A 144,179-nucleotide genomic window follows, 5' to 3' on the forward strand; every position below is an offset into this window, starting at 1 on the left:
TTCTTAAATTACTCTTTTTGGTTAAAAAAATGTTTTGTTGGTTCAATCCCGCTTTCTAAGTCTACAATGAGAGAAAGGTTGAGATGGCTATAGCAAGTTCTGCAGATGAAGGATGAGATTTCGGAAGATTGTCCTTTTCGGCCAACCGTATAAGGATAAACGGAAAGTAGGTCGTCCGCGGTTGGGGATGGAGGAAGTCATAAAGAAAGATAGGGAATGGGATCTTCCTGGGAGGGTGTAAAGAGGGAGGCTTTGAATAGATTCGGATGGAGGAGGAGCGTGCGTACCTGTGTTGGCCTCAGGGGGCTTGGTTTTCCGGTGAGCTGTTAGTAGTAGTTATATTAATTTATTAATCTGGATTTCTTATGACTAAATATAGAGAGTTTGAATCCACTAGATGATTATCAATCATTTAACTTTCATCCTCAAACAAGCAGAAGTTGCGAAACGATTTTTGCTGTAGTAGAGAACCTTGATAGCGCTTGAATAACTTGGATCAAATCCATAATTTTTTTTAAATATTGCGCAAAATAACATAGCGGATTTCTTTCTGTTAAAAATAGAGCAAGGAATGAGAACGTTCAGCTCAGAGGGGTGCCCCTCAAAAATTTCAAGATCCTTACGACCTTTCCGCACTTTCCTGTACATTTGATATAATTTGATTTTTTATTATAATTTTACTCATTTATTAAATCCCCCTCCCTATTCCACTGAAAGAATCTCTTTGAATAAGTCTATTTTTATGATTCCGTCTTGATTTTTTGTAAAAACCGTAAAGAATATATCTTTCGATCTGTCTGAACTAAAACCAGAAGACACTGGAGCGTTCAGTCACGTACAAAGCGGACGTTTGCAGTGGAATTGCAGAAAAAAACTGGTATGAATGTAGTTAAATTGGACATATGAACGTGGGGCCTTAACCCCCCACCCGGAATATCAAGATTTAAGCAATCGTCCTCGTGCTTTTTAGGTCAAGTGCCCAAGGGGCAACTGTTTTGACACTAGAATTGCTAACCGATTGCGCACGCAACTGTTTTATGACCATGGCCTTGAAGAAGAGTGGGGGCCTGCCCATGAGGTAATCCAGATCTGATTGGTTTCTAATCAGTCTAAAACCGGTTCCGTATGAACCCCCTGCTGTGTTCACAGTTGCGTTGCAGAGTGTAGTCAAACATATTTTCGGGAGCTACCCCGTTGATATTGTCCAATTATTTTGTCTCTCAACATGTCAAACCAGGAATTAAGCGTGAGATTCGTAGGAGAAATGGAGAAGCAGAAAGAGCTGAATAACTATAAACTTCCAGCGTACTCAGAGAAAGACGTGATAGAGAAATGGTGGCAGCAGAAGTTCTTTTGCTGCTAAGAACAAACAAGACTTTGCATTCTTTTTCAAGTAGGGATGGACCCTATACTCCCTCTGAACCCTACAAAATCTGCTGTGCAGGTTTTGAACGTGCAGAACGTGCAGTACTCTGACGAAACATGCAGTACTCTTAGTAATCAGTGAAGTCTTCCTCGTCAAGGCTCAACATAGTTAACCACACTGTACTGCTCAATTAGTTAAATATAACTAATCTGCAACCACTCGTGTGCGTGGGTGGAGACACGTTTCGTTTTGGTTGTAAAGCAGTTGCAGATGAGACTAGTTTATAACCTTTGTCTTGAAACAATTGCCCCGTGGGTGCTGGGCCTTACACTATAAAAGGCAAACTGGATCCCAGACAAAATGTTTCTCGGATTTTACACCGGTCTGAAAAATTCATTTTTTTGTTAAAATTTGAGTTTAAAGCCAAAAAAATCTTTGAAATTATCAAAATTTAATTACTTTTCAAGATAAAAAAACGTTATTCCTTCCGTAGATGTTTTATTAATCCACATGGTTTGGATTTCAATAGTATATTAAATTTCTCAAACAGCACATTACTAACACTAAGTACTAACAACTGACCGCAGCACCAAGCGGCCTGAGGCCAACACAGCTGTAAATGCTCCTTTTCCATCCTAACCTATTCAAAACCTCCTTATTTACACCATCCCAGGAAGTTCGGCCTGAGGCCGAACACAGCTGCAAATGCTCCTTTTCCATCCTAGCCTATTCAAAACCTTCTTATTTACACCATCCCAGGAAGTTCGGCCTGAGGCCGAACACAGCTGCAAATGCTCCTTTTCCATCCTAACCTATTCAAAACCTCCTTATTTACACCATCCCAGGAAGTTCGGCCTGAGGCCAAACACAGCTGCAAATGCTCCTTTTCCATCCTAACTTATTCAAAACCTCCTTATTTACACCATCCCAGGAAGTTCCCATTTCCATTAAATCTTACTTTACGATATCCTCCCACTCTAATTTGTTTGACCCTAGCTGGTTGGCCGAAAAGGACAATCTTCGGCAATATGTCATCCTTCGTCCGCAGAACGTGCCCTAGCCATCTCAACGTTTCTCTCATTATAGCCCTAGAAGCAGGATTGAACCACACTTTTCGTACAGCCTACTGTTTGAAATATGGTTAGTTAGCAAGGTACCAAGAACAATCCGTAGTCAATTTCTCTGGAAAACATCTAGCAAATCTTCATCCCCTTGTCGGAGCCTCTATGCTTCAGAACCATGTTTGACCACGGTCGTCACTGTAGATCCACTATTCTAATCTTGGTTCGCAGACTTAACTTGCAATTCTTCCGAACTTTTTTCAACTGTGAAAAAAATACCTTGAGCCTTAGCTATTCTACTTCTAACATCTTCACTACTCCCAACGTCTTTACTAATAATACTACCAAGGTAGGTGAAGCTGTCCACTTGATCAATCTTTTCGTTACCCAACGTCACTTTTTTATCTTCATTTATTCCTAGCCTTAGTGAACTAGTCTTCCGAAAATTATTTTTTAAGCTTATTCAGCACCATGAATAAGCAAAACCTCAAAAATTTCATTCATTTTGCTTACACTTTAATCTAGGATATGATGTTATTGGTATTAAGATGTTCAATTGAAATCCAAATGAAGTATTATAACAGAAACAAACTCAAGTTGATAGTCTTTTTAACAGACAGTGTAAAATTATAGGAAATTATATTAAAAATTGTTTTATTATATTTTTATAAATTTTTAAAATACATTTTATATAGATAGATAGATAGATAGATAAGTGTGACTTAAAAAGCCAAATATACAGCTATGAACACAGCACAGTAAAATAAACGAAAGGCACAAATAACATAAACTTTGATCAGCGATTATCATAAAACAATTAAATGAAACACTGCATTAACCTAATATTAGTACTTAATACTTGAAAAACGGTCATTGAAAAGAACATTTAACACTCGGAAAAATACATAAACAAAACTTTATATTTACTTTATACTGAGATTTTTCAATTTTATTTCATGTATTTTTTTTTATTTAACAAAAGTTCCAGATACCTTGCTACTCGAGACGTAAAATTTAGGACACCTGGAAGTATCAACTCATTATTTCCAAATATCCCTTCCCTTATCGTAGAGGGCCCCTGGCACCGGCTTAAGCAATGCACTAAATAATCGTCTTTAACTCTGCAAAGCGGGCAAGTATATCTGTCTTCATTGAAACGTCTTTTTTTAGAATATCTTTTAAATCTTGCACTAATTGGTAGGCAGTTAACCGTGAGCTGCACCCACAACGTCAAACATCCAGCTGGTAAGTTCAGCTTAAAGTAGAACTTCTGCTCATAAACCACCTTAACATCCTTATAAAACTTTAACGTTTTTTTTTGTTTTTTTTTCTTCACTCCATTTTTGAATCATTTGATTCATTCTCCAAATTTGCAGTTACATCCATTGGTCCTCTATCTTCATTCCAAACAAAGGAAAACCCTGTTTTGTCTAAAATTTCTTTTACTTTTAGTAGCCATGATCTTATATATAATATATATATATATATATATATATATATATATATATATATATATATATATATATATATATATATATATATATATATATATATATATATATATATATATATATATATATATATATATATGTATATATTTATATATCAAATATATATTTTCTAATCATATATATAATCATATATATGAATCATATATATATATATATATATATATATATATATATATATATATATATATATATATATATATATATATATATATATATATATATATATATATATATATATATATATATATATATGTATATATTTATATATCAAATATATATTTTTTAATCATATATATAATTATATATATGAATCATAATATATATATATATATATATATATATATATATATATATATATATATATATATATATATATATATATATATATATATATATATATATATATAGTACTAGTAGTATTCTCAAAAGTTGCAACTTAATACTCCCAGTCGTTCTCAATATATTGCTGAGGTGTAATGGTTCCATTGCATAATTTTAGGCAGGTTGACGTGCCTAATATCCCTAAAGACATAGTGGCCGGACGGTTCTGCTATTCTGAACAAAATGGATGTCTCAAAATTTCGATTGGATACATTTGGAAAATGAATGGCTCGAGAGAAGTGCTGCTTGCCCTCCAATCTCTTGTTACTCTTAAAAAGGATATCATATTCTCGTGTTGTTATTTGAGTGTAAGGGGGACGACTTCCCCCTTCATATATCTAGTAAAAAGATTTAAACAAGTGAAGACAAAGTGGAAACATTTTAAATGCATTTTGTTTCCTGTTAAATGCAAATTATGTTCTAGTCTTGAGAAGCCATGGGGTTTGTCAGCCCTACACTTGTTAATTTTTTTCTCGTTTTGAGTTTGACTCGGCTATTTATTGTATGACCTAAATAAAAAAAATAAGTTTAAAATTATTTAACTTTTTAAATCTGAAATATTAAAAATAATTAAAACTTTAAGGACTCGGTTATTTATTGTATGATTTAAATAAACAAAATAAGTTTAGAAGGTTTTAAATTTTAAAGATTATTAAAACTTTAATGAATATATATAAGTTTATGTATACTAAAATGAATATCCACACCCATTTTTTTTTAGTAAAATGCAGATTATGTTCTGGTCTTGAGAAGGTATGGGGTTGACAAAATACATAATTTTCAGACCTTTTAACTACACTGAACAAAATATCGATCTCCAAATTATTGATTAAATATATTTTAACAATTGATGGCAGTGGGGGGGGGGGGGCTTTTTGACCTGAAATTACTTTTACCTAATAAAAAGGGCACTAGTCCTTTTAATTTCCAATCAAATGAGCGCTTTCAAAGTTTTTACGACAACAAATGGCCATCTCAAAATTTCTATCAGATGCATTACGGGAAAATACGAGATTTTTCCGGGGGTGGGGGTATCCACAACTAAAACTTTTGATTAAGCATCCCATGAGGATCTCCCATGATCATAAGAATCTGTATATACCTTTTATGCCCCTAGGGCATAAATTACAACTCTTACCCTGAGGGCTGTGGGGGAGTCACTATCCTAAAAGACATAGTTTCCGAACCTTTCAATGACGTTGAACAAAATGGTAATGTCACAATTTTTATTGGGTGGGTTTGGGGAAACGGTGGGTGCGGGAGCGGATTAGTTGCCCTCAAATCGTTTTCGACTATTTCAAAGGGTACTGGCCCATTCAATTTCTGATTGAGTGAGCTGTTTTTGGAATTTCTACGACAACATATGGCCATCTCAAAATTAAAACCAGATGCATTTTGGGAAAATACGAGGTGTGTGTGTGGGGGAGGGGTATCCACCCTCTGATCACTCTAAATCTTAAAAAAAACTAAAACTTCTGATTACCAATCCCATGAGCCCCCTCCAAAGGTTACATGATCCCCCTATATATATATATATATATATATATATATATATATATATATATATATATATATATATATATATATATATATATATATATATATATATATATATATATATATATATATATATATATATATATATATATACCTTATAACCCCCAGGGCATAAGTTATAACCCTTGCCCTAAGAGCTGTGGGGGGGTTGTCATCCTCAAAGACATAATTTCAAGACCTTTCAATTACATAGAACAAAATTGCTATCTTCAAAATTTTTATTTGATGTGTTTTGTGGAAATGGTGGGCGTGGAAGAGGGGTAAGTTTCCCTCCAATCACTTTCAAGTATCAAAAAGGGCACTGGCTCTTCTGATTTCCAAGTAAATGTGCTGTTTTCGAAGCTTCTTTGACAATAATGGTCATCTCAAAATTTCTTTCAGATGCATTTCGGTAAAATACGAGGTGTGTGGAGAGGGGGGGTAACCACCCTCTGACCACTTGGAATCGTAAGGGCACTAGAACTTCTGATTGCCAATCTACTCAGCCCCCCCCCCGAAATTTATACGATCCCCCTTTCTATATATATACCTTATATGTCCCCAGGGCATAAATTACAACTCTTGCCCTGAAGACTGTGTGGGGGGCGTTGTCATCTTCAAGGACATAATTTCTGGACCTTTCAGTTACGTTGAACAAAATGTCTATCCCAAAGTTTTGGTTGAATGTGTTTGGGCAAATGGTGGGCGTTGGCGGGTAGTTAGTTGCTCTCCAGTCACTCTTGATTGATTATTAAAAAGGGGGCCAACCTTTTCAATTTTCAATCGAATGAGCTCTTTTCAAAGTTTATACCACAGCAAGTGGCCATCTCGAAATTTCTATCAGATAAATTTCGGGAAAACACGTGGTGTGTGTGTATAGGGGATATCCACCCTCCGATCACTCTGATTCTTAAGAGCGGTACTAAAATTTCTAATTAGCAATGCAATTAGCCCCCTCCGAAGCTTCTATGATCCCCCTTTCTATACGAACCTTAAATACCCCCAGGGCATAGCTTACAACCCTTGCCCTAAGGGCTTGGGGGTTGTCATCCTCAAATACATAATTTCTGAATCTTTCAACTAAGTTGAAAATATGTCTATCTCAAAATTTTGATTCAATGTGTCTGGGGAAATGGTGGACATGGGAGGAAGGTTAGTTTCCCTCCAATCACTTTCGAGTGTTAAAAAGAGCACTAGCCTTTTCAAATTCCAGTCGAATGAGCCCTTTTTGAAGTTTCGACGACAACTCCTCCGAACGAAGTGCCCTAGTCTCAACAAATAACACATCGTGCTCACATCGCTTTTTGCTTAGTTAGCGCTATTGTGCTGCCTATGACTTAGTCAAAATATACCTGCACAGTTAACGTTATCTCGCTCAGGCTGAACTGATGATCTCCGAGTGGACACAAAAAACGGTTTCATTACAGATCAAGAACAAAATGTGGCTGCTATAGCACGTAAGTACCGTAGTGTATATGAATAGCCATTTTTTTAATAACGGAGATCTTTATTACATATCTTATATATATATATATATATATATATATATATATATATATATATATATATATATATATATATATATATATATATATATATATATATATATATATATATATATATAATCACGTAGTCGAGTATTCTGGGCTTGTATTCTTGCTCCAAGAATGATCTATATTTCACATATGCATTGGGTTACCACACCTTCCATCTACCAACATACCAACACAATATCATAATTCTGCTCAAAAGAGGACACAAAAAATTCAAAACTCATACTCATACAGTCAATGACGTCTCAACTGGCAACGGAAATAAGTCCTATCTAACTCATTTTTCGACAAATAAGGCAACCCATTCCACGGCGCTGAAAGAGGATGGCGACTGGATAATGCCGACCTTTTCGACACTTTCAGTTGTCTCCTATACTGGCTTACCTGTCTAGTCCCATAACTGTGAAGATCCGCAGCAGTAGAAAACACATTCAGGAAGCAAACCGGAACAATATAATTAATAATACCAAACATAAACCATATCTTATAATACTTAATTAATCCTGAGAATGGCAGTATTATGACACGAGAACAGATGGACTTTGAAGACGTTTGGCTCTCAACCCTATATATCCCTCTCATTCCTTGGTTTTGTAATGACTGCAACTGCTTAAGATAGGTGGGAAATGTTTTAGACCATACCGAAAAACAGTACAATTGATATGGATGGATTAGAGAAAAATAAAGCGGCTGTAACATTTTTTGAGGAAACTGGTATTTCAGTTTTCTTTATTTCTTGCAATCTTCAAGGATATGCACTGAATGTGTTCTGAAAATCACATTGTTTCATCAATCAGAACGCCTAATTATTTCACATTTTTTCTTCGGGATATGACCGATTCATTTTTCTTCGTGATATGAACGGATAACAGTTTACCGATCTCCCAGAAAAAAGAAAGGAAGACTTGTTGTAACTAATTTTGAGCTTGTTAAGTCTCATCAATCTCTCTATGCGGATCACATCTTCCTTCAGAAAGGACAAAAGTTGAATCTCAGTAAGTGCCGTAGCTGAATGGTTGGTGTCGTCGGCCAAAAGAACAAGTTATCTTCTTGGTTTAGAATTGGCATTCTCTTCACTAAAATTCGTTACCAACTCAGAAAGTCTGCGTTAAAGATCATTTCTGTAAATCGCAAAACAAGGGGCCAAGAGGGGAGCATTGGGGTACTCTGTAGTTTATTGGAATATCTCCCGACTCATCCTTGATCACTCGTACATATAGGGATTGTCTCCTCAAAAACAAAAGCAAGAATGTTCAGGGCATTTTCACGGATTCCAGCATTTTCCAGCTTCTTCAACAGGATCTCATGGTCTACGATATCAAATGCCTTGAGGATATCTAAAACAATAGTTGCAACTTTAAGCTTGTCATCAACCGCATCATTTATTGTAGTTGTCAGAGACTGTATAGCATGCTCCGTTGAAAAAAATTTCGCAAATCCAAATTGGTTCTTGTAAAAAAAAGTCGTTTTTTCGAGAAATTCATTTATTCGGATGTATAAAATTTTTTCGAAAAACCTGCGATAAAATCAGTAGGAGTGAGATCGGTCTATAGTTGTTGAACTCACTTCGGTCACCATCTTTATGAAAGGGTACAACCTTGGCTTTCTTAAAATGAGCAGGGAATTCCCTTCTTTGAAATAACCACTTATTAATGACACAAAATCTGGAAGAATCACAGGGAGGATAAGACTTGTTACTTTTAATGATAGAAATCTGCTCCCCCTGCTCCATTTGCATGTCACTAAATATTTAATTCGTCTCTTGCATAGAAGTCAGCTGAAAACGAAGGCTGGTATCACTCGGCGGGGGCAGGTGTTGCTCGAAAGTTCCATGACTGGGGTTGTTTCCTATGGACGACTTCACCCTATCACCTAATCCTGAAAAATGTTGTGCCAAATCGTTTACTAATCTGTTGCTTCATGATTTCCATTGCCTGCGGACAGAACCACTTTTTTTTCTCCAGCAACCGACCTTATCGTGTCCCAAGTTTTAGCAGGATTTCATTGATTTTTTTTCCAACTTGTTTTTGAAATACTCATTATTTTGAGTGTTAGTTGTGTTGCGAGAGCAACACTTCGGTTTTGTCCCGTTTTTTTTTTTTTTTGTTTTTTTTTTCCTATACCGCCGATGTCGGCTTATTCCTGGAAACTGGTAAGGGTCTAACCTGTGCGGTTTTTATGGAAAGTGTGGACCTCAGGCCGGATTGATGAATATGGCATTACATTTTGGAAAGCTCCCCAGAACTCTTGCCTGGGGCCAAAATGGATGGTTTTTGCTTGTCCACGAGCCAGAGCCTATGGTGTGCGAAGGGAAGTGGAGTTATGTAGCCTATGTCAGAGAGGAGAATCTGAAGTTGTGCAGCCAAGCTTTCGTTTCATCAAACCATGTTTCTGCTTTCGAATGGAAAGCTCCGTTCTAGCAGGCAAGCAGGCAGGCACCACTTTCAAATTGGAGATGGACTAAAATCTTTAAGTGTTAAATATATGTTGCAGTTACACGGCCCCACAGCCAATATATCTTCTTTGAGTGATAAATAGAAAAATTTACAGAAGCAAAAAGCGGCATTTTCCCACGGGTCCGAAAGAGCTGCCGTGATTTTCGCTGGGTTTATCATTTGTTTTTTCGGACTTGGGATTGAGGTAGAGAAATGTTATCAGATGTACTCTCTTAAAATTTAAAAATTCTGTCATTGCTAAAGAAATTAGAGCTTATCCTTTGCTCCTTTCTAAGTGGTGACGTTAGAAAGTTGGCCTACGGCAAAAAAATCAACTTTTGAACTAAGACAGACAGAATTTTTTTTCGACGGTAATCGATAGCTCTTGATGAGCTGATGAAAGTGAATGTCATTCATTTTTTGATACAAAAATTCCTTCATGAGATATACTAGTTTGAAAGTTTCAAGGGGTTGACAGCTTCAGTTGTAGGGTACACACTGAAACCAAAAATAAGCCGATACCAACTGTGAGACTTGTAGGGGACTTGTAAGGTAAGGTCAGCTGTTAGCTCATAATCATCTTCGGCAATGAGGAGTTTACAAATTTTGCTACTTGGTGTACCTATTATTTGTTTCCAGTGTATTTGATGATAAGACCGAGTTGGTTCCAGTGGTAAGACATTAAGGGGTCTTGTAAGTAATAATCGTCTGTTAGGCTGCAATCATCTTTAGTGAAGAGGGGTTTGTAACTTTTGCTAGTTGGTGTAGCCTACCCATACTCACTGTAACCTAGAATTAAGTGTTTACGCAACGGGTACAAACGATAACGTAAAACAACGAGGCAGTTTCGTAATAATTAATAGAGTGTCATCTACGGTATTTTGACCCTGAGAAGTTACGGATAGCTTTATAATACCAACTAGATTATATAAGATATTGCTCCAAGTCTTGATCCGTCACGATGTCTACGATTGAAAAGGATAAAGTTCAACTGGCCGCAAAGTCAATTTAGTCCCTTCTTTCGATATTCTTTTGTTATTGTTGTTTTTCAATGCTGAGGAATAGCATTTGATCTTGTTATTACTGATCGCATTCTTCTTTGAACATAACGTTTTAAAAGCTTCGATAGGCTGACAACTTTAGCGTTTAACCGATAGCAAAGAAATAAAACCAAAGTGTTGCTCTCGCAACACTTTATTCGACGAAGCCAGACAAAGGTTGCCGCAACACTTCACATTACTCAGGCAACGTAGGTCTAGTTTCATGTTGCACAGAAGATACTTTTACACACGTCCTTTCGAGTAAAAAAAAATCACGTTCTCATACCATTTGCCATTTTTTCACTTGAAGATTTACACTCATCTAGGAAACTCCAATCTATTTTCTCCGGTTCATTCTAAAACCTATACAAAGACCATTGATAAAATAAGTACGATCTTTTTTGGATCCAGAGCCATGAGGACTGAATCCTTTTACTTCACAAGTAATTGTCGCCCCAAAGTTGTCGGATATATCGTTTATTATCACTCGCGGCCGAAAATACCTCACATTTTGCTTTGTATTCACAAAAATATTACCAGTTATTGTCGCACTATTTTCAGTTACCCAAGTAGAAAGATTAATTGCAGGCATTAGGCTATAACTAAACATCATATTGATGAACTGTCGAGAATGTCGGTCGTCAACATTCGAATCAATATTAAAATCCCCCATGATCACACACTGAGACCTAGATAGAGACAAATTCCTCCAACAGCTCGAAGACTCCTAAAACTTAAAAACACCTCTAAAATCCTCCTCCTTCTGGGAACCTCTGTCCTCCTTCTGGGAACCAGAAGGCACCCGTCACCAAGAAAGACCAAAGAACACGCTGCGTAGAACGTACGAACCAAATAATAGAGCCCTTCAGACGAGTCTAATCCCAGATTGGGAGGTCATCACGCAGCAACCCACTTGAGGAAAGATTGGAGACTAGTCACTGACGCCCTGTGTGCATGGAGAGGAACCGAAGTCTAAGGTAAGCCGTTTAAAAAAAGTTTAAAAAACATTAGACGAAATTATTATGTCGTTTTCAGTAGAGACATTTCAATAGAGATAGTAATTTATTTTAATTTAATTTTATAAGGATTGAAGTCAGTTTGAACCATTACTTATTCAAGTTCAATGGTTACATTTTTGGCTGACCTCGATGCACTAAAAAAAGGTAGAAGATAATTCCAACCGCAATATACACCTGTCAAATACTTTAAACATTTATAACTGATTTTGAAATTGGGCGAAAAGATTTAGTGTGACTTACCCAATGTTAAGAAAATCCCAGCCTTGATACACAACTGTCAAAAAATTCAAACATTCAATTCTGATCTTAAAATTGGGCACAGAATTTAGCTTGCTTTATTTGACACATGAGGACAAATGAAAAAAGATTGGTTTTCACAGTTTTCTTCCCTAAATGACCATGATAAATAAAGACTAACACGCGTCTACAGAGTTGGACTTTCCCATGTCAAAATGAATTACTCCTTTATTAAGCTTTCTGTAAATTACTAAAAAAAGAAACAAACATAAACGAATTTGCGATTTGAAGAATTTGGATCTAAAAAAAGGTAAAAAACGACACTGAACTTTTGTAGTCCCTACCAGCGGTACTGATCAACGTTTCACGGCCCTTCAGCCAGGAAGTGCAGTGGGGTTGAGGGCCAGCCATCCTGTGCTTTCGCACACCACCCCCTGTTTACCTTCTCCAGATTGCTCCAGGTGCCCATTTGGAGTTGGGTCAACTCTGGCCGAGCGTACAGCGTCACACCACTGACCTCCGTTCCAAACGAAGCAACCAGGGAAAATAGGACTCAAACCCCTCTTCTCATGGACAGAAGATTTCAGGTCTAGCGTGCTAACCACTTGGCTAAAACAGCCAAGTTGGATCGGAGCAGGTTTAACTCGAAATTTTAAAATTGTATCACCTCAAACTTCGAACTGTAATTTCTTTTGTTTGCGGTATAATTTTACTAGAGATGAATGAACTTATAGATCTGGCAACTTTTAGCCTTTTATTAAATAATCGTATGCTTTTTTACTATTAGTTCAAATGATACAATGTCATAAATATGATCCAAGTGACTGTCTGAATGCCTTAAAGACCTAACTAGATACGAGGATCCTTGAATAGGGAGATTACTGACTTATAATTCACTGCAAAACTAAAGATGTGTTTTAATCCTATTGGTTATATCCTGGTGTGGTTGAGTAATCGGTTTGGAACAAGGGTTCCAAATTTATGCTTGCCTTAGCTTACAGATGGGCTTACAGCCCCAGATGGGTGCATGGAGCAATCCAAATCTTTCTAAAACTAGCGGAGCGACAGACATAGACTGGCAAGGAAATTGGTTTTTTGGATAGACAATTCACATTACCTTTTTAAAAACTATTTTGTCTTTTTCTGGGAATTAGTAATCTAATAAAAAAAAAATGTGAATATTTCTCTTATACAGCACCACTGTAAAAAAGGATATCATTGATTTTTTTTGCAACTTGTTTTTGAAATACTCATTATTTTGAGTGTTAGTTGTGTTGCGAGAGCAACACTTCGGTTTTGTCCCATTTTTTTTTATTTTTTTTTTATGCCGCCGATGTCAGCTTATTCCTGGAAACTGGTAAGGTATCTAACCTGTGCGGTTTTTACGGAAAGTGTAGACCTCAGGCCGTTTATACCACTGTATAAACCAGCGTGTTATAATTTAGCTCTCTGTTCCTCTTTGGTTTTAGTTAAGCCTCGTTTGGTATACCTCATTTTTTTTTAATATGAAGGCATCATATTTATTTTGAACCAGTCTAGATGAGTGGTTAGACTGCTAAACTTGTATCCTTTGGGATAGTGGTTCAAGCACTGTCTCGTCGAATATTTGGTTTGGAAAGAGGGTTAATAGTTTGGTTCTGTAAGTTTTGCCATGGTCAATCCAGTCCCAAATGGATGCATGGGTGCATGGAGACCATTCCATGTTGCAGCTGAAGTGCCAAAAAAAGAAGATTAGCACCCAGGGTAGGAACTATAGTCCAGTACTACACCTTTTTTTACATTTAAGTTATTTTGAAGATATATCTTCAGACTCTTGGGATTCTCTTATTTTTTTTTTTTTTATTTCGCTTAAATTTGTAATGTAACCGTTATATTTGTTTGTGCTAACTATCTAGAAGAAAAGAGTGGCGACTATATGTGCTTCTAAAGTTCCCATGGCATCACTGCTAATCAATTCATAAATACAAATAACGAAATCAGCCTCAAACGAGCATATTTTGCCACAAATAGAAGTAGGGCTAACTCTTGCTTTGCCTTTTAAAGACCAGAGTGTCATTTGAGCTCTATTGATAATTAAATAAAAAAAAACAAGTTTTTTTTTAACTGAAAGTAAGGAGCAAAATTAAAACTTAAAACGAACAGAAATTACTTCGTATATGAAAGGGGCTGCTTCCTCACCAACATCCCGCTCTTGACGCTAAATGTTGACTCTTTCTTTCAACTCTTCTTTTTAAAACAGTAAAAAACTTTAGCGTAAAGAGCGGGATGTTGGTGAGGAAGCAGCCCCTTTCATATACGAAGTAATTTCTGTTCGTTTTAAGTTTTAATTTTGCTCCTTACTTTCAGTTAAAAAAAACTTGTTTTTTTTTATTTAATTTCTGAACGTTTTTCAATCAATGCATGTTTTGATTTTGGCTCTCCGCAGAGGAATAATTAAAACGAAATTTGCATATTTATTATTTTTTTTTTTGCTAAATGACTTTCTCATAATTTTGATTGAATGATTTTGAGAAAAAGAGCGGGGGAGGAAGCCTAGTTGCCCTCCGATTTTTTGGTTAATTCAGATAAAGGCAACTAGAACTTTTAATTTTTTACGAATCTTTTTTTTGTAAAAGATATACGTAACTTATAAATTAGCTTACGTAAAGAAGTTTTGTATTCTCATATTTTTATTACATATATGAGGGGGTTCGCCCCCTCGTCAGTACCTCGCTCTTTACACTAAAGCTTAGATTTTGTCCCAATTCATTAAGAATGACCCCTGAATCACCAAAGCCGTAAAATAAATAGTTGAAATTACTAAAAATACTTTAGAGTAAAGATCGGGGTATTAGGAGGAGGTGAGCTCCTCATATGGGTAATAATTTCCGTTCGTTTTAAGTTTTAATGCTGCTCTTTACTTCCAGCTGAAAAAAACTTTTTCATATTTCTTTTTTCATTGTTTTTTTTAATAATGCTAGTAAATCCTGCGCTCCCTTCATGGGAATTTTCTTCTACCATGACAAATTACTCGATGGAAAGCTCCCCCAGCCTATCCCCCTATTCTCAACCTCTCCCCCAACCAAAAAATCCTACTGAAAACGCCTACACACTTCCCAATAACCATTACTATATGCAAGCACTGGTCAAATTTTGTAACTTGTAGCCCCTCCCCCAGGGACTGTGGGGTAGTAAGTCATCCCAAAGACATAGTTTATATGGTTTTTGACTATGCTGAACAAAATTGCTATCTCAAAATTTTGATCCGTTGACTTTAGGAAAAAATGAGCGTGGGAGGGGGCCTAGATTCCCTCCAATTTTTTGGTCACTTAAAAAGGGCACTAGAACTTTTCATTTCCGTTAGAATGAGCCCTCTTGCGACATTGTAGGACCACTTGGTCGATGCGATGAACCATGGGAAAAAAAAAAAAAAAAAAAAACAAACAAACACGCACCCGTGATTTGTCTTCTGGCAAAAAATACAAAATTCCACATTTTTGTAGATAGGAGCTTGAAACTTCTACAGTAGGGTTCTCTGAGACGCTGAATCTGATGGAGTCATTTTTGTTAAGATCCTACGACTTTTAGGGGGTGTTTCCCCCTATTTTCCTAAATAAGGCAAATTTTCTCAGGCTCGTAACTTTTGATGGGTAAGAGTAAACTTGATGAAACTTATATATTTAAAATCAGCATTAAAATGCGATTCTTTTGATGTAGCTATTGATATCAAAACTCAATTTTTTAGAGTTTTGGTTACTATTGAGCCGGATCGCTCCTTACTACAGTTCGTTACCACGAACTGTTTGACAAAAACATTTTAAACGTTTTCTCTTTCATAGCGTTAACAGGTCCAAAAGTTTCGAGAATTTTAGGAAGCGACCGTTGACAAATAAAAAACTGTCAATAAACAATCATTTTTAAGTTTCAATGATCTTAGTTATTATAATGATTGTTTTTTCACATTATCTGAAATAAAAAGACATAGCTCGAATTAAAAATTATTTTCAGTAAGGTGAATATAGTGTTCTGGTTTTTAGAAGGCACAGGCACAGTTGAGTATCTAGGGGGATGAGGTGGATGCCGACAGCCCCTATCAACCGAGATGTGTAGGGGATTACGAAGAGAAGAAAAGAGAACCAAAAGAGCAGAGAGCCATTTCTGAAGTATGTTACGACCATGGAAGATCGACCTTTATGTATAGATACATCGAAACAACCGTTAGGCGCGTTATGGCCGAGTTAGGTAAGAATTGCTCGCAGCAAAGTTGATCGTGGCACCATGGAAACCTCGAGCTCTCCTGATCACGCTTCGTTGCAAAAAATTCCACTGAGAAACTAAAACTACCTGCCAATCCCAATACAACCCCAGAGTTAGAGGTTAAAGAATGAAAGGACCGTCTAATTATGATAACCTAAAGGATGTTGGACAACGGCCTATAAAAATTTCAGCAGTGATAGCCACAACCAACAAAAGAGGAAACCACGGCCCATAGTAACCGAAAGTTTAAGAAGACGTTTTAAAAAAGTTTTCTGGTGAGAAATTGAAGCTAATTCAGGAATAAAAAGATCCAACATTTTCTGATGCTTATCAACGGTCTGCGTTGCGCAGGTAGCGATCTCCTGATTCAATGTCTTCCGCCAGGAGCGCAATGTGTGGTTGGAGGCAAATCATCCGACGCCTCCCGTGTCTTTCCTCTAGATTTCTCCAGGTATTCATTTAGAGCTGGGTCGACTCTGGCTGAGCTTACAGGGTCACACCATTGACCCCCGTTAAAAACTAAATAACCAGAAACACCAGGACTCAAACCCCTGACCTCAGAATTACAAGTCTGGAGCGCTAACCAGTCGGCTAGGACAGAGGTTCAGGAACAGTAATTTTTATTTCAGTAAACATACCCATCTTTCCACATCCCAAAAATTGTGTTCAATCATTGATCCATAGCCTACTAAGCCGGCATTTGAGACAATTGGCTAGCAATTGAGAATACATCCCTGAAACTGCAATCCCACTCACAGTGAATCACAAACCTAAGGTCAACAGTATTAATTCATTTTTAATCCAGAACATCAGGGACGTAACCCGATCACAAACACCAAAAACAAGAAGAACAATAGGGATTTTTTTAAGACAGTGGGAAACAAATTATAATGAATATTTTGACCCTATGTCCAAGGGCCGTCCTCAGCAATACAAATAAGAAAAAAAAACTTACGAGAGGATAAAATCTACAAAACTAAAATAAACAATTTTTTCAAAACAGTCCCAGCATCCTTACCTCAGCGAAGTTTAACGAAATATTCATTCTAATTTGTTTCTCACTGTCTTGAAAAAAATTCCCTATTGTTCTTCTTGTTTTTGGCGTTTTTGATGGAAAGGCAGTGAGGTCTCCGTCGTTATTTATGTAATCTGATCATTTATTATGTTTTGTTATTTGTGCACAGTTGTTCCTCTCTGATATAAGAAGCCTCTAAGAGTTTATATTATCCTAGTCCTTTTCTAAAATAGTCCGTATTAAGTCATGGACAGGAGGGGAAATAATTGTTCGTTCGCCTGAAAAAGGGGGCGGCACCCATGCTTGCTACGCCACTTTAGTGGGCACTAACCCTACTACTGTTTGTGTTGATTTCTGTTCGTCTTATGTTTCATTTATTTATTGATAGTGAAGGATGGCTACTGCATGCTTGAATTATTGTTTGACTCTGTTCGTCCTTGATTTATCAGAAAAAAACTTCTTTTGTGGAAAAGCTTTGGCAATCTGTCATCCTTCATTCGCAAAATATGGTCACTATAACCCCTAACGTTCCTAAGAAATGTTGCATTTGTGTCCGTATCATTCAATATGTAAGCTTATTATAACAAAAAATACTTAGGAACTTTGCAGGGTATACTGATCAAATTTTAAGGATGAAGGATGGCAGATTGCCAAAGACTGTGCTTTTTGGCTATCCCTTTGGGATCAAATGAAACGGATCGTGAGGCAATACCCAAATGGGATGGGAAGAAAGACTTTAAAGGAAACTGAAAAGGGAACTTCGTGAAAGGGGTAAAGAGTAAGGCTTTGAACAGATTGGGACAGAGGGGGAGTGTGTGCATCTGTGTTGGCCTCAGGCAGCTTTGTGCTGCCTGATATATATCAAAAGAATTGGCTTATTATGCTAATTCAAATATACAAGATTTATTAAGCTTAGTGTTACCCGTAAAAGGTTGCGAGTCTGAAAAAATTTACTTGACTTTCAGGGAAAACGACCCCTAACAGTTAACAAATTTTAGCGAAAATAATACCATCAAATTCAGCGTATCAGAGAACACTATTGTAGGGGTTCAAAGCTTCTATCCAAAAAAAAAGCTGAATTTTGTATTTATTTTTTTTATCAGAAGAAAGATCATGGATCCATGTTCATTTGTTGTTTTTCTTTCAGGAGTGACTTTATCGAAACAATTGTCCTAGAATATCGGGAGAGGGTACATTTGAATGGAAGATAAAAATTTCTAGTGCCTTTTGTAGATGATAAAAAAGATTGGAGGGTAACTAGCTCCCATCCCACGCTCCCTTTTTTCCTAAACCGTCGGATAAAATTTGAAGATAGCCATTTTGTTCAACATAGTTGAAAAATCCAATAACTATGTTTTCGGAGACAAGAATACCCCCCAATCCCTGGGGATAGGTCATTAAGTTCTAAAATTCAACCGTTGTTTACGCTTAGTTTTTGTTATTTGGAAAGATACAGACATTTTTTTGGAGGGGGATATTGTGTTTGGGGTGAGTTTTCGTTACGATGATTCTCCATGTGAAGTTCCGCTATCCTCTATCCCTTCAAATCCCAGTACCAGATTTTTTTAAGTTCTTCAATACGGCGGTATTTTTGATTATGCATATCTGCTTGTTACATAATAGGAGTTGTTTACTTATGCAAATTTAATGATGATGACGTAATTTCTTGTGATTTGTTTTGCTAGAACTCAGGGCCCACCAGTCAATTGCGGAGCCCCCGGCTATAACTGAGGATAACGTGTTGCACAGACATGGGTGTTGCGTAACACTTTAGGGTATATTTCTTTGTTTACGGCATTTTTTCTTCGAGATTTCTTTTTATTCAAGAATTTTTCTCCAAGGCGTTTTATTCTTCGAGATTTTTTTTTAAAGATTTTTTTTGTTTCGAAATAGTTTTTTCTTCGAGGGGTTTTCTTCAGGATATTGTTTTTCTTTAAGGTTTTTTTCCTCGAGATTTTTCATCAATGCATTCCCAAACTGCTTCTACAACATGTGTTTTGTTTCAGGGAGCCTTTATAATCCGTCATCAAAGATCCACTGTAGATCCACAAAGACACATGCAATTAATTCTATCATGTTCGAGGAGATAAATTTCATGCATCACATTTTTCCCGAGCGCAAGCAATCTAATGTTACATCATAGTTAATTGTTTATCTATGCAAACCCCGAGCAAGCAATTCCAGTCAGCGCGTGCTAGCAACTAAAATTTTATTGATTATTTATCTGTTACACACATTTGATTGCTATGTGAAATTTTAGGCGATATTATCAGAGTGCCAACATTGTGAATATAGATCTTGCATTTATTTTTATAATGGGAACTTTTACTCAATTAGAAACTGAAGGCACTAACAGCGATGAAATGAAGCCAGAAGTACTATTATGGCTAGAATATGGTATACCTTCCTATATGGTTCTTAGTCTGTCTTTTCCTCTATGCTACATAGAATTTTATAGTTATATTAGAGACAATCTTGAACTGGTGTATCAAATGACTACTGATGTACTTAGGAAACAAGATGCCTTAGTTACAACAGCGAAATGTATTGAAGATTCATCGTGGAAAAAAAGATCTAACAGATGAAGACAAACTCTTTATTGTACATGTAAGTTTTATTAATAAACAAATTTACAAAATTATTTAGACACTTTATTCTTAGGGCATTGAAATAAATATTATTCACCTAGGAAAGGTTGTTTTCTACTATGAAGTCATTCAATCAAGGATTGCCAGCATAAATGCTGAGAAATTCACAGTAAGTGTACCCGCGACATAAAAAACTTAGTACTTTATACAAACCACAGTTTTTAATCGATAAATCTTGTACTAGCTTCCGTTTTGGTTCGAGAACCTTTGTAATCCGACTAAAAAGAGTATAACCTGTATAATGCATTCAACATTTTATTATAAAAGCCTTTTCCTTGTTCTCTTCAGCCAGTGGTGTTATACGTTTTCCCCTGTAAAATTAATACCTTCTAAAAGCAAGGAAACCCCCTCCTTGCATTTCATATATGACCCTTAAGTTTTAACATCGCTCCTTATTTTTAGACAAACATTTGATCTAATACATTTTCTTTTCTTCTTTAATTTAAATTTCCTTATTGTCAAAAAAGCGAAGAATTTAAAATATTTTCTTAAATGAGTCTTCTCCTTCTTTCCTCTGATTTGGTAAAAAATGCACCTTTATTGTCAAAAAGCTCGAGGAATTGAAAATATTTTCTTTAATATGCCTTTGCCTTATTCCCTTCAACCGGGAGTTTTATATATTTTCCCCTGTATAATTAAAACCTTCTAAAACATACAGAAGTTAACTTTTCAGAACAGGGTACCCTCTTCCTAGAATTTTAGACTCTTAAGTTTTAACATAGCTTCTGACTTTTTGCAAAAACATTTTATCTAATTCAATAGCTTTTCGTCTTTAATTTTATATTTCCTTATTGTTAAAAAGAATTTAGACTTTAAAAATTTTCTTGGGTGGGCCATCTCCATATTCCTAGTGATTCGTAAAAAAATTCCCGTTTATTGTTAAAAAGGGACACAGAATTTGAAATATTTTTAGAATAAGCTTTTTCCTTATTCCAGTCAACCAGTGGTTTTATACAATTTCCCCTGTAAAATTAATAATTTCTAAAACATAGAGATATTACTTTTTAAAAATAGAGCAGCCCCCTACCTGCATTTCAAATATAGATCTTAAGTTTCAACATCGCTCCTTATTCTTAGCAAAACATTTGATCTGATTCAATATCTTTTCGGTTTTAATTTTGCATTTCCTTTTTCGTAAAAAGGGCGTAGAATTTAAAATATTTACTTGAATGAGCCTTCTCCTTATTTTCACTGATTTTCTAAAAAGAAACCCTTTGTTGTTAAAGAGGGACATAAAATTTAAAACTTTTCTTGAATAGGCCTCTTCCTTATTTCAATCATCCAGTGGCTCTATATATTTTCGACTGTAAAATTAAAACCTTCTAAAACACGCAGAAAGTACATTTTAAAAATAGGGCAACCCCTTCCTTTCATTTTAGATATGGCTTTTAAGTTTTAACATAGCTCCTTACTTTTTGCGAATCATTTGAACTAATTCAATATCTTTTTGTCTTTAACTGTATATTTTCTTCATACAGTCAAAGTTGTTTTCTTTATACAATTTAAAGCATTTTCTTGAATGAGCCTTTTCCTTTTTTCTATTTATTTTGCAAAAGTTTTCTTTACGGTAGCACCCGTCATAATCACTTCAGCGTTTTTTCACCTTAGAATATCCTAACAGATATTTTTACTTGACCAATGGGAACACATCATTTCATTTTATATCGTGACACTTTTCGGCAACTCCCAGCTTTTGACACTGTGGGAATAAGGAAAAGGCTTTTTCAATATGTTGAAGTGATTATACGGTTTATACTCGTTCTCGTCAGATTACAAAGGATCTCAGACCAAATCGGAATCAAGTACAGGATTTATCGGTTAAGATCTTTGGTTTTCTTGTAGTAGTATATTTCTTATGTCGTGGATGTGCTTACAGCGAATATCTCATCGTTTATGCAGACAATCCTCGATTGAATGACTTTATAGGGAAAAAATGCCTTTTTCTAGCTGAATGATATTGATTTCAATGCCCTAAGAATAAAGTGTTTTTATAACGTTTGTAAAATTGTTTATTAATAAGACTTATATGTACAATGTCTTCATCTTTTATATTTCTTCTTCCACAATGAATTTTCAATATATTTCCCTGTGACAATTAATGTATCTTGTAGCCTATATAGATCTATAGTCATTAGGTTCACCTTTTCAAGATTGTCTCTAATATAGCTGTAAAATTCTTTCTAGCGAAGAGGAAAAGACAGACTATTGACCGTATAAGAAAGTATACCATATTCTTATCATATGAGTAATCTTGGTTTTATTTTACCTCTTTTAGCACCTTCAAATTCCAATAAAGAAAAAGCATTCATTACTAAAAATTTGCTACGAACAAAGTCAATATCCACAATGTGGGCAGTTTTATAATATCCCCTAAACTATTGCATAGCAATCAATTGTGCGCAATGGGTCAACAATTAATAACATTGTTGGTTCCTAGCACACGCTCACTAGAATTGTTTGCTAGGGGCTTGTATAGGTGATTTAGGTAATAGGGAATTTATTTAGTCATAGGTAATAGGGAACTTATTTCCTGAAACATTATAACGTTAGTTACATATTGGCTCAGTTTTCTAAGGCACCATTGTTTTGAGGATCTCTTCGGTCTTACGTTCGATACCTACAGCGACAAAATCTACCATGACGGACAATAAAGATTTACTGAATCAAAAAACATCTTGTTTACGCGGCTTAGGGAATGCCTTGATGAAAAATTTCGGGAGAAAAAACGCCCTGCAGAAAAAAAAATATATCAAAGAAAATGTCTTGAAGAAAAAAATATCTAGAAACAAAAAAATCATGAAGAAACAGAAATTTCAAAAAAAATGCTTTGAAAAAACAAAACAATTCCTAAAGTACTACGAAACACCACTGCGTGTGCAATTGATTATCTTCTATTACAACCGGGGTTCCCCACTGGACTGGTGGGCCTTGAGCTCTACCAAAGTAAGTCACGCAGAACTACGTAATCCTCAATAAATTTGCATAGGTAAACAATCTCCTATTACGTAACTAACAAGTGTGCATAATCAATAATACCGGCGTCTTTAAGAACTTCAAAAAAAGTGCGCTCTGGGATTTGATGGGATAGGGGCACCACCGAATTCACGATGATGTTACTACTATAACCATGTACAATAGGTGGCTTCAAAAACGCGGCGTGGAAGTTTGCAAGCGTGGTGCTAAGAAAGAGAGGGGGGTAAAGTGTGTTAGGTATTCTGAAAAAAGCGAGAATTGGGGATGTACACGAGATGGCACGAGATTGGCATGGCAGTCCTAATAACATCATTTGTAAGTAACATTCTTTTTATACATAAAGGACTACATTTTAAATGACATGATAATTAATACGAGGGAAATTAGCAACAAAGGGAGGGCTTTTAAAAATTCCTTACCTTACCTTCTAAAAAAGAAATCTATTAAAATGGATAGTCAATAATATTTGAATCCAAATAAAAGCATAAAAGTGGCAATTGAAACCTAAGTTACAGTAAATCTTACCAGTTCCACTATTCGTCAAGGTAGATTTCGATATTACACCGGTAGCTTCATTCGTAGTAATATTTCAAATTGCGTATGTTAAATGAGACCTGCAATCAGTGATTAATTTGAGTATTCAGTGCAATCCATAATTTTATTGTTATATAGTCGGTAATTAAGGTGTAATCAGTAGTCAATGTAATTGGGATTAGATTCAGAGAAAGCACATGAAAGATAAAAATTTATAGAAATTAATAGAAAGATGTCTGTTACAGATAAGGTTCCAAGAAATTCTTAAAGATTTCTTGAGGACACAATCGTTGCTTCTTGAGGCGTGGGGGAAGCATGATTTTTTTTTAAGTTGAGTAAAATTGATTAATATTAGGCCCTCAAAAGGCTAGAACAAAGTGAATTTTATCCTTTAGATTTGTGAAAGACTCCTTCTTTTTTTCTTTTGCTTGTTCCTAATATGTATGACCCAATAATAATAATTTTTTGACCTTTTGATGTAGAACGCCCCCTCTCCCCCTATTTCTCTCCACCTCTCTTCCCATCTCTCTCTCTCTCTCTTTCTCTCTCTTTCATTTTCCATCGCTCCTTCCCTCTCTCGTTCACCATCACTGCGATTGTTATACCAATAACAATCGCAGTGATTTTCCATGTTATGCGAAGAGATTTTTTTTTGTTCTGTCATCGCTAAGTTTGAAAGTTGTGTAGTGTACCCTCTTGTGAGGCATATGCCAGATCATTTTCCCTACGTGATGTCTTCCAGGGTACTCGACACTTCGGAAGCTAAGAACAGCTCTCTTAACGCGAGTCATTCTGGCATTCGTTTTTGTTTAGAATTGTTTGTTTCTTAGTTCAGATATAAATCATTTGGTTATTAGAGCTGAAAAAATGAAAAAGAACAGGAAACATACAGAAGGAACTGAATAGAACAGAAAGAACTAAAAAAGAAAAAGGAACATATACAAGAGTTTGAAAAAAGACACAGAAGAGAGGAAGCAAGGAAGATTCCAATTTAAACTTGTACTGCAATGTTCATGGACACTAATGTGTCCTGCAGTGCAGCGTACATTATACTTACTTGCTCAACTGTTAATATTTTTTGAGTGTTTCTTTTGGTGTCACAATTAACACGTTTAACAATCAATATTTTACGCATTTCACACATTAAACACACTTAACGGTTATAATTATCGCTTTTAACAGCTTATACAATTAACATATTTAACAATGTTGCTGTAGCAATTAAAGTAAATAATTAGAACAATAAAAAATTGTTATTGTGAATGTTTTTCGTTTTTTTTAAGCTTTTTATATACCGGTGCTGCAACAAGTACTCCAAATTTTTACTTAAGTATCAAGTATTAAGTACTCATTGTTTTTTTACTTAGATATCAAGTAATAAGTACCTTCCAAATTCCTACTTAAGTATCAAATATCAAGTACTTGCCAAAATTGTACTTAAGTAATACTTCAAGTACTACTTCAAGTATTTATTCTATATATATATATATATATATATATATATATATATATATATATATATATATATATATATATATATATATATATATATGTATATATATATATATATATATATATACATATATATATTTCTGATATAAAGCCAATGCTACCTTTTTTTAAAGCCATTCTGAAGGCTTCTTAGCCCCTTCCTTTGCCTATAAAATGTCCCCTGTCCTTCCTCTCTTGGAAATCTTAATCAAGAACCAGAATTTCCGTTTTATCGTTTTTAACCGTTTCCCTTGTTCGGCTGGTACACGCCCAATGAAGTCCAAGAAAATAATCTTAACCAATTTTCAACACAACGGCTTGAAAGGAAAAGACTATCAAAATATTTAAGTGCAGTCAAAAAACTCTTGATTGGATAAGACATATCACATGACAGGGTTAACACAGTGTACACAGAGTTGAACTTCTAGCGATTAGTGTTCAATCAAATCTGGCACGTTTGAAAAAATACAGGGTTATTCTGAAACATGTGGGAATGATGGAAAAAGTATTGAAAGTATTGTTTTCCATTGTTTGGCTGGTACACACCCAACGAAGTCCAAAAAAATTCTGAACCAATTTTCAACACAACGGCTTGAAAGCAAAAGACTTTCAAAACAATTAAGTGCAGTCAAAAAACTCCTGATTGGATCATAGATCACATGACAGGATTAACACACTGCACGTAGAGTTGAACTTCTGGTGATTAGTGTTCAGTCAAATCTGACACGCTTGAAAAAATACACGGTTATTCTGAAACATGTGATAATGATAAAAAATATATTGAAAATATTTTTTTCCCTTGTTTGGCTGGTAGACACCCAACGAAGTCCAAAAATAATCTGAAGCAATTTTCAACACAACGGCTTGAAAGAGAAAGACTATAAAAACAATTAAGTGCAGTCAAAAAACTTCTGATTGGATCAGATAGATCACATGACAGGATTAATACAGTGCACATAGAGTTGAACTTCTGGCGATTAGTGTTCAGTCAAATCTGGTACGGTTGAAAAAATACAGGGTTATTCTGAAACATGTCGGAATGGTGGAAAAAATATTGAAAATAGAAAAATAAACTTTGGATTGGCTTTAAAACAGGTAAAAGGTAATAAAGGAGTTCATTCTCTGATTCAATAAGTAAAAACCTTCGCAACAAAAAAACTCAAATGTAAAAGTAAGGAGCCAAGTGAGTCAGTTGCAGACTTTCTTAATAAGAGAAATTAAAGCTCAATAATCAAAAATAAAAAATCAATTGATGACATGTCTCGCCCTCGGCACCTTTACAAGGAAACTGCCTCAAGTTTTCAAGTTAAATTTCAGAGACGCTATGAAAATGTATGGCATCTATATCCTTTGGCTGGTTTTCACTCAAGCAAGCCGCATGGTGTGTAGTCAATTCAGATGGTCGGTAAAACTTCCTACAAACATATATTATAAAATCACGGGCCTGCAGCAAGCCCGCTGATTCACACACATTCCATACGGCTGGTCAAACTGCAGAATGAATGAATGAATCGATAAATGAACTTTATTATCCGTAAAAGTTATAAAAAAACACAAAGTACGGAGTATTATAAATAAACAAAAACAAAAACGATAAACAAAAAAATTCAAACTAACAAAAGACAACATGGACTAATTAACCAGTATCAATATGGGGAAAAGGCTGCAGAGTGTCGTAAAGGTGAATAAAGTAGATAGTCTTTTTACATAAATCATCACTGGAAGACCGAATCCAAGAAGACATATCTATTAAATCAAATCGAGCAATTATTTTTCTGTTTTGGTGCCATCTAGGAAGCAGGATGAGGATTTTGCAATATCTGAAATAAGCCGCACGTAGAATATGGGGATTTTTCTTACGAAACAGATGAGCCATGCCTGATAAAAACAAAAGCACAGGGGCGCAATAAGTGTTATAAAGCATGCACAAACCGTTGCGGTAGTAACGGCTTTTGTTTGGGGATATTTTTCCGTAAGCGACGCGTAGGTTTTTCACGGCTTGATTCACTAGGGATGAAAAGGTAGTGGAAAGTGTTGGACTGAAACACAGACCAAGCCAACTAATTAAACAAGAACATGTCAGAATTGCAGTCCCAGCAACGAATGGAGCGACCGCATAAGGGCTTGTTAAAACAAATAAACTCGAATTTAGACGCATTAACTGACAGTCCAATTAGATAGCTCATTGATTAATATAGTAAAATTGGAAAGAAATCCACGGCAAGTCCGGGCAACAAGAAGAAGGTCGTCTGCATATGCAACAGAAGACAAACCAATATTACCGTAAGAAACAGAACTTTTAAGGGGACGCAGGCACGATGCAAGCACACATTTAAATATACTAGAAGACAATACGGCAGAAGTTGTAACCTATCTATTTCTAGCAGCAGTTTTCACACCATGAAGTGGCAAAAACCATGAGACTAAGTCGAAAATCTTCTGTGAAAGAAGGAATAAAACAAGAGCTAAGAGCTCATATGGCACTTGTGACGAGGTCGTAAGAGCCAAGAGCTCATATGACATGAGCTCTAGCAAAATTGTAAGAATCAATAGATTAATTTTAAAGAAAAATCAGAGGCTTATTGGTGGCCGGTATTTAAAATAAGAGCACTGAGACACAAGTTCCTTTTAAATATTAAAATTCATTAAAATCCGATCATCCACTCACAAGTTAAAAATACCTCATTTTTCTAATTTTTCCTCTCCCTTCAGCCCCCCAGATGGTTGAATCTGGAAAATCAACTTTATCAAGTCAATTTGTGCAGGTCCCAGACACACCTACCAATTTTCATTGTCCTAGCACGTCCAGAAGTACCGAACTCCCCAAAGCACTGGACCCCCCTAACTACCCCAAAGAGAGTGGATCCAGTCCGGTTTTGTCAATCACGTATCTACGACATTTGCTTATTCTACCCACCAAGTTTCATCCTCATCTCTCCACTCTAAACGTTTTCCAAGATTTCCAGTTCCCCCCTCCAACTCTCACCCAATGTCACCAGAACTGGTCGGGGTTTAAAACAAGAGATCTGAGACATGAGTTCCTTCTTAATATCAAATTCAAAATACCTCACGAACGGTCATCCGCTCTTAAGTTAAAAACACCTCAATTTTTGTAATTTTTCCGAATTAACACCCCCTCCAACTCCCCCAAAGAGATCTGAAAACACGAGATCTGAGTTTCGAGGTCCGTCTAAAATGAAATTTCATCCGATGAAATTCAAGATCCGATCACTCCTTCGTAAGTTAAAAATACCTCATTTTTTTCTAATTTTTTACAATTTACCCTCCCCCCAACTCCCCAAAAGGGAGTAAATTCGTTCTGTTTATGTCAATCACGTATCTAGGACTTCTGCTTATTTTTCCCACTAAGTTTCATCCCGATCCCTCCACTCTAAGCAATTCCAAGATTTTAGGTTTTCCCCTCCAATGTCAACTGATCCGGTCGGAATTTAAAGTAAGAGCTCTGAGACATGATATCCTCCTAAATTTTAAATTTAATTAAGATCCAATCTAATTTTTCCAAATTAACCTTCCTCCCACTCCCCCCAGATGGTCGAATCGGGGAAACAACTATTTCAAATTTAATCTGGTCTGGTCCCTGATACGCCTGCCAAATTTCATCGTCCTAGCTTATAAGCGCCTAAACTAGCAAGACTGGGACTGACAGACCGACAGACCTACAGAATTTGCAATCACTGTATGTCACTTGGTAAATACCAAGTGCCATACAAAGTAATTTTTCTCTTGGAATGGAATATTTGGTTGAAGGTTGGCTTCAGTATGACTTATTTTGGAAAAGAGTATTTCCGGGCTTTGGGTAAGCCATGGGTGGAAGTAGTTACAGGCCCTACTAAACTGAAGGAAAATTCGACTTTCTTAAAACTTGAAACCCTCCCCCTCGCCCTATTTTAGATAGGGCTTGTGATATCAGAGTTCCCTGATCCGAGCCCTGATCCTATATGATTTCTATATAGGATCATTATTATATTTCTTGTTGATCCGATATGAGCCCTGATCCTAGTCATCTTTGGTCTAGCTTTCATTTGGAAATGTTGCTCCATTCGCAAGTTATACTAAATTAAACCAAAAGCTTCACTGACATCCACCAATCTCTCGCAAGCTACACTGAATTAAATGAAAAACTCAACTTTTGATTAAGCTTTGGTCTCCATCCCAGAACTCAATGCATACCATACTCTTAGGCATCTTTATTCAATTTTCATCGAAATTTATCTCCATATGCAAGTCATAGTGAAATAAATAAAAAACTTGAATTTTTTTTAACACTTAAAGCCCCATCACCCTAATTAATCTCAATTTTAAATCCAAATAGTTCAATTTCCATAGAAATCTGACTGGCGGTTCTCCCGCTATACTCGATTGCACAGACGGGCGGACAGACAGACAGATCTCCAAAACCTATCTTGATGGATATTTTCCACTATCCAAATAGGTGATGACACCTGGATGATGATTTGACATTGTTTCCCTTTTTTGGATCCAATTAGCCAACATGGCTACCTAAGACGTTGCAAAATCCATCCGTCCGTCTGTCTGTCCGTCCGTCCGTCTATGTTATCACGTATAGGGGGAGAAACGCTGGTTGGATTTGGATGACAATTTTGATGGCCAGATTTGGTGCCAAGGATCATGAGACACATCAAATTGAAAGATGAAGACCCTAGCTCAAATAAAACAGGGGGGAGAGGGCTTTACCTGCTAAAAACAGTTTTTCGTTTAATTCAGAGTAACTTGCGACTGGAGTGATGGATCTGAATAACAATTGAACCAAAAAGGCCTAAGACCATGACACATATCAAGTTTTGAGATAAAGACCCTAGCTCAAATTTAACAAAGGGGAGTGGGTTTCATTTCCTGAAAAATTTAAGTTTTCAGTTTAATTTGGTATAACTTGCAAATTGAGTAACGGATACGAATGAAAACTAGACCAAAGATGCCTAAGATATGGGCTCATATCAAGTTCTGGTATCACAAACCCTATCTCAAATAGGGCGAGGGGGAGAAGGTTTCAAGTCTTAAGAAAGTCGAGTTTTCCTTTAATTTAGTAGGGCCTATAACTTATGAATGGAGTGACAAATCTGAAGTCAGATTCGTCTGAATACCTGAATTTGCTGGAACAAATTTGACAAAATACCACTGTATTGGATCCAGCTAGAATTGCCTAGACTTGTTTATTGCAGACAACATTTAGATGGGCAAAGATTCATAGCTTCAGTAGTTTTACCAATAATATGGTCCTGAAGATGATGAAATGGTAGAAATCTGGTTCAGTTGACGAGATGACAAAACTAATGTCAGAAATATAAGCCCAAATGGACTACAGTATGCAACATTTAGCACAAAACAAGGGATTTTAGCTCACTGTTGACCACTGAACTGTGAAATAATTTCAATTTTCTTTGTTATATAACTTTTAAACAAAAATTAAACCAAGTGTTAATCATACTATAATTTTATTTCGTCAAAAACAAATACCTTATTTCATATCCAAAAATAGGGCATTGAGCTATATCTGAGTATACTCTAAATCAAAAGGATGATGTTTCTTGTACATTGCCAAAGCACAGACACACAAAAGCTGTATCTGAGTGTGCTCTAAATCTAAAGGCGATGTTATCTTGTACATTGCCAAAAGCACACACACAAAATTTTCGTGTCAAAGGTAAAGTATTTGAAAAACCAAGTACATTAAAAGTATCTTAAGTAATAAGTATTTCGTAATCTTACTTAAGTATCAAGTAACAAGTACACCCTAGAGTTTTTACTTAAGTACAAGTACAAGTAATGGAAATTTTTACTTAAGTAGTACTTCAAGTAAAAGTACTTCAAGTAAGTGACAGCACTGATTTGAGTTTGTATATAATATATACAAACTCAAATCAATTTCTATCCTCTCTTTAAGTTCTAAGATTTGAGCAAGTGATCGGTTCTGAAGTTTCAAATTCAAAAGTATATTTCAAAGACTTAAAATGAGAGAAAAATTCAAATATTCAAAAGTTATCATTAATACGAAAAAAATTCTGGCCATTAAATGCCAACTTTTTAAGCCAGTTTGATTAAGTCCAAATTAAAATTTACCCAAGCACATCTTCTGTGCTTAGAAAACAGAAGAAAACATGCTGGACATCTTTACCGCCAGATAATAACCATATTAAAATCAAAAACAAACTTATCTGTTTTTAATTTTTCTAGTTTGCATCATTAATTTACTGATTGGTCGCTAAAGGCTTTTTCATGGTAAATTTCCGAAGATTTCTCAAAAACATAAAAGTGCCGAGGTATTTTCCTTGAGCTGCTGTTAATGCTCTGCTTAAAGCTGCTGTAGTTTTCAGTCATATAAACAGAATCAAAACAAACATTAAGCATAGTATGAATTTTATTTGTTTTCAATTTGAATTCAAGAGATTCGTCCCTTAGATCGCTCTTTTCTATCCTAAATTTCTAAGGCTTTCAAAGAAATGAAAAATATGAACAACTTCTGTAAATTAACACCCTGACGATTAGAATTCCATTGTGTGAGCAAAATGAAAAACTGTATTTAACTTTTTAGAATTTTTATTCTTTACCTTTGGATTTTAGCTGTTTGGCCTCTGAAGAACTTAATTTTTTTTGTTAAATTTAAGTAGTTTCTCCTTTTCTACATTTCAAAAGGAACTGAAGACTTCATACGACGAATTGACAAACATAATTGACGAAAAAGGAAATACAACTAGACAAGGCCGCATCCAGAGCGGGTAGGGGGTAGGTTTGACCCTCCCCCCTGTAGTTTTTATCCGACTCGTTAAAACGTAACAAAAATGTATATAAACAAATTATTGATGTGAATTCCAAGTTCTTCTTGTAACCCTCCAGAAAAAAATGCCCCTCTGAACAAAAATCCTGGATAAGCCCTTCCAACAAGAAACTTAAATCAATTTTAAGACGCTGGGACTATCAGTCTATTCCCTCGTATGTAGTAGATAGTCAAGCGGAACGTGAAAATTCAGTAGAATTGTGAATTTAACTGATTTGGCTCCTGATTAGCTTATGACCTGATAAAATTCGATAGTTTTCTGCAAAAAAAAAAAGAATTGAAACTTTTTCTATGAACTGCAATTAACACTCGGCTTACAGTTACAATAATTACTGCTTCCACTTCAGTAAACAAAGGAAGAAAATTTATAATGAAGGATATTGAACCCTAATAATAGGTTTCGCCACATAAATTCTTCAGAGGTTAAAGGTTATACTAAAATTTACCTCAAAAATTAAGGAAAGATTGCGTGACAAAAAATCTCTTGTATACTTACGTGAGATTTTCGCTATCGAAAGATGATCTGGCCAACATTAGCGAAGTTTTATGTCAACGCTCCCTTTCCTAAGGCTTACAAGCAACAGACAGGCCCGGATTTACCAACAGGCCTACTAGACCCGAGCCTTGGGACGCACAATTCCAGAGGGTTGAATGAATCATGGCTGAGTGATTTGTTTTCTTAGCAAAAACAGGACTAATGTGATTTATCGTAACAGTGCCGGGTGCACTACACCACCAACCTAACTATTCATAGAAAAGTGCAACACAGGAGTTCTGTGGCCGTTTATAAACTGAGAGATGTCTCCCAAGAATGGCAGTTGAAAATTCGGTATCAGTAAAATTGTCATCCTAAGAATTATTTTCTTAAGGAAAATTTACCTTCCCTCTTATAGCAAAAACGCAGAAAATATAAAATTACACTTCTAATGAAAATAAGTAGATCATAATTTTTTTTTTTTTAATCTCGCTATATGGATTATTTCATAAATATTTTATAATTTTTTCAAAATGGCCAAAGATTATCCTCCTTGAAAACTTTGAGGCTCCAAAAAATGTCCAAAAGTATTGGAAGATTTTATAAGAGTGCCAATTTCTTCAGAATGGCCAAAGATTATCCTCCTAGAAAACTTTGAGGCTCATAGAAATGTCCAGAAATATTGCAAGATTTCATAAGGGGTGCCAATTTCTTCAGAATAGCCAAAGATTATCCTCCTGGAAAACTTTGAGGCTCTAAGAAATATCCAGAAATATTGCAAAATTTCATAAGAGACGCCAATTTCTTCAGAACGGCCAAATATTATCCTCCTAGAAAACTTTGAGGCTCATAGAAATGTCCAAAAATATTGCAAGATTTCATAAGGGATGCCAATTTCTTCAGAATAGCCAAAGATTATCCTCCTAGAAAACTTTGAGGCTCCAAGAAATGTCCCGAAATATTGTGATATTTAATAAGTGATGCCAATTTCTTCAGAATAGCCAAAGATCACCCTCCTAGAAAACTTTGAGGCTCTAAGAAATGTCCAGAAATATTGCGAGATTCAATAGAGATGCCAGTTTCTTCAGAATAGCCAAAGATTATCCTCCTTGAAAACTTTGAGGCTCTAAGAAATATCCAGAAATATTGCGAGATTTCATAAGAGACGCCAATTTCTTCAGAATGGCCAAATATTATCCTCCTAGAAAACTTTGAGGCTCATAGAAACGTCCAAAAATATTGCAAGATTTCATAAGGGATGCCAATTTCTTCAGAATAGCCAAAGATTATCCTCCTAGAAAACTTTGAGGCTCAAAGAAATGTCCAGAAATATTGTGATATTTAATAAGTGATGCCAATTTCTTCAGAATGGCCAAAGATTACCCTCCTAGAAAACTTTGAGGCTCTAAGAAATATCCAGAAATATTGCGAGATTTCATAAGAGAGGCCAATTTCTTCAGAATGGCCAAAGATTATCCTCTTAGAAAACTTTGAGGCTGTAAGAAATATCCAGAAATATTGCAAGATTTGATAAGAGAGGCCAACTTCTTCAGAATGGCCAAAGATTACCCTCCTAGAAAACTTTGAGGCTCTAAGAAATGTCCAGAAATATTGCAAGATTTCACAAGAGTGCCAATTTCTTCAGAATGGCCAAAGATTATCCTCCTAGAAAACTTTGAGGCTCTAAGATTCCAAAAATATTGCGAGATTTCAAAAGAAATGCCAATTTTTTCAGAATGGCCAAAGATTATCCTCCTAAAAAACTTTGAGGCTCTAAGAAATGTCCAGAAATATTGCGATATTTCATAAGTGATGCCAATTTCTTTAGAATAGCCAAAGATTGACCCTCCTAGAAAACTTTGAGGCTCTAAGAAATGTCCATAAATATTGCGAGATTTCAAAAGAGATACCAATTTCTTCAGAATGGCCAAAGATTATCCTCCTAGAAAACTTTGAGGCTCTAAGAAATGTCCAGAAATATTGCAAGTTTTCACAAGAGTGCCAATTTCTTCAGAATGGCCAAAGATTATTCTCCTAGAAAGCTTTGAGGCTCTAAGATTCCAAAAATATTGCGAGATTTCAAAAGAGATGCCAATTTTTTCAGAATGGCCAAAGATTATCCTCCTAAAAAACTTTGAGGCTCTAAGAAATGTCCAGAAATATTGCGATGTTTCATAAGTGATGCCAATTTCTTCAGAATAGCCAAAGATTGACCCTCCTAGAAAACTTTGAGGTTCTAAGAAATGTCCATAAATATTACGAGATTTCAAAAGAGATACCAATTTCTTCAGAATGGCCAAAGATTATACTCTTAGAAGACTTTGAGGCTCTAAGAAATATCCAGAAATATTGCGAGATTTGATAAGAGATGCCAATTTTTTCAGAATGACCAAAGATTATCCTCATAGAAAACTTCGAGGCTCAAAGATTGGCCAAAGATTGACCCAAAAGATTGGCCAGAATGGCCAAAGATTAACCTCCTAGAAAACTTTGAGGCACAAAGAAATGTCCAGAAATATTGCGAGATTTCATAAGGGATGCCAGTTTCTTCAGAATAGCCAAAAATTATTCTCCAAGAAAACTTTGAGGCTCTAAGAAATTTCCAAAAATATTGCGAGATTTGAATGGCCAAAGATTATCCTCATAGAAAACTTTGAGGCTCTAAGAAATATCCAGAAATATTACGAGATTTCATAAGGGATGCCAATTTCTTTTATAAGCGAGGCCAATTTCTTCAGAATGGCCAAAGATTATCCTCCTAGAAAACTTTGAGGCTCTAAGAAATGTCCAGAAATATTGCGAGATTTCAGAAAAGATGTGAATTTCTTCAGAATGGCCAAAGATTATCCTCCTAGAAAACTTTGAGGCTCTAAGAAATGTCCAGAAATATTGCGAGATTTCATAAGAGATGCCAATTTTTCAGAATGGCCAAAGATTATTCTCCTAGAAAACTTTGAGGCTCAAAGAAATATCCAGAAATATTGCAAGATTTCATAACGGATGCCAGTTTCTTCAGAATAGCCAAAAATTATTCTCCAAGAAAACTTTGAGGCTCTAAGAAATTTCCAAAAATATTGTTAGATTTGAATGGCCAAAGATTATCCTCATAGAAAACTCTGAGGCTCTAAGAAATATCCAGAAATATTACGAGATTTCATAAGGGATACCAATTTCTTCAGAATGGCCAAAGATTACCCTCCTAGAAAACTTTGAGGTTCTAAGAAATTTCCAGATATATTACGAGATTTCATAAGAGAGGCCAATTTCTTCAGAAAGCCCAAAGATTATCCTCCTAGAAAACTTTGAGGCTCTAAGAAATGTCCAGAAATATTGCGATATTTCATAAGTGATGCCAATTTCTTCAGAATAGCCAAAGATTACCCTTCTAGAAAACTTTGAGGCTCTAAGAAATGTCCAGAAATATTGCGAGATTTCTAAAGAAATACCAACTTCTTCAGAATGGCCAAAGATTATACTCTTAGAAGACTTTGAGGCTCTAAGAAATATCCAGAAATATTGCGAGATTTGATAAGAGATGCCAATTTTTTTAGAATGGCCAAAAATTACCCTCCTAGAAAACTTTGAGGCTCAAAGAAATGTCCAGAAATATTGCGAGATTTCATAAGAGATGCCAATTTTTTCAGAATGGCCAAAGATTAACCTCCTAGAAAACTTTGAGGCTCAAAGAAATGTCCAGAAATATTGCGAGATTTCATAAGGGATGCCAATTTCTTCAGAATAGCCAAAAATGATTCTCCTAGAAAACTTTGAGGCTCTAAGAAATTCCCAAAAATATTGCGAGATTTGAATGGCCAAAGATTATCCTCATAGAAAACTTTGAGGCTCTAAGAAATATCCAAAAATATTACGAGATTTCATAAGGGATGCCAATTTCTTCAGAATGGCCAAAGATTACCCTCCTAGAAAACTTTGAGGTTCTAAGAAATGTCCAGAAATATTGCGAGATTTCATAAGAGAGGCCAATTTCTTCAGAATGGCCAAAGATTATCCTCCTAGAAAACTTTTAGGCTCTAAGAAATGTCCAGAAATATTGCGAGATTTCATAAGAGATGCCAATTTCTTCAGAATGGCCAAGGATAATTCTCCTAGAAAACTTTGAGGTTCTAAGAAATATCCAGAAATATTGCGAGATTTTATAAGAGGTGCCAATTCCTTCAGAATGGCCAAAGATTATCCTCCTAGAAAAACTTTGAGGCTCTTAGAAATGTCCAGAAATATTGCGAGATTTCATAAGAGATGCCAATTTCTTCAGAATGGCCAAAAATAATTCTCCTAGAAAACTTTGAGGTTCTTAGAAATATCCAGAAATATTGCGAGATTTCATAAGAGATGCCAATTCCTTCAGAATGGCCAAAGATTATCCTCCTAGAAAACTTTGAGGCTCTAAGAAATATCCAGAAATATTGCGAGATTTCATAAGAGATGCCAATTTCTTCAGAATGGCCAAAGATAATTCTCCTAGAAAACTTTGAGGTTCTAAGAAATATCCCGAAATATTGCGAGATTTCATAAGAGAGGCCAATTCCTTCAGAATGGCCAAAGATTATCCTCCTAGAAAACTTTGAGGCTCTAAGAAATGTCCAGAAATATTGCGAGATTTCATAAGAGATGCCAATTTCTTCAGAATGGCCAAAGATTATACTCTTAAAAGACTTTGAGGCTCTAAGAAACATCCAGAAATATTGCGAGATTTGATAAGAGATGCCAATTTTTTCAGAATGGCCAAAGATTACCCTCCTAGAAAACTTTGAGGCTCTAAGAAATGTCCAGAAATATTGCGAAATTCCATAAGAGATGCCAATTTTTTCAGAATGGTCAAAGATTACCCTCCTATAAAACTTTGAGGCTCAAAGAAATGTCCAGAAAATATTGCGAGATTTCATAAGGGATGCCAGTTTCTTCAGAATAGCCAAAAATTATTCTCCTAGAAAAAGTTTGAGGCTCTAAGAAATTTCCAAAAATATTGCGAGATTTCATAAGAGATGTCAATTGTTTTCAGAATGGCCAAAGAAAGTTGTCCTAGAAAACTTCGAGGCTCTAAGAAATATCCAGAAATATTGCGAGATTTGATAAGAGAGGCCAACTTCTTCAGAATGGCAAAAGATTACCCTCCTAGAAAACTTTGAGGCTCTAAGAAATGTCCAGAAATATTGCAAGATTCCACAAGAGTGCCAATTTCTTCAGAATGGCCAAAGATTATCCTCCTAAACAGCTTTGAGGCTCTAAGATTCCAAAAATATTGCGAGATTTCAAAAGAGATGCCAATTTTTCAGAATGGCCAAAGATTATCCTCCTAGAAAACTTTGAGGCTCATAGAAACGTCCAAAAATATTGCAAGATTTCATAAGGGATGCCAATTTCTTCAGAATAGCCAAAGATTATCCTCCTAGAAAACTTTGAGGCTCAAAGAAATGTCCAGAAATATTGCGATATTTCATAAGTGATGCCAATTTCTTCAGAATGGCCAAAGATTACCCTCCTAGAAAACTTTGAGGCTCTAAGAAATATCCAGAAATATTGCGAGATTTCATAAGAGAGGCCAATTTCTTCAGAATGGCCAAAGATTATCCTCTTAGAAAACTTTGAGGCTGTAAGAAATATCCAGAAATATTGCAAGATTTGATAAGAGAGGCCAACTTCTTCAGAATGGCCAAAGATTACCCTCCTAGAAAACTTTGAGGCTCTAAGAAATGTCCAGAAATATTGCAAGATTTCACAAGAGTGCCAATTTCTTCAGAATGGCCAAAGATTATCCTCCTAGAAAACTTTGAGGCTCTAAGATTCCAAAAATATTGCGAGATTTCAAAAGAAATGCCAATTTTTTCAGAATGGCCAAAGATTATCCTCCTAAAAAACTTTGAGGCTCTAAGAAATGTCCAGAAATATTGCGATATTTCATAAGTGATGCCAATTTCTTTAGAATAGCCAAAGTTTGACCCTCCTAGAAAACTTTGAGGCTCTAAGAAATGTCCATAAATATTGCGAGATTTCAAAAGAGATACCAATTTCTTCAGAATGGCCAAAGATTATGCTCCTAGAAAACTTTGAGGCTCTAAGAAATGTCCAGAAATATTGCAAGTTTTCACAAGAGTGCCAATTTCTTCAGAATGGCCAAAGATTATTCTCCTAGAAAACTTTGAGGCTCTAAGATTCCAAAAATATTGCGAGATTTCAAAAGAGATGCCAATTTTTTCAGAATGGCCAAAGATTATCCTCCTAAAAAACTTTGAGGCTCTAAGAAATGTCCAGAAATATTGCGATGTTTCATAAGTGATGCCAATTTCTTCAGAATAGCCAAAGATTGACCCTCCTAGAAAACTTTGAGGTTCTAAGAAATGTCCATAAATATTACGAGATTTCAAAAGAGATACCAATTTCTTCAGAATGGCCAAAGATCATACTCTTAGAAGACTTTGAGGCTCTAAGAAATATCCAGAAATATTGCGAGATTTGATAAGAGATGCCAATTTTTTCAGAATGACCAAAGATTATCCTCATAGAAAACTTCGAGGCTCAAAGATTGGCCAAAGATTGACCCAAAAGATTGGCCAGAATGGCCAAAGATTAACCTCCTAGAAAACTTTGAGGCACAAAGAAATGTCCAGAAATATTGCGAGATTTCATAAGGGATGCCAGTTTCTTCAGAATAGCCAAAAATTATTCTCCAAGAAAACTTTGAGGCTCTAAGAAATTTCCAAAAATATTGCGAGAATTGAATGGCCAAAGATTATCCTCATAGAAAACTTTGAGGCTCTAAGAAATATCCAGAAATATTACGAGATTTCATAAGGGATGCCAATTTCTTTTATAAGCGTGGCCAATTTCTTCAGAATGGCCAAAGATTATCCTCCTAGAAAACTTTGAGGCTCTAAGAAATGTCCAGAAATATTGCGAGATTTCATAAGAGATGCCAATTTTTTCAGAATGGCTAAAGATTATCCTCATAGAAAACTTTGAGGCTCTAAGAAATGTCCAGAAATATTGCGAGATTTCATAAGAGATGCCAATTTTTCAGAATGGCCAAAGATTAACCTCCTAGAAAACTTTGAGGCTCAAAGAAATATCAAGAAATATTGCGAGATTTCATAAGGGATGCCAGTTTCTTCAGAATAGCCAAAAATTATTCTCCAAGAAAACTTTGAGGCTCTAAGAAATTTCCAAAAATATTGTTAGATTTGAATGGCCAAAGATTATCCTCATAGAAAACTCTGAGGCTCTAAGAAATATCCAGAAATATTACGAGATTTCATAAGGGATACCAATTTCTTCAGAATGGCCAAAGATTACCCTCCTAGAAAACTTTGAGGTTCTAAGAAATTTCCAGATATATTGCGAGATTTCATAAGAGAGGCCAATTTCTTCAGAAAGCCCAAAGATTATCCTCCTAGAAAACTTTGAGGCTCTAAGAAATGTCCAGAAATATTGCGATATTTCATAAGTGATGCCAATTTCTTCAGAATAGCCAAAGATTACCCTTCTAGAAAACTTTGAGGCTCTAAGAAATGTCCAGAAATATTGCGAGATTTCTAAAGAAATACCAACTTCTTCAGAATGGCCAAAGATTATACTCTTAGAAGACTTTGAGGCTCTAAGAAATATCCAGAAATATTGCGAGATTTGATAAGAGATGCCAATTTTTTTAGAATGGCCAAAAAATACCCTCCTAGAAAACTTTGAGGCTCAAAGAAATGTCCAGAAATATTGCGAGATTTCATAAGAGATGCCAATTTTTTCAGAATGGCCAAAGATTAACCTCCTAGAAAACTTTGAGGCTCAAAGAAATGTCCAGAAATATTGCGAGATTTCATAAGGGATGCCAATTTCTTCAGAATAGCCAAAAATGATTCTCCTAGAAAATTTTGAGGCTCTAAGAAATTCCCAAAAATATTGCGAGATTTGAATGGCCAAAGATTATCCTCATAGAAAACTTTGAGGCTCTAAGAAATATCCAGAAATATTACGAGATTTCATAAGGGATGCCAATTTCTTCAGAATGGCCAAAGATTACCCTCCTAGAAAACTTTGAGGTTCTAAGAAATGTCCAGAAATATTGCGAGATTTCATAAGAGAGGCCAATTTCTTCAGAATGGCCAAAGATTATCCTCCTAGAAAACTTTTAGGCTCTAAGAAATGTCCAGAAATATTGCGAGATTTCATAAGAGATGCCAATTTCTTCAGAATGGCCAAGGATAATTCTCCTAGAAAACTTTGAGGTTCTAAGAAATATCCAGAAATATTGCGAGATTTTATAAGAGGTGCCAATTCCTTCAGAATGGCCAAAGATTATCCTCCTAGAAAACTTTGAGGCTCTTAGAAATGTCCAGAAATATTGCGAGATTTCATAAGAGATGCCAATTTCTTCAGAATGGCCAAAAATAATTCTCCTAGAAAACTTTGAGGTTCTTAGAAATATCCAGAAATATTGCGAGATTTCATAAGAGATGCCAATTTCTTCAGAATGGCCAAAGATTATCCTCCTAGAAAACTTTGAGGCTCTAAGAAATATCCAGAAATATTGCGAGATTTCATAAGAGATGCCAATTTCTTCAGAATGGCCAAAGATTATTCTCCTAGAAAACTTTGAGGCTCTAAGAAATATCCAGAAATATTGCGAGATTTCATAACAGAGGCCAATTTCTTCAGAATGGCCAAAGATTATCCTCCTAGAAAACTTTGAGGCTCTAAGAAATGTCCAGAAATATTGCGAGATTTCATAAGAGATGCCAATTTCTTCAGAATGGCCAAAGATTATACTCTTAAAAGACTTTGAGGCTCTAAGAAACATCCAGAAATATTGCGAGATTTGATAAGAGATGCCAATTTTTTCAGAATGGCCAAAGATTACCCTCCTAGAAAACTTTGAGGCTCTAAGAAATGTCCAGAAATATTGCGAAATTCCATAAGAGATGCCAATTTTTTCAGAATGGTCAAAGATTACCCTCCTATAAAACTTTGAGGCTCAAAGAAATGTCCAGAAAATATTGCGAGATTTCATAAGGGATGCCAGTTTCTTCAGAATAGCCAAAAATTATTCTCCTAGAAAAAGTTTGAGGCTCTAAGAAATTTCCAAAAATATTGCGAGATTTCATAAGAGATGTCAATTGTTTTCAGAATGGCCAAAGAAAATTGTCCTAGAAAACTTCGAGGCTCTAAGAAATATCCAGAAATATTGCGAGATTTGATAAGAGAGGCCAACTTCTTCAGAATGGCAAAAGATTACCCTCCTAGAAAACTTTGAGGCTCTAAGAAATGTCCAGAAATATTGCAAGATTCCACAAGAGTGCCAATTTCTTCAGAATGGCCAAAGATTATCCTCCTAAAAAGCTTTGAGGCTCTAAGATTCCAAAAATATTGCGAGATTTCATAAGAGATGCCAATTTTTCAGAATGGCCAAAGATTATCCTCCTAGAAAACTTTGAGGCTCTAAGAAATGTCCAGAAATATGCGATATATCATAAGTGATGCCAATTTCTTCAGAATAGCCAAAGATTACCCTCCTAGAAAACTTTGAGGCTCTAAGAAATAACCAGAAATATTGCAAGATTTCAAAAGAGATACCAATTTCTTCAGAATGGCCAAAGATTATACTCTTAGAAGACTTTGAGGCTCTAAGAAATATCTAGAAATATTGCGAGATTTGATAAGAGATGCCAATTTTTTCAGAATGGCCAAAGATTATCCTCATGGAAAACTTTGAGGCTCTAAGAAATGCCCAGATATATTGCGAGATTTCCAGATGCCAATTTTTTCAGAATGGCCTAAGATTACCCTCCTAGAAAACTTTGAGGCTCTAAGAAATGTCCAGAAATATTGCGAGATTTCATAAGAGATGCCAATTTTTTCAGAATGGCCTAAGATTACCCTCCTAGAAAACTTTGAGGCTCAAAGAAATATCCAGAAATATTGCGAGATTTCACAAGAGATGCCAATTTTTTCAGAATGGCCAAAAATTGCCCTCCTAGAAAACTTTGAGGCTCAAAGAAATGTCCATAAATATTGCGAGATTTCATAAGGGATGCCAGTTTCTTCAGAATAGCCAAAAATCATTTTCCTAGAAAACTTTGAGGCTCTAAGAAATTTCCAAAAATATTGCGAGATTTGAATGGCCAAAGATTATCCTCATAGAAAACTTTGAGGCTCTAAGAAATATCCAGAAATATTACGAGATTTCATAAGAGATGCCAATTTCTTCAGAATGGCCAAAGATAATTCTCCTAGAAAACTTTGAGGTTCTAAGAAATATAATACCAACCTAATACCAACTGTCATTACTGTATCTTCCAATATCCTAATCTTGGTTATCATACTTATCTTCCAATTCTTCCAAACATTTTCACCTGTGAAAAAACACCCTGATCCTTGGCTATTCTACTTTTTAAATCTTCGCTGCTCCCCCCGTCTTACTAATAATGCTACTCAGTTAAGTGAAGCTGTTCACTTGATCAATCTTTTTGTTACCAAACGCGATCTTTTCATTTTCACTTATTCATAATCTTAGCGACTTAGTCTTCTTAACAAGAATTTTCAAACCTATTCTAGCACCCTGAACCCACAAAACCTCAAATAGGTGACAATATTTCTGGAAAAATCTAAGAAATCGCCAAGTCTTCTGAAGCGCCCACGTCTCAGAACCATACTTGACCACTGTCATTACTGTCGAGTCTATTTGGAACTGCCAATGCTCCGGACAGAATTTGCTGCATATGATTACATAAGGCAATTTGATGTCTTAATGTATGCTAGTGTGAAAAGTTCCATGGTGTTCTGTGCAAGCACTATTAATTTTGTTAAGCCACTATCTACATAGTGGGCTATACGTAGTCGAATTAATTAAAATCTGGCCTAAACAATAATAATGGGAACATTTCGGTTTCTTTACTATTCTTCTGTGACGCCAAACATTAAATCACTCAAAAATTGAAACTTTTAGGAAAATTCTCTCGAGTGGTTAAAACAATTTTGGGTTTTGCAAAGATTTTCACTTTTCATGTTATTTATTTTGACTAAATGTGGTATTAGTCTCAAATAAATGGAGTCTTTTTGTAGTCTTGTGTAACTTTTTTTCAAGAAGTGAAAGGAGGAAAAAAAATGTTTTAAAGACAAAACAGCCGAAAATTTACTATTTTCATGCAACTGGGGAAAGGAGAAAACAAAATAAGTCTTTTGATAGAACAATTTAATCGCACAAATTTAAAAGTTTCCTTTAGGTCAGCGGCGGCTCTAGGTCTAGGCGTGGGGAAGCTGCCCCCTATAGTTTTCTGACAACTAACGTTAAATTTCTTTTATTTTATATTTTTACACTTCTGTGGTAAATCACCCCCCCCCTGATTATGATCTTTAAAACCGCTACTGCTTAAAGTGTACCAGACGTCATTCAAAGGGAAATGTTTAAGGTCCAATCCTTCTAAACCCCTCAATATTCCCATTAGGCAAACACGCAGAAATTTGTTTGGAGGGTTTGGAAACTCTGAAAAAAGCTTAAATCTGGCAAATTACCGAGGATGTTGAAAAATCACTAAAAATACTATAGTGGAAGGGATCTGAGCTTTAGGATTTTCTTATACTTACCTGATGCTACGAAGGATTTTGGATACTACAAAGGATAAAGGATAATTACAAAGGATGTTGAAAAATCTGTAAAATTACAGGAGTTGAGGAGACCTGAGCTCTAGGATTTTCTTATACTTATCTGATACTAGAAAGGATGTTGGATACTACAAAGGATAGAGGATAATTACAAAGGATGTTGAAAAGTCACTAAAACTACTAGAGTTAAGGGGACCTGAGCTCCAGGATTTTCTTATTTTTACGTGATACTATACAGGATGTTGGATATTACAAAGGATAAAGGGTAATTACAAAGGATGTTGAAAAATCACTAAGATTACTAGAGTTGAGGGGACCTGAGCTCCAAGATTTTCTATACATAAATGATACTCAAGGAGGCACCAGGTCTTCTATTTTAAAGTTTACTGACTTGAACATAAATTTCAAATTTTCTGTTTTAAAATGACTTGCCATTTTAAGTCGTCTTTTAAATTGCCTTTTTGATGGTAATTCAGTATGTCAGCTGATTATATAGTTTAATACTCTCTGGACTCTATAAACTTATCTCCGGTACTTTCATATCTCACAAGGCACAGAGTAGTAGGCACGTGCACATGATTTTTGTTTCTGGGAGGGGGGGCATGAATTATACAGATATTATGTAGTAATTCTTGTAAAAAGAGGCAGCAAATTCGGGAAAATTTTGGTTTTTGGAGGACCCGGGCCCATGGGTTTTCCCTCTGTACAGTAGGCTCATGCTACTATTACTACTAAGAACTCACCACTGTACCAAGCCGCCCGAGACCAACACAGCTCTGCACACTCATCCTCCACCCTAATTTATTCAAAGCTTCCCTCTTCACAGCTTCCCAGGATGTTCACATTTCTCTCAAATCTTTCTTTACGACATCCTCTCAGCCCAACCGAAAAGGGCGTGATTTACTATTGGGTAGGGGACACCAGTTTTCCCCACCAGCCGACATTTAGCTTATGCAATATATCTTGCCAAAACTAAGATAAGCCTGCATAATTCAAGCATCCAGAGAAACAGGTCAGTTTATGGCCTTTATGGTACTTTATATAGGTCTTTATAGTACTATATGGCTCATTTGTCATTTTCCATTGTCGTTTTCACTTGATTTGGAAAATTTGGCTACAACTTTGCCCCCCCCCCCAGGATTTTGACGAAATTACGCCGCTGCCCAACCGCGGACGACCTGTTTTCCGCTTAGCCCTTGACGGTTGATCGAATAAGACAACGTGGATATTTATGTCGAGTACAGGGCAGCTTCTAAAAATAATTAAGTATTGTAAATTATAAAGTATCTTGAAAAATCACTATATTACCAAAGTAACTAGAATTCGGGGGGCCTAAGCCCTGAGCTTTTCTCTCTGCATAGTAGATATGTGTCTGACACTCAAGGCTACACAGGTACTTTGATTTTACAGATCATTGACTTTGTGCGTCTGAATATTTCGCTGTTATAAAATAAACCATTCAAATATTTGCATTTTTGTTTGCTTTCCAGTGTGACACCTCATAATGGAGTTTAATCACTCCGTGGATTTGTGTTAATATTTCCTGTTTGCTTTTACACTGCACAATTTTGAAAGATTGATGTCTCCAAGTATGCAAAATTTGCTGAATAATTCTTATCTTTCAAAGTTCTAATTGCATTAAAGACAGTCTTTTATTACTTCAGCTATGAAAAATTCCCTTTTTTTGATTGACTAATCTTACTTGCTAAATTGCAGAAGTCGATAGAAATGAAATAATCTAAACTTTAATTGTCCAAAGGCACTATTTTTTTTTAGGTGGGGGGAGGGGTAGTAGGCTTGAAAGCACTAATGAACGACGTATACACTAAACTTCTGCTAATTTCCAGAAGTTGATAGAAATGAAGTAATCTAAGATTTAATCGTCCAAAGGCACTATTTCGAACTTTAGCATAAAGAACGTGGGGGTAAGGAGGGAGCTGCCTCCCTCATATACAAAATACTTGCTGTCATTTAAAGTTTTATTGTCACTCTTTACTGTAATTAAATAGAAACAATAGGTTTTAAACCTGAAAGCAAGGAGCAACATTAAAACTCAAAACGCACAGAAATTATTCTGTATATGAAGGGGTTACCCCTCTTTTCAGTACCTTGCCCTTTTGATTGCACTAAAGGTTTTGGCACTTTTAAAATATGCTTCCTTTTCTAATTAAATGACCCTTGTATTTCAGGAGTCGTTCTTAAAAGATTGGGACAAAAAGTCAAACTTTAGCGTAAATAGCAAGGTATTGAGGAGGGGGCAATCCCATCATATAAGGAACAATTTCTGTTCGTTTTGAGTTTTAATGTTTCTCCTTACTGTCAGTCGAAAAAGTATATTTGTATTTTTAATTTCTGGTCGTTTTTCAAATAACACCGGTAAATCTAGCTCACCGACTATGAAAAATTCCTTCCCCTCACGCGAAAATCCTCCATGGGAAGTTCGTAAAATGCAACCCTCCCCATTAGAATTCCTTGCGGACAATGCCATCCTCACTGAAAATCTCCCTCCGTAAAGTTTCTTGCAGAAGATTCAGCCTGAAAAATTCACCTTGGCATACTTTCATTAAAAAAATGTTTCCGATAACTCTTGAAATCCCCCCTTCCGTGGGATTTTTTCCCGGAAATCCAAACACGCTGAAAATTTTCCCCAGACACTTCCCTCGGAACATTTCAACATGCAAAATTGAGTCGGCAAAGACATAGAAAGACAAATAAACAGAAATTCGCATAGAAATTGTGTCAAATCCCCCTATATAAAGTTTCCCCTGGGAAGCTCAATCCCAGAAATACCCTCCTCACCAAAATTATTCCCATGGAGACCCATCCCAACCATAAATATCCCCTTCCAAAGAATGTCTGAATTCTTCCCAGTAGTAAATACTACACGTAAACAATGGGTACATTTTATAACTTAAAGACCAATCCCCATAAGTTGGAGGGAGGGGGTCACACTATTTCCAAAGGCACAATTTTGGGTTCTTTCTGCTATGTTGAACAAAATGACTATCTCAGAATTTCAATCGGACAATCTTGGGGCGAAAAGGAGCATGGGAGGGGGGTAGCTGACCTCCAATCTTTTTGTCTCTTCCACAGGACACTAGAACTTTTACTTTCCAATCAAACGAGCCCTCTCCCGACGCTCTAGGACAATTGGTTCGATGCGATCACCAATGAAAACACACACACACACACACACACAAAAAAAATTAACATGCATCTGTAATCATTCTACTGAAAAAAAAATACTAAATTTCACACTTTTGTAAATAGGAACTTCAAAACTCTGAAGCACGGTTCTCTGATACGCTGAATCTGCTGGTGTAATTTTCTTTAAGATTCTTTGAGTTTGGTGGGCTGTTTCCCCCCTCTTTCGAAAATCAGGCAAATTTTCTCAGGTTAGTAGCCTTTTATGGATAACACTCAACTTAATACTTCTTACATATCTGGAATCGGCATAGTAACCCAATTTTTTTTATGTTTCTATTGTTATCAAAATTTCTTTTTTTAGAGTTTCGGTTACCATTGAGCTGTGTCGCTCCTTAGTTTGTTACTACGAACTGTTGATCAGACAAATACTGTCTTTTTTTCTGATTTGAATTCCGTTTTTTTTATGCCATAAGGCTAAGTTACCCTAAATACAAGAAAGACTACCGCCTCCTCAAATCAGGCTATTTAAATTAAAGTTTAACTTTGCAGAATAATGCTTTGAGAAACAGAAAAAACTCAGTATGGTGCTTGTGTATTATTCAGAACACACTCAATAAGTGACGATAGTTTCTTTCGTGAAACAAACTACGATGCAGGTACATTTTATGAGAAAATCTGGTTTCATAGCCACGAAGAGAAAACACAATTTAGTTTGCTACGCATAGTGATAGAGGATAGTGTCTGAACATGGATTTTGAAATGAAGATTTGAAATTTGCAAAAGACTGAAAAAGAGGCAATTCTATATTTCCAGGATAAGGGGTTGTTGCCCACAATAAAACAGTGCGTCAATGGACACAATATGACTTACTACTCTTACGAGGAGGAACATTTTTAGAAGTGTAACAATAGGCCATGTTTGAAAGATTAGGTTACAATTTTCCTAATAAAGCATTATATTTCCATCATAATTTGAGTGTGTTCTGAATAATACACAAGTACCTTCAGTATATTTGATTTTCGAAATAACAAAACAAACTAAGGTCTCCACAATAAAAGGGGATCTTTCACTCCCTCAGCCCTTATATTGCACAATATATTCTACAATCATCCACTCATGACTCCATAGGCCAACACTTTGATGCATACTGCGTATATATGCAATACTCTATGGCCGTTAGTTTTACTTGATGCTAATTTAAGAATTTTTTTCCACAAAATAAGCTTTTCAAATAAAAGTAAAGAGGTCCATTAAACCAAAAAGAGCAGAAACAAAGACAAATAATCTTCCAAGTGTAAAACTACCACAAATCACCATTAATAAATAAACGAAACCCAAAACGAACAGAAATTACAATAACTAACCGAGTCAAACTCAAAGCGAGCAAAACTTAACATGAGTAGGGCTGACAACCCCCATGCCTTCTCAAGACCAGAACATAATTTGTATTTGACTGAAAAAAGAAACAAAAACAAATCAACGTGAATTGTCAGTTTAATATACATATTTTAAAATTTATTCATTAAATTCTTAATAATTTTTTATTTATTATAGTCGAAAAAGTGAAAACATATAAAATGTATTTTATTTTCAGTGAAGTGCAAATTATTGGATGTATTTATCTTGGATGTACGATTAGCCTAAAAATTTAACAGATGGTTCTCTGCAACAAGAAAATTATATAATCACGTAGGATCGGGGGGAAGGGTCCAAAACAACTAACAACTTTTTGTTCCTGGTTTGTTGTGTTTTGAGCGAACTCTTACGGATCTTTCGCCAGATCAAGATTCCCAGTGTTCCTAAGAGTATACTATTGAAACAAGAAGCATATCCACATACCAGGGTAAATAAAAAAAACGCTACGTGTATCTGTTATTTTTTTTAATTATTTTCAATGTCTTGCGAATGGCTGAAGGGATTAAGTAGAAACTTTGAAGAAGTCCTGGAAAGCGAAGAAGGGGTTGAGTGGGCTCTAAATTTAGACTAAGGGAGGTTTGAAGAGGTAGAAAAAAGATATTATGTGCGTCCAGTTCATCGAACATGTCAACAACATAGAATGGACTGCTGGGGGGAAGGAGATAAAACTTGCAGGTGCTTTTAGTCAAATCAAATGGGATAGTGGAGCAACGAAAGTTGAAATTCTTGTTGGGGGAGAGGGCTAAATAATGATGTCTCCAATTTATTAGACAAATGTAACATTTTTTTGCACTAGAAGCTCCTACAAGCCTTATAATTTATGCATGGCCAAGTAGCAAGATAAATCATGTGACACTTGTGCATCCACATTGTCAAATTTTTCATCTTCACCGCTTAACAAACAGTTAGGTATGTTAAGTTGAAACTTTCAGGAAATGTTGAAGAAAACGTTGAGCTAACTTAAAAGTCAGTATGTGCATCTAGATTGTTAGAATGACAAATTTGTAGTATCTCAGGAATGGCTAAGGCATTCTAATTTGAAACTTTCAGGCTGTCAAGATGGCATATGTGCAATATTTCAGCAACGGCTAAGGGTTTTAGGCTAAAATCTGCAGGGACTGCTAAGAGGGGTGTTGGGCTAAATCAAAATGCGCTATTTCTATCCAGACTATTAAAATTATTGTTCTAGGTGTATTTCCCCCTCCCAGAAAATTTTCAGCGCGAAAACACTCCCCACAGAAAGTCTCCTCACGAAAAATGTCTTTATATTTCCCAATAGCATTACTTTCCATAGCATACTATCTGTAAACAATGGGCAAGTTGTAAAACTTGCACCCCTTTGAACAGGGGCTGGGGGGATCATGTCAACCCTAGAGTCAAAGTTATTGGATCTTTCAACTATGCTGAATAGAGCGGTTCTCTCAAAACTTTGATCATATATCTTAAGAACCGAGAGAGGGGGGCTAGTTACCCTCAGGTTCTTTTGGTCACTTCAAAAGAGCTCTAGAAATTTTAATTTCCGTTTGAATGATCCTTCTCTCGATCTTCTATGACCGTTGGCTCGGTGTGACCACCAACAGTAAACACAGAGAAAAAATCAGTAGAAATTTAACATACGTCCACGATCTTTCTTTTGGCTAAACATCGAAAATACTTAGGAGCTTGAAACCTTTAAAAAAAAAAAAAAAAAAAAAAAAAAAAAAAAAAAAAAAAAAAAAAAAAAAAATCAAAAAAAATCCGCGACTTTTCTTTTAGCAAAAAATACAAATTTCAGGAGCTTGAAACCTCCAGAGTAGGGTTCTCTGATATGCTGAAACTGATGGTGTGATTTTCATCATACTGAAGAAGGGCTTATTTGTTTGAGAATTTGAAGTCCCGGTGCCCTTTTTGGAAGTCGTAAGTGATTGAAAGGCTACCATCCCTATCCGATTTCTTTTCTCCTCTCCTCAATCTCCATATGTATCTGATCGAAATTTTGAAATACTCATATAGTTCCCAATAGTCAAAAAGTCTAATTGCTAAGTCTCTAGGGATAACATGGACCCCAGAAACCCTGGGGCAAGGGCAGTAAATTATACAAGTTACCTATTGTTTACATTAAATAAAAAAAATTTTTTAACTGAAAATAAGGAGCAACATTGAAACTTAAAGTGAACAGAAATTATTACGTATATGAGGGTTTAGATTAGGGGAATATGGCCTTATAAGACACACAATTTTTTCCTGAATGCAATGGTATTTTTAAATATTTTTTAGAGATCTTTTAGACATGTAAAACTGAAAAGAAAAATTCACACTAATTCATCCTTCTATTACGAAAAAATCTATACCTGCTTTCAGGGATAGGTTAACGAGTTTCTGCACCAAAAATGTTAATTAAATGCTACGTAAATGGAGTGTAAATATTTCTTTCCGTGTTCTAAAAATAATTACCAGATTGAATTCAAGGAAAAGATATTTTTTTTTGTTCTGGTAATACAGAAATCAGTCAATTTATATTGTAAAATTTGAAAAAAAAAAAAAAAACAGTTGAACTATACAAGGAAACAATTAAATTTGCTATAATTAGGTTAAATGATTATAAAGAGGGATCAATATTTAAAAAAAATTGCAGTAAAATTCTGGGTGAGGGGTTTTTGTGTTTCTTGGAAAGTAGTAGCCTTCTCAGGAAAGAATCCAAAGCCTCAATGATCACCTTGGAAGGTATTTTAAAGTAACCTCCACCTCTCCTCCTTCCAAAGAGCCCTGGCGTTCACTGACCTTTTGCAATCTTTGTGTTATAAAAGTGAAACCTCCGAAAAATAGATATACTGCTCAAATGAGGAGTAAGGAAATTGGTTTGACCCTCCTATCTTTGCTTCGGCCTACCGTCCAGGGCTAAACGAAAAGCAGGCCGTCCGCGGTTGGGTGGGAAGATGTCATAAAGAAAGATCTAAGGTCAATGAGAACTTCCTGGGAGGATGTAAAGAGCAGATTGGGATGAAGGATGAGCGTGTGTAGCTGCGTCGGCCTCAGCCGGCTTGGTGCTGTGGTTAGTTGTTAGCAGTAGTAGTAGCAGTAGTATCATTAAATATTCGAAAATCCTTTTTTTAATTTAGGGCAGAAAACTTTGATATAACATATATTCTGCTGAAATAGCAGGAATTGCATTTCCCAAGCCTAGAGCCAATGAAAAAGGGTTGCAAATTCAAAATTAATTTAATTTTTTTTTTTTTGTCAAAATTTAGACAGATGTCCTGTCTAACCTGTCATAAACCTGTCATCTATAGAATCTTCTAAGCCCTAGAAATAAGAAAAGGGTCGATATAGTAGCAAAAAAACAAAGTTGCTCCTCTTCAACACCTCACTCTTTACGTACACAAATTCTGGCAAATTCCCCTGGTGCAAAATTCCCCCTGAGAGATTCAGCCCCTGGAAACTTCCTTTCCCATTGAAAACTCTCTCCGAAGAAAATCCCCCCTGCAGGAATTTCGTCCCCGCCCCGAAAAAAGTAGGCATACTTTCCAATAACAAATACTACACGTAAACAATTGGCAAATTTTATAACTTAAAGACCATTCCCTAAAGGTTGCAGGAGTCATGATATCTCCAAAGGCATAGTTATACGGCTGTTAAACTAGCTGAATAAAATGGCTATCTCACAATTTTGATCAGACGATTTTGAGAAAAAAGGAGCCTGGGGGGCCTAATTGTCCTCCAATCTTTTTGGTCACGCAAAAAGGGCAGTAGGACTTTTAATTTCCGTTCCAATGAGCCATCTCCCAATATTCTAGCACCCCTGGGTCGATACGATCACCCCAGGTGAAATCAGACAAACTAATTCAATGACTTTTAAGGGGTGTTTCTTCTTTTTTTCAAAAATCATACGAATTTTCTCAGGCTCGTAATCTTTGGTGGGTAATATTAAACTTAATGAAACTTATATATTTAAAATCAGCAACATAAGCCAATTATTTTGATATATCTATTTGTATCGAAATTCCGTTTTGTAGGGTTTCGGTAACTATTGAGCCGGTTCGCTCCTTACTTGTAGTTCCTTACCACGAACTGTTTGATATAGGTTTTATTATTGGGAAAACTGATATTTTTGATCCTGAGTACCAAAAAGACTAAGGGGTTTTAAGTTGAAACTCATATGGGGTGATGAGGGGGATATGGAACTAAATTAAAAGACACTATCAGTAGGCTATCTACTACTACTACTACTACTACTCATTACTCACTGCAGCACCAAGCCGCCTGAGGTCAACACAGCTACGCACGCTCCTCCTCCAATCTAATCTATTCAAGACCTCCGTCTTTACACCCTCCCAGGAAGTTCTAATTTTCTTTAAATATTTATAACATCCTCCCAACACAGACAAGGACGACTTGCTTTCCGTGTAGCCCCAGACGGTTGGCCAAAAAGGACAATCTGTCATCCTTCATCCGCAGAACTTGGCCTTTCTTTAATTATAGCCCTAGAAAGCGGGATTGAACCACAGCTTTCGTACAACCTACTGTTCGAAATAATGTCAGTTAGCCGGGTACCCAGAACAATCCGTAGGCAATTTCTCTGGAAAACATCTAGTAACTCTTCGTCTGCTTTTCGGAGCGCCCGAAGAGCCATATTTGACCACTATTTAGGCTATCCAGGTTGTCAAAACGACGCATCCGCAACAACTATGATACGGCTAAGGGTATTATATGGAAAATTACACAGATTCCCAACTATTTTGAGAAAATCTCCTCTTCGTCCACATAGCAGTCCTTTATAGCAAAAAATATTAAAAAAGTAAATGTTCAAATTCAAGTTTGGCCCAAATATTGATTCACAATCCACCAGTTTAGTTTTGAAGCTGAATAGTTGAAAAAAACTTGCTAGATACTTCTACAATTAACCATAGCAAAACTATGTCAGTTAAAAGACGAACAGACATTAATTTCTAGAAAACTTTATTCCAAAAACTGGTTATCCATTTTAATCTCTGTTCGTTTTATGATTTATTTATTCATCCAAAGTAGTATCTGTTATCTCTATCTTTGTTGCGATTATTCACATCATCGTCACCCCCCCCCATGATTCTCAAGGCCCTAACTTGAAGCTAGGTCAACTCTGGAACTCTGGCTGAGCTTACAGAGTCTGTCGCTGATCCCCGTACCAAAGCAAATAATTAGCGAGGCCAGGACTGGAGCACCTTCCCCGAAGTACATAGGATTGTAACTCTTGCGTGCCAACCACTCCATGAGAAGGCTCATTTTTTTAAATGGTTATAATGCTTTTAAAATATAAATAAACTTTTAAGTATTTAGATAGTGATCACATTATATCATTAATAGGGCTATAAAGCAAAATTCTAACTATCAGTTTCAGCACTGCAAGAAGAAAAAACACACTAATTTACCCTCAGACTGATATCTTGAACATTCCTCAAATACAGACTTAACCAATTTACCGACAACGGATTTTGTAAATTTGTTTTTCTTATAGCATACCATGTTTAAAATAGGCTTAATTTTCTGAATTATAAATAAAAACTCTCGTTAGTATTTAGGCAATTTTTCATTTTTCAAAATCTTTTTAGCAACATTTGATATCGTTCTTAAATACACTTCATTTCAAGACAGCAGATTTATTCAGAAGATACAATGTGCCAATTTCATAAGAGTGAATTACTAGTTTTTTTAATACTAGATAATGCTAAAATAATGCTTAAAAGTAAAAAATAAAGATCATACTTAGGCAACACGACTGTATTTAAAAAAAGGTCGGCATTTTCGGCTCTGGGCAGTAGTGCTAGAGGCGCGAAGAGCCTCCAGATTTCAGAACTATAGACAAGCAGGAGAAAATTTTCAGATTAATTTCAGCAGTCAATGCGTCAACACTGAAAGGAGAAGTACTTTTCTGACTGTGAATGACTTTTTAGGATAAACTCTATCTGGATAAGAAACGAACAGGTGAATAAACTTATCATATCGTTATTATAAAGGAGCTTGGTTTAGTTTGTACTATAGAATAAAATCAGATAGAAATTGATTCCACATTCAATGCTCTATAAGAATATGATAATAAATACTGGTACAATTGTTCCCAGCAGTGTTGTAATTTCGTCTAGATCCGGGGGGGATGGGGGCAATGTTGGTGCCAATTTTCCCAAATCTAGTGAAAATGACAATGTGAACTGAAAAATGAACTAGTAGTACCAAATAGGGAAAGAAATAGCCTACTAAAGAAAGCTGACTACTTTTCTGGAAGCTATGTTAGTTTTGACAAAATTTTGAAGACACTAAATTTCACCTAATGTCTGGGGGGGAGAGTAAACCAGTAATCGTATCACAGTTCATATTATTGACTTACCAATAAAGTAAACATATCACTTGATGCCTTTTTTATGCTCTTTACGAATATAATAATTGCTTGTATCGCAAATTCAAATTTAAGCACTTTTTGAGCTCTTATAAATGACGATTTTTCAATTAAAGTATGAGATATCGGTCGATTTCGAAAAAATAATACTGCGTTTTCTTAGCGCCGTTTTCTCGATCTTTTTCGACGAAATAGTAGTAGGCCTAGACTACTATATTTTCGCAGTGCCAAAATTATTTGTAGTTACGTTAGTTTGGGTCAAAAAGTGTTTAAATTTGAATTTGCGATAGAAGCGATCGTCATATTCGTAAAGAGCATAAAAAAAGGCATCGTGTAGTATGTTCACTTTTTGGTAAGTCAATAATATGATTTATGAAACGCTTACCAGTAAACCAAGGTCTGAGAGGGGCAGTTGTCCCTCCCAATTTCTGATGCATTTTTGAAGAATTTTTGTAGCCCCCTCCCCTCCCCGAAAAAAATCTTATGCGACAACCCCCGAAAAAAAATCCTGGGTACGGTCTTGGTTGTTTCATTTTGGGGTGGGGGACTGGGATGAAATTTTGATGGAAATGATGACAAAAAGAGCATTGGAGAACCAAAGCATATTGTTCTTCTATCTGATTTCCGTCTCATGCCATAGATTTACCAGAGTTCCATTTTAGGGGCTTACCCCCTCAGAAGTTAACACTATAAAATTCTGAAAACTATTTTAAAACTTATTGAAATATTTATATCACTCTTAAAAGCTCTTCACTTTACTATTCCCCCTAACCCTGACGGTCAATTATACAGGCCAAATTTTATATTCTTCATGATTTTCCATACGTGACTCTTTTCTTCAAATTAATTTAACGGCAAAAAAGAAGCGTCGGGGAAATTCGTGAAGTGTTTTAACGCCACCGTGGTTTTACGCCACCATATGTTTTCCACCACCTTTCAATTCAGGTAGGTCAGAATAAACATAGACATAAGAACAGACATAAACATAGACAGAGACATGGACATAGACTAACCTAACCTAACTGTCTATTCTGACCCAACTAATCCTATTGATGATGCAAGATGTCCTGGGTGGCGGAAAACACCCGGTAACAGAAAACCGTGGTGGCGTTAAAATAACCACGTCGGAGGAATTCATGGAGAGTTTGAGTTATGTGTTTGATTATCGGGGAAAAAAACACAAAATAAAAAACGGAAAAGTATAAATTATGTGTCATATAATACACTCGAGAAGTGAGGTTTGGTCAATGCTAATGAAATGGAACAAAATATGATGAAAATTTAATACTTTAGTAACAAAATTATGAAAACTGCAATAAAGAATTATGGAAGGAGGACCGCCCAGAGCGCGTTATATTGAATACGTAACCTAAACTAACCTAATCTAATCAAAATACCAACTACATACTTAATCAAACCATAGCTATGATGTAGTTTCCCGCCGAGCCGAAGCTAATTGTCTGGTATAAACACCGTAAAAACCGGGTACTGTCTCATTTTCACGGTACAAGTGTGAATTATATAACATATAAGTACATTCTATTTCATAACCATGTTTCCCTTTGAAGTTCCGAGCCATTAAACTAATATTACTTATGTATTATACCAAACACACTCAAGAAGTGAAGTTAGGTTAACCATTATGAAATATACCAAAATTTGACGAAAATATAATACTTTAATTTATATTGTAATATAATTTGGGCTACATATTTGCGTATTAGGCAGGGGGCTAAGTAACCGAACTTTACCATCACCCCCTAATACACACATATATAGCTCAAATTATACAAGTCCAATGCATTCTGTCACCTGTCATTTGTCTTTGTGGCTATGAAACCGGTTTTCTCAGATCTTACATTCAGCAAACTTCTTGTTTGTGTTTGGTAAAATACATAGGCCTAATTACCTAAGTGAAATCGTTATTCAACTCTGTTGAATGAGGACTTTACTTTTGGACGAACTGAAAATGTACAATTTGATCATCGTGATTACGATTATTGGATCAAAATCTATTGAATTGAAACGAATTATTGAAAGCTACTCCAACTAATTATTTATTAGTAATAATCTATTAATTTATTAATCAATTAATTATTAATCAATTAATATTTATTATTAATCTATTGAATTGAAACGAATTATTGAAAGCTACTCCAACTAGTTATTTATTAGTAATAATCTATTAATTTATTAATCAATTAATTATTAATCAATTAATATTTATTATTAATCTATTGAATTGAAACGAATTATTGAAAGCTACTCCAACTAATTATTTATTAGTAATAATCTATTAATTTATTAATCAATTAATTATTAATCAATTAATATTTATTATTAATCTATTGAATTGAAACGAATTATTGAAAGCTACTGCAACTAATTATTTATTTATCGGGCTTTGGAGTTCAATAAGGTGCAATTCCTCATTAATAGATAGAAAATTTTGTACTTGTGTATTATACCAAACACAGTCGAGAGGTATGCTGAATGAACGAATAGAGAAAACCGGTTTCATAGCCTCAAAGACAAATGAGGGGTGACAGAATGCATTGGACTTCTATAATTTGGGCTATATATTTGCATATTAGGGGTCGGGGGTAAGATTAGGTTACGTTACCCCCCCCCTAATTTGAAAATATAGCCCGAATTATATTATTATATAAACTAAAGTAATATATTTTCATCAAGTTTTGGTATAGGCTATTTCATTATCAAACAGATCATGGTAATGAACTGTAAGGAGCGACTCGGCCCAGTAGTAACCCGAAACTCTAAAAAACGAAGTTTTAATATGAATAGATACATAAAATGAATCAGCTTATTATGCTGATTCCAAATATGTAAGATTCGTTAAGTTTAATGTTATCTATCAAAAGTTACGAGCCTTAGAAAAATTTGCCTGATTTTGAAATAGGGAGAAACACCCCCTAAAGTTGATGGACGCTTAATGAAATTCACACCACTAGCGTACCAGAGGACCCTACTAAAGAAAGTTTCAAGCTCCTATCTATAAAAATGCGGAATTTTGCTATTTTTGCCAGAAAACGGATCACGGATCGGGAGAGGGTGAATTCGAACGGAAATTAAAAGTTCAAGTACCCTTTTTAAGTCACCAAACGATTAAGAGGCAACTGGGCACCCTCCCATGCCTATTCCCCCCAAATTATATGATTAAATTTTGAGATAGTCCTTTTGTTCAGTATAGTTGAAAGATCAATAATTATGTCTGTAGGTATAAAATGACCCCAACAGAGTCCGTGGGGGGAGGCCTGTAAGTTATGAAATTCGCCCATTGTTTATGTATAGTAGTTGCTATTGGGAAGTATACAGACATTTTCTTTTTTTTTGGGGGGGGGGGTTCTTAGAGTGGATTTCTAAAGGGAGAATATTTTTTGGGGAGGGAAACTCCTGGGGGTGAAATTCCAGGGGAAATGCTGCTGGGAAGATTTGACAGAACTACAGTACAAAATTATTTTTAGTTTTCTTATGTTCTCTTTGCCAAATTTTTCATGTGGAGATGTTCCGAGGGAATTATCCAAGGACTTTTTTCGGCGTGTTTTGATTTCTGGGAAATAATTTCCGTGGGGACGGGAATTTCTGGGATGACTGAGAAACTGATTAGAGATTGAAGTCGTATTCAAATTAAAGAATGAGAAGGACAATTTTGGAAGCTGAATCGTCCAGAAGCAATTTTATAGGCAGGGGGGATTCTCAGCAACGATGGAACTGTCTAGAGGTAGTTTGATTGAGGGGATGCACTTTACGTTGGGTGAAACTTCCAAGATGTTTTCGTGGGGGAGGGGTATATTTCATGGATGGTCAGCCAGATTTACAGGCATTATTTGAAGAACGAACAGAAATTATTCCATATATGAAGGGTTGCCCCCTCCTCTATGCCTTGCTTTTTCCGCTAATGTTCGACTGTTTGTCCCAATTCTGTAAGAGCGTCTACTGAAACACGGGGGTCGTTTAATTAGAATAGGAAGATTTTTTTAAAGTGCTAACAGGAAAAGACAAAGAAAAGACAAATGATAACGCTTACAATAAAAAAAAATATCAAATATTGATCAAACACTTATAAAGAGAAAAAAAAAAACAGATACAAAACACTTGCTAAATAGTTTAGCCTATAAATCATCAAGAACCAGGACTGTTACTAAAAAACGGAAATAAATTGTGGCCTATAAGGATAATTTTCGCCTTGTCTTCAAATGTTTTATATTTTTTCTTTATACAGACTACAGGATCCTTCACTTTAAGCTTTAAAACAATCTCAGTGTTACTAAAAGAAAGGGGGAAACCCAAGTAAAAATTTGCAAAATTTAAAATAAGAAACTTTAATGGGCGAAAGATCAGAAGGTCTGAAATTACGGAAGAGGAGGGATGGGAACAATACGTGAGGCAGAGCGACAGCGCTATACATACGACCAAGGACGTCCCAACGGTAAAGACCCCGAAAACGAATTAAAAGACCAAATGCCTTGCGTAGTTTCATCTGAACATGCTGAACCAGGACTGGTTTAAAATCTCTTTTCGAAGCAGCATAAGGTAATCCCAAATAAGTGACTATTGGCGACGACTGGAAAATAACACCATTGCCACAATCGAGAGTCGCCCTGACATTATCCTCTAAACAATTTACAACAAAAAATTGACATTTTACAAAACTGATAGAAAGGCCCAAACTTTTTAAACAATTAATTAAAATATTAAAATTAGAAACAAGACTAGACTTGGACCGGCTTAGAAGGATAATGTACTGAATAAATTTACCAAAATTAATATCCAAATTTTGTTTTAATTTTTCACGTGCAGTGAGCCAAACTCGAACCTGAATGAGTTGAAAAACGTTCAGAAATAAAATAAAAAACAGTTTTTAACTGAAAGTTAGGAGCGACATTAAAACTTAAAACGAACAAAAATTATTCCATACATGAAATAGGCTGTCCCCTCCTCAACGCCTTGCTCTTTACGCTAAATTTTTTATTATTATAAAAAGTAGAGTTGTGACAGAGTCAAACTTTAGCGTAAAGAGTGAGGCGTTGAGGAGGGAACAGCCCCTTTTATATACAGAATAATTTCTGTTCATTTTAAGTTTTAATGTCGCTCCTTACTTTCAGTTAAATAAAACTAAAAATGATTAACAGAACTTCATTTCTTGATTTTGCTTGATATGATACATAAGTACCAAAAATTCTTGGAATTGTATCGATTAGTATAAATTAACAGTATTTCTGGTTAGTTTCAAAGGTTTTATGGGTTTTTAAGATTTTTTTCATGAAATTCTTTTTGATGTTCAAACTGCACTCAATAGAGCAGGACAATTGCAACTCTTTAATTACTTCTCCTTAAAAACACTTCTTTCCACAATTTCATGTTCCGGACATTCATTATCCATTAATTTTAAGGAAATGATTGACAGTTACCTGTTATTTCCTTTCAATAGTTATGCTTTAAATTATACTTGTTACTCTAAGGAAATGGTAAGATCATGAAAAACTGAAATTATTCACTGTTGTTTGCTATCCCTATTTTTTCTCGTAGCAGTGTTTTAACGCCAGCGCGGTTTTCCGCCACCATATGTTTTCCGCTACCTTTTAATTCAGGCAGGTCAGAATAGACATAGATATAGACATAAACATAGACACATATATAGACATAGACAGAGACAAAGACATAGACATAGAAATAGACTAACCTAAACTGTCTATGCTGACCCAACTAATCCTCTTGATGATGCAAGATTTCCTAATTGGCGGAAAACCGCGGTGGCGTTAAAACACTCACACCCTATTTTTGGCTTAGTGCCGATGTCGAAAAATTTACCGGTCCAATATATTATTTTATTTTGGTGGGGGGGAATAAAATGGCAGAAAGGTGAAGTTTTTTAACCGACGTCTCATGTTTTTTTTTTTTTTTTTTTTTTTTGTTTTTTTTTTTTTTTTTTTTTTTTTTTTTTTTTAGAGAAGTGTGTTTAGGAATAATCTTAGGGGAAATTTCTTTTCCCTTCTTGATTTTAGCTATGGTCCTCATGATTCTGAACGCCAACAAGATTACTAGATCTTTCCAAATTATCTCAAATTAACCTATCAAATTATCCTTCAAATTCTGGATTTGATTTCCTTCAAAATCCGGGAATCGTCCTTCAAAATCTCTGACAAAAGTAGGAGATGATGCCCTCAGTCTCTATTCCACCCTTCTGTGTATCGGTGTCTAACAATAAAAAGTGAGCGTAACTCGAACGACAAAGGGAATTGGATAATTTTACTAATGAGGGAAGGGGTAATATCTTGAACATTCTATCTCATGCCCAAAGTTTCTATTTCCAAGGGTTTACTTGATGTTATGTTTTTTCGGAGTGGGGGGGGGGGTAGGGGGCCTCTAGCATGGTGTATATACACTTTAGACTTGTAATCATTTCACGAATATTATGGCTGCAGCGGTAGCTCCAACCACAGATTGATATAGATGTATCACACGTTCACTCTGTCGTTCACTAATTGCAATTTCTGTTCATGTGAGGTTTCATATGTTCCTTCGCAGGTAATTTCTGTTCGTTTTTCTGACGAATTTCTGTTCGTCTTCAGTATTCAACTTTTTCTGTATTTTTCGTTGTTGAAAACATTAATTTTTAATAACTATCTAGGGAATAACCTAAATGAGAAATTGTGATCTAATATATGAGCTCAACTATTGAAGCAGTATGACCAATTTTTTCTGTATTTGCAAAATTATAGCCAATCAGGAATTTGGGACCAGGGCCCCTGTTCACGAAAAAATAGGGAAAAACTAAAATATTTTTTTTAATGAAGAGGTAAAAAAAATATATTTTCAAAAATCTAGGAGGAATATTTTGTTTATCTAAATGAAAACACTGAAGAAGTATCAAAAATCTAAGAGGAGGATTTTGTTTATTTTTCTAAATGAAAATGCTGAAAAAGTATCGGAAATCTAGGAGGAGGATTCTTTTTATTTTTATAAATGAAAATTCTGAAAAGTATCAAAAATCTAGGAGGAGGAGTTTGTTTATTTTTCTAAATGCAAATGCTGAAAAAAGTATCAAAAATGTAGGAGGAGGATTTTGTTTATTTTTCTATATGAAAATACTGAAAAGGATAAAAAATCTAGGAAGAAGATTTTGTTTATTTTTCTATATGAAATTACTAGAAAGGTATCTAAAATCTAGGAGGAGGATTTTGTTTATTTTTCTAAATGAAAATACTGAAAAACGTATCTCTCAAAATCTATGGGGGTAATTGCCCTGGATTTGGGGCCCCCGTTGGGAACTGGAACAATACTGAAATAAATAAGTAAGAAAAAAAGTGTTAAGGAAAGAATTACCCAAGTCTTTGGCAATGAGATTGAATTTCGACATATTGACGAAATTAATTGCAACCGGTTCAAAATTACCAAAAAGGCCATAGCATCTTGTTAATGCCCGAATTCACCGTATTTCCAAAGTCTATAGCTGGTTTTAGTAACTGATCTCCAAGTCCATTATTTTCACAATCCGTGACAAATTTTATCGTAAGGATTATGTGTGTCCTACTGCCTGTAAAGACATTCCACGCTTGTCTACCTATATAATAGAGTAAATTTGGACACAGCACATTTTTTAAGTACCGAGGACAGTGAAATGAAATCGAATTTTTTGAATTGGGAATTTAAATAACCATATATATCTTAAAAATTAGGAAACATTTTTGATGAAAAATACCTCCATATGTACTTATACAATTTTCGCAGTAGTGGCTGCCAAATAAAAAAAAGGAAACATAGGTGAAAAATTTGCAAAAAAAGTGAAAAACATATCGCACTAAATATCTAAAAAACAGGGGCATAATTTGCTATGGGGCACAGGGTGCAACTGCCCCTCCCGAATCTCAATTTTCCCCACCCTCTAGACCCCAGTTGCCCCTCGTCAGCTGAAATTCAATTTCTCCCAAAATCTTGTCAAACCTAAGATAAGCCTGCATAATTCAAGCATCCACAGAAACGGGTCGGTTTTATTTAGTAATGGTTTTGGTTTACAAGAGAACAAGAGAAATTACCTTCAATTAATTCCGTGGTAAAAAATTGTGCTTTAACTTCATCGGTTTTGTTTACCTTTATGGTACTATGTGGCTCATTTTTCAGTTTCTGTTGTCATTTTTCAGCATTCACTGGATTTGGAAAATGGGCTCCAACTTTACCCCCTCCCCCTCAGATTTTGAAGAATATACGCCATTGTTAAAAAGATACAGCTTTCCTTTGAAGTTGTACCTGTCTTTGGGAATCAATAGATTGTTAATGTTTCCATTCTTGCGCGCCAAACCCTTGTCAAGTTCATCTAATTTGTTATGCCTCTTTCTTTCCACGATTAAAAGTGGCGACACTGACGAAAATGTCATACTGCCCTAAAGACTTCGTAATTTTGAAAAAAAAAAACAAAGGAAAAATCTCAGAAAAACGTGGTTTTTCCGCGTTGGGTCCATGATGCAACAGATATTTGTATTTTCGTGTCCTTGGTAGGCTACTTGTCTGAATTTCAAAATATTAACGAAATTAGATACAACCTGTTTAACGCACAATGACCCATAAAAGATTGTTGACACTTGCCTCCGTCTTATTTCTAAAGTCTATAGTTATTTTAGTAACTGGTTACAAAATCCATCACGCTAACAACACGTGACTATCATAAGGATATCTCTTGGTTGCAACAGTCCTCTATAATGCCCACCCGAGCTCACACAACAATACGTCATAAAAAAAAGTCGAAAACAACACATTCTTGAGAATTGTAGGGATATTTATTTGGTCTTTGCTCCCTCTCCCTATATGTATTTTCATATTAATACAGCGTAGTTATTCTTGGATGTATCAAGATGACTGTTGAGCAAGAGTCTCATGGATGCTCAATGCACATAATCATTTATTCTATATACCAAGGATATTAAATCAAAAATATTTCCCACCCCCTTGACCTATCTTAAGTCTGTTAGTACGCAAAAATAATTATTTTTGTATATTTTTCTGTGGTCTCTTTGAAAATTACTACGTTATTGCTTGAACAAAGGGTTTGTTGAAATATTATGTTTTGTTAATTACAACAGATAGCAGATGTAACAAATTCCTTTAACATGAGTCCTCAAACAGCTCTCTATGATGTTCCATTGCCCCGCTAGCAGCAGAGAAGAAAAGAAAGGGGCTACGTGTTTCTCATGCTAAAAGTGATTGTTCCTGTTGTCCAAGACAGGGGACTCTAAGTTTCATGTTAAATTTGACAACTCTTTGCCAATTGCAGCCCAAACAGCAATAATATATTGATTCCCAAAGACAACTAGCCTATACCTTCATCAAGCTGCCCTTTCCTGTTTTAATTAAAGGGGGCTGCCCTTTCCTCGATCCTCACTCTTTACGTTAAAGTTTACGTAAAGAATTTTTTAGAAAGAATTTTCCGTGGGGAGGAAAGTTTCTGAGGAGAATTTTCCGTAGGAAATTTCTAACGAAGGGGGGTTTGGATTTCCTGTCATGATTTGGAAAACGGTCAAAAGTTAAAACTAGTTTTTTTCTCCTGAAAATAAGGAGCAACATTAAGAGTTAAAACGAACATAAATTACTCCGTATATTAGGCAATTGCCCTTGCTCAAACATCGCTCTTTACGCTAAAGTTTCACTTTTTGCCCCAATTCTTTAATAACAACTCCTGAAATACATTGGCGTTTGAAAATGAATGAGAAGGATTTTTAAAGAACTTTGAAACTTTAGCGTAAAGAGCGTAACTTTAGCGTAACCCCCCTTTAACCTTCTTAACCTGCTTACTACAATACGTTTTTTGTTTAATTTTAGCTAATTTTTATTCACATTTCTTGTTTTGAATTTCGCACTTATTACTACCAACAAATGCATAGCTGTAAATAGAGGACTTTTCTTTAAAAATTGACTTCCTCAACGTTCTAATTTTTCAAGATAGGCATGGTTCTGTAAGTCGTCACTTAGCCATTTCAAACACTTGCATTTCACGTTCACTGTCTTTGGTATTCCAAACCAGCTATATATATATATATATATATATATATATATATATATATATATATATATATATATATATATATATATATATATATATATATATATATATATATATATATATATATATATATAAATATATATATATATATATATATATATATATATATATATATATATATATATATATATATATATATATATATATATATAAATAAAATTCACTTCCTCAAAGTGAAATTTTTGTCTCTGATGACTAGACATTGAGCAACATTCAAACTTATATTACATGTCCCAAAATTTCGATTAAATTACATGGAGAAACCCAAGATGTTATGATATACCGTTGGCAGAGAATGTACAAGATTGGCTGTATGCCCGGTATTCTACAGCATTAGAGTTCAGTTCATAAGGTTTAGGAAATATAAAAGCTATACGATAGTGTAGGAAAGTGTAAAAACTGGGATTAATGTCGGGAAAGAAAATAGCCAACGTCATCTATTGTTTAGCACGTATTTGACCCCGAAACTATTCCATACTTATATTTTTAGATACTTCGGAATGTAAGGGAGGGTAAACAATTCTGTCCCAAGTAGGCCTACCATCTTAAAGTCGACTAGCCTACTCAACCATCCTAGGTTAGTCAAGCTAACCTACGCCTACTTCGTGTAGACTGGATTAGTTTAGCTTTGGACTTAGGATTGCAGATTATTCATATGTATAAGGTACTAACAAAGAATTGACACATAGAGATCGCCCAGTTTAACATTATTTGTATTTAGTGTTACATCTTTGGAAACACCCATTCTTAGGTGCTAGGAGATGATAGATGCTCTCACTATTTTTCTATAATCTTTTTACAAGTAAGAAGTAAAAAAGCAAGTAAAAAGCAAGTTTAAAAGTTCAAAATGTAAAGTGAAAAAGTAAAAATAAAAAAAAACAAAAAAGTAAATAAAAGTTAAAGTTCACAAGTAAGAAGCAAGTTCCTTCAGCCTTGAAGATTGACTGTCTTCTGACACGAACATTTTTGAAGAATATTACATAACACGGAGAACATTCAAGGCTTTTTGTTATCCTTAGTAATTCAATCAAAATAAAAACATCCCCCCCTTGGACTAAGTTTAGGTCTATTTATATCAGAAAACTGTGACTTTTTAAGATATGCCCTTTGGTTGTTTCAAAACTATGAAGTTCTTAGAACGTACCACATTTTCGTTTGTGTCGGACGTTGAACTGAGAAAACAGATAAACCTAATTATTTGACTTTGACAATGATTTTCGTCTGCAAAATTTCAAATACCAACAATCTGTAGATTCTCAGTGACATCTACATCTCCAAAAGAAAGTTACAACTTCTTAAGCTGCTTTGGTTCCATATGGCGTTACCATAGTTGTTGCTGATTTTCCATCCAATTTTTTAAACTTTTTTCGAAGCTTGCTAACCCCCCTTTTGTTCATCTTCAGTTGACTAGGTTCATACGTAGGGGACTAGAGGGTTCTGTACCTCTGCCCGGTTCTTAAACTTCATAATTCGTGGATTTAAAAAAATATACTGCGTCCCCTCCTTCACATTATTTCTTCTATATGCCACTGATAAAAACAAAAATTCTCTTCTAATTCTTTTAAAAAAGAAGGCAAATATTAATATTTTATAAATTAATAATAAATAAAACTTATAAGTAAATAATAAATAAATGAAAGTAATAGATTTGTGGTCGTATCTTTAATGCCTCAATACATTCTAAGACCACACTGGATACAAATAAAAACTTTCTTCTAATTCTTTAAAAAAAGAAGGCAAATTCTAATATTCATGAAATTAAGAATAAATGAAATTAATAAAAAAGTAATAAATGAAATTAATAGATTTGTGGTCGTATCTTGAATGCCTAATACATTCTAAGACCTCACTGAATACAAACAAAAACTCTCTTCTAATTCTTGAAAAAAAGAAGGCAAATTTTAATATTCAAACCTGTATTTTGATGCAAGAGGGTAGAGTACTCCTTCAAGGGTAAAAGATTGAAAGTTCTTAAGCCCAACTGGCCAGACATGAACTGATGTTCAGTTGCTTTGATGTTCCCATTGAAGTAACTCTAATAGCTTCTTTTCCCTACGTGGATCAGTAGCGACAATTGTATTTATTGTTACCGGTGGCAGTTTTATTTATTTTTAGTTTAGCATTTTTTCTTTTTATCATGTGCTGAGGACGCCTAGTTCGGATACAGGCGAAATATCCGCGTTGTTTTAGTCTTTCCTCTCTACAGGTCGTAGTCTCGTTTGAGGGTTTTTTTTGTGGAGTTTTATCCCTCTTGGTTGTTTAAGGGTAAAATAATTTTAATGCATTTATAAAAGTTATAAGTTTACTTTAAAAGCCTCAAAGTAGATTTGTTTTTCAATACCCCCCACAACGCCCCTTTTTCGCTCATGATTCTTTAGGATTTTTGCTTGGGAAGAAAATGGAGACTGGGTAGAAAAACAATTTCTGATCACGGGCTTTGTCTAATGGTCTCGAATAAGATTAGAACATAAATTGTTCAAATACCTTATCTGGGGTTATTTTCTTTTTAAACTGAAGTTAATGAAACTGGGCTTTTTGGGTCTCGAACTTGATACCACTTTGGATACGACCCGCCATCCTTCTATGTCCCGAGAGTTGAAACAACCTTGTCTTAATACAGACAAGAGAATTTAACAATTAGAATTTAAGAAAAGTTTAGGAAGTTCAACACGACAAAACATGAGACCTCTTGGACATCTCCGGACAAAACATAAGACCTCATGGACCTCTCTGGACAAAACATGATACTTCTTGGACCTCTGTGGACAAAACACGAGACCTCTTGGACATCTGTGGACAAAACATGAGACCTCTTGGACCTCCGTGGACAAAACATGAGACCTCTTGGACCTTGAGCAAATTGATTCATGAAGACAAGTTTGGATTTAAGAATTTATGTTTGAAACAACAAAACGTTCACGAGACTGAACTTCTCTTGCTCGAGGCCTTGTAGCCCTTTTATCTCGTTGTTAAGACACTAGGCAATAACAAGGTGTTGTGTCTCAAAGAGAGTGTTTTGTGAGAGAAACAGAGAGAGAGATAGAAAAATCAAGGTGTTGTAAAATCTAGTTCAGAGTGTTGTTTTCATGAGACATTTTATCAGTACAATTTCGCGGCAAATGTTGCCATTTGGGCTATGTTCGCGCCATTTAGGCAAACTTTTTAGGTGATTGTGCGTCAAACTTTTTGAATCACCGCATGTTTCAAACAATTTTTTTGAAAATGCTTTCGGCGCATTTTCGCTTTTATGGTCCGGCTATTTTACACCAGGCATGTGGCAACACTGCCTTTGGCTATATGACATGATTCTGAAATACAATTAGTTTTTAATTAACTGATATTGAAGTAATACTTGGATTCATATAATGATCTGGGTATGGTTCTCATTTCTTTCAAACTAAACAGATGGCTCAGTTTTAGAGGCTAATGGTTATGATGTTGCCTCGACAAAACATGATATATCTGAGTTTGGACAATTAAAATTATTCTGGATAATGAGATGGGAAGAGAAAGTAAAGATTGTGGGGATTTTCTTTTTGAACCTGAAAGTATATTCATTTTTTAATTTAATGGAGAGAAGGAGATATTTACCGAAGATGGTTGAAGCCTTACCAAGAAATGGATCCTGTGGTGATTCTCCATAAGCTGTCTATGTCAAATCCAGTGATAAATTGCCCAAAATCAACAAAAATTGGAGTATGTGACTAAGGATACTTGAGTGGTTTTTTTTTCGGAGAGAGAAGGGAGCTTTTCAAAAGTAGATGTTTCAAAGAGAAGTTAAAGAGGAGGGAGGTGGCTCTTCAAAAAGAGAGTGAAGACGTTTTGACTCTCGTCCGCCAAAGCCTGGCATATACACAATGATTTAAGATTGATTTTCTAAGATAATATTTTCACTTCACAATAATATAATAATATAGATTAATAACCATAAGCTCGCAACTCAAAAAACAATTAAGTCCCCCCAATAATGCTCCATGGCAGGGAAAATAGGGGAGACGATTATGAGATAAGGATGGTTCTTCCTTAATCTCCATACGGGGAGTTAAAATTTTTCTATCTTCTATACTGTCTGAGATGCAACCTAGTTTATACAGGGGTGAAAACAGGTTTCACCCGTTTTCGACAGCCAAAACCTAGCACAGACATGCTAGAATCACAAGACTCTGTAAGCAGAACTGGAAAAAACGCAAAGAAGACCTCTTCGTGAATTTCTGTATCCTCAGCTATTGCTCCCTTTCCAAAATTAAGAAAAATCACTATCATGCGATTTTCTCCAAAACTTGCAAAATGTAGACCCTCGGTTTGATGGACATTACACAGCGTAATTATTCTCGTACATTTTCAATAGCTGATGAAAATGTACCGTTTCCGACAGCCAAAACCTAACACAGACCTTGTAAGCAGAAATGGAAAAAAGGGAAGAAAGCAGAGTTTAAAAGACCTCTTCTTGAATTTCTGTATCCTCAGCTATTGCTCCCTTTCCAGAAAAGAAGAAAAAAATCCTATTATGCGATTTTCTCAAAAACTTGCAAAATGCAGAACCTAGGTTTGAATTGTGGACATTACACAGCGTAATCTTTCTCGTACTTAGCCAAAATCTAACACAGACATGCTAGAGTCACAAGACCTTGTAAGCACAACTGGAAAAAACGTGAAGAAAACGGAGTTTGAAAGACCTCTTCGTGAATTTCTGTATCCCTTGCCCAATGCTCCCTTTCCAAAATTGAAAAAAATCGCTATTATGAGATTTTCTCAAAAACTTGCAAAATGCAGAACCTAGGTTTGAACTATGGACATTACATAGCATAATTTTTCTCGTCCTTTTTTTACTGCTGTCGAAAACGTACCATTTTCGACAGGCAAAACCTAACACAGACATGATAGAATTACAAGACCTTGTAAGCAGAACTGGAAAAAACGCAAAGAAAACGGAGTTTGAAAGACCTCTCGTGAATTTCTGTATCTTCAGCTATTGCTCCCTTTCCAAAATTGAAAAAAAATCATTTTCATGCCATTTTTCTCAAAAACTTGCAAAATACAGAACCTAGATTTGAACTGTGGACATTACACGCTATAATTTTCTCGTACTTTTTCTCCAAATTCTTCTGGAAAATTCTTGGTTCTCTGAATACCTTTCTCGCTTGTAAAATTTTTGTGCGAGGTCTTAGGAAGTAAACTTATCCTAGTCAGTGGCGTTATTCCATGAAAATGTATGGGAGGGCAAAATATTAAAAATCTAGGGGTGGGGGGAGGATTTATTTTTTCAAATCTTGAAATGAAAATACCAAAAAAGAAGTGTTTCAATGTACGTTTCCCTCAAAAAGATGCTCTTCAAAATGTAGAGAGAGACGCGCAGATCTAGGTAGAAGAAATGCCCTTTGCTTCCCAATTTATGCCCTTGGAGGGCCTTTTAACTTGCTCAAAAAACCATTTATTAGGGATATAATCAAAATATACACAGGGTGTGGAGAGTAGGGGATCGGATAGTTTTGAACTCTAAAGATGACTTCCATAAAACAACTTTACAAAAAGTGCATTTTTGGTTCCAGGATAGGGTCGACCGGACCAATCCGGTGTAGGGCAGGAATGTAGGGCATCTTTGTAGGTACAGACTCAAACATGACTAACTTCTCATCTGGGAGGAAAATAGAATATACATATATATATATATATATATATATATATATATATATATATATATATATATATATATATATATATATATATATATATATATATATATATATATATATATATATATATATATATATATAAATAAGTTGTCTGTGTGTGGATCTGTGGATGGATCAGGTGACGTCATGTTTGTCCGCATATGACGTCTGAATTATTTCACACTAATACAAAAGAAGAAAAAAACTAAAAAAGGTAAAAACTACAAAAAAAACTAAAAAGAAAAAAAAACTAAAAAAGCTAAAAAACTAAAAAAAACTAAAAAAAGGTAAAAATCTAATAACTAAAAAAAACTGAAAAAAAATAAAAAAAGGCAAAAACTACAAAAAAAAAACTAATAAAAAAACTAAAAAAGCTAAAAAACTAAAAAAACTAAAAAAAAACTAAAAAAAAACTAAAAAAAAACTAAAAAAAGGTAAAAAACTAAAAAAAACTAAAAACTAAAAAAGAAAAAAACTAAAAAAAAGGAAAAAACTGAAAAATAAAAGAGAAAAAGAAAACTAAAAAAATATGAATAAATATATATAAAAATAAGTTGTTTGCGGGTTATGTCTGTCTGTCTGTCTGTCGAGTGACGTCGTGTTTGTCCGCATATGACGTCTGAATTATTTCACACTAATACAAAAGAAGAAAAAAAACTAAAAAAGGTAAAAACTACAAAAAAAACTAAAAAGAAAAAAAAACTAAAAAAGCTAAAAAACTAAAAAAAACTAAAAAAAGGTAAAAAACTAAAAACTAAAAAAACTGAAAAAACTAAAAAAAGGCAAAAACTAAAAAAAACTAAAAACTAATAAAACAACTAAAAAAGCTAAAAAACTAAAAAAAAACTAAAAAAAGGTAAAAAACAAAAAAAAACTAAAAACTAAAAAAGAAAAAACTAAAAAAAGGAAAAAACTGAAAAATAAGAGAAAAAGAAAACTAAAAAAATATTAATAAATATAAAAAATATAAATATAAATATAATATAAATTAGCAATCAACAAAGCACCGAGACACAAATGACGACCGGGACACAGGGAGTATAAATGACGACCAGGACATAAGTAAAAAAAAAAAACTAAAAAAACTAAAAAAATGGTAAAAACTACAAAAAAACTAAAAACTAATAAAAAAACTAAAAAATCTAAAAATCTAAATAAATTAAAAAAGAAAAAAAAAGAAAAAAGGAAAAAAATAAAGGAGAAAAACAAAACTAAAAAACGAATGTATATACAGACCGGGACACCGGGATACAAATGACGACCGGGACACAGGGAATATAAATGACGACCGGGACACAGGGACACAACTACAATGGGGACGCCGGGGGGCACAGGGGGATATAAATGACGACCGGGACACAAGGAATATAAATGACGCCCGGGACACTCAAAGAGAAATCACAGACTGGAACACCGGGACACAAATGACGACCGGGACACAGGGAATATAAATGACGACCGGGACACAGGGACATAACTACAAAGGGGACGCCGGGGTGCACAGGGGGATATATAAATGACGATGGCGACTCAGGGAATGGTCGATTAGCAATCACCATCAACAAAGCTCAAGGGCAATCATTAGAATCATGAGGTATAGATCTGAATACGGATTGTTTTCCCATGGACCGTTATATGTTGCATGTTCAAGAGTCGGTAAACCTGACAATCTATTTATATGCACAGACAATGGGACAGCAAAGAATGTTGTATATTCGCAAGTTTTACGTAGTTAAAAACATATATATATATATATATATATATATATATATATATATATATATATATATATATATATATATATATATATATATATATATATATATATATATATATCTATCTATATTCACAGGTGGGACATAGGGACACAACTACAATGGCGCGTAACTAATATGGCGCGTAACTATATATATATATATATATATATATATATATATATATATATATATGTACGCATATATATATATATATATATATATATATATATATACGCATATATATATATATATATATATATATATATATATATATATATATATATATGTACGCATATATATATATATATATATATATATATATATACGCATATATATATATATATATATATATATATATATATATATATATATATATATATATATATATATATATATATATATATATATATATATATATATATATATATATATACGCATATATATATATATATATATATATATATATATATATATATATATATATATATATATATATATATATATATATATATATATATATATATATTTACTATAAAATTTTACTAATATAATTTTACTATAAAAATAAGAAAGAAAAGAAGAAAAAGAATAATAACGTAAATGCTTTGTGACATATGTAAATGTATTTTTGTTTTTAAATCAGAATGTATATATATTAGTACATTAATTGCATGTTTATTATCGGTTATACAATTTGTGCAATCAGTATGGCTTGATTTCCGGTTCAAAATGTGGTTTTGACTCTATTTAAGCCGTAGCTTTTTCTGGGTATTACCGTTAATTTTTGAAGTCTTTTCTAAATGTTTGTTTCCTGGATTATACTTTGAATCATTATTCTTTGGAATAATCATTGGTAAATGAAATACAGGTACAATTGCTTGTATCCCTCCGGTTGAATATGTTGCTTATGAGGATTGTTTAAGAACTTTACTTAGTCACCGTTGAACGCCCACCGGATTTCGCTCCGTACACGTCCTATAATTAAGGACCTCTCTGATAAGTTTTAGACGAATACACAAGGACTATTTACTAAGTACCTTCTAAAGACCGCTGAAGAATTTTGACCTTTAAAGAATGGCGACATGTAGCGAGTTTTACTTAGTCAGCATTGAGTATCAGTACAACTGTTAAACTTAACTTTTGTTAACAACTTAACAAACTTAACATCATTGAGTATCAGTACAACTGTTAAGATATTAGAACCCAAAAACACATTACATGATTTGGGGACCGGGCAGGCGTCCATTGGCGCACAATCCCTTCGTAATTGTCTTGCCCCCTACAATTTTAAGATATTTATTCTCTCTTGACTTCGTAGGTTTCGAATTTCGATTACGGAGAACGAGATAGTTTAGTTGTAGAGCTCTTGTGACTTTAAACACTTTTTTGCTCTCATTACTAGCTTAAAACCTTCCACGGAAGAATCAGGTCGACTTTATCTGTCCTGGATTACAATGTCACACATAAATTTTAAAAACTTATCCATTTTTTTAAATGCTGGGTATCTGTCTTTCCAGAAATAACAAGGAATGTAACTGGCTTAAGAGAATACGTGACAGATGTAAACAAATGGAACTAGAGCGCACTTTACTGCGGAATCATAGTGAACCAACACAGAGAAATAGAGAGTTTACTCGTATAAAGCGTTCTGGCTGAAAATTCTTTCATTGGCTTAATATTTTATACAAAAGAACTAATGTGGTCTTGTATCCTTTAATGGAGAAAAATTGGCATTACAACAAAGGGACTTCGTTATTTGGCTTCTTTTTCTGGCATGTACTTATGAATTGAAGTGACCGATTTAAAAAAAAAAAAAAAAAAAAAATACGCCACTATAATAAACCAATGAAATTAGCCTCACTTTTTAGCACGGAAATGTAGGATAGTAGTCTCTCTTTTTCTCTTTATTTGGATCTCAACTTTCTTAAATCATAAAATCGCGCATATCTGGCCATTTGCAGGTTACAGTTTGAAAAGATAGATTTCTTTCTGAAAGAAGTCCCACTGGTCAACACGGGCCAACACTGGGGGGGGGGGGGCTCGGAAACCAGATTCTTTCCCGAATTTCTGGGCACTTCTTTTTTCAAGTTATCAAATAATATCGTTTTTTGTTATTTTACCCCCGCCCTTCTCCTTCCAATTTTTTCATACATACCTGCTTGACAGGGACGTTTTTTTTGGGGGGGGGCAGTTACCCCCCAATAATGTTGATAAAAAATTATTTTTATATCCCGTGCCCCTTGACTATCTGCATATAGAACCCTCTGTTCCCCCCCTACTAAAAAAGCGGGCGATTCGCCCCTGCTCCTTGATAATTAATCATTAAAAGTTATGAATCTTTGTTTAATTAGATGCAAAGCTTAAATAACGTAATTATATACTAAGAGTTAAGATCGTTTGTTCGTTATCTACTCTGTAACCATGGTTTCAGCTTAAAAACTAGAAGTACTTAGTTGTCTGAAAAGTATTGCCTGATTAGTATTAATTAAAGTATCTAGGACAGTGAAAATCAAATCTGATGGTTTGAATTGGTTGAATGGAAACTTACATAGCCGTATGTAGATACATAGCCATGTTTAGCACACAAACAAAAACAAATTTCAGAAAAAAAAAAATTCGGAAAACCAAGCCTATCATTATCAAGTTACTATTAATTATCCACATAGTTCACTGATTTAACTATCTAGGCCAAGGTCGTATGCCGGGGGGTAATTTTTTTGACCCCCCCCCCCGAAATTTTGTTCAACTCGTAAAAACGTAAAAAAATTCATATAAACAAATTTTTGATGGATTTTTTTGTTTTTTGTAACCCTTCCACCTCTGAACAAAAATCCTGGATACGCTCTTGTTCTAGGGTAATAAATTAGGTGGCAAATTTGTTATTCTTTTCAGCGGTTTTACAGTATAAATCACTAAAAGAGCTAAACTGGTTGTATCTTCTTTTCTTCTTTGTCAGGTCGAACGACATAGTTTAATTTATTAAAGCACCAAGGACCTCAAAATATAAACAGTTTTTTCCCCTTGGATCCATTTTAGGTCCATTCATACGTGAAAACTGCCATTTTCTATGTTTTTACTTTTGACTGTTCTAAAACTGTGAAGTTGCTAGGCCAATTCCATATTTTCCTTAGCGTTGCCACATCGAACCGTGAAAATAAATAATCGAAACTAATTGTTTAAGTCTTGGAACGCTTTTAGCCGTGTTTCAATGTACGTACCTCCCGAAAAAGATATACTTCAAAATCTAGAGAGAGGCAAAAATTTAGGGAACAAAATTTCTTTGCTTCCCAATTTATGCCCTTGGAGATCCTGTTCTAAAACTGTGAAGTTGCTTGGACAGTATCATCTTTTCGTCAGCATTACCACGTCGGACCAAAAAAATAAATAATTAAAACTAATTAATTAAATCTGACAACGCTTTTAGCCGTAAAAATCCCAACATTAACAATCTTTTTTTTTCTGAAGACAACTATACCTTCAGGGGAATTTTGCACCTTCTTTGGGTGCCATATATTTTAGCTTATTTTGTGAAGATTTTTTTTTTGTTTCTGTTCGTCGCTGCATATGGAGGTCTTTTTCAAACAGTTCTTGGTACCAAACTTGTAGTAAGTAGGGACCCGACTCAATAGTAACCGAAACTCTAAATAATGGAATTTTGATACCAATAGTTACATCAAAAGAATTACGTTTTAATGCTGTTTTTAAATATATAAGTTTCATCAAGTTTAGTCCTACCCATCAAAAGTTAGGAACCTGAGAAAATTTGCCTTATTTTAGAAAATAGGGGAAACAACCCCTAAAAGTCATAGAATCTTGACGACAATCACACCATCAGATTCAGCATATTAGACAACCATACAGTTTCAACCACAGTATACAGTTTACAGTTTGACAACCAGTAGAAGTTTCAAGCTACTATCTACAAAAATGTGGAATTTTGTATTTTTTGCCGGAAGACTGATCACGGATGCGTGTTTTTTTTTTTTTTTTAAGCGTGATCGTACCGGCCCAGTGGTCCTACAATGTCATGAGAGGGCTCATTCTAACGGAAATTAGAAGTTCTAGTGCTCTTTTTAAGTGAATAAAAAAACTGGAGGGCACCTAGGCCCCCTCCAACGCACATGTTTTCCCCAAAGTCACCGGCTTAAAATTTTGAGACAGCCATTTTGTTCAGCCTAGTCAAAAACCTAATAACCATGTCTTTGGGGACGACTTAATCCCCCAGAGTCCCCAGGGGAGGGACTGCAAGTTACAAACTCTGATCACTTTTTACATATAGTAATGGATATTATGAAGTGTACAGACGTTTTCAGGGATGGGGTGGGGGTGTATTGGGGGAAGGGGGTTACGTGGGAGGATCTTTCCATGGTGAAATTTATCATGAGGGAAGAGAATTTACATGAAGGGGGCGCAGGATTTTCTAGCATTATTTAAAAAAACAGAGAAAATACATAATTTTTTTTTTCAACTGGAAGTAAAGAACAGTATTTAAACTTAAAACGAACAGAAATTATCTCATATATAAGGGCGTTTGTCTCCTCCTCAATACCTCGCTCTTTACGCTAAAGTACTTTTAGTAATTTCAACTATTTATTCCACGACCTTTGTGATTCAGCGGTCATTCTTAAAGATATGGGACAAAATTCAAGCTTTGGCGTAAAGAGCGAGGTATTGACGAGGGGTGAACCCCCTCATATACGTAATAAATATACACAAATGTAGAAGCTCGTTTCGTAAGTTAATTCGTAAGGGACGTATGTTTATTACTAACAAAAACGTTCGTAAAAAAATAAAAAAATCTAGTTGCATTTTTAAGTAACCTAAGCTAGGAGGGTATCTAGCTTCCCCCCCCCTTACTTATCAAAATCGCCCGATCAAACTATGGAAAAGCCATTTAGCAAAAAAAATTAATAGGCAAATTTTGTTTTAATTATTCATGTGCGGTGAGCCAAAATCAAAACATGCATTAGTTCAAAAACATTCAGAAATTAAATAAAAACAAGTTTTTTTTAACTGCAAGTAAGGAGGGTCATTAAAACTTAAAAAGAACAGAAAGTATTCCGTATATGAAAAGGGATTGTCCCCTCCTCAACGCCCCGCTCTTTACGCTAAAGTTTTTTACTGTTTTAAAAAGTAGAGTTGAGAGAAAGAGTCAAACTTTAGCGTAAAGAGGGGGGTGTTGAGGAGGGAGCAGCCCCTTTGATATACGGAGTAATATCTGTTCGTTTTAAGTTTTAATGTCGCTCCTTACTTTCAGATAATTTTTTTTTATTCAATTTGAAGAAAAGTGCAACTTACGGAATGGTACTATTGTTTTTTAATAGTATTTAATTCAGAAGAGCCGGTAGAACAGATTGTTACTGGGCTGCAGGGAGGAAGGGTAATGAGGCAGGAAGGGAGGTAGGGGGACTTGGTATGGGTCTGATATGTGATTAATATTGCTGAAATGTTTGTTGTTTGGCTCTTCTATCCTTTTTTCTTGTTTTATATTATTTATAAATGTATTAAACCTGAAGAAATCGGGGATTAGGGCATGGTGTGCATATGATGCTGCACATTAACAAAAGCGTCAATTCTTTCACACCTGTAACGTTTGTAAATTGTAAAAATTGTTTGTCTGTTTTTCTAGTAAGAAACCTAAAACCTACCAACTTCATAATGCACTAAAGAAAATGTTATCCAAAAGCAATTCGGTACCTATGTATTATACCAAGCACACTCGAGAAGTTTGCTGAACGTAAGATCTGAGAGACCGGTTTCATAGCAAAAAAAGACAAATGATGGGGAATACAATGCATTGAACTTTAATTTTGGGCTATGTATTTTCACATTAGGGGGATGCGGGCAAGGTTGAATTGCTTCACCCCCACCCCTAATGTGCAAATATATAGCGCAATATATATTATTACATAAACTGAAGCATTATATTTTCATAATGTTTTGCTATATTCAATTATGATTAACCTAACTTTAATTCGTGAGTGTGTTTGGTATAATACATAAGTACCGGCGATTCTTTACCTAATGCTTGGCTCTGTCTCGTTAATATGGTCGTCAAAAACATGGTTATACGGTCAAATAACCATGACAAGTTTCCAGACTTTTCTTCTTCTAAGCTATTTTGTTTCTATGGGTAAATCCCGAATCGTAATACCAAGAATCTTACATTCTGTGGCTTTCCCATTGCTGAACAAGCCTTTGTTGGGTTACTATACAGGTTAGTTACCATATACTTTATGATGTAAAATACGATAGTTATGACGGATACAATGGATCCATTTTAAGCTATACGAAACTGGTTTTTCTTTGTATAAAACTATTCAAAATCTCTAGACATTAATTCCTTCGAGCAATGAATTTAACAGGGTTAAAAAATTGCTAACCCTGTCGAGTACTAGGGTGAACGACCGAAGAAAATAGCTTTTGTGGTAGGAAATAATTGTGGGCAATAAAAATATAACTGCCCTTGTCAGGAACGGATTACCGCAATTCTTTCTTTTGTGACACTTAAAAGAAACCCTATAGCGCCAATCTAACTATTCTCAAGCCCCAAAACAACTATTCCTATTGATCAAAAACAAGATTTATGAATGATATGGGTTTTCCTGGACTTTGGATACCGTTCAAAAGGATTTCATTTTGGGCAGCTCATTTAGCTTTTATTAAGGAAAAGAATAAAATATCAACATTTTAGAATAGCTTATTGTATATAAAGACATCTATATATGTTTTTAGTGTAAAAAAACTGTAGCCTATGATATGAGGGGGTGCCAACTGCCGAATGTAACATATGCCATACAGTTCCACCAAGTTAGGCACAGTTTTCGCTATGTTTGGCATAGTTTTCGCCACACTTGGTACACTTTCAGCTATGGTAATTGGCACTGTTTCCGCCACACTTTGCGCAATTTCGCCACCGCTTGGTATTTGCAACCTGGTATATTTGATTTGTAAAATTAAGCAGCCTCTCATGACTAAGGAGATGGGGACAAAAAGAGGCACTTTTAGGGGAGAGACAGAGGGGCACTTGCTCTGGACGTCAAAATTTTAGGGGGAGCAAAATTTCAAACAAATAATCATTAGGGTTATAATAATTTTTTATTTCTAAATTTTATTAATCAAGTATAGGGCGCAGTTAATAAATAAATATAATTAATGAATTATTAGTCAATTAATAAAAGAAATTAAATACTAAAAAATAACTGGTAACAATTAGATAATTTAATTATGAAGTTAAAAAATAATTAATTGATTAATAACTTGAAAATAATTTGGTACTTATGTATTATACGAGAAACGCTCGAGAAGTGAAGTTTGATTAATGCTAATGAAGGTTAAGCTAGGTTATACGTCCAAAGATGTTTCTCGTAAGAGTACAAAGTCATGGTGTGTCCATTGACACACTGTTTTGTTTTGGACAACAACCTCTTATCTTGGAAAAATATAATTGCCGGTTCTTTGGTCTTTGGCAAATCCCAAATCTTAATTTAAACATCCATGGTGAGACTCTAAATTCTATCACTATGCATTGCAAACTAACCGGTTATTGTCCTATATGATCTTCTTGATCCTCGAGTGTCTCTCGTGTAATACATAAGTACCAATAATTTCGTCAATAAATAAAAATTTTGTCGGCCTGCAGAAAAGTTCGGCCTGCAGAAAAGTTCAGCCTTCAGATTTTTGTAGGAGACAGGGGAGTGCTAATCAAATTTTTTTCCCGGCGCAAGAAAGGCCAGAACCGCCACTTGGGAACAACTCTGCAAATATGTATCATATTTTTGATCCCATACTCATAATTACGCGCGAAGGGGTAAAAGGGCCACAAGCCTTTTACAATAATATCATGTAATGCCTATCATATACCCTATTTATATCTACTATTATTCAAAGCCCAAACCTCTAGACATTCATTCCTTCGAGCTATAAATTTAACAAGGTTACAAAATTGCTTATTCTATGAGGTACATCCTAGCGGAATGGATTGGTGCGCGGGATTTCAGGTTCTTTTGTCCGAAAGGGCGAGGGTTTGAATCCTAGTGTACCCAATTATTTGGTTTGGGACGGGGGTCAATGGCATGACTCTGCAAGCTCCACCAGAGGCGACCCAGCTCTAAATGGGTACCTGGAGTTATCTGGGGAAGGTAAACAGGAGGGGTGTGCGAAAGCACAAGATTGGGTGTGTGAAAGCACAATTTGTGAATGTGTGAAAGCCCCATTGCATTTCCTGACTGAAGGGCTAAGAAATGGAGATCGGCACCACAGGTAGGGACTGTAAAGCCCAATCCCGTATTTTTTACCTTTTTTTATGAGGTACTAGGGTGAAAGACAAAGGCAATTGCTTTTGTGGAAGGGATTAATTGTGGGTAACAGAAATATAACTGCCCTTACCTATAATGGCTTCTCACAACTCTTTTCTTTTTATGATATTCCAAAGGATTACTATGACGCCATAAATGGAGAAATGGAGAAAAAAAGAGACCAGATATTTTTCAGAACGGTTACAACACAACTGCGCTAATTCAAAAGCTGATGTGTCAATTTTTGGAACAGTTGGAGTTATATCCCTCAAACAAAACAAGTCAATTTGGCGCATACGTTCAGGGCCCCTCGAAGTACTATTTTGCGAATTTTCGGGAACTTCTTATTAAAGAATCAAGTATTTTTTCGTGTTTGCCCTGAAGTTATAGCTTACGTTCCAAGTCTGGTTGACTTCGTATTCGGTTATTGTAATTGGTTCAAATGATGATTCTGTTGTTTCCTAAATGCATAATGCCTCATACAGTAAAACCTCAGTTTTAGCTTTCTAATTGCTTGCTTACGTTTTCTAGTTTTTTACGTTTTATAACGGATTTAAGATCCTTTGTTCGAGAGGGCGAGAGTTCGAATCCTAGTGTACCAAATTATTTAGCTTGGGACGGGGGTCGATGGCGTGACTCTGTAAACTCAGCCAGAGTCGACCCAGCTCTAAAGGGGTATCTGGAGAAATCTGGAGAAGGTAAACAGAAGGGTGTGCGAAAGCACAGGATGGTTGGCCCCCATCCCCCCAATGCAGTTCTTAGCTGAAGGGCCAAGAAACGGGGATCAGCACGGCCGGTAGAGACTGTAAAGTCCAATGCCGTATTCTTTATCTTTACCTTTTTATAGTTTTACGTTCTTTTGTGATACTTAAAATTAAACTTTCGGATAGTGTTTTCATTTTAGGGAAAGCAGAGAAAATCAGCACCCCATCGAAAAAAAATCTTAGTTAATCAGAGAATTGCAAACCGTTAAAGTCCAGGCGCAATTTTTCGCAATAAAAAAAAGAAGCGAAATCGATTCTAAAAAGGGTTTTAATCTTAACGAAAATGCAAAAATGTCCCTTTGTTCAAAAGATGGCCTTTTTAGACCTTAAGGTGTCCTAATCTCACCCAATGTGAAAAAGTGTAAGAAAAGTAAGCAAAATTGTCCCTTTGGTAACTTAGACTGTTAGAAAAGCAGGCAAGGAGAACAGGGACATACGCAGGAGAAAAGGTCTCGAAGCTTGTCCCCCTTAAAATCCCATCTTTCTAGATTTCTGGGCGCTTCCTATCCAAAGTTATCAAATAAAATTTTGTGGTACTTCCGTATTATAGCGACCACACTCTAGAAGTGAAGTTAGATGAATCATAATGAGATATACCAAAACATGATAAAATTATAATACTTAAGTAACAAAATTGTTGAAACTACAACAGGGAATTATATATTATATTATATATTATATACATTATATATTATATACAGAGAATTATAAACAACATAGCAGTTTATCTAACTGAGACTAAGCTAATTAGCTCTGAATACAGACATAGAAACCGGTTTTACTCATATCAAGAACTTGAGTGTGGTCGCTATAACGTGTAAGTACCATTTTTTATATATTATTATACCCTTGAAAAATGTCATTATTATTCCCCCCTCCAGAAATGATTTCTCGTACGTGCCTGACGGAGAATCTAAGGAAAGAGAGAGAAAAAAACACACGAATCTATTCGCGGGCGCTAGAAGGACACTTGTTTTTCTTGAAATGAGTTATTGGGTATAAGATAGACCATCATTAGCTTGAGTTATACCTGGTTGGCTATACGAAACCTGTTCTAGGAATTAGGCTAAGATAACCGGATTTTTACCTTAATTGCAAATATTTGACTTCTCTATATAGGCCCATGACATTCTAACTCCCAAAAGGTGCCGTTAGGATAAGTATTTAAGGAAAGGAAAAAGTATACAATACCGTTAAGAAACAGGATTTCGGACTGAGAAGAAAAGATTATACTTAAACCAGACTATGATTCCAGTTTATATGATACGGAAATACATATTAATATAATACTTGTTTCGAAGCTCTAATGGTGCTTTCACACTGTATTGTTGAACATTTAACACTAGCGCCACATTTTTATACGACTCTGAAAAAGTAGTCGGCTTTCCCTCTTACGGAGACTATCTCTCTTGGCTTTGCTGTAATTAGACTCTCAAGCCTTTCATAACTTCGACCATACTTCAGAAAATTTTGCCGTAGCGTAGGTAGTCCCAAGTTGACAAGTTCTACACATAATTTCACGTTACGTAAGTTTATCATACGTTATAGAAACGTCAACATAGTAGCAATAAAACGATTTTAGAAAGGACAAACAATAAATTTTGGAAATAAACTAACAACCTTTTTTGGAAAGCCTTTCAAACTTGATCAGAGCTTAAATTTTCTTCTCTGTTCCTCATTTGTAATTTTTGAATAGTTCGCTTATGATGATTGTTAGTATTTTGAAGGATGGTTATGATGATTTATAGATTTTTACGCTAGCCTTGTAGGAAAAGACTTATTTAAGTGTGAAAGAGTAGTTCTATACTTAACATTAAATAAAAAAAGCTTTTTTTTAACTGAAAGTAAGGAGCGACATTAAAACTTAAAACGAACAGAAATTACTTCGTATATGAAAGGGGCTGTTTCCTCATCAACGCCCTGCTCTTTACGCTAAAGTTTGACTCTTTCTCTTAATTCTTCTTTTTAAAACAGTAAAAAACTTTAGCGTAAAAAGCGGGGCGCTGATGAGGAAGCAGCCCCTTTCATATACGAGGTAATTTCTGTTCGTTTTAAGTTTTAATGTCGCTCCTTACTTTCAGTTAAAAAACTTGTTTTTTTTCATATTTAATTTCTGAACGTTTTTGAATCAATGCATGTTTTGATTTTGGCTCTCCACAGAGGAATAATTAAAACGAAATTTGCATATTTTTTTTTTCGGCTAAATGGCTTTCTCGTAATTTTGATCGAATGATTTTTCCCTTCATGGAAACTTTCTTCCCCCATGACAAATTCTCGATGGAAAGTTCCCCTAGCATATCCCCCTCTTCTCAACCCCTCCCCCAACCAAAAAAATCCTGAAAACACCTGTACACTTCCCAATAACCATTACTATATGTAAGCACTGGTCAAAGTTTGTAACTTGTTGTCCCTCCCACGGGGACTGTGGGGGAGTAAGTCGTCCCCAAAGACATAATTATAAGGTTTTTCGACTACGCAGAATTTATGCGACTACGCATTAAAATGCGATTCTTATGATGTAGCTATTGGTATAAAAATTCCATTTTTTTAAGTTTTGGTTACTATTGAGCCGGGTCGCTCCTTACAACAGTTCGTTACCACGAACTGTTTGATAAATAACTTAGCATAGAAAATCACATACATAGGGTAAACCATTTAAGAGTCCTGAATTCGTTCCTTACGCCAAAGAAAATAATAGAAATAATAAAAAAAGGGAAAAATCTTAAAATTAAATAAGAAAGTAGTTTGTCAATGGAAATCAGGGTGCCGGACCCATAAAATGATCAGTATAAAATTAAAGGAAATAGCAAAATATAGAAGAAGACAATAGCGTGTCTAAGAATTACCAGAGTAAGCTTTACACAATAGATGAAAACTAAAAAATCTACCAAATAATTTACACCCCACAAAAAAGGAAAAAAGGGGGCCATTATGGCTAATTCTAAAGGGGAGAAAAGTTTTTCTTTGAGTTTCTGTATTTCTTATTAGGGCAGAAACGGTGATTTTTTGGCGAGTTAGAACAAGGGAAGAGATCATAGCAGGGAAAATGACTTGAGAAAATATAAACTTTTTAGGGGTTATGGAGAGCACTATTAAATAAACCTACGCAACATTTTCCCATCTCCTTGAGGGTAACCAGATTGACCCTACAGTTTCAGTGTCCCCAATAAGGGGAGGGGTATTTGTGTTTTTGCCTCATTGTAGATTTGAAAAAATATCCTTTTTGGTATACCCATTGGAAAAGAACTAAGAACAGAATCCCCCCCTGGATTTTGAAATAGTTTTTCCCCTCCTCATATTTTTTGAAGTGCCTTGAAGTGTCTTGAAATTCAAGAAAATTTAACATTTGGGGAGTAGGGAGGTGAGGCCCATACCTTCTGCTTACGTTCCTTAGAAGAAATGTTGGTTTTGAGGGACAAGTTTCAAAGGAAATCGTGAAAAATATTGACTCGAGGTTTTACCTTTAAAGGCATCCCGTTTCCCGCCTCCGGGTGATTTTCCCTTTCCCCGAGGTTCGGATCTGGATGTCCTTTAAAGTGTATCCGCTTGCTCTAAGCATATTACCAATGCTGGGTATTTTTTTAAATCTACGGTGAGCCAAAAACACAAATGCCCCTTCCCTTATTGGGGACACTGGAACTGTAGGGTCAATCTGGTTACCCTCAAGGAGATGGGAAAATATTGCGTAGGTTTATTTAATAGTACTCTCCATAACCCCCGAAAAGTTTCCCCCAATATATATAGACACGCACACTCATATATATATATATATATATATATATATATATATATATATATATATATATATATATATATATATATATATATATATATATATATATATATATATATTATATATATCTATTATATATATATATATATATATATTATATTATATATATATTACAATTTTTTGAATAGTCTTAGTCGGCTTGTTTCACAAATCTTTATTTTAAATTTTTAAAATAATTATTGTATGATAATAATTTATTTTCTTTCAGGCTTCCTCAGACCTACGATGTCTATAATCTGGACTCGACGAGTAATCATAAAAGCTTCGCTACTTTTTAATTTCTGTGCTTTAACATATGTGGCTTTGCATGCGTCGAACACTAGCATATCAGTTAGCGATAGTGAATTAAAATCTTCAGAACCTGTTTGTCCTAGTGGTTATATTGAAACTTTAACATCTAATGGGAAAACGTGTACAATCCCTGAACGGAACACAGATGCTGTGTCTGAAGCAGAAGTTGATACGGATCCAAACACAACGTATCAAGACGTTGTGTCCGCTGACCCCTTAGTAACTGAAAAACCCCCAACTCCGCTATTTACATGCGAAGGAAAGAGTTCTGAATTCCGTTATGGGCAAAGGGGATCACAATATATTCTATACAACTATATACGAGCAAAACGACAATTTAAATGTGATGAGTCAATAACGCTTACAACCCATGGCGACACAAGCTTTTTGGACAATTTGGTCGTTTTGAGTCAGAGGTGGCAGGGCCCAATATCTGTCTCAGTCTATGTCCCAAGTTCTGACTATGACGACGCCATTAAAATCATATCATATCTTAGACAGTGTACTGTTCCGGAAATTGAGGAATTTGTAACATTTCATTTTGTATTTGACAACAGACATATGCCAAAGAGTATTCTCAAATTACATACAACGCAGCAAGGCCTCCCATACTTTGAAAGCCAAACAAAAGTCCGCACGTCTGATGGAAAGACTATTGTTAAAGTAACATATCATGGGGATAAAAATGGAAAAACAGAACTACCAACAGCCAACTGTTCACTGCCAGCTCCTTGGGGTAGCCCACCGAAGCAAACTTACCGAAATCAGAAAAAATTATTATATCCTGTGAATGTCCTAAGAAACGTGGCCCGAGAATCTGCAACAACATATTATGTATTTGCTTCGGATTCTGAGTTATATCCAAGTCCTAATATAATTCCTCAATTTTTTGATATGCTGAGACGAAATGAATCATATCTAAATTTAGGCAAACATAGGCTGTTTGCTTTGCCTATATTTGAAGTCTATTCAAATCAAACAGTTCCTGACTCGAAACAAGAGCTGGTAAGAGATCGCTTGCTTTTTACTAGTCTATAATTTATACTTTATGTCTTCCAATCGATTATAAAGGCTTTATAAAAGAGTCACAAAATAGGGTAAAGCCCATTTGACATCTTCATAGAAAAACACATTTCGATGTCCCAAATTTAAATTTTCTTTTGTCAGAAAATAATATTCTAAAGCCAATCAGAAAAACATTCATTCTTACAAATTCGATACCCCCATTCTAGATTATTAACTTTTATCTGTCCGGGGCCTCTCTATAATAATACCTTGCTTAAGTAAGAAAAAGTTTTCTCTATAGAACCAAAATTATGTTTCGAATTCTTTATGCTAATTTCCATTCAAATTCCAAATTGATTAAGCCATCTTTTCTTGAAATTGATTAAGCTATATATATATATATATATCTATATATATAAAAATAAGTTGTCTGTCTGTGGATGGATGGATGGATGTGTCAGGTGACGTCACCTGAAAAAACTGGATTAGGTGACGTCAAAACTGAAAAAACTAAAAAAAGGCAAAAACTACAAAAAAACTAAAAACTAATAAAAAAAATAAAAAAGCTAAAAAACTAAAAAAACTATAAAGGTAAAAACCAATAAAAAACTAAAAAAAAAACTGAAAAAACTAAAAAAAGGCAAAAACTACAAAAAAAAACTAAAAACTAATAAAAAAAGTAAAAAAGCTAAAAAACTAAAAAAACTAAAAAAACTAAAAAAAGGTAAAAAATTAAAAAAAATAAAAAATAAAAAAAAACTAAAAAAAAGGAAAAAACTGAAAAATAAGCTAAAATAAAGGTAAAAACTAATAAAAAACTAAAAAAAAAAGGAAAAAACTAATAAATGACGACACTCAAAGAGAAAGCGACCAGGACAAAAGGAATGTTCGATTAGCACCGGGACACAGGGAGTATAAATGACGACCAGGACACAAGTAAAAAAAAAAATTAACAAAACTAAAAAGAAGGTAAAAACTACAAAAAAACTAAAAAAAAACTAAAAAATCTAAAAATCTAAATAAGCTAAAAAAGAAAAAAAAGGAAAAAAATAAAGGAGAAAAAATAAACTAAAAAACGAATGTATATACAGACCGGGACACCGGGATACAAATGACGACCGGGACCCGGGACACAGGGAATATAAATGACGACCGGGACACAGGGACACAACTACAACGGGGACACCGGGGGAAACAGGGGGATGTAAATGACGACCGGGACACCGGGACAGGGAATGGTCGATTAGCAATCACCATCAACAAAGCTCAAGGGCAATCATTAGAATCATGAGGTATAGATCTGAATACAGATTGTTTTCCCATGGACCATTATATGTTGCATGTTCAAGAGTCGGTAAACCTGACAATCTATTTATATGCAAAGACAATGGGACAGCAAAGAATGTTGTATATTCGCAAGTTTTACGTAGTTAAAACCATATATATATATCTATCTATATTCACAGGTGGGACATAGGGACACAACTACAATGGCGCGTAACTATTATGGCGCGTAACGACTTACGCGCGCGGGGGGGCTTGTATATATATATATATATATATATATATATATATATATATATATATATATATATATATATTATATATATATACATATATACATATATATATATATATATATATATATATATATATATATATTATATATATATATATATATATATATATATATATATATATATATATATATATATATATATATATATATATATATATATATCCTTCAAATTCAAGATATCCTTTTCAAAGAGAAATAGGTATTTTTGAAGTTAATTGGGCTCATCCCAATCAATTATAATTAGCACATTCGGGGCTAATTAATTTTGCCTCTGTGCGTATCATTTATAGTTGACTATTGAAAACTTGTATAAAAGCGACTTATAAGACTCTAAAGAGAAAGATTCAGTTACTTAATACCCCTCTCCTTGACTAAGCACTGGTATAACCTAATTTAATTCTGTTTTGTGTGTTTCCTATCTCTCTATAGTATCTTAAAATACTTTTTATGTTTAATTATTACATTTTGTTGCTTAATGGAAGCCTTCTTTTCTTTTTTTTTTATCCATTATTTGTTATTTTTGGAACCAAAAGAACAATTAAGGGTAGATTTTTTTTTTACTAAATCTTAAATTAATAGTTCACAAATAGTTAAGCCACAAACAATTAATATCAAGTATAAAAATTGTAATAGTATAGAAAATATATAAACAAATTCACAGTAATTTAAAACTATTTAGTCAAATATGAAGTAAGTAATCTATTTATAGTATACTAGCTGTTGGGATGGCGCTTCTCGCCACCCCAACACCTAGTTGGTGGGGGCGCTTCGCTGACGCGAAGCGCCACCCCAGCAGCTAGTATAGTATATATATAAAGTGTAAACTAAAAGTTCGCTTTTGAAGGAAATATCGTTGTCATGCCCAGAGCCAAGGGGCATATCTCCCACTTATTCTTTCTTCTATCTTACATTAAAAAGGTCATAGGGAGAGGGTCATTGAGTCGTACCGTTGACAAGTTAGCGTGATAGCAATTATTCAGTTAATGGTATTTAATTCAGGGTAGCCGTGGAGATCACGTGACAGTTAATGTCGCTTGACGGGCACCCACTGTCAGAAATCGCGTGCACCAGTTGGCACGTGTCAAGCGGAGTGGAAGTGTGTTAAGCGTGGCGGATACTATGCCAAGTGTCGTGGAACTCTGTGGCACACGTGGCGTTCTGCGATGCACACTAGGTGGCGGAAAGTGGGCGTCCCCTCGATATCACGTTGATAATGCGTGCTTATTTAGACAGAGGAAATTACAGACAGGCCTATTTTCTCTCTAAACTAAATAGTTTAATTTAATTTCTCAATGTATTAGTCTCAAAGGTCGAACTCCTATCTTAATTTAAATATTTATATGTGTTTACTGAAAGGTAATTTTTCGTAGCGTCACTTTATCAAATGATTGGTTAAGAGATAAGAGATTCGTTGTTTAGGGATACGCGCTTCATCGATAAACTACATGTAAATTATCTTTTATGACCTCAGAGTTGTAGCTTTTCCAGGGCAGGGGGCATTCTAAGAAACAAGAGGATCGATTAATTCCTTTAAGGGAAGTTTTGTTACGCGTGGTGCAACGTGAAATGTGCCATTATTTTGGAACAATTAGCCTTCTGCAATGGACGCTAAGAGGTGGAGAATGGGCAAGCCCTTCTTTGGAACACAAGTTTCCAGAGCAGAGAGAAGAATGTTCAAATTTGATCAGAAACAGAAGTGAGCTAGTGAGCTAAAAAGCCCTTCGGTGATCGGAGTGAATTTCTTTTATTCAGACTCTTGGAACCCATTTTCACGAGGATGGAAGTATAAGTCATGTTAACTTCCTTTCCTAACGAGACTGACCATTTGTTCGACGAAAAGTTGGACTTTTGCTTCCAGCTGAACTCTAGTTTCGAGGCGGAGTGAAACTAAAATGCTTCGTCTAGATCATAAAGAGATACATGGAAGGAGTATGGAAGATTAAATACACTTTGTTGAACAAATCCAATGGAAAAACATAGGTGTGCATGGATGGATAAATTCCGTCCATCTCTCATCCTCGTGAAATTGACTCAAGCGTTAGAGTCAATTTTCCCAAGGGTTGGCAGTTTAACTAATATTCACCTTCCATTCTCGTGAGGACAACCGTTCGTTCAAGCAAAACTACGGATTTCTCAATCCAGATAAACTGTGGTCTCAAGGCGGAATGAATTAGAGCTCGTCGTCAAATATTATCTTCGAATGGCAACCTCAGGGAATCTGTAGAGGAGGTCAACCCAGTGTTGCCATTTCGGACTGAGAGGATTATGCTTACTTGAGCCCAAAATTATGCTTTTTTGGACAGATTTATGCTGCGATTCTATATTTTCCCAGGTTTCACGAAAAAGTTGATCAGTTAAGACAAGTCGAATCCTGTCTTATCTTAATAAAGGTTCTGAATAGAATATAATCTGATAATAATAGGCTAATAATTTATTCTTAACCCGCTAAGGGAACAAAAGCGGGGTATAAACAAAGGAGGCAAAGAAAAAGGTAAAATAGCATAGAAAATAAGTAAAAAGACTTTTTTTTATGTCCAAGCGAAGGATCTTGGTTCACAATTTGGTTAACGTTTTTCGTCTTTTTTCGCAAGTCGTCTTTCTTCTCCAAGCGGTTGGCGGCATTTGAAAAGCATAGTGTCTTATATCATCATCAAAATTTTACTTCAGATACATTAAAAAAAGGAAAAAATACAGTTCATATTCAATGATCTTCTTCATCTCCGCTTTCAGATTCAACTTCTTGACCAGGGGGTGGGGTGGCTACGTAGGGTCTCGGAATTGTGGAGCTTGATCTGATTGTCTGTAGAGACATATTTGTAGCAAACTGTATCTTTTGTTCTTAGTCGCGATTTTGGGACCAGCACGGCTTCAATACTTTCTTTCTTCATTTTATTCCGCTCTTTTGTCTTGACATCACTGATCCAAGAAAAAATTCTTGCTGAGTCTGCGTTCGAATGCGGTCGGGAGAGCACCCTCTCGGCAAGTTCTGCCAGATCTGCAAAAACTCTCCCATTTCGTGTATTTTTCTCCACATCAAGTCTGTAGATATCTATCTTTTCGGAGTCACTAAAAGCATATGGCAGCTTCCGCCACTGGGAATCAATGTCTGTAAGTTTTGGCATGAGACTTGGAAATCCGTTCACTGCGATACCTAGTGACGGAATACTGGTTATTTCAGTTCCCAGGGCCATCTTGGGATTTACAAACTGAAGGGACTTCAAAAAACGATCACTGTGTGGGAATGGCTTGAGCGTCTGTGTCGCTGCGGTAATGTAGAAACCTAAACACCTTTTTCGGAGAGTGCTCACATCCTCAGGGATTATTTTACCACTCTGCACTGATGTCAAAAGATATTGGGCACACTCATCTCCTAAAAAGACGTCTTGTAATGATCGGAAATGACTCGGGTTTGACGGATTGATCTTTGTAGAGTCTCATAGAAACCTTTCTTGGATGAAGTTGTTACACAGAGTCTTGACGAACTTTTCACACTCAAACTGTAAATCTCCGATTAGAATCTTTGCCGATTGGAACAAGGCGTTGAAGGAGTTGAAATCGTTGAGAGTATACTTAAGAAAAAGCAAATAAGCTTTCGTGAACGGGTTTTTCATTTCTAACAAGATTTTGTCTGCAGCAACTTGGCGGTCTTCTGCTGAAGCTAGCACGAAAAACTGTTCAAGAGCAATCCACAGATCGAGAAGTCTCGCACTGCACTGGTGAGCAGTGTTGAACTGACACAGAATGCCCCAATATCCTCACAGAAGTAACCCTGAGCCTACCTCTGGTTTGAAGAAAAAAATAAATAAGAATACAATCTGAACAGAATTCCCTGAGAGAGGTATCCTCATGAAAGGCAATGTAGCTCTCACCACAGGTTCGTTTCCAGAGACTATGTTCAGCTCATGAAAATGTTTCCAATTTTATATTTATTATCCCTGTGATGTTGATATTGTGTGCTGGGGCTCCACCTTTACCTCACCGAGGTAATGGTCAGCAGCAGGCTGATCATACACTCCGAGGACAAATTGCTGAATTTCAGATAGCCATTCACTCAGAGAAACACAAGTTTGAAGAAGTGGCTGACAGCCATCCAGAGATTGCCAAAACAGGGATGTTTCCCTAGTGGCACTGAGGATCCTTTAAGCTAGCCTTTATCTTTGGGGAAAGACTTGCAATTCATGAAGTGTCTACCAAAAACTAGAATCCCTAACTGTAACTAGCCACCAGTGATAGATTTTGCTAGATTAGAAAACAATATCTGATGAGCATAAGCTTTTCACAAAATCTTTTGGAGTTTCGGCGATAGTTTGGTATCTAGCTGGTGTGTAGTAGCTATCAACGAGTTCTTGAACCATGAACTATTGCCTATGGTTGAAAGGGCTAGGCCTAATTGCACAACAAATTCTCTCACCGTTCACCACCAACAACAACAACATGAAACCCCTCTAAATCTCAAAATTTCATCAAACAATCATCTTCACCAATCCAACCAATCACCACATGTCTTTAAATTCAAATATCTTGTGTACGCTTTTCTTTGCCATAGACCATAGACCACAGGATCAGAACAAAAAGATACCAGATGGTTCGTAGTCTGTCGCTGTGCCAAAAATTTTACTTTGGTTTGGTCGAAAAATTCGATAAACCATCTTTGGTGTTCGTTTTATTGATGTGACGTTATGAGTTGTTCTACATCGTCTTAGATTATGCTACAATTATGCTATCTTAAGGAGGATTATGCTTGGATGCTTTTGGTTCCTAATTATACTACGTTCCGCATAATTATGCTACATCTGGCAACACTGGGTCAACCAAAGAACGCCTTGTGTCGCACCAATCAATGGGACCTGTCCAACATCCACACGACGATATAACCTCAACAGAAAGATGTTTGGACGGTGGCACACATGCGTGATGACTGGTGGCTCTTTGTGGATGTCCTGGGTGCCTCTGGTGGCACTGAAGGATCTAGGTCTATGTTAAGGTCAAGTTTAACAAGAGATAGATGGGAGGAGGATGGAAGAAAAAACATACTTTCGTTGAACAAACCCAGCGCGAAAACACTGGTTCATGCGGATAGATGATTTCTATCCAGCTCACATCCTCGTGAAAACAGGTTCTAGTCTGTTTAAAATAAACACTTGTCAAGCATTTGCTCTACAAAAAGGTGGATTTCTCCACCTAACTGAATTCTGGCTTCATGGTGGAGTTGACCTAGAGCCCTTCGGTAAGTTCTACGAGGGGTTGATGAGGGGATGATGGATTTGGTAATCCTGAAATTTTAAGTAAAAATGCGATCCTAGAAGAAGATGGAACTACATAGGAATAATTTCCGGAAAGGAACAGAACTACAGACTCACATAAGGGTTATCAAACAGTTCGTGGTAACGAACTGTAGTAAGGAGCGACCCGGATCAATAGTAACCGAAACTCTAAAAAACGGAGTTTTTTACTGTTTTAAAAACTTGAGTTAAGAGAAAGAGTCAAACTGTAGCGTAAAGAGCGGGGCGTTGTGGAGGAAAAGTCCCTTTCATATACGGAGTAATTTCTGTTCGTTTTAAGTTTTAATGTCGCTCCTTACTTTCAGTTAAAAAAACTTGTTTTTTTTTATATTTAATATCTAAAAGGATCAACCAGATTGCGAAACCCACGTTCTCATATTGAGGACTCTAGCACATGCATATAGATCTTAGGGAGAGGATTAATAATCTTAATAGTTCAGTCCGTTTTTCATGGGATTACAAGATTCTAGGGCAAAAACTGTAACTAGTGCTAGTTTGTATTTTTAACTATTTTGCTATTCTTAACTGTTAGTTTTTTATTTTCAACTACATTTTTAAGATATGAAGTTAACAAAAGCTCACTAAAGAGGAACTTGCTCTAGTTTAATGGTACGAATTCACGTAAATGGACAGAAAGAGGACAAGGATTTTTATTTGTTCAGTGAAGATAAAATAGGGTATTTTTAAAAATATATGGGAGGGGGGTATTTTATACGTTTGCAGTGAAAAAGCAACGAAGGTATTTTTAACACCCCTCCCCCCAAAACTTGGCGTCCCTGCTCTAGTAGTTCATTCTGATTATTTCAAATAGAAGTTGACTTGATTGGCAGGTAATGAATGATTCTTCAATTAAACGACCGAGGTTTTATCTGAAAGAATAACGATGTGAGACCTAGATTAAACTACATGGGAATAGTTACTTAAAAAAACAGACCTCGAATAATTCTAGGTATGATTTCGTCTCTATCGTTCTTTTACTTCACTTTTATTTATTTTATTATTTATTTATTTTTCACTTTTTATTTACTATTTATGTACTTTTTATTTTACTTTTATTTTACTATTTATTTTTTATTTATTTATTCATTTTACTATTTATTTACTTTTAATTATTTTATTTATTTCACTTTATCGTTCTTTTATTTCAAAATATTTGTATTTTGGTTGCAAAAGCTACATGACCTTGTCAAACTTGAAAAGAGCTTAAAAAAATATTTTAAATGACATCAGATGATGAATAGATACCGTGAGAATTCCCAAAAACTAGTATATTTAACACATCTAAAAAAGTTGGAATGTCCTCTGTGCTGGTTTTGGCATAGTTTTGGTTAGCCACTTTTTCTACACGCAGGAGCGGTTACACTTGACTGAAAATATTCTTTTAGCGAGATAGATGACCTTGTCTAGTTTCATTTTCTTGCTAAAACACGACAGGCAATTAAAGTCAACGACATATGATTTTTACCCGCATTTTTATGGGAAGTTTTCTGGGGATGAAGCTAATAATAAGAGATTAATGAAAATGATAAAACATTCAAGAGGTAGTAGCTTTTCTGAAAAATTAAAGAGGTGGTAGCTTTTGTGAAAAATTAGAGAGGTGGTAGCTTTTCTGAAAAAATTAAAGAGGTGGTAGCTTTTCTGAAAAATTAAAGAGATAGTAGCTTTTCTGAAAAATTAAAGAGGTAGTAGCTTTTCTGAAAAATTAAAGAGGTAGTAGCTTTTCTGAAAAATTGAAGAGTTGGTAGCTTTTTTGAAAAATTAAAGAGGTGCTAGCTTTTCTGAAAAATTCAAGAGGTAGTAGATTTTCTGAAAAATTGAAGAGTTGATAGCTTTTTTGAAAAATTAAAGAGGTGCTAGCTTTTCTGAAAAATTAAAGAGGTAGTAGCTTTTCTGAAAAATTCAAGAGGTAGTAGCTTTTCTGAAAAATTGAAGAGTTGGTAGCTTTTTTGAAAAATTAAAGAGGTGCTAGCTTTTCTGAAAAATTAAAGAGGTGGTAGCTTTTCTGAAAAATTGAAGAGGTGGTAGCTTTTCTGAAAAATTGAAGAGTTGGTAGCTTTTTTGAAAAATTAAAGAGGTGCTAGCTTTTCTGAAAAATTAAAGAGGTAGTAGCTTTTCTGAAAAAATCAAGAGGTAGTAGATTTTCTGAAAAATTGAATGAGTTGATAGCTTTTTTGAAAAATTAAAGAGGTGCTAGCTTTTCTGAAAAAATAAAGAGGTAGTAGCTTTTCTGAAAAATTCAAGAGGTAGTAGATTTTCTGAAAAATTGAAGAGTTGATAGCTTTTTTGAAAAATTAAAGAGGTGCTAGCTTTTCTGAAAAATTAAAGAGGTAGTAGCTTTTCTGAAAAATTCAAGAGGTAGTAGCTTTTCTGAAAAATTGAAGAGTTGGTAGCTTTTTTGAAAAATTAAAGAGGTGCTAGCTTTTCTGAAAAATTAAAGAGGTAGTAGCTTTTCTGAAAAATTCAAGAGGTAGTAGCTTTTCTGAAAAATTGAAGAGTTGGTAGCTTTTTTGAAAAATTAAAGAGGTGCTAGCTTTTCTGAAAAATTAAAGAGGTAGTAGCTTTTGTGAAAAACTAAGGAGATGGTAGCTTTTCTGAAAATTAAAGAGGTGGTAGCTTTTCTGAAAATTTAAAGAGGCGGTAGCTTTTCTGAAAAATTAAAGAGGTGGTAGCTTTTTTGAAAAATTAAAGAGGTGCTAGCTTTTCTGAAAAAATAAAGAGGTAGTAGCTTTTCTGAAAAATTCAAGAGGTAGTAGATTTTCTGAAAAATTGAAGAGGTAGTAGCTTTTCTGAAAAATTAAAGAGGTAGTAGCTTTTCTGAAAAATTGAAGAGTTGGTAGCTTTTTTGAAAAATTAAAGAGGTGCTAGCTTTTCTGAAAAATTAAAGAGGTAGTAGCTTTTCTGAAAAATTCAAGAGGTAGTAGCTTTTCTGAAAAATTGAAGAGTTGGTAGCTTTTTTGAAAAATTAAAGAGGTGCTAGCTTTTCTGAAAAATTAAAGAGGTAGTAGCTTTTCTGAAAAATTCAAGAGGTAGTAGCTTTTGTGAAAAACTAAGGAGATGGTAGCTTTTCTGAAAATTAAAGAGGTGGTAGCTTTTCTGAAAATTTAAAGAGGCGGTAGCTTTTCTGAAAAATTAAAGAGGTGGTAGCTTTTCTGAAAAATTAAAGAGGTGGTAGCTTTTCTGAAAAATTAAAGAGGTAGTAGCTTTTCTGAAAAATTCAAGAGGTAGTAGCTTTTGTGAAAAACTAAGGAGATGGTAGCTTTTCTGAAAATTAAAGAGGTGGTAGCTTTTCTGAAAATTTAAAGAGGCGGTAGCTTTTCTGAAAAATTAAAGAGGTGGTAGCTGTTCTGAAAAATTAAAGAGGTGGTAGCTTTTCTGAAAAATTAAAGAGGTGGTAGCTTTTCTGAAAAATTAAAGAGGTAGTAGCTTTTCTGAAAAATTCAAGAGGTAGTAGCTTTTGTGAAAAACTAAGGAGATGGTAGCTTTTCTGAAAATTAAAGAGGTGGTAGCTTTTCTGAAAATTTAAAGAGGCGGTAGCTTTTCTGAAAAATTAAAGAGGTGGTAGCTTTTCTGAAAAATTCAAGAGGTAGTAGCTTTTGTGAAAAACTAAGGAGATGGTAGCTTTTCTGAAAATTAAAGAGGTGGTAGCTTTTCTGAAAATTTAAAGAGTTGGTAGCTTTTTTGAAAAATTAAAGAGGTGCTAGCTTTTCTGAAAAATTAAAGAGGTGCTAGCTTTTCTGAAAAAATAAAGAGGTAGTAGCTTTTCTGAAAAATTCAAGAGGTAGTAGATTTTCTGAAAAATTGAAGAGTTGATAGCTTTTTTGAAAAATTAAAGAGGTGCTAGCTTTTCTGAAAAATTAAAGAGGTAGTAGCTTTTCTGAAAAATTCAAGAGGTAGTAGCTTTTCTGAAAAATTGAAGAGTTGGTAGCTTTTTTGAAAAATTAAAGAGGTGCTAGCTTTTCTGAAAAATTAAAGAGGTAGTAGCTTTTCTGAAAAATTCAAGAGGTAGTAGCTTTTGTGAAAAACTAAGGAGATGGTAGCTTTTCTGAAAATTAAAGAGGTGCTAGCTTTTCTGAAAAATTAAAGAGGTAGTAGCTTTTCTGAAAAATTCAAGAGGTAGTAGCTTTTCTGAAAAATTCAAGAGGTAGTAGCTTTTGTGAAAAATTAAGGAGATGGTAGCTTTTCTGAAAAATTAAAGAGGTGGAAGCCTTTCTGAAAAATTAGAGGTGGTAGCTTTTCTGAAAAATTAAAGAGGTGGTAGCTTTTCAAAAGGCTGAGTGACCATGTTTCTTTAAAAACTAAATTGCGGAAAATTCAATTATTAGAAGGAAACAGATGAATAGGATAAAACAGGACGTTAATGAAAACAATCTTTCTTTAAAAGTAAAGCCTCATCAAAGCCTCATTTGACTCATCAAAGTGCTCAGATACTACATTTAAGATGTTGCTTGTATCGGCTCGGATCTTTTACACGACACGAATTCCCACCATCCTGAGAAAAAGGGGTTTAAAACGAATCCAGAGCAGTTATTTCAGATATCTTAACTTTCTTCACTTCATTCCTCCTTGAACACGTGACCAGATTCTAATTAATAAATATAACATATCTGACATAATATTAATGCTGGAAAAGCTACAAAGGAAGCCTTCTAGTCAGGGGCAGATCCAGGTGGGGGATGCGCGCCACCTCTAAAGTAGTGGGGATTTGGGGATAATATCATGTTGCCATATTAGGCATCGTAAATGTTTCGCAAGTTCCTATTTTTCGTAGAGGGTGAACAGCTTTTCATTTTTTTATGGCGGGATGGTTTCTATAACTTACTGTTTTTTGTATCAATATTTTTACATCATTTTAATGTCAACAGATTTATTAGAACTTCAACTCTCAGTAGATTTTAGATTAAATTTACGACCATTTCCACAACCTACTTACAGCGTATAATCGTTGAGGTTCCCTGATTTTTTTGGCCCCCGCTAAAAAATTCCTGGATTTTTAAAAATCCCTGCTTCTAGTACTGGTCTTAATCGACTTTCCCCTTATAATCGTCTTGTTAATTTTTTCTATAGTTAATATTTTTTAATTGCTTTTCTCCGTTAAATTGACTTTTACTCTACATTCTAATACATGTTTTCAGAGTTTTTGTGGGTAATTAAGAAATTATTAATTATTATTATTATTGCTTTCTGTTTAATCAAAGCACATCTTACAGCTTACTACAAAGTAGAACGTCAAATAGAACTTAGATGACAATCTCATCGATTAAATTTTCAATCGCAATAAGTAATATAATGACAAATCACCACGAACTGTAGTAAGGAGCGACCCAGCTCAATAGTAAACGAAACTCCAAAAAACGGAATTTTGATGCTAAAAGATACATCAAAAGAATCGAATTTTCATGCTGATTCTAAATATATACGTTTCATTAAATTTAGTCTTTGTCATCAAAAGTTACGAGCCTGAGAAAATTTGCCTTATTTTGGAAAATAGGGGAAAACATCCCCTGAAAGTCATAGAATCTTAACGAAAATCGCACCATCGCATTCGGCATATCAGAGAACCCTATAGCTAAAATTTACAAGCTCCCATCTACAAAAATGTGGAATTTCGTATTTTTTGCCAGAAGACAAATCACGGGTGGGTGTTTGTTTTTTTGTTGTTTTTTTTTTGTTTTTTTTTCCCAGGGGTCATCGTATCGACCAAGAGGTCCTGGAGTGTCGCAAGAGGGCTCATTCTAACGAAAATGAAAGGTTCTAGTGCCCTTTTTAAGTGACCAAAAAAACTGGAGGGCACCTAGGCCCCCTCCCACGCTAATTTTTTTCCCAAAGTCAACGGATCAAAATTTTGAGATAGCCATTTTTTTCGCATAGTCGAAAACCATAATAACTATGTCTTTGGGAACGACTTATTCCCCCACAATCCTTGGGAGAGGGGCTGCAAATTACAAACTTTGACCAGTGTTTACATATAGTAAGGGTTATTGGGAAGTGTATAGACGTTTTCAGGGGGATTTTTTTTTGTTTGGGGGTGGGGTTTAGGGGAGGGGACTATGTGGGAGAATCTTTCCTTGGAGGAATATGTCATGGGGGAAGAAAAATTCAATGAAAAGGGCGCAGGATTTTCTAGCATTACTATAAAAAAAAACAATGAAAAAATAAACATAAAAATTTCAATTGAAAGTAAGGAGTAGCATTGAAACTTAAAACGAACAGAGATTATTACGCATATGAGGGGTTCTAAAAATACTTTAGCATAAAGAGCGAGGTATTTAGGAGGAGATAAATACCTCGCTGTTTATGCTAAAGTATTTTTAGTAATTTTAACTATTTATTCTACGGCCTTTTTGATTCAGGGGTCATTCTTAAAGAATTGGGACAAAACTTACGATTTAGTGTAAAGAGCGAGGTATTAACGAGGGTACAAACCCCCTTAAGTTACGCATATTTTTTACTAATAAAAACGTTTACTAAAAATTAAAAGTTCTAGTTGCCTTTTAAAGTAACCGAAAAATTGGAGGGCAACTAGGTCTCCTTCCCCACCCCTTATTTCTCAAAATCGTCTAATCAAAACTAGGAGAAAGCCATTTAGCCCAAAAAAGAATTAATATACAAATTTCATTTTAATAATTTATGTGCGGAGAGCCAAAATCAAACATGCATTAATTCAAAACCGTTCAGAAATTAAATAAAAAAAAACTAGTTTTTTTTTTTTACTGAAAGTAAGGAGTGACATTAAAACTTAAAACGAACAGAAATTATTCCGTATATGAAATGGGTTGTCCCCTCCGCAATCCCTCGCTCTTTACGCTGAAGTTTGACTCTTTGCCACAATTCTACTTTTTAAAACAATTAAAAGCTTTAGCATAAATAGCGAGGGATTGCGGAGGGGACAACCCCTCCTATATATATAGAATTACCACCTACAATTACTATTACCACTGAAAGCGATGGAAAGAAAACGTTGTTTTCTTTATCTGTCCGTGCAAACAACTTCTTGTCCAAAAAAAATAGTCCTTAGAAATCCTTTCGGATAGTTTCTATATTTTTTGCACCTTTCTAATTGTCTGGATTCCTTGAAAAGAGGTTTTGAGTTTTTAGCTACAGACAGTGGAACAGAGGGATGCAAACGCATATGATGAAAGACTGCTTTACATGGAAATTCGGATTACGGAAGATTTTTGTTTTCTGGAATATTTCCGGAATTTTGGAACTTTCGTCACCGAAAGTAGGCTCCTAAATGGCTTAAGAGGACAATGAGATCTTTTTTTTAGTTTTTTAATGAGTTTTATAAATGAATTTCCACTTTTCGAAATACCGTACCAAAAATTGGCTCGACGTTTGAGATAAGAATGATGATGAAATTATTTTTTCCTTTTTTTTTGAATTTTGATATTATATAAACAAAATTACTTCAAATACCCAGATAACATCAAGCATATACCTAATCAGTGAAAGACACAATGGATCTATCACAATCACAAAAGACAATGGATCAATGGCGCAATGGATCTCACATTTTTTAATGTATTGACTATTTCTTAACTATAAACATCACATATTTTGTTTTTCACAAGTTTATGAAGCATATGCAAGACTCATTAAATTTAATATTATCCCCAAAAATTCATTAGCAGAAGAGCCTTTTCATAACTGTAGCAAAGGACCCCTCCCCTCCCATCTCCTAGAACGGAAGGGGAAAATGTTCTTGTGACACCCCACGATAGCATCAAGCCAGAGGGAACGAAGAGGGAAGGTTCAGGGTCCGAAGCGCCGAAATCCTAGGTTTTTGTGAATTTATGGGCGTTTTTCCTTTAATTTTGAATAAATTTTGTTTTTTTATGATTCCCCACCCCAAAAAAAGGAAATCATAGATGCATGTCCGCATCACGCATACACTAAGTAACTGAGTGACAATAACTTTATTCTCTGAGGTGGTGCGTCCTTTGCATAATTTTGGCACTTCTCCACTTTTGTAACATCAAAAAGTTGATATAGATGACTGACAATACGAACACATTCTTTACCATTCTGGATGACCGTGCCTTTGTTTTTTTTTTTTTTTTGCCTATCACGGCTATCCTAAATCATAAGAATTAATATATATTTTAAAGCTATGCAATTTTTAATACTCCAAATTAATTAATTGAGAAATAATAGGTTTTTAGTAATAATAGAAAGGATGATAAATGAAAAATAATATTCAGCTCTACTGGGACAATAACGGTGGTCCACCGTATTCAAAATGGTGGTCCACAATTGTTATCTATTTTAATTGAAAAGACGGAGGTGGCGCTGACTTTCTGCCGCCTGGTGAGTATCTCGGAACTCCCCGTGTGCCGCACAGTTTCGCCATGCTTTCCACATTTCTACCACGCTTGGTACAGTCCCCAAAACGCTTAGCATGCCTCCTCCAAGCTTGAAAAGTGCCATCTGGTGAGCGTGATTTCTGAGAGAAAGCAACCGCTCGGAAAAGTAATTTGATCGTTTACTAAATGATGAAGGACAAATTAAAGTTTCAAAGATATGGGCATATTATTGCATTAAGACAGATCCTTTTGTCATTTTTGAACCCGAAAGTACTGAAATAAAATTTGCATCAAATTGCTGTAAAGAATCCATTTTAATGAAAGGGCGTTTTTTCTTTTTTTCCCCTCAAATGAATAAAGTCAAAATAAGGTCTTGGTGGATTTTTCAATTCATCTTTTCAAGAGGAATGCTTTCTTTTCAAAAAAAATAAATAATAAAAAAAAAATGTCGATTAGTAATCAGGGCTTTCCTTAAGAAATATGTCGAACAAAAGTGGATATAAAGTGAATTTTCCCATTTCCACTAGATGACGATAAAACCCGTCTCTTATTGAGAAGTCGCGTCGTTGAAGAGCAGCAAGGTAGTTCTCCCTTTAACTGTTTACCTTTTAGTGTTACCCCCTTGAATGGGGTAAATAGTTTGTTTAGAGCTAAAGAATTTGCTTTATGATGTTACCTCTTTCTCTGTAACAGTGTTTTCTAATAGTGAGACAGGTTAAACAGTGTTTTGCTTAAAACTAAAGATAGATTTAATTATTTTAAGGTAATGAGTCATTAGAAATCGACAATCCAAACAGAAAAAAAACCCAATGAGTTTGATATCAGTCCGAAGAATACTTAAAAGATTTTGTAACTTTATAGCAAGAAATAATCTTAAAGTAGGTTATAGGACGGCACGTGGCGAGCTGCTAAGAATTCAGGAAAAACCCAGATCTGTGACCTGCATGTCTGTTGACCTACAATTGGTAAAAACTCGAGAATACAATGTTGAATGGTGGTATGGAGAGGAGAAATTAAAATGTGAAAGTTCAATGAGGCTCAAACGTGGTAATCTGCATCAGCGTTGCGATGTCGATGATGTAGCTACTACCTCCAGTTTACTAAAGAGCTGAAATACTGCAATTTTATTGTTCAAAGCATCAAAGAGGGTTGACTCACAGAAATCAGCTACACCAAGAATGTTAAGCGTGGAAGAACACAGTTCCGTCACGCTTGGAATAGATCCCATACGATTGGTACGACTCCACCACGCTTGGTACAGTTTTACCATGCGTGGGACATTTCCACCACGGACCTAAGATATAAAACAGGTGGTGGGATGTCGGCCACCCCTTGAAAGCTTCCTGGTTATCAGACAAGAAGACTATGTCACATCCCGTAGCAAGTAAGGCTACAAGTGAAGCCAGGTAGTTGTACATAAGCAGCGGACGAAGCGAAGTGTTTTTTCTGGAATATCAGTGAAAGCTTCTTTCTTGTATGACCAGTTTCATCACTTATTTATGTCTGGGGTAGCCAGAACCGGATTACATTATATTCACAAAATTCATAGGTAAAAAAAAGGGTTGGTTCGTCTTGGGTAAAGACAGGGTACAGCATAACGTGCTAACTGGGAATACCTCAAAAGTTGGCAAAGATCAGAGATAATATCCCAAATTCTTCCCTGAAAGGGTATACGTACAAACTAGTTTTGCGGGACATGCAATCTCCAACTTGTTCTCATGATATCCCGGGGCTTGTATTTAATTTTGTTTAGTCTTCACTCAATCTTGTACTTCGTAAAAGCTTATTGGGGAAGTAGCTCAGAAGCACAAAATGACATGAGTATGCATTTCTAAGCCACAAATTGAGGGCTTGACGGTAGAAAAATTGATGGTAAAAAAGCAATACCAATTCATGATTTTATGTCTCCGAGGTTGGTTTATACCCGCCGTAGTTTTTGAAATGGCTAGGTCACGATTCACGGATGACAAATTGCCAAAGATTGTGCTTTATGCCATTAATCTTGGGTCAATCGAAAGGCAGGTCTTCTTCGAATGTAGTAGGAGGAGTTCACAAGAAATAATTTAATAGAAATCAAGATTTCATGGAAGGAGGTAAAGAGCGAAGCTTTGATTATGTTTTGTCGAAGAGAGCGTGCGCGGCTCTACCGGGCTCAGGCGGCTTGGTACTGATGTGAAATGTTAGTAGTAGTAGTAGTAAATGCAAATTTTCAACTGCCTACACAGATGTGCAATTCATGGGATAAAAAAGATTAATTTTTCGTGTTTTCTTTTGTTTCACTAAGTAAAGGTGTTTGTCTTAATGCTATTAACAAGTCGTTATTGTATAGATTTTTTCCAAGCATTCAAGTTACATTAAAAACATTTTTGATACAATTTTCTTTATTTCTTTATAATTTCTTAAACTGAGAAAAGGAATATAAGATAAGAGGACCGCCAAAAATATAAACAAGAGTTTGCCAAAAATATTACAGTGCCTTTCGTATTTCTTTAGCCAAGATATATTGCATGTTTGAATTTTTGGAATCCACTTTTTGGAATATTTTTTTAATATTACATAACCTAAATGTTTAACCCGAAAAGATTTTCTTTCTTCTTCAGTTTTTTTTTTCTTCATAATCTTCATTGAAAAAAAAAATGTGTTTTGACTTTTATTCCTGCAAAGACTGAGCTTCCACAAAGGCCCACACGCAGATTTTTTGAGGGGAGGGGGAATCCCAAGAATATAAAAATAAGAGGGAATCCCAAGAATATATTATTTAAGAATTAACGACGCTTCTTGACTGCTAAGGTTCCTGCGTTGGCCCTGTAGTGCATTCCTGCAGAGGGATTTGATCTATGGGTCCCGTATTACCAAGCTAAGGTCAAATCCACTGCACCACCACAGGATCCCAAGAATATAGAAAATATTTATTTGGTAATTTGAAAGAAACGCCTAGAAATTCTTGAAAATTTAGGATCCCCTCTCCTTCTTGTGTGTGTCCCTGCTCCCATTTCTGTTATTGATGAAGAATCTTGCTAACTCAAGTTAATTTCGTGGGCCTGTTTGGGTGTTACCTAATTTTCTTCAGAGGCTTCAGTAAACACCATAAGAGCAGAGCCAAGAGCCCTCTCCTTCTTGTGTGCGTCCCTGCTCTCATTTCTGTTATTGATGAAGAATCTTGCTAACTCAAGTTCATTTCGTGGGCCTATTTGGGTGTTACCTAATTTTCTTCAGAGGCTTAAGTAAACACCATAAGAGCAGAGCCAAGAGCCCCCCCGCCTTCTGGTGTGCGTCCCTGCTCTCATTTCTATTATTGATGAAGAATCTTGCTAACTCAAGTTCATTTCGTGGGCCTATTTGGGTGTTACCTAATTTTCTTCAAAGGCTTCAGTAAACACCATAAGAGCAGAGCCAAGAGCCCCCTCCTTCTTGTGTGCGTCCCTGCTCTCATTTCTGTTATTGATGAAGAATCTTGCTAACTCAAGTTCGTTTCGTGGGCCTATTTGGGTGTTACCTAATTTTCTTCAGAGGCTTCAGTAAACACCATAAGAGCAGAGCCGCGAACACCGGGTGGATGAACTTGAGTCGCATTAGTTGCTTATGATATTAAATATAAAAAACAAGTTTTTTCAAGTGAAAGTAAGGAGCAACATTAAACTTAAAACGAACAGAAATTATTATGTATATGAAGGGTTCGCCCCCTCGTCAATACCTCGCTCTTTACGTGAAAGTTCGAATTTTGTTCCAATCCTTTAAGGATGTCCCCTGAATCACAAAAGGTTTAATTAGAATAAATAGTTCTTTTGAAAGTACTAAAAAAAACTTTGGAAAAATACTATTGAACTTCTCTTGGGAAATATAACATTGGGAGGAGAGAGAGAGAGTGAGAGGATTTGAAGCTCTGGTTTATGACAGTAGAGAAGACAGTAGAGTAATGTTTTATGATAGTAGTATGATAGTTGTAGGGATTTCAAGCAATAAGATGCTCCTTTCTAGTCTCGATATGAAAGGGTAGGATGAGATAAACAGCTTTCGCTTAGAATTTTAACTGAGGTACAAGGTGCCCCAAAAGTCCAAAGATTTTTATCGGTCCTAAGCCTGAACAGTTAATTTCACTTAATATAATTGGTAACTTCCAACCTACCCCTAAACAGAAAACATTCGTTTGATATTATAACAATGGGTGCTGCACCTGATGTGAGTATTTCTCTATTGTACAATCAGTCAGTTGGTTTCTGATGCTTACAAGAGAGTATACATTTTGTTTTTTTTAAGCCTTTGATCCGTCAGACCCTTCGGCTAGTAAATATATACTGCTAACAAGTTCAAGACGACAGAATCAAACAAGCTCCATGAGAAAACAAGCAAGCCAATATCACTGCTGGTGCAGCACCAGAAAAATAAACCTGATTGGGCACAGTAAAGAATGCTGAATCAATGTTTCCAGATGCAGGACATAAGATGCTGCATCCATAAAACCAAAAATGCACCAAAAATACCATTTTCGGGCAAGAATTCATTTTATTCTAAATTTTGACTTTGAAAAATTTACTTATATGAAAAACAAAATGGGCAACCATCTCAAAAGATGCCCAAATGATGTACGTACGTTCCATTTGGCAACATTGTGCTGAGTATTTAACCCATTCGCTTAGCCGTTTTGTTCATATCTTTTAGCAAAGCAACGCTACCATCGTACCATAAGCAGAGGCTTATTTGTTTAATATGGTTCAGTTGTGTTGACAAGATGGGCTAGCAATGGCTTCAATGGGGGGAGGGGATTAGGAGGGCATGTGCCCCGTACCTGGATTTCAAAAATATCTTTTTGGGATATACTCATTGAGAAGTAAATAACGACGAAGACCACACTGCCTTTCCATCACAAACACCAAAAACAAGAAGAACAATAGGGATTTTTTTTAAACTTTTTTTTTAGAATATTCATTCTAATTTGTTTCCTTCTGTCTTAAGAAATTTCCTATTGTTCTTCTTGTTTTTGGTGTTACTCATTGAGAAGTGCCTGTATAAGCATTTTGATTGAAAAAAAAAAAAAAAAATAAAGAAAACGAGACTCTCGTAACCCAGTCTCATTATTTTTATAGTGTATGCCAGAAAGAGAAGCCAATAGTCCCGCCTTTTTAAAACTTAATCAGTTCATTGGTTCTTCCATTTTAAATTTAAAGCCAGTTGGTTCAGTGGCTTTTCGGTGTGAAATTTTTAAGCCAGTAAATAGAAAGAAAAAAGTTAGATTCCACTTGAATGGCTCTTCTGTGTGAAATTCTTAGCCACTAGAAAGAACAAAAAGGTTATGAGTCTTTTTTTTACAAGCAATCCCTCCCTCCCTGTGTAGTCAGTACCTTTTAGGCATACTCAACATCATTTAAAAGTTCAAATCAGATATATACCCATGGGGGATACGACTTCATGGCTGAGTTCAGAAATCTCTGAATAATTCATTATTAGCGGTACTTGTGTATTATTCAGAACACACTCAATAAGTGAAGTTAGGTTTTTTCGCGAAACAAACTGCGATGCAGGTACATTTTAATTAAATATTTTATATATAGAGGTGGCTAGGTTAAGTTAGGTATTTGATATAATGCACCCCCCCCCCCTAATGTGCAAATATATAGCCCAAGCTTTTGATATGAAATAAAACAAAATGTCATGAAAAAATAATAATTTATTAGGAAAATTGTAAAATTACCATATAAATGGTATTCTACTTTCAGCAAACCACGTATTTACACGCAAATTGACTTTTTTCAAACATGGCCTATTGCTACACTTACAAAAATGTTCCTTCTCGTAAGAGTATAAGGTCACGTTGTGTCTATTGACACACTGTTTTGTTGTGGGCAACAACCCCCTATCCTGGAAAAATATAATTGCATCTTTTTCAATCTTTGGCAAATCCCAAATCTACATCTCAAAATCCGTGTTCAGAAACTATCTTCTATCACTATGCGTAGAAAACTAAATTGATAATCTAAACTATTTGTCTTTGTGGCTATGAAACCGGATTTCTCAGCAAAATTCTTGAGTGTGTTTTGAATATTGAACAAGTACCAAATACTTAATTAAAATGTACCTGCATCGTAGTTTGTTTCACGACTTCACTTATTGAGTGTGTTCTGAATAATACACAAATACCTTATTAGCTCTACAAGTATGGCCCTCCTCCATTTTTTGCCCCCCCCCCCACCCCGGAAAACCTACATATATCGTTATTTAGATAATTATTATGTTATTATAATGCAATTATTGAAAAAAAAGTATGTCAAAGAATAATAATGATTAGGCTACGATGACTGGTCAATTTATTAGTACATGAATTTGTTCTTTCTCAACTGGCCTGAATTTTGCAGGCGTATTCACAAGTGTAACTAAATACTTGGCTGTCAATCAATGCAAAGGGCAAGTACTTTCACAAATTACATTTAGATTTAAAGAAAGCAACAGTTCCGCAACAAGTAACTATTCATTAAAGTCATTGTTAAAAATAGTTCAATCAGATGGTTTATATTCCTTTCTTTATCGGGTTCAGGCTCATTTACAATCATATATAAGTTACCGTGAATGTCCGAAATCTGGTTAATGTTGACATGATAACAAGATTTACAGCTAAGAAACAGAGTAAAACCATGCCTTATTCACCATTTTACAAAATAAAAGAAAAAAAAGAAAAACAATGAGTGAGTCACAATTATTTGATGGACATTAAATAATAAAAATACTACTAGTAACTATTAATTAAATAGTAAATAAATTAAATAGTAACTATTCATTAAAGTCATTGTTAAAAATTAAATAAAAAAACAAGTTTTTTAAACTACTTGTAAGGAGCGACATTAAAACTTAAACGAACAGAAATTATTCCGTATATGAAAGGGGTTGCCCCTCCTCAACGCCTCGCTCTTTACGCTAAAGTTTGACTCTTTCTCACAATTCTACTTCTCAAAACGATAAAAAATAAAAAAAACTGTTTGATAGTTCAATCAGAAGGTTTATATTCCTTTCTTTATCAGGTTCAGGCTCATCTATAATCATATATAAGTTACCGTGAATGTTCGAAATTTGGTTAATGTCGACATTCATCGGTGAATGTTCGAAATTTTTTTTTCCGAATTGAATTTTTTTTAAATTCTTGGACTTAATCAGCTTTGTGAGTCAGCTTTTTCAGTTTTATGCAAGCTATCAACCAGTTCGTGGTAACGAACTGTAGTAAGGAGCGACCCGGCTCAATAGTAACCAAAACTCTAAAAAACGGAATTTTGATACCAATAGTTACATCAAAAGAATCAAATTTTAATGTTGATTTTAAATATATAAGTTTCATCAAGATTAGTCTCACTCATCAAAAGCTACAAGCTTGAGAATATTTGCCTTAATTTAGAAAATTGGGGGAAACACCCCATAAAAGTCGTGGAACCTTAACAAAAATCACACGATGAAATTCAGCATATCAGAGAACCCTACTGTAAAAGTTTCAAGCTTTTGTCTATAAAAATGTGGAATTTTGTATTTTTTGCCAGAAGACAGATCACGGATGCGTGTTTATTTGGAACCAGTGGTCCTAGAATGTTGCAAGAGGGCTCAATCTAACGGAAATTAAAATTCCTAGTGCCCTTTTTAAGTAACCAAAAAATTGGAGGGCACCTAGGCCCCCTCCCACGTACATTTTTCCCAAAAGTCACCAGATCAAAATTTTAAGATAGCCATTCTGTTCAACTTAGTCGAGAAGCTAATAAATATGTCTTTGGGGACGACTTAATCCCCCGCAGTTACCGGGGGAGGGGCTGCAAGTTACAAACATTGACCATTGTTTACATATAGTAATGGTTATTATGAAGCGTACAGGCGTTTTCAGGGGGACTTTTTCGTGTTAGGGTGGGAGTGGGTCGGGGAAGTGGGTTATGTGGGGGAGGATATTTCCATGGAGGAATTTATCTTCAGGGATGAGAATTTCCATGGAGGGGGCGCAGGATTTTCTAGCATTATCTAAAAAAAACAATGAGAAAATAGATATTTTTTTCACCTGGAAGTAATGAGTAGCATTAAAACTTAAAACGAACATAAAATATTGCGTATTTAAGGGGGTTCGTGTCCTCCACAATACCTTGCTCTTTACGCTAAAGTATTTTTAGTAGTTTCAACTATTTATTCTACGTCCTTTGTGATTCAGGGGTCATTCTTAAAGATTTGGGATAAAATTCAAGCTTTAGTGTAAAGAGCGAGGTATTGACGAGGGGGCAAACCCTCTCTATACGTAATAAAAATACACAAATATAAAAGTTCGTTACGTTAGTTAATTCGTAAGGTACGTATGTTTATTACTGACAAAAACGTTCACACAAAAAATAAAAAATCTACATTGCATTTTTAAGTAACCGAAATTGGAGGGTAGTTATGCCTCCCCTAGGTTACTCTCCCCCACCCGTATTTTTATCAGAATCATCTGATCAAAACTATGAGAAAGCCATTTAGCAAAAAAAAAGTTAATATGTAAATTTTGTTTTCATTATTCATGTGCGGTGAGCCAAAATCAAAACATGTATTAATTCAAAAACTTTCAGAAATTAAAAAAAAAACAAGTTTTTTTACCTGCAAGTAAGGAGCGACAATAAAACTTAAAACGAACAGAAATTACTCCGTATATGAAAGAGGCTATTCCCTCCGCAACGCCTCGCTCTTTACGCTGTAGTTTTTTTTATTATTTTAAAAAGTAGAATTGTGACAGAATCAAACTTTAGCGTAAAGATTGACGCGTTGCGGAGCAGACAACCCCTGTCAAATACGGAGTAATTTCTGTTCGTTTTAATGTCGCTCCTTACTTGCAGTTAAAAAAACTTTCACTTAACTGATTCAAACAATCAAATTTGGTTTTCACTGTCCTCAGTGCTTAAAAATGAAAGGTAAAAGGGTTTTTTACATTAAAGTTTAGTTGTTAGAAATAACTGAAAACAGAGGCATAAATTGAGCAAGCTAAAACGATATTCTAGATAACAGAAATAGCCTTTCCTGGTTGAATTTTGAAGGCTAAAGGCAACTTTTCGTAGATTGCTGAAACACTACTGTTATGGTGTGTATGATTAGTTTGTTTGTTTGTTTTTTTTGTTTATATATATATATATATATATATATATATATATATATATATATATATATATATATATATATATATATATATATATATATATATATATATAAATAAATAAATCAGGGTTCCCGATGATGATTTTTTTTTCATTTCTTCAATATTAGTTTGGGACCTATATTATCGTTGTTTGTAATTTTTTTTACTAACTTTTTATTAAATTTGCAAAGTCAGTTTATCTTTTCTTAAAAAAATTAAAGTAATTGTGAGTTACGAGTAAGTAAAAAGCGGACTAACTAGGAATCACATTTTATCATCCAGCACACTAAAGAGAGAACTGGGGAATACTGCCACAATAAAATCTCTCCAAATTTTGCTGAATTTTTGTGCACTTTTTATTCAAATTTTCAAATGTTTCTTGTTTTATAATTGACCCCATACCCCCAGAAAAAATCGTGTGCATGTAGTTGTGGTTCCGATTTTTTTTTGCACCCGGGGCAAAACTCTTGAGTAGTGCCCCCCTCCCCTGTCTCCCATAAAACTTTTAAGCCAAATTTTAACAATTTGGTTTATTTATTAACGAAATTATTTCCAGTGATTAATTAGTTAAAAACTTTTTAAATTGTTTTTTATTTTAAAATTTAACGTATTTAACAATCATTAATAAATTTTGTTTATTAACTACGCCCTTTACATTATTTTAATAAAAATGAAATTTCACAAATTAAAAAATGATTATAACAGTTAGGTTATTTATTTGAAATTTTACTCCCCTAAAATTTCTGCGCCCGGAATAAGTGACCCTTCCGGTCCCTCCCCTAAACCGCCCCTGTGTATGTGTGCCTGCCTAGAATATATTATTTTCCTTGCAATCGATTTTGTCATTCTTTTCTTCCTACAGGTAAAAATGTTGGAAAGCGGGATGGCAATTCCATTTCATAAAAAAATCTGTGCCTCGTGTCATAGCATTCCAAGGCAGAAAGAATGGCTAAAAGCGCCAGTTAAGGAAGGTCTGAGTGTTTTCCACGTTGGGAAGCGCCACAAACCTCATCATAACTGGGAACCGATCTTCATTGGAACTCAGGATGATCCGTTGTATGATGAGAGACTATCCTGGGAAGGTCGTAGAGATAAGATGACACAGGTGAGAAATGTTCTAATGGCTCTTAGAAAACCTCTTAGAATTGTTTTTCCCTAAGGTGCGTCATTATTATTGAACACGATGGGAACTAGTTCAAATGATTACAAAAACATGGAAGAAATTTTTCTTCTGAGTGGCAGATATAAGAAAACGTGGAGAAAATTAAGCAGTTTGGATTTTGGAATTTTTTGGAATATCTATGTTTTGCTTTTTCCCTACTTCTTATTTCACTTTTAGTTGAAAAATAATGTTGGAACTTCTTCATTGCAAAAACATGGAAATATTTTAGAGAAAGTTTTCTTCTGAGTGGTAGATATAAGAAAACACGGAGAAAATTATGCAGTTTATATTCTGGAATTTTTTTGGAAAATTTATATTTTGCTTTTTCCCAACTTCCTATTTCACTTTTAGTTGAAAAATAAAGTTTGAACTACTTCATAAAAGAAAAAATGGTGCACTTTTATGCACAATCTTTCAGTTGGGTGGTCTTCATAGGGAGGCTAAAACATAAAGAATTGTGGCTTTTCTGGCCACAATCTTACATTTGTTTCAATTAGGGAAAGCTATCTTTGGACCAATGTATTGCGGAGGTCCTCGTGTCTACACGGGTAACAAAAAATCGTTCTGAGTTAGTCAATTAGTGCCAAACCCTTGAAAATGTTGCATAAAGTCTCCCAACCCAGTTTTGAAAATATTGTCCCAGGGTAGTGCGTTTTGTACCCCTATAATGCCAGATAAAGTGTAACCTATATAATGCCAGATAAACCGAAGAATCATCACTGACAGTCTGGGGTGGCAATTCATAAAAACGTAGAAGGAGGGGGGATCCGTTTTTCAAAACCTAGGGTTTTGAAAACCCTAGAGTTTTCGAACGCTTAAGCGATTTCGTTTTTTTTTTCAATTTTCAATGAAAATACAAAAAAAATAGGTATTTTTCCGCTGATTGGCCTGACCCGTTTACTTTTTTCTTTCTCCAAGTGACAATTCTTCTCCCTCCCATACTTGCAACTTAACCAAACTCTTCCCCCTGTATTCCTATCTTTAAAATAAATCTTCCCCCCCCCAAAAAAAAAAAACTATTTTTAAATACTCTATATTTAAAAACTCTATTTTTAAAACAGTAAGAAACTTTAGCGTAAAGAGCGGGGCGTTGAGGAGGAAAAGCCCCTTTCATATACAGAGTAATAAAATTCCCGGTTTTGCCGCACTGTAAAAATAAAAGATAATAACAGACAAAATCTCACTCTCAATGTCAATTATTGTAGTAGAAATAAGGATTTTTCTATGGAAATTGTGTTGAATTGACCGAAAGTAACAATTAGAAAGCTGAGCGGTTAATGTATCTTAAGGCTTTTATTTGCGCTATATATTCTCAACTAACCAGCGAAAGTATAATTCAAAGGGAAACGCCCTTTTTTGCTCACAACAAACGATGTATTTTTGAGTGACCGTTGGCCCTCTGATTTTATATTCTTTCAATTTTTATAATATCCATACGTACACACAAGTCTGATCTCTAGGGGGTGGGGCTGATTGAGAGTATTTCATATGGGCACGCCTATATGCGATGGCCCACCTTCATATATCTTTTACGCTTAATGGCACCCCCACGCATGGTACAAGTACATCACGGGCTTTTTGAGGCTTGCCATGTGTAACGTAAAGCTGTATGGTGAAATGAAAGTACGCCGTGCATAGGGAAAAACAGGCATTACAAAATATGGCAGTCATACAATTATGAATAATGGAATTATAATTTATTAAAACATGTAATTAATTGTATTTATATTATATTATTTATATTATTTATTTATTATATTATTACTATTATTACATTTTTATTATTATAAAATTATTTTTACATTTATATTAATAAAATTATATTAATTACATTTATATGAATTAAAATTAAATTATTATTACATTTGTATTATGAAAACATATAATGAATTGTCTTGTCCTCGTTGAGGCTCACACACACTGAGAATCTACAAGTTAAGTATAAGTCCCATATTACAGTCTTTTGGCTTATTCTTGTCTTTTGGCTTCGGGCGATAACTGGTATCAATATTATGATATCATCAAATCATACTTTTTTTTATATCTTATTCAAAGTAGAGGCAAAAATATCTTGAAGCAACTGCTTTAATAAACAATAATGGTCTGTGAAATTACTCCAAGTTCTTGAGACAGCCGAGGAGTTGCCTATTCTCATCCACATGGTGTATATCTCAAAATGCTGCTTGTCCTACCACTCTTGGCTCACTTCCACCACGCCGCCTCGAAGTGCACCGCGCACAAGACACCCCAACCAAACACGGTGCGTGCGATTTGGTGTACAAGATTTTTGAGCATGGCTGACCCTTCACAGACCATAATAGGACACATGTCTGGCCTCTAGGGTGGGGGAATTAAAGTATTTTTACAGTTGTGGAGGAAGGGGGGGGGGGGGGTCTGTACACAAAATTTTTAATCTTGAAGAGAACAGTCTTCAAAAATAATCTTAGGGGGTTCCCTACCTCTATTACCCTCTTCCCCTCAGCTAAGGTATTCTGGTATTTATTTACTAGAGGTATTTGTAAGACATAGCGACCACGCTCAAGAAGTGAAGTTAGGTTAATCATATTGAAATATACCCAAATCTGATGAAAGCACAATTTTAGTAACAAATTGTGGAAACTACAACAAAGAACGCTGCCCAGAACGCATTATATTAAATAACTAACCTAATCTAACTAATTATATATTAGATATTTAATCAAAAAATATCAGCATAAAGGTTTATCTCGGTCAGGCTAAGCTGATTATATCCGAGTACACACAGAAAACCGGTTTTATTACAGATCAAGAATAAAGTGTGGTCGGTGTATCAGAGGCAACGCTATAGCGTTGCCTGTAGTAAAGGCCATACGGCTCCCATGCTTTATAATTTATCTATTATTTTTTCCCCAGAGGCACCTCATATAGAACGGGTTATTATTTAAACTTCAGAGGTGGCTCATTCAATTCGAAGTCGGAAGTTCTAGTGCCCTTTTTAAGAGTCAAAAGTGATCGGAGGGTAACTAGCCTCCCACCCCTTCTTTTTCCCCAAATACATCCGATAAAAATTTTGAGATAGCCATTTTGTAAAAAATAGTTCAAAGACCTTATAAAAAAAACTCCGGGTCAACATGACCCCCCAGGGCCTGGGGGCAGGCGTTGTAAGTTATACCCTGGGGGCATGTGTGGTTCTTATAGAAAAGGTGCTGGTATAAGCTTCAAAGGGGGCTCATTTGATTAGAAATTGAAAGTTCTACTTAACTTTCTAAGAGTCGAGAAATTGGAAAACAATTTTGATAAAAAATTTTCTCAAAATAAAAATTTTTAGATAGCCATTTTGTTAAAAATAGTTCAAACATGAGATAATAAAATCTTTGGGGTTTAAAAAGCCCCCCAGGGACTGGGGGCAAACATTGTAGGCTATGCCCTGGGGCCATATATGGTTCTTATAGAATGGATACTCCTAAAACCTTCAGAGAGAGCTCATTTGATTGGAAATTGAAAGTTCTAGTTCACTTTTTAAGAGTCAAAAGAAATCAGAGGGCAACTAGCCCCCCCCCCCACGCTCTTTTTCCCCAAACCCATCCGATAAAAATTTTGAGATTGACATTTTGTTAAAAATAGTTAAAACATCAAATAATAGAAACTTTAAGGTCGACATAAACCCCTATAGCCCGGGAGCAAGTTTTTTAAGTAATGCCCCGGGAACATATAAGGTTTTTATGTAAAGGGAGGTCGTATAAACGTCAAAAATTGCTCATTTGATTGGATATTGAAAGCTAAGGTTACATTTTTAAGTATCAAAAGTGAACGAGGGCATCTACCCCCTTCCCCTCACACACACCCTCTTTTCCCCAAACTCATTCAATCAAAATTTTGAGATAGCCATTTATCTTGAAATAACCCCCCACCCCTCCTACACACTTACCCTCTTTTCCCCAAATGCATCCGACCAAAATTTTAAGATTGCCAGTTTGTTTGAAATAGTCCAACGATCAGATATCACAACTTCGGGTCGATCTTAAGTTCAATATGGCATTTACTTTTCTTTAGAAAACCTCTTTTTCGGAAAGTTTTTTTTTTATTATTAATCATACAAGTACCGTATTCTTTGGGATATTTTATAAGCGAGGGACACCATAAGGGGAATATAGGCTTGTGTCAACCTCCAAGCCTTCCCCACCCGACTTCTAGAAGAAGGAAAATATATAACAACCATTATTTTGCAGAATTTGGAAAATATATGACACTTTTCGGTGAAAATGTGTGTTTTATATCAAACATAAGTATATTTGTTTGTCCCCCTTATAAGGTATAAGGTAAACCTTATAAGGTATGATCCCCCTGGCACTATCCCCATTGGTGTCCTAGTTAGCATTGTCCTGAATGACAACGGCTAATAAAAAGCCTGATTAATAATATTTTAATTTGTTCATTCGATTTATCTATTAATAATTATGATACAATTGTCAAAGCGGCTTTTTGAATTTATCAGTCAATTTCATGTTTCATTGATGATATTAATTTGAAAAAAAATCACCATGACATTTTCCTTAATTGTTATTTCAATTAAGTAGTGATAAAACATGTAAAATTACTGTATATTGTATTTTATTTTTAGTTCACAACGCAAATTACTAAACACAAAAAAATGTTGATGTGATTAGTTATATAAAACTAAGTCAAATCAAATCTAGCGGAGCAAAAATCGAAATCGAGTTTCCGTCAAGATGAATCTGGAATCGAGTTGTTCAATTTTTTTGCGCCTTTATCCAGTTGTTCTTTTTTTTAAAGTTCTTGGGCTTTTCCTGTTCTTCCTGAATTGTCATTTTGGTTACTTGTTACTTAAAAAGGATTTAGAGCCGATCTTGGATCGGAGTAAGGTTGCTTGAGTTAAAGTCAAGTAGTTTAAATATGCCAACAAAGCTAAAAGCCAATAAAAATGAAGCAAAAGTTATTCAGTCCAATATGAAGTTAAAATAAAGTTGTGTCTACTTTTGGTGAATAACACAACTTATTTATGAATTGCTAAAATGCTAATAGTGTTAATTAATTAATTTACAACAAAATTTAAAATAGAATTGTGCTATTGCATTATGCTATTGTTAGCCTTATCCTGTAGTTTTTTGTCTAAAATTAATTTATCTTTTTATTCTTCCTGATTGGTCAATTTAGTCTGGTTTTAGAAGACCGAATCCGTCTTCTTTTTGTCAGTTTGTTCTTATTTCAACTTCTATTTTGAAAACGAGTACTAACGTATTATCCAGAACACACTCAAGACGTGAAGTTAGGTTAATCATAATGAAATATACCAAAATATGATGAAAATATAATAATTAAGTAACAAAGTTATGGAAACTACAACAAAGAATTGTGGAAAACAGGCCGCTCAGAACTCATTATATTAAATACCTAAACACCTCTTTGGATTAAATATTTAATTAAAATATACCTGCATCGTAGTTTATTTCACGAAAGAATAAGCTAAATATGACTTAATATGAGAGAAAAATAGGTTTACTCTATTGAAGCAATGCAAACTTCTTGAGTGTGTTCGGGATAATACGTAAGTACCTACACAGGATTTCTAGTTGAATAAGGAATAAGGTTAATTAAGCTAAAGCAATAATTTCAAAATCAAATTCGGAACTGAATTTTCATTTTGTCTAGCAAATAATACAATTTATTCGGAAATTATGAAAAATGCTAATAGTTTTAGTTAAATTTAAATATGTTTTTAAATATAACAAAATCTACAAAAAATCTTTAGTCGAATCTGTCATTCTTTTACAATTATTAACCATATTCTGTAATTCTTTTCAAAAATTATTGGACCCTTCTAATTCTTCCTGATTAGCAAATTATCTTGAAAACCATCTCAATTCAAATACAAATTTAAATAAACAAAATCTATCAGTATTTCGATGCGCATCTGTCAGTCCCTATGCTAAGTTACTGATGCTACTTTCCAATACCTGTAGAATTCTAAAAACCATCGCTTTACTGAAAACTTACCTTACTCGATTTTTCTTAGAATTGAGTTTTTTAGATTAGATAGTAAAAGCAATCTTTTATTTCCTGGAGCCTACTCATGAAATTTTCTGATCCTAAGACAACACTAAGTGAACTGTTTTTTTTTAGGTCGGTTCTGTGTTTTCAGTAAAGTGCTAGTTTTTAAAATATCTATAGATGTCGGGAAAATATCATAAGTCAGTTTATTTTACCTAATTTTGTAGATATATCTTACATAATTCTGTGAAGTAATCATTTTTGTTCGTTTGAGATGTCAATCTTGCTCTTACTTCCATAAGAAAAATATTGTTTTTTAAATTAATAAATCAATAAATTAATTTAATAAATTTAATAAATGAATTGATTTAATAATTAAACTTTTAATAAATTAAAAGTTTTTTTTGCAGGGTTATGCATTATGCATACTTGACTATGACTTCATGATTCTGGACAACGCTTTCCTAGTCCACCGACCAGGTGTAAAAGTCAACAAGAAGGACCCTGTAATTGGTCTTATATCACAGAAGCAAAACGCTTATATCAAATCGACAATAGTGCCGGAGCTAAAGGTGCTTTATGGCAGTCGGCCAGAATGTTGGTTATAGGGATTTCAATGGCTTTCACATTACGTGCGAAATCTACCATCTAAGTGGTCAAGTTACGATATGTATGAGCTTTCACGCTTGAACACGTCCTTTTCCCAACTTATAATTCCATAAAACCATCATATTCATCATTTAAAATCATCAGAATCACTGAACTATTCAAAAATTTAAATTATGTATTGGACTTAGAGATTCACGCTCTTATCAATTGTTGAATTTTTTTTAGAAAAAACTTATTAATTTGTTTCAATATTTATTAATTGCTCATTCGGGAATCCCATTTTGTTACTGCTAGTTGTTAACTTTCCGTAACATACACTAAGCCAATCATTAATTCCATAAAACCGTCATATTCATCATTTAAAATCATCAGAATCACTGAACTATTCAAAAATTAAAATTGTGGATTGGACGTAGAGATTCACGCTCTTATCAACTGTTGAATTTTTTTTAGGAAGATCTTATTAATTTGTTTCAATATTTGTTAATTGCTCATTCGGGAGTCCAATTTTGTTACTGTTAGTTGTCAACTTTCCGTAATATGCCATAAGCTTACGTAATGTAAAATTCTAATTAGAACGAATCTTCTCAACACTGCCTACGTTACGGACAAAATTTCCACCGTAATATTACGTAACGTAACGTAAAGTCTTAAATTGTGCTAGTCAAGCGTGGGTACATGGGGTTGTTTTGGGGGGCACCTGCCACCCCCAGAAGGTCAAAATCCTTCCTTATTACCAGGATGGAGGGGAAAAACACCAACGAGGGAACAAAAGCATAGTTTTCCCTCCCCCACAAAGATTATTTCGACATCCCACCCTGAGTGTGAAAGATTCTACGCCGTAGTGTGGAAAAACCATTCCTTGGCTATTTATAGTGAAATACTCAAAGGCCTGAAGATGTTGTGCCCGGTGTCAAGCAAAATAGAAGCTTTAAAAACTTTTAGGATATATTTATTTTGTGTTTGGGGGTGTGTGGTTTTATTATTGTTCGTTTTTGAAACTAGTCTTTTAGTGACAGAATGTGATTTTTAGAAATTGTTGGTGATGTGATTATATTTTGTGAAATAGTTGGAGCTTAGCCATGATACACAGTGCTCTTAATTTAATTCAGTGAATTAATCTATGGATAAACTTAAGAGTATATGTTTTTTTTTAATGCAACATATTTTGATGGGACATTTGAACCTATTCGATTGTTATAGAAGGCTGAAAAAGTCCTTGTTTTGGTATCTCTAGCATGTAAATGACCATAGTTAAATTTAATATTTATCCTTTAAAACTCGGTGAATTAGCTTATGTGTTCGATGCTAGAAATTGACTATACTTCAAATGAATAATTACTGTATTTCTGGAGTTCGACAAGGAAGGTGTGTTGTATGAACCTAAACATCATAACTACAGTTGTTACCTATTTTTCTCAAGGTGATCTAATATCCAGCCTTTAAATTATCCTTTAGGATTAAGTGAATTAAATTATTGACTAACCAAATTATAGAACATATTATAACTCATTTACATTTACACTTCTGGAGTTCCATAAGGATGATGTAAATTATGAAATTGTACACCATATAAAATCTACCCAAGGATAAATTAAGGTATGAAACTGTACATCATATATATTGTCGCCTCTATTGATTCTCCTAATAGTTGTATTTTATTGTTGTTTAGTGTCTTTTGTATGGAGCTCTCTGAAATTCCACAAGAGGATATGAATTATGAAATTTTATATGATGTAAATATTGCCCAGGGAGATACTAAGGTATAAAATTCAACAGCAAATGAACTGACAACTCCGGCTATCCGTATCAAATAAAGTTTGTAAATCATTTGCCAGTGCCAGTTGCTCAACCATCCGTTACCCTTCCTATAAGTGTTAGGGGTAGCTATTCGATGGTATCTTTTAAGTGGTATCTTATAAGTGTTAGTGGCACTATTGAACCTAAGTGCATACGCAGGATTTTTTTTTTTTGGGGGGGGGGATGGGTGCAACTTCAATGAAATCGCCGAAAATAGACAAATTATGAAAAAAAATGAAAGATAAGACCGTAAAGTAAACATTCTTTAAAAGGGGGGTGAAGGGAAAATCAAAGGCACAAAGGCCACTATGAACACGTGCCCACGCATCTGTTCCTTTTTTGGGGTAGATAAAACTTCAAATAAATGGGGCCAATGTTCTCTTTCCGTACATGCCTGGTATAAAATTACTAAAATTATATGATTGTCAGTTGTTCCTCCTCCAAGCCACCGTCCATGACATTCTTAGATTAAAGAAATCTAACATCATAATGGAGATGATTTTTATAACTCTGTTGGTGAGCCTTTCTTAGGAAAGAAATATTTTTCAAAAAAGTTCTCCAAAACCAACTCTCATCTGAATAAAATTCATGGATAAAATACATGTTTGGAAGGAATATTTTGTTCCTAAATTTCTGCCTTATCTGTTAATTTAAATGATGAGTCAAGTGCCGAATATTGACATAGTTACCGGTGTTTAGATAAAGATAGTATTTTACGCGCTACAAAGATTGAAGTATCGATAGAAGAATTTAATTATAAAGTCGTTCAGGTATTTGTCGCATGAATTTTTTTTATCGAAGTTTCAACAATGCCCTTGAAAATTCCTGAAATGGGTCATTCAGCTTTATTTACAAACTTCACCTTCCTTATTATGATAAAATTAATGATATTAATAATTAATAAAATTCAAAAATATGGCACCAAACAGCTTAAGATATATTAATATTTAATATTTTTTTTATTTAAGATATATTCATATGCTGGTATACTTGTCTTCAAGAGGCAGCAGATTATTAATGCTTAACTTTTTTATAGACAAAAATTATTGTCAAATATAACTAATTAGTTTTTTTTATGTTTATTTTCATAGTTTAACGTGACAACACTGTCAAAAATACTGCCTTAAAAAGTGCATTACAAACTTATGATTACAAACATACAGGCTTATGATGATAAAATATATGAAATTATTATATAAATTGATTAGACAAAGATAGAAGTATTTTAATCATTAGAGAAAAATAGAAATATTATAATGAAAAAATTATTCAGGCAATTGTAGTAGAGATTTTTTATTATAATCGAAGTTAAGCTAATTCTTTTCAAAATCCTCAAATTGGTTAATTCAGCTTTATTTACAATTTTAACTTGCTTCTAATGAATGAGAAAATAATAAGGAATTCAATGATGTATCCAGAGGGGTCGGGGGTTTTTGACCCCCTTCCCCTTCGAAGTGTTTTTCTGAAAACCGTAACAGAATTGCATATAAACAAATTTTACAAACTTAATTATTTACAAACTTCACCGTGCTTATGATGACAAAATATATGAAATTATTATATAAATTGACTAGACAAAGATAAAAGTATTTTAATCATTAGAGAAAAATTGAAATATTTTAGTGGCAAAATAATTCAGCCAATTGTCGGGTGGATTTTTTTTTATTATAATCAAAGTTAAGCCAATTCGTTTAAAAATTCTCAAATTAATTAATTCAACTTCATTTAATTACAAATTTTAACTTGCTTCTAATGAATAAGAAAATAATAAGATATTCAATGGCGAATCCAGGCGGGGCATTAGGGGTTTAACCCCCCTCCCCTTCGAAGTGTTTTTTCCGACCGGTAAAAACGTAACAAAAACGCATATAATTTTTTTTTATTTTGGAAATTTCTTTCTGTAAATCCCCCAACCCTGAACAAAAATCCTTAAAACGGCCTTGAACATATTCCTAAACTCAACTAAACTTCTTAGAATTTTAACTTTTTCACGTTCTGACGTAACACTTCCATTTTAATTTGTTAATGAGTTAAAAAAAAAGTGACGAGGAGCGGCACAGTCTAAAAAATTCTATGGACCAGGTGATGCGCGTTATACCCGCGGGAAGAGTTCAACTAGCGGGGGGGGGGGTACAGTGTGGCAAGACTATGGCACCTGTATTGGAAGAAGTGGCTCTCCGAGATGTGCTCAAAGGATTGAGGGTGAATAAACCATTGGATTAGTCGGTAGCATGCTTTTAGTTCCAACTTCTTGTCACTTTTTTGTAGTTTCTTTAATTCTTTTTTCTTTTTTAATTACATGTTTCAGAAAATAAGTGCAAAGAAGAAATAAAACGCGTTGTCTATATATTTAACTAAGTTGAAATGATATTTAAGGGGGGGGGGGGGTTGGATGAGTTGTTCTTTCACCGTTTTGCACGCTTGTCATTTCTTCGCAAGTTCTATTATTAATAAAAATAACAAATGAAGAAAAAAACGTGTTATTTGGAGAAATTCCGTCCTTATTAATGGTTAGAAGATTTTCCTTTTTGAAAATAAATATGCGTTTAAAAGTCGTAGATTTTTAATTAGACGTTGGCGAAGCATTGTTTTTAAATTTTTGTTCTCGTATGCTCAAAACATACACTCATTCCACGTCCAAAATTAAATCAACTCATATTAGTCAAACATGCGTAACGTTAGTTAAGATCTTACGTGATAACCTTTTTTGGGATATTATTCTAGAAGATATATTGCAAAACAATGGCTACAAGCATCTTGAAATTATTTTTTCATTAACCTGTCCACAAATGCACCCAACCAGAGTTCCTTGTTCAGATTTTTCATGGTCATAAGAAGCTATCTGGCGAGAACTAGCTTATCCAGAAAGACCGGACGTTTTGAGCTTCTATGATCATTGAAAAGAAAAGCTGCTACCACTATTTATGCTCTTTTTAGAGATAGATGTGCCAAAAACTTACTTTCACTGGAATTGTCCATTTTCAAGAAAATGGATTAATTTTCTATATATACATATATATATATATATATATATATATATATATATATATATATATATATATATATATATATATATATATATATATTTACACACACATATATATATATATATATATATATATATATATATATATATATATATATATATATTTACACACATATATATATATATATATATATATATATATATATATATATATATATATATATATATATATATATATATATATATATATAAATAAAACAGTTCAAAATAGGGATGAAACCTTTTTATTGACAGTGAATAGATATAGTTATTTAACTGGATATTTCGAACACATGTCTTTTAGTTTTACTGCTGATGATGAACACTGTATATGTGTTCGAAATATACAGTTAAATGATTTTATATCTGTTCACTGTCAATAAAAAGGTTTCATCCCTATTTTGAACTGTTTTACTTTCGTCATGGAAAGGCAGTGTGGTCTTCGAAGTTATCTATATATATATATTTATATATATAAATAAATATATATATATATAATATATATATATATATATATATATATATATAGATATATATGTATATATATATATACATATATATATATATATATATATATATATATATATATATATATATATATATATATATATATATATATATATATATTTGTAAATTTCCCCTTCCCAGGATAAATCTGGCATACTTGCTTGGGCCTGTCAATTTATTTCTGAAACATCGGTCGTACATTGACCCATTTGAACAACACCAAGTTTGATTTGTTTACAAGCAAGTTTACATATTCTAATTTACCTATTTACCTATTCTTACCTATTTACCTATTCTGATTATTCCTATTCTAAGGTTAATGACAGGGTTGCCATATGATATGATAATCGCAGGTGTGTACCCAGGATTTTATTCGGTGGGGGAAGCTACAAAACAGGTCGTTGCGGGGGGGGGGGGTACAGAGAAAAGATTAGTTATTGTAAAAGTTTATGTGTGAAAATTTTGCTTACATGCTTTTTGCTACTATTTTACGAGTCGGACTAACATTTTGGGGAAGGGTCTCAAACTGAGTGCTCCCCCTGGATGTGGCGAAGGGTAATCGCTCTTGTTTCTTTTGAACGTGTTTCTAAAATTGTGGAAAAGCTTGTTATTTGGTGAACCTATGTGTGCTATTCATATTCCCAGTGAATTTTTATTGTAAATTTATAAATTGTTGTAATTCCGTCCGGCAAGAGTTACTGTAATTAAATAACGTATATATTTTTGCGCAATATAATGTAGTTTTATTTTTATTGTACCAGTGATTTTTGAGATCGAAGTAAAATTCTTCTACAATATTTTGTTTAGTTTTTTTTTTAGCTTCTGATTCAGAAGCTAGTTGATCTTCTGATTCAGAAGATCAACTGCGTCAATATAACTGCTATTCAACCCAACGAAATCCCTCCCCTCGCAAAAAATCGTATTTTCTTGTAAGATCTTGGCATTTGAAGATTTCGATTTGGATATCGGCACGTTACCCATTGGGTGCTAATCCTGCCTCTTAAATAGGTTCTGTTTTAGACAAATTTATGTTTTTATTTACGAGCATAATTAGTTTGGATGGGCTTTGAAGGATGAAGGATGACAGAAAATCTTTTTTTCGCCAAAATCTTTTTTTTCGGCCAACAATCTCGGATCAAACGAAAAGTCAGTCGTCACTGAATGTGGTGGGAAGGGATTGTAGGAAATGACAAGAAAATTTGAACTTTTTGGGAGGTTGTAAAGATGGAAGCCTTCGATAAATTGAGAAGAAGGATGATCGCACGCAGATGTGGTGGCCTTAGGCTACTTGTTGCTACTGTAAGTTCTTAGTAGTAATAGTAGTTCTATACGATTTAAGGCAATCATTAGTAGGCCTATGGTAATTAAATTTATTGATGCACAGATGATTATGTAGACAAATCATCATAACGCATCCAAATTAAATAAATTCAAATGTTGAATCCAAGCCACAGTAAATCAAATTCATACTAAATAAGAATAAAAATTAAGTCCCCTGTAGAGAAAATACGGTTAATAGAGCAAGGTATTAATTTCGGTACTTATCGGTTATATAATAAACTATAGAATTTCGATCGCGGATGATGCAAATATGACACAAGAAACTGGTCAAGCAACTTCTTTATACCACACAATTAGCTTTGGCTTGGTTGGAGAATAAACTATAGCTATATCTTATTTAAGTATTTAGTTGGTATTTTAGTTAGGTTAGGTTTGGTTAGATTAGTATAATATACGCTATACTTTACCTCCCCCTCCCTAATGTTCAAATATATAGCCCAAATTTGTTTCTAAACTATTATATTTTCATCATATCTTGTTTGATTTCATTAGCAATAATCGAACTTCACTTCCCAAATGTTTACTATATAACCGATAAGTAAGTTAATTCCTTAATTAATTCAAGTGATTTATCTTAATATATTAGATAGAAATAGACGAATGAATAAACAAAATATTAGTTTAAACCATAAAAAGACGAAAAAAGTGGACTAAGGTAATGCATAGCACCCCACCCCAGGACAATAAAGACGGCTTTATGTGAAAATGTGGATGAGACGAACCCCCTTATACACGTAATATTTTATGTTCGTTTTAAGTTTTAATGCTGCTCACTACTTCCATCTGAAAAAAAATATTTATTTTCTCATTGTTTTTTTTTTTGTAATAATGCTAGAAATTTCTGCACCCCCTTCATAGAAATTCTCTTCCTTCATGAAAAATTCTCCCATGGAAAGATCCTCCCAAGTATCCCCCTCACAAATAAAAGACGAAAAAAGTGGACTAAAGAAATGCATAACACCCCACCCCAGGACAATAAAGACGGCTGGGTGCCACACAGAGTTTAATAGTAGTATTAGCTTAAGGATTAAGTAAGGGGTTAAGATAGTGTAAGGCTTAAGGGAATTCTAAACTAGTTAAATAAATTTACTGGCGCATAGGTGATTATATAAGACGAATCATCATAACCAATCAAAACAGGAAAGGCAATTGGAGACCACGGAATCAAATGTGGAAGAAAAACGCTCCTGGACTTAGATTTTTCTGACGATTTAAGCATATTAGATGAAAGTGTGAGCAAAATGAATGAATATAATTTAGCTATTGTATCTGCGCAAGACAGGATACAATGATACTTATGGTGGAGGTGTCTCCCTGGAAGACCAAATACATGTACAGTTTAAAAATAGGCAAACTTAGAAAGTAAAATAGCACCTTTCAAGATTTTTTTCTTTTACTTTCTGGAAGCTTCTGCAAGAGTAGGAGAATTTACTGATGCACATTTACTGAAATTGAAATTTACTGAAAATTTACTGAAATTGAAATTTACTGACGCACGGGTGATTATATAAAACAAATCATCATAACCAATCAAAATGATATAATTTCATGTGGTTTTTTATAATGGTGTCAGCATCTTTTCTTTTTTGAAAACTGGCATTAGAGCGGTCAGAGGTTTGAAAAAGGGTCTGGGGCATATTAAATATATATAAAAAAACAAGCTAGGAGATACCAATTTTTACTTTTTAGATCATAATGATATGAATGTAAATTATAAGTTTACAAGTTGGTATTCAATGATTAAGAATGTGGTAGTCGAGTGCTGTCAAATTAAGAAGAAAAAGAGTTATTATGATACGCCGAAGAAGCCCTGGATTACGAAAAGTATTCTGGTTTCTTTAGCAAAGAAACGTAAAATATACAAAAAGCCATTATTAAGTAATGATATTAGTGATATAAATATTTATAAAGCATATAGTAATAAGTTGAGCAGTTTGTTCCGTAAAGCTAAGGTAGATTCTCTGAGCAATCGTTTTAGAAAAGCAGAATATAACCCTGGCAAGACTTGGAATATTATAAAAGATGTGATTAATCCAAATGATCATGATGATATTTTTAATTTTGATGATCGTCAGAATATTCATCAAAAAGCTGAACGAATGTGTGATCATTTCTCTATTTAATGAGTTTGATAAATAACATTCGAGGTTTATGTACTAATTGTAAGGGTATCCTTCCCAGTTTTGCTGATAATACCCATTTTACTGTGGCAACAAAGACTTCAGCTCATTTAATAGAAATATTGAAAAAGGTTATACTGTGCATATATAAGTGGATGAGAGTAAACAAACTTATGTTAAATCATAATAAATCAGGGACGTTGAGGAGCGGACAGCCCCTTTCATATTCGGAATAATTTCTGTTCGTTTTGAGTTTTAATGTCGCTCCTTACTTTCAGTTGAAAAAACTTGTTTTGTTATTTAATATCTGAACGTTTTTGAATTAATGTATGTTTTGATTTTGGCTCACCTCGGACCATAATTAAAACGAAATTTGCATATTAATGTTTTGACTAAATGGCTTTCTCATAGTTTTTATCGTGCGATTTTGATAAAAAAGATGTGGGGGAGGAGGCATAGTTGCCCTCCAATTTTTGGCTACTTAAAAATGCAACTAGAACATTAATTTTTTTACGAACATTTACATTGGTGATAAATATACATAACTTACGAATTAACTTACGTAACGGACTTCTATATTTGTATATTTTTATTACGTATATGAGGGGGTTCGAAACGTCGTCGATACCTTGCTCTTTACGCTGAAGCTTGAATTTTGTCCCAATTCTTTAAGAATGGCCCCTGAATCACAAAGGCAGTAGAATAAATAGTTGAAATTACTAAAAATACTTAAAAGTAAAGAGCGAGGTACTGAGGAGGAGACGAACGCCCTTATATACGTAATAATATCTGTTGATTTTAAATTTTAATGCTGGTCCTTACTTCCAGTTGAAAAGACTGTTTTTATTTATTTTCTCATCGTTTTTTTATAATCCTAGAAAATCATGCGCCCTTTCATGGAAATTCTCTTACCTCATGATACGTTTCTCCGAGAAAAGATCCTCCAGTGTAACCCCCTCCCCCTGAACCACCTTCCCAACGTGAAAAAGTCCCCTGAAAATGTCTGCACACTTGCCAATAAACATTACCATATGTAAACAATGTCAAAGTTTTTAACTTGCAGCCTCCCTCCGGGGACTGTGGGGGATTAAGTCGTCCCCAAAGACATAGTCATTAGGTTTTTTGACTAAGCTGAACAAAATGGTTATTTTAAAATGTTTATCCGGTGACTTTGTGAAAAAATGAGCGTTGGAGGGGGCGTCGGGGCCCTCCAATTTGTTGGTCACTTAAAAAGGACACTAGGACACTTTCCATTAAAATGAACCCTCTTCCGACATTTTAGGACCACTTGGTCGATACCATCATCCCTTGGAAAAAAAAACAAACAACACGCATCCGTGATCTGTCGTCTGGCAAATTAAATAAAAAATCAAGTTTTTTTTAACTGAAAGTAAGGAGCGACATTAAAACTTAAAAAGAACAGAAATTACCCCGTGTATTAAAGGGGCTGTTCCCTCCCTAGTGCCCCGCTCTATACACTTAAGTTCGACTGTTTCTCTCAATTCTACTTTATAAAACAGTAAAAAATTTAGCGTAAAGAGCGGGGGGTTGAAGTGGGAACAGCTCCTTTTATATACGGAGTAATTTCTGTTCGTTTTAAGTTTTAATGTCGCTTCTTACTTTCAGTTAAAAAAACTTTTTTTTTTATATTTAATTTCTGAACGTTTTTTCCTGAATGCTTGATTTTGGCTCTCCGCAAATGAATAATTAAAACGAAATTTGCGTATTAATTCTTTTTTGCTAAATGGCTTTCTCTTGGTTTTGATCAGACGATTTTGAGAAAAAGGGTGGGGGAGGAGGCCTAGTTGCCCTCCAATATTTTGGTTACTTAAAAAGGCAACTAGAATTTTTAACTTTTAACTAACGTTTTTATTAGTAAAAAATATACGTAACTTACAAATTAACTTACGTAACGAACTTCTATATTAGCATAATTTTATCATGTATATGAGGGGGTTTGCCCCCTCGTTAATACCTCACTCTTTACACTAAAGCTTTAATTTTGTCCCAATTCTTTAAGAATTTAAGAATGACCCCTCAATCACAAAGGCTGTAGAATAAATAATTGAAATTACTAAAAATACTTTAGCGTAAAGAGCGGGGTATTTAGCAGAAGACAAACCCCACGTTTGTGTAATAATCTCTGTTCATTTTAAGTTTTAATGCTGACCCTTACTTTCAGTTGAAAAACTTTTACATATTTATTTTATCTTTTTTTTTTATTTATTTTCATTTTTTTAAATAATGCTAGAAAATCCTTCGCCCCCTTCATACAATTTCTCTTCTCCCATGACAAGTTCCTCCAAGGGAAGATTCTCACACGTAGCCTACTTCCCCCAGCCCCCCAACCAAAGTAATCCCCCTGAAAAGGTCTGTACACTTCCCAATAACCATTACTGTTAGTAAACACTGGTCAAAGTTTGTAACTTGCAGCCCCTCCCTCGGAGACTGTGGGGAGTAAGTCAGCCCCAAAGACATAGTTATAATGTTTTTCGACTATGCTGAACAAATGAACAAATAAACTGAATGCTGAAAAAATGAGCGTGGGAGGGGGCCTAGGTGCCCTCCGATTTTTCAGTCACTTAAAAAAGGCACTACAAATTTTAATATTCTTTAGAATGAGCCCCCTCGTAATATTCTAGGACCACTTAGTAGATACAATTACCCCTGGGGGGGAAAACAAAAAACACACAAATAAACACGCACCCGTGATCGGTAAAAATACTTCTGGCAGAAAATACTAAGTTTTACATTTTTGTACATAGGAGTTTGAAACTTCTACAGTAGGTTCTTCTGATACGCTGAATTCGACGATGTGATCATAAGAGTTTTAGGGTGTGTTTTCCTCTATTTTCCAAAACAAGGCAAATTTTCTCAGGCTCTTAGCTTTTTATGAGTAAGACTAAATTTGATGAAACTTATATATTTAAAATCAGCATGAAAATCTAATTCTTTTTATGTATCTATTAGCATCAAAATTCCGTTTTTTAGAGTTTCGTTTACTATTGAGCCGGGTCGCTCCTTACTACAGTTCCGTTAGCACAAACTGTTTGAAAATACGAAGTTCCACATTTTTGTAGATAGGAGCTTGAAACTTCTGAAGTAGGGTTCTCTCATACGCTGAATTTGATGGTGTGATTTTCGTTAAACTTTTGTGACATTTAGGGGATGTTTCCCACTGTTTTCCAAAATAAGGCAAATTTTCTCAGGCTCGTAACTTTTGATTAGACTAAATTTAATGAAAGTTATATATTTAAAATCAGCATAAAAACACAGTTCTTTTGATGTAACTATTGGTAACAAAATTTCGTTTTTTAGAGTTTCGGTTACTATTGAGCTGGGTTGCTCCTCGTAATTGACTATTTTGTAGGATGAACCACTCCCAAGGTATTACCACTAATTTCTATAGTAAATAATATTGCACTAGCCTTTTGGTTAATACGAGGAAGAAGATCTCATCGAAGAAGACGAATTCAAAATTACGCATTGAAAGATGCGTCTAATCGACCACTTGCTACCCCCCCCCACAAGAAAATTCCCATTACTTTATATTTCTATAAGTTTCTATTTCACTAGCCTTAAAGTAATAGGCTGGTGTGGAGGGGCTAAAATCCCCGTTTACCAGGACAGTGGGAAACATATTAAAATATTGATTGCCTGCTATACCATTGAAACACGAAACTAAATTTATAGCCGAAAAAAACATAATAATGGAGGCTGATTAGGGATATTACAAACTATTATTTTTGGCCAATTGGAGCTGTTGAGTAGAGCGGTAAAAATGCCAAAGTCTTTTTGAGACGATGACTTGTAAACGGTTTTTGATTACCACTGGTGAGGATTGGTGTCATTGACTTTCAAAATGGTTTCAAGACGGCACAAACAATGGATCAATTATGCTTTGATTTGGTCCTTTCTGCATATAAAGTAAATAAAAATATAAAATAAACAAACAATACAAAATAAACAAAATAAGTATAAATATAAAATATTCTACTCATGAGTATAAAGTATTTCTATATATAAAACTTTTTTCAAATTCAAGAAATGATAATTTAAAACTCCAAAAATTATTTCAGTCCTCTACAACGTTCGTAACGTGCTATGATGTTCATTTGTTTGCTGGTACTTTGATGAAAACATTCGCTTTCTATAGTTTCGTTGAAAAATGAAAATGCTTCTAATTATTTTTTAATTGACAAAAAGTTACATCTTTTGTATTCAAAAAGTTTTCAGTAAACATCAAGCAATCACTTGAATTTCGTCCTTTGCTTGTATTTGATATGCAAAATTATTTTTCATCTTTCTTTTTTTGTGATTTTTTATGAAAACAGAATTGTATATTTCTCTCATAATTGGTTCTCGTTTATGAGGGCCAACTTTTTACATCAACGCTAAATTGTCATTTTTTTTTTTTTTTTTTTTTTTTTTTTTTTTTTTTTTTTTTTTTTTTTTTTTTTTTTTTTTTTTTTTTAATGGAAAAAGCTGACAACTTCAACAGGTAACATTTTTATTAGTTTTTTAATGTAAAGAGAAACAATTGAAAATGCTGAGCAATAAAATGCATACCAGAGCGAATTCCTAGCTTTGCCTTAGTAAAGAAACATGTGCCTTAGATATATTACCCCCCCCCCATTTCACTTCATGTGGAATTCGTTAAAAATTTTAATTTTAAAATTTTTAATTAGGATTTTAATTAATTTTTTGAATTTACAAATTTTTTAAATACATTCTAATTAAAATTTTTAGGGCCCTTTTAGGAACCAAAGTAATTAGAGGACAAACATTCCCCTTCCTTGCCTTTTTGCCCTGGATTCTCCTGTAAGCCTACATGATAACGGCGATATTTTGAGACATCCCCTTTTTTAAAACACTCGGAAGATCTAATATATGGGCCAACATCACCCATGGACTATATCCCCAGGGTTGTTGGCCTTAAATTACTTAAACAACTCATTGCTCATAGACAGGAATCACTCAAGGCACAAAGATTACCCAAAGTTTCCCAAGGCTATGCTTATGAAATGAAAGGCGTACCTGAGTGCATCAATAAATATTGCGAACAACAGGGTCTTCAAAATATGTTGTCAGGAGTATGTCAGAAATGACTTGGGGGATGGAGTTGAAATATTTAGATATGTGTGTTATATGACTTACTTTTGCTTGTTTGGAATGGTAGTATAGCTCTTTACTTTTCTTTGCCAACTTTTAGTAAATGTTTTCCTTCATAGGCAGTGCAAGTCAAGAGCCTGCTGCCTATGTCAAGAGCGTTATGGCTTCAATATATAATTTTTCCTTCCCCCGGCCACTCCGTATGGAATGAGTGGTCGAAAAACCTTGGGAAAAGGTTAATTAGATTGGAAATGAAAAACTAAAAACCCGCGAGTACCAGGTAAAAACCTTCATGGGCAACACGAAGTCAGTATTTATTTGATTCTATAGTAATAGGGTTTGTTTACTTTTGGTTGTTGTGTAATAGGAGTCCAATAGTCAAGCAGGGAAGTCCCGGTTATATAAAAATTTATCGTGGTCCAATATGTTTATGCTTCACACACGGAGCCATTTCGTGTCAACAAACAAAGGATTTCCCACCATTTCTAGGACCTGAACCGCTAAAGAGTCTAGACGTTTATTGATTTTTCTAGACACAAAGGTTTGTTATTCTAGTAGCATGACAAACAATGGTGCCCCACTATTTCCAAGGAAACAGAAGCGTCACGTGATCCATAATTGATTTTCTGGGAACCATGACTACCTATTTCAAAAACTGTTTCCAATAAAAAAGATTATCAAAGAAAAGTAGAGCTACATCAAACCGACGAAGAATAAATAAATAACGACGAAGACCACACTGCCTTTCCATCACAAACACCAAAAACAAGAAGAAAAATAGTGAATTTTTTAAGACAGTGGGAAACAAATTAGAATAAATATTTCGGCCCTATGTCCAAGGGCCGTCCTCAGCAGTACAAATAAGGAAAAAAAACAACTTACGAGAGGATAGAATCAATAAAACTAAAATGAAAAGTTTTTCAAAACAGCCCCAGCATCCTTACCTCAGCAAAGTTCAACCAGGACTGAAAAATAAATTGTTATGAAACGAGGCAATTGAATGAAATGAAAGAAAATGATTTATAAACAGGTTTTTAATGCCAGCCTAGCTTTTTTCGCTGCTGATCTTATACATCTATTTGTGACAGGTTCTGTGTTAATATCTATTGTTTTTTTTTTAATATTTTGTAAGGTCATTTTTAATTAAATTTGTGTATAAAGCATTCAGTGAATATTCTCCTAAGTCCGTATTTAAGGAAATATTATTATTAATCTTAAGTCTGATTTCAATTGCTTCTCGAACTACTTGCTTAATGCCTAAATTTTTGCTAATAATGGCGGATTCATCAAAAAGTATTTTGTGGCTAGGATTTTCGAAAATATGGCTACTTAAAACCGTAGAGTGAAAAGACACTCCCATAAAATCAACGATAATTTACCATGTGAAAATCCCAATAAGCACCAAAACATAATTTACCTCCCATATATTCCGAAAATCACAAGAAATCTTAAAAAAGGATGCATACAAAATAATTTGTATGTTGTATTTACCAATAATTTGAGAATCATAAATCTCCTAAATTCTGGTAAAGAAAAGACTCCAGTTACTCGTCAAAGAGGTGTCTATCAAATACCATGCGACTGTGGCAAATTCTATGTAGGGAGAACCCACCAGAATTTCGAGAAACGACTACAATAACATAAAGATGATATCACCAAAGCTCTGAATTCTAAGATTACTTCTGTTTCTTTTGATTCTGCTTTGAGCAGCCATGTTTTCGAAAATCCTAGCCACAAAATACTTTTTGAAGAATCCGCCATTATTAGCAATGATTTAGGCATAAAGCAAGTAGTTTGAGAAACAATTGAAATCAGACTTAAGATTAATAATAATATTTCCTTAAATAGGGATTTAGGAGAATGTTCACTGAATGTCTTATACACAAATTTAATCAAAAATGACCTTACAAAATATTAAAAAAAAACAATAGATATTAACACAGAACCTGTCACAAATAGACCTATAAGACCAGCAGCGAAAAAAGCTACGATGGCATTAAAAACCTGTTTTTAAATCATTTTCTTTCATTTCATTGAATTGCCTCGTTTCATAACAATTTATTTTTCAGTCCTGATTGAACTTCGTTGAGGTAAGGATGCTGGGACTGTTTTGAAAAACTGTTCATTTTAGTTTTATTGATTCTAACTCTCGTAAGTTGTTTTTTTTTTATTTGTATGGCTGAGGACGGCCCTTGGACATAGGGCCAAAATATTCATTCTAATTTGTTTCCCATTGTCTTAAAAAAATTCCCTATTGTTCTTCTTGTTTTTGGTGTTTGCCAACGAAGAATTAATATCAAATAACAGTCCGAGCCTAGAATCATGAAAAATCCCTATCACTGAATAAATGAGACCTGGAAAGAATAAAAATTACGATGGATATTTGAGTCAGACCAAAAAAGAACAGAAATTACCCCACAAACAAGAATAGAGCTGACTCCCCCTAAGCCTTCCAAAGGCCACAGCATTACTTGAACTTTACTCAAGACTAAATAAGTTTTGATAATTTTATATTTCAAAACGATTTTTAGCCCAAAATTTTTGAGACAATCGCTGTGTGTTTCTGTTTCTCATAATATCGAAAAAACAAAACAAAAAGAAACAACATCAGAAGGAAGAATACTGAAAAACAAAGAATGTACATTGACAGTTTAATATATATACTGATATTCATTTCTGAAAGTTTTGATAATAATGGATTTGTTAAAGTTAAAAAAGAGGAAACATAAAATTTATTTTGTGTCCATTTGGGATATTATTACTGACAATGAATTTAGAAAAATAAATACTCTTTTTCCCATAAATGCTACTTCATCTGTAAAGGATGGGGCAGGCACGTGCTTCATTTAAACGGTTACTCAGAAAAGATCTTTATAAGAAAAAAAGTTAAAAAATGATATAAAATAAAACATTTATAAAAATTATATTAAAAAACAAAAATGGCAGAAATTGAACTCTGACCAATACAAAAGAAAAAAAGAAAACAATTATAAGTATTATTAGATCACTCAGCAAAAACTAAACAGACGTCAATCAATTTTACAGAGCACTAGCCTAAAACAAATGGAGAGAAGCCTAGTCTAAAAAATATTTTCTTCCCTTAGATTACTTGGCCTTCCCCCCTTCTAATGGTGAGTACGAAAAAGAGGGAAAATCGGTCTAAGAGCCTTCAAAACATTTAAAAAAAATTTTCCGATCTAAAAATTCTACGAAAATTTGATTGGCTCAAATTAGAACTAGATCAATTTCGGTGTTAGTAAAATCTCACAGTGAATGGGCGGAACTTTTCTTGAATAGGATCAGCAGGGCATCAAAAAACGTTAAGCAAAACTTTATATACAGTTAAGGAGTTTTTGCTTCTAGTCGGCGTGAAACCGAAAAAAAGGAGCCGTGTGTAAAAGAGATCAAGTAGAAAATTCAAGTTGATTCAGGCTACATGCTTCAAGGAACATTACTCGCGTTACAAAAGGGCAACTCTGTTCATGGCCCCTCGTATCCAGTTACAAGTATATATGATCGCGATGAAGCTTGATATAAGTGTTAAATTATGGTTAACACCTTAGCAAAATTTTTGTGGGGGAAAGAAATGCAAAAAAAAAGAATTTTTTTACCATGATTTTTTTTAATTTTTAAGTGGAGTCCTTTGATAAAGTAATATTCGTGGGGATTTCCTTAATCTCTTCTTTCTTTGTTCAGGAAAGAATATGAATATAATCGTTATATTACACTTACATTGTTTATGTGATACGAAAGATACTCTGGCCCATATCCAAGTCCTTATTGCAAATTTAGTCCAAATAGATCATCCCAGATAAAGGGAGTTTAGCGGTGAATTCCCTCTCCCATAATAATCCACAGAAGTTCTCACACGAATCAATTAAAAATACAGTTTTGAACCTCCAGGCAACTTTCCTCTTCCAGTCATAATAAAATCCAGTGACTTCTCCTTCTAATATTTTTTGAACATCCATGCGATACTGCATTTAAATTAATGGAACCTTAGTTGAATTTTAACTGTCAAATAAAGTTTATATATACTTGTGAGCAAAAAACGTTCAGTTGTGTAAGGACTGCATATATTCTCTCAAGCTAAAAATTTGTATAAATAGCTTTTAGGTGCTTCCAGTTAGCACAGGATCGGAGGAGATGGGATTTTCCAACAATACCTTACATCAGACAATCAGATACCCACCCTTTTTAAGGCGCTTCTGGGACCCAGATATGCTGATGGGTGGCAGCAAAGCTTCTCTAGGCAGAGAATGATCTAATGTCCAAGGTAAGCTTGTGATGCTATTTAATTTATATTTTATTTAATTTAATTACCTTAGAATTCTTACTCTATGGCCCTCTTTAGGCCAGAATTAATCAGTTGTGACATAAAATCCGTGGAATTGCCAATTTGCTGTTACACAAACTCTTTGGTTTATTATAGTATTTTATAGTATTGTATTTATAGTTCAATAAGAACTTAAACGGAATCTTTATTTTATCATGGAGAAGAAGGTGGATTTAGAAGTAAGGCCTGTCAACCTGAAGGAGGCTCTGAGAAATGTACACATCGCCCGTCGCTCTCTTGTCCGAAGAGAAACCAAATACTTTGTCTTTAGAAAGTCTTTGGATGTTAGGCAGTAGAACGTTCAATTTCCCCCTCCACCCTAGTTTATCCTCCCTGTTATCTCTGACCCTTGTTTTATTAAGATACCCTCTGGTGAAAAGATATAAAAAACATCGAAAACCCTTTCTATTCGACATTGTTGTCAAATTGTCGTTTTCACTCCGATTTTTATGGACAAATATTATTCTTTACTTACCACTCATTACCCGCAAAACTTTGACCATTGAAATTTAAACTAGCAAAATAACAGCTAACTGTAATTTCAGTTTTAGGTAGTAAAAAAAATAACGAGGAATTTTATATCGCATTTAAATTTTATGTTTTGAAAAAACCTTAATAGTCTTCAACCCAGTTTTACAATGGACCGGTAAGGTATAACCCACTCTATGGCAAAAATAACGAATACAATAAAAATAAAAGATGTAAGAAGACTATTAAATAATCCCAACACAGAGCAATAAAAATAATTTTATTATTTGGACTGGAAAATTGGAAACTGAAGTCCAGGCTCTCACATATGTTGATAATACTAGCACACATCGAATCGAAACGTAATCCCATCTTTGGAATATTTTTATCGAAGCAGGTTTGTCAGTAGGCAAGGTACACCTACCTAAAAAAAAAAAATCGGAAACAAACTGTAAATAAATACCATACTTTGATGAAACACGTGTACGAATGTAAATCTATAATGCGAACATAATAATGGTATATTTGTTACCAAGAACGCCACGTAGATTTTTGACAATATTGAAAGAGTTGATTGACATGTTTAAAATTTAAAAGTAGAATGTTGGGCTGTTTATTTTAGTAAAACAAATGCTTCCCCCACTTTTAGTATTTGCATATTTCGGACAACAAGACAAGTTACCTTATAATGCTAGATTGACTAAATCAACTATTTTCGTATTTTCTTCTTTTCTTTGTTGGTGGCGTCATCTTCTTCTTCTTGTATATGATGTAAATAAAAAAAAAATCGAATACTACAATTTTCTTTTGAATGCAGCTCTTCTTTCATGTGATTTATGCAAAAAAGAAGGAAAAAATTGACTGCTACATTTTCTTTGGAACACAGTTTAACCTAGCTGGGTATGCGTTCCTTACCCACCAACATTTGGTAAAATCCTGAAAACCCTAGACGTTTTTTTCCTCCAGAGAATTTTCATAACAAAGTCCAAACTAGCACTGTTATCATTTACGTTTTATTTTTTTAAAGTCGCTTACCGTTTTTTATGTTTTACGGGCGTTTCATCATCGCTATCACATCTTTGACGTTATGACGTAATTATACAATCATAATCATAGTTATGACGTTATTGCCGTAAACAGTTTGCTAAAAGCCCATTGACAATGAGATTTTACTATTACCGAAAATCGGCTGGCGCTGATTTAAGCCAATTAGAATTTTCCAAATTTTTTTTTACCCAATCAGAAAATCTGACGAGAATTTAATTGGCTCAAATTAGAGCTAGTTGAATATCGGTATTAGTAAAATCTCATAGTGAATGGGCATTAAATCGGTAACATGGTCATTAAATCGTCGCTGTCACATCTTTGAGGCGTAATTACACAATCATAATCATAGTTATGACGTAATTGCCGGAAACGGATTATTAAAGGCCCACAAATCACAGACAGAAAACAGAACAAAGAAAACGTCTTTTTCTCCAGAGGATTTGCATAATAAAATCCAAACCAGCAGTGTTATTTCCTTAACTTCGCTTATGTTTTATCATCACTGTCACGTTTATGACGTTACAATGTAATTACATAATCATAGTCACAGTTATGACGTAATTGCCAGAAACAGTTTAATAAAGGCTCATTTGATATGAGATTTTACTAATACCGAGAATTAGCTGGCCCTGATTTAAGCCAGTAAGAATTTTCCGTAAAATGTTTTAGCCAATCAGAAAACTCAACGGAAATTGAATTAGCTCAAGTTAGAACTAGTGTATTAATAAAATCTCATAGTAAATGGGTCTTGAACTATTCTTGAACGGATCATTTTATTCATTACTAGCTGTTGGGGTGGTGCTTCGCGCCACCCCAACACCTAGTTGGTGGGGGCACTTCGCGCCCCCAAGCCCCCCCCGCGCGCGTAAGTCGTTACGCGCCATATTAGTTACGCGCCATTGTAGTTGTGTCCCTGTGTCCCACCTGTGAATATAGATAAAAGAGAAAAGATTTCTCTTTTCGTTATAGATATATATATGTTTTTAACTACGTAAAACTTGCGAATATACAACATTCTTCGATGTCCCATTGTCTGTGCATATAAATAGATTGTCAGGTTTACCGACTCTTGAATATGCAACATAAAATTGTCCATGGGAAAAACAATCCGTATTCAGATCTATACCTCATTATTCTAATGATTGCCCTTGAGCTTTGTTGATGATGATTGCTAATCGAACATTCCCTGTGTCACGGTCGTCATTTATATTCCCAGTATCCCGGTAGTCATTTGTGTCCCAGTGTCCCAGTCTGTAATTTCTCTTTGAGCGTCCCGTTCGTCATTTATATTCCCTGTGTCCCGGTCGTCATTTGTGTCCCGGTGTCCCGGCCTGTAATTTATCTTTGAGTGTCCCGGTCGTCATTTATATCTCCCGGTTGTTATTTGTGTCCCAGTCTGTAATTTCTCTTTGAGTGTCCCGGTCGTCATTTATATTCCCTGTGTCCCGGCTTTTAGTTTTCTTTTTCTCCTTTATTTTTCAGTTTTTTTCCTTTTTTTAGTTTTTTTTTTCTTTTTCAGTTTTTAGTTTTTTAAGTTTTTTTTATTAGTTTTTAGTTTTTTTCTTTTTAGCTTTTTTGTAGTTTTTACCTTTTTTTAGTTCTTTTAGTTTTTTTTCTTTTTTAGTTTTTAGTTTTTTTTACCTTTTTTTTGTTTTTTTTTAGTTTTTTAGCTTTTTTATTTTTTCTAGTATTTTCTTTTTTAGTTTTCTTGTAGTTTTTACCTTTTTTTTTTAGTTTTTTTAGTTTTTTTTCTTTTTTAGTTTTTAGTTTTTTTACTTTTTTTTTTTTTTTTTAGTTTTTTAGCTTTTTTATTTTTTCTAGTATTTTCTTTTTAGTTTTTTTGTAGTTTTTACCTTTTCTAGTTTTTATTTCTTCTTTTGTATTAATGCTAAAGCCAAGGTTCAAACCTGGAGCCTCTCGGACCTAGAACCTGAAACATAACGCTTTACCAACTCAGCTACTTCGGCTTGAATATATTCGTTTTGAGCAGCTTCCTCGGGTGTTGCCATTGTAGGTTCTTCAGTCATTTTACAATTAGAAATTTCTCTTTCAACGATCTTCTTACAATTAAAAATTTGTCTTTGAACGATATTCTTAAATACCTGTGTCCTGGTCGTCATTTATATTCCTTGTGTCCCGGTATCCCAGTCTGTAATTTCTCTTTGAGTGTCCCGGTCGTCATTTATATTCCCTCTGTCCCGGTCGTCATTTGTGTCCCGGTCTGTAATTTCTTTTTGAGTGTTTTTTTCTTTTTAGTTTCTTACCTTTTTTCTTTTTTCAGTTTTCTTTTTCTTCTTTATTTTTCAGCGTCACTATGAAATAAATATCGCCGAACCTTTGTTTTTTTTACTAAAATCTGGTAGGCATTGATGACCTTATCCAAGTCAAAATCCCAAACCCAATCATCATCGCTATCATTTTCAGTTTTGATATGTTTTGACTCTCGCTGTCCAAGTGGATTTTCATCTAACTGCGCGGTTTTGCGTTCTTTAGCCGCAAGCCTGTTTTCTTGCTGTTCTTGTGATTCCTCAGCACGCTTTCTTTCCTTACTTTCTCTATCAGCCGCAAGTTTTTTTGGCATAGACTCTTTGAGCAGCTTCCTCGGCTGTTGCCATTGTAGGTTCTTCAGTCATTTTACAATTAAACATTTTTCCGCCCACGATCTTCTTACAATTACAATTTGTCTTTGAACAATTTTCTTAAAGATTTTTAATGACGTCATCGTCATAACAAACATGACGACAACTAACTTCATGACGACATGATGACATGACGTCACTCGACAGACCCACAAACAAGCAACTTATTTTTATATATATAGATAGACAAAATGAAGTCTAGTTTAGACGCACTAAACAGGCATTTGGCCCGCGAAGCTTGACTTGTTCGGAGCTCAAACAATAAACCGATGAAACATTACAAATACAATACACAAATGTGCTAAATTATACGGTACACGCACAAAAAAAGAACAAAGAAAACAGAATATATACATTAAAATACATTGAAAAACAGCGATAAAAAATAAGACAAAAAGAAAAAACAGAGAAAGTACAGAAAAAAGGAAATACCTGGTCAATGTTAGACATGGCAAAAACAGAGTTTTAAGGTTTAAAAGGCTCATAACATTCAAAAGGTTCAGCTAGTTTTAAACACAAACTGTTAAAAACACATAATTATTTAAAGCTAAATAACATAAATTACCCTGCTGATCCTCCTGTTGAAGACAGCCTAGTAAACTACATTTTTCAAAACATAAGCGCGATAGTGTCAGACTCGACCTGTTTGGACCAGATCCACCTGACATCTGAGCACCTAAAGGTTTGTTCTCTAAGAGGTGATCACCACTTTTATCATTACTATTATAAAGAAGGTTTTATGCTGTTTGTGGTCAGGTTGAGTCTATGAATCAGGTTGAGATTTATGCGAATTCTTGAGGAAAATTGTGTAAATTGTGGTCAGTGCGTGTAACTAACCAAAAAAGCGTAGACAGTCACAATTTATTGCTAGAGAGAAATTAGGGCGAGGAAATTAGCAGCTGGGGTGCGTTCAGGCTACGCTGTAGAGCCTTTCACACTAACGTAACCTGAGACGTCCAATTATGCAATCTTACAGAGCAAGTTTCAGTTGAGTTCTAATTGAAGGGCTTCAGTCCCGATAGGAAGCAGTAATATAATTATAGTTAATAGTTGGGATGTGAACACTACTACTACTACTACTAATAACTCACTGCAGCACCAAGCCACCTAAGGCCAACACAGCTACGTACGTGCATCCTCCAGCCTAATCTATTTAAAGCTTCCCTCTTTACACCCATCCCAGGAAGTTCCCATTTCCTTTAAATCTTTATTTATGACATCCCCCCAGCCCAGACAAGGACGACCTGCTTTCCGTGTAGCCCCAGACGGTTGGCCAAAAAGGACAATCTTCGGTAATCTGTCATCCTTCATCCGTAGAACGTGGCCTAGCCATCTCAACCTTTCTTTCATTATAGCCCTAGAAAGCGGGATTGAAACACATTTTTCGTACAACCTACTGTTTGAAATACGGTCAGTCAGCCGGGTGTGCGAACACACTACGCCGTAAAACCATTCACACTACCGCAACTTGAGACATTACATTATGTATTCTAACAGACCGAATTTCGGCTACTTGCTACTTTCTTTCGGCTACTTGCTCCACTATTGCGTCTAGCGTGCTGAAAAGTATGCGGGTTGGTTACGGAAAAATTTCAACCAATCGCGGTTGGTAAAACCAAAGGGGATCTTACGGTCTTTATTCTAGTTTTTGTGCCCCTGCTGTTTTTATCTTTCTAGTTTTGCTTTCCTCCTTCGGTTTCTTACTTTCCTCCTCCTCCTTAAGTACTGTAAATATCTGCTGCGTTTGCCTCGGTAGTGCCAGAACCATAGAGTCGTTTCTAAATTTGGCATTCTTGATGCCCCCTCGCTACTGAAACAAATATCTATGGATCTATTTCTTAAAACTTAGCAAATGATTGGTGTTTTTGACCCTCTCTGGCGATTTTTTGGTTAATTTATTTATGTTGTATTTTAGCTTTTCTCTTTCTTTTTTCAGTTTTTTTCCTTTTTCTTATAGAAGATAGTTTTTATCATATTATATATCTTAATATTAAAAAAATAAAAATATATAATAAATTTATATAATAATATATTGTTATATATATCTATTATGAATATAAATATATTCATAATAGTGTGTTTATGGTTGTCTTTTATTTTATCGTTGTTTATTTCACAGTTTTTCCACTGTATTTTGTGGGTTGTAAATAAATAAATTAATAAAATAAATTTATTTTCACTGAATAATATTAACTTGTATTAGACAATCCAAATGGCAAAATGTCATTTATGCATTCATACAACAGAAGTTCGAGGCATTTCGTAGAACTATAAAAAATGCTGCTACTAAGTTTAAACATTAAGTCGGTACATCACAATGAAATTTTTATTCTTCTTTCTCTTTTACTTTTAAAATAGCCCTTTTTTATAGGAGAATTTACGGCATCATTAATGACTTGTTGATGTACCGTTATTTTTCGTAATTATTTCCTTTTGTATAGGGCAGTGATACTCCTTTTCAAGAAACTTTAATTACTGCAAATATGAATTACCATTCAGTGCATTATCCTCAAAGTAGCAAGGACAGTGATATCTTTGGCTACGTGGCTAATGGCTAATTTGGCTTTGGCTAATTTTAAGCTTACAGAGGTTAACATTCAGGATTTTTCCAACTGAAAGTAAAGAACAGCATTAAAACATACAATGAGCTGAAATTGTTCCTTACATGAGGGGGTTTGTCCCCTCCTCAATACCCCGGTCTTTCCGCTAACTTTTATTAGTGTTTTAAAAAAATATGTCATTCTAATCGAACGGCCCTTGTGTTTCAGGAGTCTTTCTTAAAAGATTGGGATAAAAAGTCAGACTTTAGCATAAAGAGCAAGGTATTTAAGAGGGGGCACTTCCCACCCTTTTATACGGAATAATTTCTATTCGTTTTAAGTAAGGCTAAACCAACTGTGAAAAATCTGGAATTCAATTTTTAATGGAAAAAAGTCTCCATATCCAGTTAGGTAGTTTTTGATAGTAGCGGGTGTCAAATTGAAAAAAAAAGAAGGAAAAAATGAACAAAAACACGCCAGAAAAATATGGCACCAAGCAACAAGAATGGACACTACAGTTGAATCTTCACAGAGGAAAGCGTTTTATCAAATTTAACTAAATACCCTTGCTTATTTATTTTCATAGTTTAACTTGACGACACTGACAAAACTGTGCCACCGCCTTAAAAGCTTCACTGACACAATCAACAGAAAAGTCTTACAAAATCTCAGTTTACAGGCATGAGTAGACCTGAGATAGGACCAGGG

At 34.6% G+C, this 144,179-nt stretch overlaps 1 protein-coding gene across 1 annotated transcript; it reads left to right on the forward strand.

Annotated features, from left to right (window-relative positions):
• The first annotated feature begins 54,329 nt into the window (after positions 1-54,329).
• LOC136037408 (beta-1,4-glucuronyltransferase 1-like) lies at positions 54,330-120,746 on the forward strand. Its single transcript, XM_065720161.1, has 4 exons — positions 54,330-54,432; positions 85,408-86,495; positions 111,640-111,882; positions 118,338-120,746. Exons 2-4 carry the CDS (start codon positions 85,425-85,427, stop codon positions 118,533-118,535), a joined length of 1,512 nt encoding a protein of 503 aa, XP_065576233.1. The 5' UTR covers positions 54,330-54,432; positions 85,408-85,424; the 3' UTR covers positions 118,536-120,746.
• The last annotated feature ends 23,433 nt before the right edge of the window (positions 120,747-144,179 follow it).

This window comes from Artemia franciscana, chromosome 16 (assembly GCF_032884065.1).
Source record: "Artemia franciscana chromosome 16, ASM3288406v1, whole genome shotgun sequence".
In the NCBI taxonomy this organism is placed as follows: Eukaryota; Metazoa; Arthropoda; class Branchiopoda; order Anostraca; family Artemiidae; genus Artemia; species Artemia franciscana.

Bases quoted from the DNA above. Each gene is read 5' to 3' on its own strand.
- LOC136037408 (XM_065720161.1), top strand. From the start codon at position 85,425: ATGTCTATAATCTGGACTCGACGAGTAATCATAAAAGCTTCGCTACTT. The intron at 86,496-111,639 runs GTAAGAGATCGC...TTCTTCCTACAG, and splicing joins CTGACTCGAAACAAGAGCTG to GTAAAAATGTTGGAAAGCGG. The intron at 111,883-118,337 runs GTGAGAAATGTT...TTTTTTTTGCAG, and splicing joins GTAGAGATAAGATGACACAG to GGTTATGCATTATGCATACT.